The following is a 144,179-nucleotide window of genomic DNA, read 5'->3' as shown; positions in this document are numbered from 1 at the left end:
GGGCGCCCCTTTACCGTTTCAGTTGCCATTCCGTCCGTTTTTGGTCCACTGTGTCAAAAGCCGCAATTCAGCTGAGTTGCGCCCACTCTTGCGGTGCAGCGATAGGCGGCTGTCACAGGACTCTCAAAATGGCGGCAGGCTGTTTCCTTTTTGGGCCTGGTCCACTGAAATGGCCCTGGGACACCTTGGAAATCGGACGCTTGTGTGCTAGGTCGTGGACCCCATTCTCGAAAGCGTCCCCTCCGCCATGAGAATTCATCAAAAGTTTTGGGGGCTCCGACTCCTGCAGGCTTCTGGTGGGGAGCGGCTGCCATGATTGCTCGCGGAATGACCACGACTGAGCTACGAGATGGTGGTGCTTTCATGCTGACGCCAGCTTCAGTCTGAAACATCCAGAAACAAGGTGGGGCTTTCATCGTTTGGGGAAAAAAAAAAGTTTTCATCCAATGAAAAGTGTTGTTTTAAGGTCACATGATCAAGCCTTCCATCATTAGGAACCCAAAAGTAAAATGAACCAATGAAAAGTTTTATAAACAAGTCACATGACCTGTTATGCGGCATAGGGTGTAAAATGCGGAGAAAATACGTTGGCACGTGAGGCGGCGTCAGTAGCGGACCGATGTGCGAATAGGCCGAAGGCAACACAACGCGCCAAGATCCGGATGGCACCGAGGTGGTGTCCAGCAAGTTGCAGCACTGGTGTGGCCATCCTACAATGCTGAAAGTCGGCGTGGGGCGCCCCGTTGGCCTGTGAGTTTGCGTCAGTAGCGGACCGATGTGCGAATAGGCCGAAGGCAGCACAACGCGCCAAGATCCGGATGGCACCGAGGTGGTGTCTAGTAAGTTGCCGCACTGGTGTGGCCATCCAACAATGCTGAAAGTCGGCGTGGGGCGCCCCGTTGGCCTGTGAGTTTGCGTCAGTAGCGGACCGATGTGCGAATAGGCCGAAGGCAGCACAACGCGCCAAGATCCGGATGGCACCGAGGTGGTGTCTAGTAAGTTGCCGCACTGGTGTGGCCATCCTACAATGCTGAAAGTCGGCGTGGGGCGCCCTGTTGGCCTGTGAGTTTGCGTCAGTAGCGGACCGATGTGCGAATAGGCCGAAGGCAGCACAACGCGCCAAGATCCGGATGGCACCGAGGTGGTGTCTAGTAAGTTGCCGCACTGGTGTGGCCATCCAACAATGCTGAAAGTCGGCGTGGGGCGCCCCGTTGGACTGTGAGATGGCGTCAGTAGCGGACCGATGTGTGAATGGGGCCGAAGGCAGCGCAACAATATTTTCGGAATAGAAGACACCACTAGGCGCTGAGATGCCAAGATCCGGATGGCACCGAGGTGGTGTGTAGCAAGTTGCCGCACTGGTGTGGCCATCCTACAATGCTGAAAGTCGGCGTGGGGCGCCCCGTTGGCCTGTGAGTTTGCGTCAGTAGCGGACCGATGTGCGAATAGGCCGAAGGCAGCACAACGCGCCAAGATCCGGATGGCACCGAGGTGGTGTCTAGTAAGTTGTCGCACTTCTGTGGCCATCCTACAATGTTGAAAGTCGGCGTGGGGCGCCCCGTTGGCCTGTGAGATGGCGTCAGTAGCGGACCGATGTGCGAATGGGGCCAAAGGCAGCGCAACAATATTTTCTGATTTGAAGACACAACAAGGCGCTGAGATGCCAAGATCCGGATGGCACCGAGGTGGTGTCTAGCAAGTTGTGGCACTGGTGTGGCCATCGTACAATGGTAAAAGTCGGCGTGGGGCGCCCTGTTGGCCTGTGAGATGGTGTCAGTAGCGGACTGATGTGTGAATGGGGCCAAAGGCAGCGCAACAATATTTTCTACTATATTTTCGGAGTAGAAGACACCACAAGGCGCTGAGATGCCAAGATCCGGATGGCACCGAGGTGATGTGTAAGTTGCGGACCGATGTGCGAATGGGGCCAAAGGCAGCTCAACAATATTTTCTGAAGAGAATACACCACAAGGCGCTGAGATGCCAAGATCCGGATGGCACCGAGGTGATGTCTAAGTTGCGGACCGATGTGCGAATGGGGCCAAAGGTAGCGTAACAAGATTTTCTGTATGGAAGATACCACTAGGCGTTGAGATGCCAAGATTCGGATGGCACCGAGGTGATGTCTAGCAAGTTGTGCCACTGGTGTGGCCATCGTACAATGGTAAAAGTCGGCGTGGGGCGCCCTATTGGCCTGTGAGATGGTGTCAGTAGCGGACTGATGTGCGAATGGGGCCAAAGGCAGCGCAACAATATTTTCTGACTGACACCACAAGGCGCTGAGATGCCAAGATCCGGATGGCACCGAGGTGATGTCTAAGTTGCGGACTGATGTGCGAATGGGGCCAAAGGCAGCGTAACAATATTTTCTGTATGGAAGATACCACTAGGCGTTGAGATGCCAAGATTCGGATGGCACCGAGGTGATGTCTAGCAAGTTGGTGTGGTCATCCTACAATGCTGAAACTCGGCGTGGGTCACCCCATTAGCCTGTGAGATGGCGTCAGTAGCGGACCGATGTGCGAATAGGCCGAAGGCAGCACAACGCGCCAAGATCCGGATGTCACCGTGGTGGTTTCATAGTTGAGAGGCACTTCATCTGCAGTGGGGCGCCGAGATCCGGATGGCACCGAGGTGATGTCTAGCAAGTTGCTGTACTGGTGTGGTCATCCTACAATGCTGAAATGTAGTGGGGCGCCCATTTACCGTTTCAGTTGCCATTCAGCTGAGTTTCGGCTGCTCTTGATGCTACAGCGACAGGCGGCTGCAAGAGGACTCTCAAAATGGCGGCCTGTTCTTTGGATTTGGGCCTGGTCCACTAAAATGGCCCTGGGACACCTTAGAACTCGGACGCTCGATTTTTTTTTCCTTTCCTGTACATGCAAAAAAAGGTAAATGCCCGGTACGTTACACGCTTCATCTGCCACGATGAACTCTCCAGAGGAACCGAAAAAAAATATAGTTGTGGTAACTATACCATGCATCGTCATATGGAGAGGTGGCACCAATTAATTATAGTGCTGCATAAAAGAGAGTTTTGGAGGAGAACCCCTGACCTGCTAGTACATTCATCAAAGAAGTGGCACTGAGAGCTTCAGAGGCAAGGGAAACGGTCCCAAATATTTAGAAGAACTTTGGAAAGATTAAAATGACATGTTTAGATTGTGGTAAATTAATTTCATGTGGGCAGATGAGTGTTACTCTAATAAATACAGCATATGAACATCATTTGGTAGAGACATTTTGACTATATCCTGGACCTGCCCGTCCTCGCCCAAAATGGCGCCGGAATAAATGGGACTCGTAACTCCTTGTTGTGTACTGGTTGCAGAACCTTGAAATCACGAGATACGTATGCAGTTTTGAAGCACATGGCGGGCGGGGACGAGAATTGATTGAATATTTCGACATCCCTATTGATATTAAGTTCTGATGTGTTATTGATTACTGTACTGTTGAAAATTCGAATTAACGTCACCCATGGTACTTGCCCGCAAATGTATATCTAGATAATTTTATTGTAACTGGCCCTGTCGTATTTTAATTATAAAATGTACGTCCACCGATTCCGTAACTGTTAGACACCTTAGTTCTTGCAACCTAATGGCCCGCCCGTTACGTTCCTCTACAGTGTAAATGTCTATTCATCATATACGATTACAGTGTGCTCCGTGGCAGGCCCACGTGGTTATAGGCTCGTATTTGTATAATGAAATTTTCACAATAAAGGTTTTTAAAAGAAAACATGGTAGTAGTATATACATTGGTAAAGTTTTTAATAATAGTCACTGTTTTAGAATCATTAAAAGGCAAGTGAAATAAAGCAGACCAATTACATGAAGGGTAAAAGGTATAATACGAAGGAACGCAGTAAAGATAAATGGTCAAGGGCTGTTGTGTTTTCTATTCCTGCAACATAAAGTGATCGATAAGAATCTCATATTCAGGCGTATCGGCGACTAAGACAGCAGGTCGACCCTCTTTTGCTCAACGGCTCCGTCATGGGACGAAGAAACGCTCTTTTTCTCGAAAAAAGAATATATTTTACTTGCAGGACAGTTGTAAAATTTCCGGGAAAGTACATTAGCCTGGAACATTATAACATATATTTAAGAAAAAATAATGTTCGGAAGTAATTAAAAGCGTAATTTTTAGGTGATATGACCAAGGCTTTCATCATTAGAATAAGAAAAGTAAAATGAACCAATGAAAAGTTTTATTAACAAGTCACATGACTTGTTATGCTTACGTTACGCGCTGCGCGCCCCGGATGACTTCCGGATGCGCTAACGCGGCGCGTCATATGACGCATTACGCGACAACGCAGGTCCAGAATATAGTCAAAATGTCTCCACCAACCAGCGGTCGAAACACAACCCCTTTCAGCAGGCTAAATAGTTCTGTTAAATGACAACAGAAGGGACAGGCAACAAGAACCATCAGTCAAAGAGGGGAGGGCTAGTTCTTCTCTACCGGGTTACATTGGGGCGCTACCGGAACTGATCGAATTGGTAGTCTACAGTGTTTCTGGATGTTTCAGACTGAAGCTGGGGTTAGCATGAGAGCACCACCATTTCGTAGCTCCGTTGTGGCCATTCCGCAACCAATCATGGCAGCCGCTCTTTATCGTTATTTTGGGCGGGGTGGGTGGCGGAGCCGAGCTGTTTTGCAGCCATCATTGTGTGGAGTTCAGTTCATCTCACTAGTTTTGTATTTGTCATGAGGGGTTGTTCCTAATGTTTCTATTTTAGCGAGGTCAAAAAGAGATCCCATTAGTGGCCTTCTGATTTTGCTCGATTCCTTTTCTTTTTTTTTACACGATTTTTCGTTATCTGCAAAGACTAAACAGAGTATTGCGACTCTGTGTTTGTTTGTAAATAGAGAATGAACCAAAGAGAACTAATTCTAAAACAGTAAATACTTGGATAACAATCAATCAAATGGAGAGAGAAGCAGGCACGACGGATTACAACGGGGGCAAAGGCCTGCGTTAACTACCTTTCACTATCTGCAAAGAGAGAGTACTCCTAATAGAAATGAGGGGGGGGGGGCACCATTCAAAGCAGATCAGTGTGCATAAACACGAAAATGTTTTCACTTACCACGTACTTGACATTCGACAGCTTATGATATTTGCTATTAAAAAACCATTGAAATTCACTGAAAAAACCATAGGTTATAGACCATATATAGTTAGGAATTAGCATTTACAAAACCTTGAAAATTCACTGAAAAAACCATAGGTTATAGACCATATATAGTTAGGAATTAGCATTTAAAAAACCTTATTTTACTCACACAAAACCATTGAAATTCCATATATAGTTAGTTGCACTAACTATATATCGCGCACCCGCAATCCACTGCTGATCATGTCACATATTACATCATTCATGACATGGTCAGTGACATCACTGATGACATCACTGATGACATCTCAAATGACATCACTGATGAGATCACTGATGACATCTCATTTGACATCATTCTTGTGCTAATACGATAAACCTCTTCAGACTCTAATATAACCTTAGATACACTCAGTGTATACAGACACTCACACACTGCCACTCATCCATGGAGTTACTCACACACCCAGTCAGTCATGCAAAGAAACAATCTCACCTCCATTTCTTCAACTATACAGTTAAACACACCTTACTTATTGAAACATATACTAACACATATTTACTCTCTTATACAATCCCTTTTTGGGCCTGGTCCACTGAAATGGCCCTGGGACACCTTGGAAATCGGACGCTTGTGTGCTAGGTCGTGGACCCCATTCTCGAAAGCGTCCCCTCCGCCTTGAGAATTCATCAAAAGTTTTGGGGGCTCCGACTCCTGCAGGCTTCTGGTGGGGAGCGGCTGCCATGATTGCTCGCGGAATGACCACGACTGAGCTACGAGATGGTGGTGCTTTCATGCTGACGCCAGCTTCAGTCTGAAACATCCAGAAACAAGGTGGGGCTTTCATCGTTTGGGGAAAAAAAAAAGTTTTCATCCAATGAAAAGTGTTGTTTTTAGGTCACATGATCAAGCCTTCCATCATTAGGAAACCAAAAGTAAAATGAACCAATGAAAAGTTTTATAAACAAGTCACATGACCTGTTATGCGGCATAGGGTGTAAAATGCGGAGAAAATACGTTGGCACGTGAGGCGGCGTCAGTAGCGGACCGATGTGCGAATAGGCCGAAGGCAACACAACGCGCCAAGATCCGGATGGCACCGAGGTGGTGTCCAGCAAGTTGCAGCACTGGTGTGGCCATCCTACAATGCTGAAAGTCGGCGTGGGGCGCCCCGTTGGCCTGTGAGTTTGCGTCAGTAGCGGACCGATGTGCGAATAGGCCGAAGGCAGCACAACGCGCCAAGATCCGGATGGCACCGAGGTGGTGTCTAGTAAGTTGCCGCACTGGTGTGGCCATCCAACAATGCTGAAAGTCGGCGTGGGGCGCCCCGTTGGCCTGTGAGTTTGCGTCAGTAGCGGACCGATGTGCGAATAGGCCGAAGGCAGCACAACGCGCCAAGATCCGGATGGCACCGAGGTGGTGTCTAGTAAGTTGCCGCACTGGTGTGGCCATCCTACAATGCTGAAAGTCGGCGTGGGGCGCCCTGTTGGCCTGTGAGTTTGCGTCAGTAGCGGACCGATGTGCGAATAGGCCGAAGGCAGCACAACGCGCCAAGATCCGGATGGCACCGAGGTGGTGTCTAGTAAGTTGCCGCACTGGTGTGGCCATCCAACAATGCTGAAAGTCGGCGTGGGGCGCCCCGTTGGACTGTGAGATGGCGTCAGTAGCGGACCGATGTGTGAATGGGGCCGAAGGCAGCGCAACAATATTTTCGGAATAGAAGACACCACTAGGCGCTGAGATGCCAAGATCCGGATGGCACCGAGGTGGTGTGTAGCAAGTTGCCGCACTGGTGTGGCCATCCTACAATGCTGAAAGTCGGCGTGGGGCGCCCCGTTGGCCTGTGAGTTTGCGTCAGTAGCGGACCGATGTGCGAATAGGCCGAAGGCAGCACAACGCGCCAAGATCCGGATGGCACCGAGGTGGTGTCTAGTAAGTTGTCGCACTTCTGTGGCCATCCTACAATGTTGAAAGTCGGCGTGGGGCGCCCAGTTGGCCTGTGAGATGGCGTCAGTAGCGGACCGATGTGCGAATGGGGCAAAAGGCAGCGCAACAATATTTTCTGATTTGAAGACACAACAAGGCGCTGAGATGCCAAGATCCGGATGGCACCGAGGTGGTGTCTAGCAAGTTGTGGCACTGGTGTGGCCATCGTACAATGGTAAAAGTCGGCGTGGGGCGCCCTGTTGGCCTGTGAGATGGTGTCAGTAGCGGACTGATGTGTGAATGGGGCCAAAGGCAGCGCAACAATATTTTCTACTATATTTTCGGAGTAGAAGACACCACAAGGCGCTGAGATGCCAAGATCCGGATGGCACCGAGGTGATGTGTAAGTTGCGGACCGATGTGCGAATGGGGCCAAAGGCAGCTCAACAATATTTTCTGAAGAGAATACACCACAAGGCGCTGAGATGCCAAGATCCGGATGGCACCGAGGTGATGTGTAAGTTGCGGACCGATGTGCGAATGGGGCCAAAGGCAGCTCAACAATATTTTCTGAAGAGAATACACCACAAGGCGCTGAGATGCCAAGATCCGGATGGCACCGAGGTGATGTCTAAGTTGCGGACCGATGTGCGAATGGGGCCAAAGGTAGCGTAACAAGATTTTCTGTATGGAAGATACCACTAGGCGTTGAGATGCCAAGATTCGGATGGCACCGAGGTGATGTCTAGCAAGTTGGTGTGGTCATCCTACAATGCTGAAACTCGGCGTGGGTCACCCCATTAGCCTGTGAGATGGCGTCAGTAGCGGACCGATGTGCGAATAGGCCGAAGGCAGCACAACGCGCCAAGATCCGGATGGCACCGAGGTGGTGTCTAGTAAGTTGCCGCACTGGTGTGGCCATCCAACAATGCTGAAAGTCGGCGTGGGGCGCCCCGTTGGCCTGTGAGTTTGCGTCAGTAGCGGACCGATGTGCGAATAGGCCGAAGGCAGCACAACGCGCCAAGATCCGGATGGCACCGAGGTGGTGTCTAGTAAGTTGCCGCACTGGTGTGGCCATCCTACAATGCTGAAAGTCGGCGTGGGGCGCCCTGTTGGCCTGTGAGTTTGCGTCAGTAGCGGACCGATGTGCGAATAGGCCGAAGGCAGCACAACGCGCCAAGATCCGGATGGCACCGAGGTGGTGTCTAGTAAGTTGCCGCACTGGTGTGGCCATCCAACAATGCTGAAAGTCGGCGTGGGGCGCCCCGTTGGACTGTGAGATGGCGTCAGTAGCGGACCGATGTGTGAATGGGGCCGAAGGCAGCGCAACAATATTTTCGGAATAGAAGACACCACTAGGCGCTGAGATGCCAAGATCCGGATGGCACCGAGGTGGTGTGTAGCAAGTTGCCGCACTGGTGTGGCCATCCTACAATGCTGAAAGTCGGCGTGGGGCGCCCCGTTGGCCTGTGAGTTTGCGTCAGTAGCGGACCGATGTGCGAATAGGCCGAAGGCAGCACAACGCGCCAAGATCCGGATGGCACCGAGGTGGTGTCTAGTAAGTTGTCGCACTTCTGTGGCCATCCTACAATGTTGAAAGTCGGCGTGGGGCGCCCAGTTGGCCTGTGAGATGGCGTCAGTAGCGGACCGATGTGCGAATGGGGCAAAAGGCAGCGCAACAATATTTTCTGATTTGAAGACACAACAAGGCGCTGAGATGCCAAGATCCGGATGGCACCGAGGTGGTGTCTAGCAAGTTGTGGCACTGGTGTGGCCATCGTACAATGGTAAAAGTCGGCGTGGGGCGCCCTGTTGGCCTGTGAGATGGTGTCAGTAGCGGACTGATGTGTGAATGGGGCCAAAGGCAGCGCAACAATATTTTCTACTATATTTTCGGAGTAGAAGACACCACAAGGCGCTGAGATGCCAAGATCCGGATGGCACCGAGGTGATGTGTAAGTTGCGGACCGATGTGCGAATGGGGCCAAAGGCAGCTCAACAATATTTTCTGAAGAGAATACACCACAAGGCGCTGAGATGCCAAGATCCGGATGGCACCGAGGTGATGTGTAAGTTGCGGACCGATGTGCGAATGGGGCCAAAGGCAGCTCAACAATATTTTCTGAAGAGAATACACCACAAGGCGCTGAGATGCCAAGATCCGGATGGCACCGAGGTGATGTCTAAGTTGCGGACCGATGTGCGAATGGGGCCAAAGGTAGCGTAACAAGATTTTCTGTATGGAAGATACCACTAGGCGTTGAGATGCCAAGATTCGGATGGCACCGAGGTGATGTCTAGCAAGTTGTGCCACTGGTGTGGCCCTCGTACAATGGTAAAAGTCGGCGTGGGGCGCCCTATTGGCCTGTGAGATGGTGTCAGTAGCGGACTGATGTGCGAATGGGGCCAAAGGCAGCGCAACAATATTTTCTGACTGACACCACAAGGCGCTGAGATGCCAAGATCCGGATGGCACCGAGGTGATGTCTAAGTTGCGGACTGATGTGCGAATGGGGCCAAAGGCAGCGTAACAATATTTTCTGTATGGAAGATACCACTAGGCGTTGAGATGCCAAGATTCGGATGGCACCGAGGTGATGTCTAGCAAGTTGGTGTGGTCATCCTACAATGCTGAAACTCGGCGTGGGTCACCCCATTAGCCTGTGAGATGGCGTCAGTAGCGGACCGATGTGCGAATAGGCCGAAGGCAGCACAACGCGCCAAGATCCGGATGTCACCGTGGTGGTTTCATAGTTGAGAGGCACTTCATCTGCAGTGGGGCGCCGAGATCCGGATGGCACCGAGGTGATGTCTAGCAAGTTGCTGTACTGGTGTGGTCATCCTACAATGCTGAAATGTAGTGGGGCGCCCATTTACCGTTTCAGTTGCCATTCAGCTGAGTTTCGGCTGCTCTTGATGCTACAGCGACAGGCGGCTGCAAGAGGACTCTCAAAATGGCGGCCTGTTCTTTGGATTTGGGCCTGGTCCACTAAAATGGCCCTGGGACACCTTAGAACTCGGACGCTCGTTTTTTTTTCCTTTCCTGTACATGCAAAAAAAGGTAAATGCCCGGTACGTTACACGCTTCATCTGCCACGATGAACTCTCCAGAGGAACCGAAAAAAAATATAGTTGTGGTAACTATACCATGCATCGTCATATGGAGAGGTGGCACCAATTAATTATAGTGCTGCATAAAAGAGAGATTTGGAGGAGAACCCCTGACCTGCTAGTACATTCATCAAAGAAGTGGCACTGAGAGCTTCAGAGGCAAGGGAAACGGTCCCAAATATTTAGAAGAACTTTGGAAAGATTAAAATGACATGTTTAGATTGTGGTAAATTAATTTCATGTGGGCAGATGAGTGTTACTCTAATAAATACAGCATATGAACATCATTTGGTAGAGACATTTTGACTATATCCTGGACCTGCCCGTCCTCGCCCAAAATGGCGCCGGAATAAATGGGACTCGTAACTCCTTGTTGTGTACTGGTTGCAGAACCTTGAAATCACGAGATACGTATGCAGTTTTGAAGCACATGGCGGGCGGGGACGAGAATTGATTGAATATTTCGACATCCCTATTGATATTAAGTTCTGATGTGTTATTGATTACTGTACTGTTGAAAATTCGAATTAACGTCACCCATGGTACTTGCCCGCAAATGTATATCTAGATAATTTTATTGTAACTGGCCCTGTCGTATTTTAATTATAAAATGTACGTCCACCGATTCCGTAACTGTTAGACACCTTAGTTCTTGCAACCTAATGGCCCGCCCATTACGTTCCTCTACAGTGTAAATGTCTATTCATCATATACGATTACAGTGTGCTCCGTGGCAGGCCCACGTGGTTATAGGCTCGTATTTGTATAATGAAATTTTCACAATAAAGGTTTTTAAAAGAAAACATGGTAGTAGTATATACATTGGTAAAGTTTTTAATAATAGTCACTGTTTTAGAATCATTAAAAGGCAAGTGAAATAAAGCAGACCAATTACATGAAGGGTAAAAGGTATAATACGAAGGAACGCAGTAAAGATAAATGGTCAAGGGCTGTTGTGTTTTCTATTCCTGCAACATAAAGTGATCGATAAGAATCTCATATTCAGGCGTATCGGCGACTAAGACAGCAGGTCGACCCTCTTTTGCTCAACGGCTCCGTCATGGGACGAAGAAACGCTCTTTTTCTCGAAAAAAGAATATATTTTACTTGCAGGACAGTTGTAAAATTTCCGGGAAAGTACATTAGCCTGGAACATTATAACATATATTTAAGAAAAAATAATGTTCGGAAGTAATTAAAAGCGTAATTTTTAGGTGATATGACCAAGGCTTTCATCATTAGAATAAGAAAAGTAAAATGAACCAATGAAAAGTTTTATTAACAAGTCACATGACTTGTTATGCTTACGTTACGCGCTGCGCGCCCCGGATGACTTCCGGATGCGCTAACGCGGCGCGTCATATGACGCATTACGCGACAACGCAGGTCCAGAATATAGTCAAAATGTCTCCACCAACCAGCGGTCGAAACACAACCCCTTTCAGCAGGCTAAATAGTTCTGTTAAATGACAACAGAAGGGACAGGCAACAAGAACCATCAGTCAAAGAGGGGAGGGCTAGTTCTTCTCTACCGGGTTACATTGGGGCGCTACCGGAACTGATCGAATTGGTAGTCTACAGTGTTTCTGGATGTTTCAGACTGAAGCTGGGGTTAGCATGAGAGCACCACCATTTCGTAGCTCCGTTGTGGCCATTCCGCAACCAATCATGGCAGCCGCTCTTTATAGTTATTTTGGGCGGGGTGGGTGGCGGAGCCGAGCTGTTTTGCAGCCATCATTGTGTGGAGTTCAGTTCATCTCACTAGTTTTGTATTTGTCATGAGGGGTTGTTCCTAATGTTTCTATTTTAGCGAGGTCAAAAAGAGATCCCATTAGTGGCCTACTGATTTTGCTCGATTCCTTTTCTTTTTTTTTACACGATTTTTCGTTATCTGCAAAGACTAAACAGAGTATTGCGACTCTGTGTTTGTTTGTAAATAGAGAATGAACCAAAGAGAACTAATTCTAAAACAGTAAATACTTGGATAACAATCAATCAAATGGAGAGAGAAGCAGGCACGACGGATTACAACGGGGGCAAAGGCCTGCGTTAACTACCTTTCACTATCTGCAAAGAGAGAGTACTCCTAATAGAAATGAGGGGGGGGGGCACCATTCAAAGCAGATCAGTGTGCATAAACACGAAAATGTTTTCACTTACCACGTACTTGACATTCGACAGCTTATGATATTTGCTATTAAAAAACCATTGAAATTCACTGAAAAAACCATAGGTTATAGACCATATATAGTTAGGAATTAGCATTTACAAAACCTTGAAAATTCACTGAAAAAACCATAGGTTATAGACCATATATAGTTAGGAATTAGCATTTAAAAAACCTTATTTTACTCACACAAAACCATTGAAATTCCATATATAGTTAGTTGCACTAACTATATATCGCGCACCCGCAATCCACTGCTGATCATGTCACATATTACATCATTCATGACATGGTCAGTGACATCACTGATGACATCACTGATGACATCTCAAATGACATCACTGATGAGATCACTGATGACATCTCATTTGACATCATTCTTGTGCTAATACGATAAACCTCTTCAGACTCTAATATAACCTTAGATACACTCAGTGTATACAGACACTCACACACTGCCACTCATCCATGGAGTTACTCACACACCCAGTCAGTCATGCAAAGAAACAATCTCACCTCCATTTCTTCAACTATACAGTTAAACACACCTTACTTATTGAAACATATACTAACACATATTTACTCTCTTATACAATCCCTTTTTGGGCCTGGTCCACTGAAATGGCCCTGGGACACCTTGGAAATCGGACGCTTGTGTGCTAGGTCGTGGACCCCATTCTCGAAAGCGTCCCCTCCGCCTTGAGAATTCATCAAAAGTTTTGGGGGCTCCGACTCCTGCAGGCTTCTGGTGGGGAGCGGCTGCCATGATTGCTCGCGGAATGACCACGACTGAGCTACGAGATGGTGGTGCTTTCATGCTGACGCCAGCTTCAGTCTGAAACATCCAGAAACAAGGTGGGGCTTTCATCGTTTGGGGAAAAAAAAAAGTTTTCATCCAATGAAAAGTGTTGTTTTTAGGTCACATGATCAAGCCTTCCATCATTAGGAAACCAAAAGTAAAATGAACCAATGAAAAGTTTTATAAACAAGTCACATGACCTGTTATGCGGCATAGGGTGTAAAATGCGGAGAAAATACGTTGGCACGTGAGGCGGCGTCAGTAGCGGACCGATGTGCGAATAGGCCGAAGGCAACACAACGCGCCAAGATCCGGATGGCACCGAGGTGGTGTCCAGCAAGTTGCAGCACTGGTGTGGCCATCCTACAATGCTGAAAGTCGGCGTGGGGCGCCCCGTTGGCCTGTGAGTTTGCGTCAGTAGCGGACCGATGTGCGAATAGGCCGAAGGCAGCACAACGCGCCAAGATCCGGATGGCACCGAGGTGGTGTCTAGTAAGTTGCCGCACTGGTGTGGCCATCCAACAATGCTGAAAGTCGGCGTGGGGCGCCCCGTTGGCCTGTGAGTTTGCGTCAGTAGCGGACCGATGTGCGAATAGGCCGAAGGCAGCACAACGCGCCAAGATCCGGATGGCACCGAGGTGGTGTCTAGTAAGTTGCCGCACTGGTGTGGCCATCCTACAATGCTGAAAGTCGGCGTGGGGCGCCCTGTTGGCCTGTGAGTTTGCGTCAGTAGCGGACCGATGTGCGAATAGGCCGAAGGCAGCACAACGCGCCAAGATCCGGATGGCACCGAGGTGGTGTCTAGTAAGTTGCCGCACTGGTGTGGCCATCCAACAATGCTGAAAGTCGGCGTGGGGCGCCCCGTTGGACTGTGAGATGGCGTCAGTAGCGGACCGATGTGTGAATGGGGCCGAAGGCAGCGCAACAATATTTTCGGAATAGAAGACACCACTAGGCGCTGAGATGCCAAGATCCGGATGGCACCGAGGTGGTGTGTAGCAAGTTGCCGCACTGGTGTGGCCATCCTACAATGCTGAAAGTCGGCGTGGGGCGCCCCGTTGGCCTGTGAGTTTGCGTCAGTAGCGGACCGATGTGCGAATAGGCCGAAGGCAGCACAACGCGCCAAGATCCGGATGGCACCGAGGTGGTGTCTAGTAAGTTGTCGCACTTCTGTGGCCATCCTACAATGTTGAAAGTCGGCGTGGGGCGCCCAGTTGGCCTGTGAGATGGCGTCAGTAGCGGACCGATGTGCGAATGGGGCAAAAGGCAGCGCAACAATATTTTCTGATTTGAAGACACAACAAGGCGCTGAGATGCCAAGATCCGGATGGCACCGAGGTGGTGTCTAGCAAGTTGTGGCACTGGTGTGGCCATCGTACAATGGTAAAAGTCGGCGTGGGGCGCCCTGTTGGCCTGTGAGATGGTGTCAGTAGCGGACTGATGTGTGAATGGGGCCAAAGGCAGCGCAACAATATTTTCTACTATATTTTCGGAGTAGAAGACACCACAAGGCGCTGAGATGCCAAGATCCGGATGGCACCGAGGTGATGTGTAAGTTGCGGACCGATGTGCGAATGGGGCCAAAGGCAGCTCAACAATATTTTCTGAAGAGAATACACCACAAGGCGCTGAGATGCCAAGATCCGGATGGCACCGAGGTGATGTGTAAGTTGCGGACCGATGTGCGAATGGGGCCAAAGGCAGCTCAACAATATTTTCTGAAGAGAATACACCACAAGGCGCTGAGATGCCAAGATCCGGATGGCACCGAGGTGATGTCTAAGTTGCGGACCGATGTGCGAATGGGGCCAAAGGTAGCGTAACAAGATTTTCTGTATGGAAGATACCACTAGGCGTTGAGATGCCAAGATTCGGATGGCACCGAGGTGATGTCTAGCAAGTTGTGCCACTGGTGTGGCCATCGTACAATGGTAAAAGTCGGCGTGGGGCGCCCTATTGGCCTGTGAGATGGTGTCAGTAGCGGACTGATGTGCGAATGGGGCCAAAGGCAGCGCAACAATATTTTCTGACTGACACCACAAGGCGCTGAGATGCCAAGATCCGGATGGCACCGAGGTGATGTCTAAGTTGCGGACTGATGTGCGAATGGGGCCAAAGGCAGCGTAACAATATTTTCTGTATGGAAGATACCACTAGGCGTTGAGATGCCAAGATTCGGATGGCACCGAGGTGATGTCTAGCAAGTTGGTGTGGTCATCCTACAATGCTGAAACTCGGCGTGGGTCACCCCATTAGCCTGTGAGATGGCGTCAGTAGCGGACCGATGTGCGAATAGGCCGAAGGCAGCACAACGCGCCAAGATCCGGATGTCACCGTGGTGGTTTCATAGTTGAGAGGCACTTCATCTGCAGTGGGGCGCCGAGATCCGGATGGCACCAAGGTGATGTCTAGCAAGTTGCTGTACTGGTGTGGTCATCCTACAATGCTGAAATGTAGTGGGGCGCCCATTTACCGTTTCAGTTGCCATTCAGCTGAGTTTCGGCTGCTCTTGATGCTACAGCGACAGGCGGCTGCAAGAGGACTCTCAAAATGGCGGCCTGTTCTTTGGATTTGGGCCTGGTCCACTAAAATGGCCCTGGGACACCTTAGAACTCGGACGCTCGTTTTTTTTTCCTTTCCTGTACATGCAAAAAAAGGTAAATGCCCGGTACGTTACACGCTTCATCTGCCACGATGAACTCTCCAGAGGAACCGAAAAAAAATATAGTTGTGGTAACTATACCATGCATCGTCATATGGAGAGGTGGCACCAATTAATTATAGTGCTGCATAAAAGAGAGATTTGGAGGAGAACCCCTGACCTGCTAGTACATTCATCAAAGAAGTGGCACTGAGAGCTTCAGAGGCAAGGGAAACGGTCCCAAATATTTAGAAGAACTTTGGAAAGATTAAAATGACATGTTTAGATTGTGGTAAATTAATTTCATGTGGGCAGATGAGTGTTACTCTAATAAATACAGCATATGAACATCATTTGGTAGAGACATTTTGACTATATCCTGGACCTGCCCGTCCTCGCCCAAAATGGCGCCGGAATAAATGGGACTCGTAACTCCTTGTTGTGTACTGGTTGCAGAACCTTGAAATCACGAGATACGTATGCAGTTTTGAAGCACATGGCGGGCGGGGACGAGAATTGATTGAATATTTCGACATCCCTATTGATATTAAGTTCTGATGTGTTATTGATTACTGTACTGTTGAAAATTCGAATTAACGTCACCCATGGTACTTGCCCGCAAATGTATATCTAGATAATTTTATTGTAACTGGCCCTGTCGTATTTTAATTATAAAATGTACGTCCACCGATTCCGTAACTGTTAGACACCTTAGTTCTTGCAACCTAATGGCCCGCCCGTTACGTTCCTCTACAGTGTAAATGTCTATTCATCATATACGATTACAGTGTGCTCCGTGGCAGGCCCACGTGGTTATAGGCTCGTATTTGTATAATGAAATTTTCACAATAAAGGTTTTTAAAAGAAAACATGGTAGTAGTATATACATTGGTAAAGTTTTTAATAATAGTCACTGTTTTAGAATCATTAAAAGGCAAGTGAAATAAAGCAGACCAATTACATGAAGGGTAAAAGGTATAATACGAAGGAACGCAGTAAAGATAAATGGTCAAGGGCTGTTGTGTTTTCTATTCCTGCAACATAAAGTGATCGATAAGAATCTCATATTCAGGCGTATCGGCGACTAAGACAGCAGGTCGACCCTCTTTTGCTCAACGGCTCCGTCATGGGACGAAGAAACGCTCTTTTTCTCGAAAAAAGAATATATTTTACTTGCAGGACAGTTGTAAAATTTCCGGGAAAGTACATTAGCCTGGAACATTATAACATATATTTAAGAAAAAATAATGTTCGGAAGTAATTAAAAGCGTAATTTTTAGGTGATATGACCAAGGCTTTCATCATTAGAATAAGAAAAGTAAAATGAACCAATGAAAAGTTTTATTAACAAGTCACATGACTTGTTATGCTTACGTTACGCGCTGCGCGCCCCGGATGACTTCCGGATGCGCTAACGCGGCGCGTCATATGACGCATTACGCGACAACGCAGGTCCAGAATATAGTCAAAATGTCTCCACCAACCAGCGGTCGAAACACAACCCCTTTCAGCAGGCTAAATAGTTCTGTTAAATGACAACAGAAGGGACAGGCAACAAGAACCATCAGTCAAAGAGGGGAGGGCTAGTTCTTCTCTACCGGGTTACATTGGGGCGCTACCGGAACTGATCGAATTGGTAGTCTACAGTGTTTCTGGATGTTTCAGACTGAAGCTGGGGTTAGCATGAGAGCACCACCATTTCGTAGCTCCGTTGTGGCCATTCCGCAACCAATCATGGCAGCCGCTCTTTATCGTTATTTTGGGCGGGGTGGGTGGCGGAGCCGAGCTGTTTTGCAGCCATCATTGTGTGGAGTTCAGTTCATCTCACTAGTTTTGTATTTGTCATGAGGGGTTGTTCCTAATGTTTCTATTTTAGCGAGGTCAAAAAGAGATCCCATTAGTGGCCTACTGATTTTGCTCGATTCCTTTTCTTTTTTTTTACACAATTTTTCGTTATCTGCAAAGACTAAACAGAGTATTGCGACTCTGTGTTTGTTTGTAAATAGAGAATGAACCAAAGAGAACTAATTCTAAAACAGTAAATACTTGGATAACAATCAATCAAATGGAGAGAGAAGCAGGCACGACGGATTACAACGGGGGCAAAGGCCTGCGTTAACTACCTTTCACTATCTGCAAAGAGAGAGTACTCCTAATAGAAATGAGGGGGGGGGGCACCATTCAAAGCAGATCAGTGTGCATAAACACGAAAATGTTTTCACTTACCACGTACTTGACATTCGACAGCTTATGATATTTGCTATTAATAAACCATTGAAATTCACTGAAAAAACCATAGGTTATAGACCATATATAGTTAGGAATTAGCATTTACAAAACCTTGAAAATTCACTGAAAAAACCATAGGTTATAGACCATATATAGTTAGGAATTAGCATTTAAAAAACCTTATTTTACTCACACAAAACCATTGAAATTCCATATATAGTTAGTTGCACTAACTATATATCGCGCACCCGCAATCCACTGCTGATCATGTCACATATTACATCATTCATGACATGGTCAGTGACATCACTGATGACATCACTGATGACATCTCAAATGACATCACTGATGAGATCACTGATGACATCTCATTTGACATCATTCTTGTGCTAATACGATAAACCTCTTCAGACTCTAATATAACCTTAGATACACTCAGTGTATACAGACACTCACACACTGCCACTCATCCATGGAGTTACTCACACACCCAGTCAGTCATGCAAAGAAACAATCTCACCTCCATTTCTTCAACTATACAGTTAAACACACCTTACTTATTGAAACATATACTAACACATATTTACTCTCTTATACAATCCCTTTTTGGGCCTGGTCCACTGAAATGGCCCTGGGACACCTTGGAAATCGGACGCTTGTGTGCTAGGTCGTGGACCCCATTCTCGAAAGCGTCCCCTCCGCCTTGAGAATTCATCAAAAGTTTTGGGGGCTCCGACTCCTGCAGGCTTCTGGTGGGGAGCGGCTGCCATGATTGCTCGCGGAATGACCACGACTGAGCTACGAGATGGTGGTGCTTTCATGCTGACGCCAGCTTCAGTCTGAAACATCCAGAAACAAGGTGGGGCTTTCATCGTTTGGGGAAAAAAAAAAGTTTTCATCCAATGAAAAGTGTTGTTTTTAGGTCACATGATCAAGCCTTCCATCATTAGGAAACCAAAAGTAAAATGAACCAATGAAAAGTTTTATAAACAAGTCACATGACCTGTTATGCGGCATAGGGTGTAAAATGCGGAGAAAATACGTTGGCACGTGAGGCGGCGTCAGTAGCGGACCGATGTGCGAATAGGCCGAAGGCAACACAACGCGCCAAGATCCGGATGGCACCGAGGTGGTGTCCAGCAAGTTGCAGCACTGGTGTGGCCATCCTACAATGCTGAAAGTCGGCGTGGGGCGCCCCGTTGGCCTGTGAGTTTGCGTCAGTAGCGGACCGATGTGCGAATAGGCCGAAGGCAGCACAACGCGCCAAGATCCGGATGGCACCGAGGTGGTGTCTAGTAAGTTGCCGCACTGGTGTGGCCATCCAACAATGCTGAAAGTCGGCGTGGGGCGCCCCGTTGGCCTGTGAGTTTGCGTCAGTAGCGGACCGATGTGCGAATAGGCCGAAGGCAGCACAACGCGCCAAGATCCGGATGGCACCGAGGTGGTGTCTAGTAAGTTGCCGCACTGGTGTGGCCATCCTACAATGCTGAAAGTCGGCGTGGGGCGCCCTGTTGGCCTGTGAGTTTGCGTCAGTAGCGGACCGATGTGCGAATAGGCCGAAGGCAGCACAACGCGCCAAGATCCGGATGGCACCGAGGTGGTGTCTAGTAAGTTGCCGCACTGGTGTGGCCATCCAACAATGCTGAAAGTCGGCGTGGGGCGCCCCGTTGGACTGTGAGATGGCGTCAGTAGCGGACCGATGTGTGAATGGGGCCGAAGGCAGCGCAACAATATTTTCGGAATAGAAGACACCACTAGGCGCTGAGATGCCAAGATCCGGATGGCACCGAGGTGGTGTGTAGCAAGTTGCCGCACTGGTGTGGCCATCCTACAATGCTGAAAGTCGGCGTGGGGCGCCCCGTTGGCCTGTGAGTTTGCGTCAGTAGCGGACCGATGTGCGAATAGGCCGAAGGCAGCACAACGCGCCAAGATCCGGATGGCACCGAGGTGGTGTCTAGTAAGTTGTCGCACTTCTGTGGCCATCCTACAATGTTGAAAGTCGGCGTGGGGCGCCCAGTTGGCCTGTGAGATGGCGTCAGTAGCGGACCGATGTGCGAATGGGGCCAAAGGCAGCGCAACAATATTTTCTGATTTGAAGACACAACAAGGCGCTGAGATGCCAAGATCCGGATGGCACCGAGGTGGTGTCTAGCAAGTTGTGGCACTGGTGTGGCCATCGTACAATGGTAAAAGTCGGCGTGGGGCGCCCTGTTGGCCTGTGAGATGGTGTCAGTAGCGGACTGATGTGTGAATGGGGCCAAAGGCAGCGCAACAATATTTTCTACTATATTTTCGGAGTAGAAGACACCACAAGGCGCTGAGATGCCAAGATCCGGATGGCACCGAGGTGATGTGTAAGTTGCGGACCGATGTGCGAATGGGGCCAAAGGCAGCTCAACAATATTTTCTGAAGAGAATACACCACAAGGCGCTGAGATGCCAAGATCCGGATGGCACCGAGGTGATGTCTAAGTTGCGGACCGATGTGCGAATGGGGCCAAAGGTAGCGTAACAAGATTTTCTGTATGGAAGATACCACTAGGCGTTGAGATGCCAAGATTCGGATGGCACCGAGGTGATGTCTAGCAAGTTGTGCCACTGGTGTGGCCATCGTACAATGGTAAAAGTCGGCGTGGGGCGCCCTATTGGCCTGTGAGATGGTGTCAGTAGCGGACTGATGTGCGAATGGGGCCAAAGGCAGCGCAACAATATTTTCTGACTGACACCACAAGGCGCTGAGATGCCAAGATCCGGATGGCACCGAGGTGATGTCTAAGTTGCGGACTGATGTGCGAATGGGGCCAAAGGCAGCGTAACAATATTTTCTGTATGGAAGATACCACTAGGCGTTGAGATGCCAAGATTCGGATGGCACCGAGGTGATGTCTAGCAAGTTGGTGTGGTCATCCTACAATGCTGAAACTCGGCGTGGGTCACCCCATTAGCCTGTGAGATGGCGTCAGTAGCGGACCGATGTGCGAATAGGCCGAAGGCAGCACAACGCGCCAAGATCCGGATGTCACCGTGGTGGTTTCATAGTTGAGAGGCACTTCATCTGCAGTGGGGCGCCGAGATCCGGATGGCACCGAGGTGATGTCTAGCAAGTTGCTGTACTGGTGTGGTCATCCTACAATGCTGAAATGTAGTGGGGCGCCCATTTACCGTTTCAGTTGCCATTCAGCTGAGTTTCGGCTGCTCTTGATGCTACAGCGACAGGCGGCTGCAAGAGGACTCTCAAAATGGCGGCCTGTTCTTTGGATTTGGGCCTGGTCCACTAAAATGGCCCTGGGACACCTTAGAACTCGGACGCTCGTTTTTTTTTTCCTTTCCTGTACATGCAAAAAAAGGTAAATGCCCGGTACGTTACACGCTTCATCTGCCACGATGAACTCTCCAGAGGAACCGAAAAAAAATATAGTTGTGGTAACTATACCATGCATCGTCATATGGAGAGGTGGCACCAATTAATTATAGTGCTGCATAAAAGAGAGATTTGGAGGAGAACCCCTGACCTGCTAGTACATTCATCAAAGAAGTGGCACTGAGAGCTTCAGAGGCAAGGGAAACGGTCCCAAATATTTAGAAGAACTTTGGAAAGATTAAAATGACATGTTTAGATTGTGGTAAATTAATTTCATGTGGGCAGATGAGTGTTACTCTAATAAATACAGCATATGAACATCATTTGGTAGAGACATTTTGACTATATCCTGGACCTGCCCGTCCTCGCCCAAAATGGCGCCGGAATAAATGGGACTCGTAACTCCTTGTTGTGTACTGGTTGCAGAACCTTGAAATCACGAGATACGTATGCAGTTTTGAAGCACATGGCGGGCGGGGACGAGAATTGATTGAATATTTCGACATCCCTATTGATATTAAGTTCTGATGTGTTATTGATTACTGTACTGTTGAAAATTCGAATTAACGTCACCCATGGTACTTGCCCGCAAATGTATATCTAGATAATTTTATTGTAACTGGCCCTGTCGTATTTTAATTATAAAATGTACGTCCACCGATTCCGTAACTGTTAGACACCTTAGTTCTTGCAACCTAATGGCCCGCCCGTTACGTTCCTCTACAGTGTAAATGTCTATTCATCATATACGATTACAGTGTGCTCCGTGGCAGGCCCACGTGGTTATAGGCTCGTATTTGTATAATGAAATTTTCACAATAAAGGTTTTTAAAAGAAAACATGGTAGTAGTATATACATTGGTAAAGTTTTTAATAATAGTCACTGTTTTAGAATCATTAAAAGGCAAGTGAAATAAAGCAGACCAATTACATGAAGGGTAAAAGGTATAATACGAAGGAACGCAGTAAAGATAAATGGTCAAGGGCTGTTGTGTTTTCTATTCCTGCAACATAAAGTGATCGATAAGAATCTCATATTCAGGCGTATCGGCGACTAAGACAGCAGGTCGACCCTCTTTTGCTCAACGGCTCCGTCATGGGACGAAGAAACGCTCTTTTTCTCGAAAAAAGAATATATTTTACTTGCAGGACAGTTGTAAAATTTCCGGGAAAGTACATTAGCCTGGAACATTATAACATATATTTAAGAAAAAATAATGTTCGGAAGTAATTAAAAGCGTAATTTTTAGGTGATATGACCAAGGCTTTCATCATTAGAATAAGAAAAGTAAAATGAACCAATGAAAAGTTTTATTAACAAGTCACATGACTTGTTATGCTTACGTTACGCGCTGCGCGCCCCGGATGACTTCCGGATGCGCTAACGCGGCGCGTCATATGACGCATTACGCGACAACACAGGTCCAGAATATAGTCAAAATGTCTCCACCAACCAGCGGTCGAAACACAACCCCTTTCAGCAGGCTAAATAGTTCTGTTAAATGACAACAGAAGGGACAGGCAACAAGAACCATCAGTCAAAGAGGGGAGGGCTAGTTCTTCTCTACCGGGTTACATTGGGGCGCTACCGGAACTGATCGAATTGGTAGTCTACAGTGTTTCTGGATGTTTCAGACTGAAGCTGGGGTTAGCATGAGAGCACCACCATTTCGTAGCTCCGTTGTGGCCATTCCGCAACCAATCATGGCAGCCGCTCTTTATCGTTATTTTGGGCGGGGTGGGTGGCGGAGCCGAGCTGTTTTGCAGCCATCATTGTGTGGAGTTCAGTTCATCTCACTAGTTTTGTATTTGTCATGAGGGGTTGTTCCTAATGTTTCTATTTTAGCGAGGTCAAAAAGAGATCCCATTAGTGGCCTACTGATTTTGCTCGATTCCTTTTCTTTTTTTTTACACGATTTTTCGTTATCTGCAAAGACTAAACAGAGTATTGCGACTCTGTGTTTGTTTGTAAATAGAGAATGAACCAAAGAGAACTAATTCTAAAACAGTAAATACTTGGATAACAATCAATCAAATGGAGAGAGAAGCAGGCACGACGGATTACAACGGGGGCAAAGGCCTGCGTTAACTACCTTTCACTATCTGCAAAGAGAGAGTACTCCTAATAGAAATGAGGGGGGGGGGGCACCATTCAAAGCAGATCAGTGTGCATAAACACGAAAATGTTTTCACTTACCACGTACTTGACATTCGACAGCTTATGATATTTGCTATTAAAAAACCATTGAAATTCACTGAAAAAACCATAGGTTATAGACCATATATAGTTAGGAATTAGCATTTACAAAACCTTGAAAATTCACTGAAAAAACCATAGGTTATAGACCATATATAGTTAGGAATTAGCATTTAAAAAACCTTATTTTACTCACACAAAACCATTGAAATTCCATATATAGTTAGTTGCACTAACTATATATCGCGCACCCGCAATCCACTGCTGATCATGTCACATATTACATCATTCATGACATGGTCAGTGACATCACTGATGACATCACTGATGACATCTCAAATGACATCACTGATGAGATCACTGATGACATCTCATTTGACATCATTCTTGTGCTAATACGATAAACCTCTTCAGACTCTAATATAACCTTAGATACACTCAGTGTATACAGACACTCACACACTGCCACTCATCCATGGAGTTACTCACACACCCAGTCAGTCATGCAAAGAAACAATCTCACCTCCATTTCTTCAACTATACAGTTAAACACACCTTACTTATTGAAACATATACTAACACATATTTACTCTCTTATACAATCCCTTTTTGGGCCTGGTCCACTGAAATGGCCCTGGGACACCTTGGAAATCGGACGCTTGTGTGCTAGGTCGTGGACCCCATTCTCGAAAGCGTCCCCTCCGCCTTGAGAATTCATCAAAAGTTTTGGGGGCTCCGACTCCTGCAGGCTTCTGGTGGGGAGCGGCTGCCATGATTGCTCGCGGAATGACCACGACTGAGCTACGAGATGGTGGTGCTTTCATGCTGACGCCAGCTTCAGTCTGAAACATCCAGAAACAAGGTGGGGCTTTCATCGTTTGGGGAAAAAAAAAAGTTTTCATCCAATGAAAAGTGTTGTTTTTAGGTCACATGATCAAGCCTTCCATCATTAGGAAACCAAAAGTAAAATGAACCAATGAAAAGTTTTATAAACAAGTCACATGACCTGTTATGCGGCATAGGGTGTAAAATGCGGAGAAAATACGTTGGCACGTGAGGCGGCGTCAGTAGCGGACCGATGTGCGAATAGGCCGAAGGCAACACAACGCGCCAAGATCCGGATGGCACCGAGGTGGTGTCCAGCAAGTTGCAGCACTGGTGTGGCCATCCTACAATGCTGAAAGTCGGCGTGGGGTGCCCCGTTGGCCTGTGAGTTTGCGTCAGTAGCGGACCGATGTGCGAATAGGCCGAAGGCAGCACAACGCGCCAAGATCCGGATGGCACCGAGGTGGTGTCTAGTAAGTTGCCGCACTGGTGTGGCCATCCAACAATGCTGAAAGTCGGCGTGGGGCGCCCCGTTGGCCTGTGAGTTTGCGTCAGTAGCGGACCGATGTGCGAATAGGCCGAAGGCAGCACAACGCGCCAAGATCCGGATGGCACCGAGGTGGTGTCTAGTAAGTTGCCGCACTGGTGTGGCCATCCTACAATGCTGAAAGTCGGCGTGGGGCGCCCTGTTGGCCTGTGAGTTTGCGTCAGTAGCGGACCGATGTGCGAATAGGCCGAAGGCAGCACAACGCGCCAAGATCCGGATGGCACCGAGGTGGTGTCTAGTAAGTTGCCGCACTGGTGTGGCCATCCAACAATGCTGAAAGTCGGCGTGGGGCGCCCCGTTGGACTGTGAGATGGCGTCAGTAGCGGACCGATGTGTGAATGGGGCCGAAGGCAGCGCAACAATATTTTCGGAATAGAAGACACCACTAGGCGCTGAGATGCCAAGATCCGGATGGCACCGAGGTGGTGTGTAGCAAGTTGCCGCACTGGTGTGGCCATCCTACAATGCTGAAAGTCGGCGTGGGGCGCCCCGTTGGCCTGTGAGTTTGCGTCAGTAGCGGACCGATGTGCGAATAGGCCGAAGGCAGCACAACGCGCCAAGATCCGGATGGCACCGAGGTGGTGTCTAGTAAGTTGTCGCACTTCTGTGGCCATCCTACAATGTTGAAAGTCGGCGTGGGGCGCCCAGTTGGCCTGTGAGATGGCGTCAGTAGCGGACCGATGTGCGAATGGGGCCAAAGGCAGCGCAACAATATTTTCTGATTTGAAGACACAACAAGGCGCTGAGATGCCAAGATCCGGATGGCACCGAGGTGGTGTCTAGCAAGTTGTGGCACTGGTGTGGCCATCGTACAATGGTAAAAGTCGGCGTGGGGCGCCCTGTTGGCCTGTGAGATGGTGTCAGTAGCGGACTGATGTGTGAATGGGGCCAAAGGCAGCGCAACAATATTTTCTACTATATTTTCGGAGTAGAAGACACCACAAGGCGCTGAGATGCCAAGATCCGGATGGCACCGAGGTGATGTGTAAGTTGCGGACCGATGTGCGAATGGGGCCAAAGGCAGCTCAACAATATTTTCTGAAGAGAATACACCACAAGGCGCTGAGATGCCAAGATCCGGATGGCACCGAGGTGATGTCTAAGTTGCGGACCGATGTGCGAATGGGGCCAAAGGTAGCGTAACAAGATTTTCTGTATGGAAGATACCACTAGGCGTTGAGATGCCAAGATTCGGATGGCACCGAGGTGATGTCTAGCAAGTTGTGCCACTGGTGTGGCCATCGTACAATGGTAAAAGTCGGCGTGGGGCGCCCTATTGGCCTGTGAGATGGTGTCAGTAGCGGACTGATGTGCGAATGGGGCCAAAGGCAGCGCAACAATATTTTCTGACTGACACCACAAGGCGCTGAGATGCCAAGATCCGGATGGCACCGAGGTGATGTCTAAGTTGCGGACTGATGTGCGAATGGGGCCAAAGGCAGCGTAACAATATTTTCTGTATGGAAGATACCACTAGGCGTTGAGATGCCAAGATTCGGATGGCACCGAGGTGATGTCTAGCAAGTTGGTGTGGTCATCCTACAATGCTGAAACTCGGCGTGGGTCACCCCATTAGCCTGTGAGATGGCGTCAGTAGCGGACCGATGTGCGAATAGGCCGAAGGCAGCACAACGCGCCAAGATCCGGATGTCACCGTGGTGGTTTCATAGTTGAGAGGCACTTCATCTGCAGTGGGGCGCCGAGATCCGGATGGCACCGAGGTGATGTCTAGCAAGTTGCTGTACTGGTGTGGTCATCCTACAATGCTGAAATGTAGTGGGGCGCCCATTTACCGTTTCAGTTGCCATTCAGCTGAGTTTCGGCTGCTCTTGATGCTACAGCGACAGGCGGCTGCAAGAGGACTCTCAAAATGGCGGCCTGTTCTTTGGATTTGGGCCTGGTCCACTAAAATGGCCCTGGGACACCTTAGAACTCGGACGCTCGTTTTTTTTTCCTTTCCTGTACATGCAAAAAAAGGTAAATGCCCGGTACGTTACACGCTTCATCTGCCACGATGAACTCTCCAGAGGAACCGAAAAAAAATATAGTTGTGGTAACTATACCATGCATCGTCATATGGAGAGGTGGCACCAATTAATTATAGTGCTGCATAAAAGAGAGATTTGGAGGAGAACCCCTGACCTGCTAGTACATTCATCAAAGAAGTGGCACTGAGAGCTTCAGAGGCAAGGGAAACGGTCCCAAATATTTAGAAGAACTTTGGAAAGATTAAAATGACATGTTTAGATTGTGGTAAATTAATTTCATGTGGGCAGATGAGTGTTACTCTAATAAATACAGCATATGAACATCATTTGGTAGAGACATTTTGACTATATCCTGGACCTGCCCGTCCTCGCCCAAAATGGCGCCGGAATAAATGGGACTCGTAACTCCTTGTTGTGTACTGGTTGCAGAACCTTGAAATCACGAGATACGTATGCAGTTTTGAAGCACATGGCGGGCGGGGACGAGAATTGATTGAATATTTCGACATCCCTATTGATATTAAGTTCTGATGTGTTATTGATTACTGTACTGTTGAAAATTCGAATTAACGTCACCCATGGTACTTGCCCGCAAATGTATATCTAGATAATTTTATTGTAACTGGCCCTGTCGTATTTTAATTATAAAATGTACGTCCACCGATTCCGTAACTGTTAGACACCTTAGTTCTTGCAACCTAATGGCCCGCCCGTTACGTTCCTCTACAGTGTAAATGTCTATTCATCATATACGATTACAGTGTGCTCCGTGGCAGGCCCACGTGGTTATAGGCTCGTATTTGTATAATGAAATTTTCACAATAAAGGTTTTTAAAAGAAAACATGGTAGTAGTATATACATTGGTAAAGTTTTTAATAATAGTCACTGTTTTAGAATCATTAAAAGGCAAGTGAAATAAAGCAGACCAATTACATGAAGGGTAAAAGGTATAATACGAAGGAACGCAGTAAAGATAAATGGTCAAGGGCTGTTGTGTTTTCTATTCCTGCAACATAAAGTGATCGATAAGAATCTCATATTCAGGCGTATCGGCGACTAAGACAGCAGGTCGACCCTCTTTTGCTCAACGGCTCCGTCATGGGACGAAGAAACGCTCTTTTTCTCGAAAAAAGAATATATTTTACTTGCAGGACAGTTGTAAAATTTCCGGGAAAGTACATTAGCCTGGAACATTATAACATATATTTAAGAAAAAATAATGTTCGGAAGTAATTAAAAGCGTAATTTTTAGGTGATATGACCAAGGCTTTCATCATTAGAATAAGAAAAGTAAAATGAACCAATGAAAAGTTTTATTAACAAGTCACATGACTTGTTATGCTTACGTTACGCGCTGCGCGCCCCGGATGACTTCCGGATGCGCTAACGCGGCGCGTCATATGACGCATTACGCGACAACGCAGGTCCAGAATATAGTCAAAATGTCTCCACCAACCAGCGGTCGAAACACAACCCCTTTCAGCAGGCTAAATAGTTCTGTTAAATGACAACAGAAGGGACAGGCAACAAGAACCATCAGTCAAAGAGGGGAGGGCTAGTTCTTCTCTACCGGGTTACATTGGGGCGCTACCGGAACTGATCGAATTGGTAGTCTACAGTGTTTCTGGATGTTTCAGACTGAAGCTGGGGTTAGCATGAGAGCACCACCATTTCGTAGCTCCGTTGTGGCCATTCCGCAACCAATCATGGCAGCCGCTCTTTATCGTTATTTTGGGCGGGGTGGGTGGCGGAGCCGAGCTGTTTTGCAGCCATCATTGTGTGGAGTTCAGTTCATCTCACTAGTTTTGTATTTGTCATGAGGGGTTGTTCCTAATGTTTCTATTTTAGCGAGGTCAAAAAGAGATCCCATTAGTGGCCTACTGATTTTGCTCGATTCCTTTTCTTTTTTTTTACACGATTTTTCGTTATCTGCAAAGACTAAACAGAGTATTGCGACTCTGTGTTTGTTTGTAAATAGAGAATGAACCAAAGAGAACTAATTCTAAAACAGTAAATACTTGGATAACAATCAATCAAATGGAGAGAGAAGCAGGCACGACGGATTACAACGGGGGCAAAGGCCTGCGTTAACTACCTTTCACTATCTGCAAAGAGAGAGTACTCCTAATAGAAATGAGGGGGGGGGCACCATTCAAAGCAGATCAGTGTGCATAAACACGAAAATGTTTTCACTTACCACGTACTTGACATTCGACAGCTTATGATATTTGCTATTAAAAAACCATTGAAATTCACTGAAAAAACCATAGGTTATAGACCATATATAGTTAGGAATTAGCATTTACAAAACCTTGAAAATTCACTGAAAAAACCATAGGTTATAGACCATATATAGTTAGGAATTAGCATTTAAAAAACCTTATTTTACTCACACAAAACCATTGAAATTCCATATATAGTTAGTTGCACTAACTATATATCGCGCACCCGCAATCCACTGCTGATCATGTCACATATTACATCATTCATGACATGGTCAGTGACATCACTGATGACATCACTGATGACATCTCAAATGACATCACTGATGAGATCACTGATGACATCTCATTTGACATCATTCTTGTGCTAATACGATAAACCTCTTCAGACTCTAATATAACCTTAGATACACTCAGTGTATACAGACACTCACACACTGCCACTCATCCATGGAGTTACTCACACACCCAGTCAGTCATGCAAAGAAACAATCTCACCTCCATTTCTTCAACTATACAGTTAAACACACCTTACTTATTGAAACATATACTAACACATATTTACTCTCTTATACAATCCCTGATACAAGTTCACAATGATCGATACAACCACTCACTCATTCAGTGGCTCTCATGCACAGTTATTTATATATGCCAACTCTCACATGTACTGTGTTTTACATATGTACTTACTATGACATGTAGCATTGAGATATCCATTCACTCATCAATACACTCATGCACACAGTCAACTGCCCATGTAGCTGTTTCCACATACACTCTTGAACTCATACACCTAGTGAATAAACTGCTCACACATCTATGCATAGAGTCACACACCTTCCAGCCACCCCCACACAAACTCAATCTGCCATAGAAATACTTGGGCAACCAATTAATAACACATATAGCCTCTCGTATAGGTAATGATCAACACATGCAACAGTTTACAGAACAACAGACATAATGATGCACAAATTAAGACAGTTTAGTCACTAACCCATGCACTCAGTGAGACACATTTAATCACTCACTCATACATTCAGTCATGCACCTACTAAATCTTTCGTCCAGACACTTATACATCTACTCATTCTTCAATATGTAAAACATATTTAAACTTTACAGAAACACACAGTCACTGGATGACGTCATCAGTGATCTCATCAGTGATGTCATTTGAGATGTCATCAGTGATGTCATCAGTGATGTCACTGACCATGTCATGAATGATGTAATAGGGGGGCGTGGCTTGGATGCCGAGGAGGTAGGCTGCGTGAGCTCGGAGCTCCGTGCCCGATCCCGGATAATATCCTGATAATTCATTTGAACCCCGAGATAAAGAACATAATCCGATACTGGACGATACTGCGGAGGGTCCGGAACCCACGGAGGGCGACACCGAGCCTTCCCACAGCAGTAACTCGACTCTGAAAGCTAAACTTGGCCGGGAAGTCGCGGACCCCAAAATGGCGGCGAGGGCAGGAGATAGCTAGAGACGGAGACGTCTGCTCGGAGACCCACCGCAGATCATTCCTAACCACGCTAGAGGCGTTGGTGGCTGCATCGCGCCCCTCCCCGGGTGCCAGTTGGACAATAGGCGCGCCCTTGGACGGTGGTTGAGGACCGTCTCAGGCTTGGGGCAATAGCGGTGCTACAGTGACCCGGAGGAGAGGACCCCGGCCCTCTAGCGCGACTGGCGCGGGCTGGGCCGCGGACGCTTGGTGCTGCCTGCTTCTTGGTGACATTTCTGGGCCTGAGCACTAGGCCGGAGATCGGTGCCCGGCGACGATCGGAGGAAGACCTGGTGCGCACTTGCAGACCGTCACCCGTCCAGGCCCCAATGGGGAAGCCGAAGGGGAAGAGTGATGGCGTGACTGACGCTGAGACGGCGGACGGAGCGGAGAGAGACCAAGCGGCGTTACAGCGGATGCAGGACCGTATCTTGGAAGCCATCGCTACCACGAAGGATGCCCTGCAGCGAGATATAGCTCAGGTGGCAACGGGCTTGGGTCTCTTGAAGGCCGACCACGACAAACTGAAGGACAGGGTGAAATCTGTGGAATCTACGATCAAAGACTTGGCCCCGGCCCAGGCAACGGTAAAGGCCCAGATGGCCGACGTGATGGACCGTCTGAAGGTGTTAGAAAGGAGGGCCGAGGATGCGGAAAACAGGAACAGGCGCAACAACGTACGCCTGGTGGGCCTGCCGGAGAAGATTGAGGGCGACGACATGGTGGGCTATTTAGATAACTGGCTGCGGACGGAGGTGGCGCCTGAAGGTCTGTCCCCCTTCTTCTCCCTGGAGCGGGCGCATAGAGTTCCGGCGCGTCCGCCAGCATTGGGCCTTCCACCTCGCCCGGTGGTGTTCAAGTTGCTTCATTACCGGGACAGGGACTGGCTTCTGCAGAGGGCGAGAGAGGCAGGGCCCTTCCAAGTGGAAAATAGCAGAGTCACCATGTTCCCGGACTACACATTTGAGACTCAGCGACTCCGGGCAAACTTCCTGTCCCTCAAGCGGGAGCTCCGCCAGGAAGGCATCAAGTACTCCCTGTTTTTCCCTGCCAAGCTCAGAGTGGTGGTGGATGAAAAATCTCTATTCTTCATGTCTTCCGCGGACGCATGGGAATGGTGGGACACTTATAAGGCTGGTACAGACGGTGCTAAGGCCAGGGAGGAAGAGGCTAAGATGGACAGGCCGATCAGGCAATCACAACGGATCAGGAGGAACCGCAAGAGGACCGGGAAACCATCGATGTCGCAGACGGAGGCGGAGAGGCAGGCGGCCCTGCAGGAGGTGGTGGACTTATCCAGAGCCGCCAGAACTCAGTCTGAGAAGGGTACGGATTCGGAGGCCCCGGGCACGGGCTCAGAGACAGGACAATCGGAATTTGGCGGAGCCCGGGGCCCTAGTGTGACGCCGCAGACCTCGGGAGAAATCCTGGAGGCGTGCTGAACTGGTTTGGCGGAATGGACTAGCTGGTTGGACATCGGGGCGATGGACCCGCATCGGATGTTGACTGAGGTTTTGGGGGGCTGTAATGTGGGGATTGTGGGATGGAGATCGCGGGGCTGATTTGTTGGAGGTTTTCTAGCATTGAGCCGCGCCTTACTGGCCCCTAAGGTCATCGCAGTGGAGACTGCGAACATTACCACCTTTCCTTGAGGGGTGGTCGGGAGTGTTGGTTTGGATGGGGGTACTTCCAGCTGTGGGGGGGCCTGTCCTGGGGGGGTGGGAGTTGCGAGCGGTTGGGGTTGCTCGGGGGGTTGTAGTTCATGGAGGGGTATGGCTTCCTGTTTGGGGGGGATGGGGGGGAGGGCCCGTGGTCGCGGGATTTATACGACCACTGTTCTTTACTGTTTGGTCCGGTTGTGTAGGGGGGAATGGCTAGTACCGGAGCGTTGAAATGTGTGACCTGGAATGTGCGCGTATGCAGTCCATGACGCGCAGACATAAGATTCAGGCGTACCTCAAACGTAGGGGGGTTCACATAGCGTTCCTGCAGGAGACGCACCTAAATAAGCAAGAGGGGGCGGCTCTCCAAAGGCGCTGGAGGGGGCAGTTATTCTATACGACATTCTCGGCATTTGCGAGGGGGACTTTGATTTGGATACGGGCGGGGGTCCCCTTCCAGGTATCGAAGTCGTCGATAGACCCAGAGGGCAGGTATGTGGCGGTGGAGGGAAGGCTGAGAGGCAGGATGATTTCTCTCTGTAATGTGTATGCTCCTAATGTAGATCTGCCTGCTTTCTTGTCTACCATATCGGGCAGATTGGCGGGTTATCTGGCGGGGCCGGTCCTTTTGGGGGGAGACTTCAACTCAGTTGAGGATGTGCTGCTAGATAGATCCCATCCCCCGCTGCGCGCGTCCCCGGCACATAGGATCGCCAAGCGTAGAATGGAATGGCGGGAGAGCTGGGCCCTTACGGATGCATGGAGGGCGTTGCACCCCACCATTAGGGACTACTCCTTTCACTCGCACCTACATGATTTGCATGTGAGGCTGGATGCGTTTCTTTGTGCGGAATGTGTGCTCCCAGCGGTGGGGGGGGCGGAATACTTGGCCAGGACGATATCAGACCACAACCCCTTGTTGATGTCTCTGGAATGGATGGTGACTGTTAACTGCGTGCCAACCTGGCGCCTGCAACCTGATACCCTGGACGACCTGTTGTTCAGGGAGGCCCTGAGTGAACGTATTGAGGGGTACTTTGAGGAGAACGGTGGCTCGGCTTCCACGAGGGCGGTTGAATGGGACACTTTCAAGGTGGTGGTGCGGGGACACTGTATTGGGCACACGGCGGGAGCGCGAAAGACTCTGTTGGATGATTTAGACAAGGCTGAGACGCGGCTGAGAGATTTTGAGAGGAGGCGCCCGAATCACCCTGAACTGCAGGAGGAGCTTAGCGGGGCGCGGGAAGGGATGGCGGTGGAGCTGGAGCGGCTGCGTAGCTTCGACCATAAGGCGTACGTGACGAGGGCGCATGCGGAAGGTGATAAGGCGGGGGCGATGTTGGCTTGGCTTGCTAACCCTATCCGGGGGGGAGGGCCGATCATGAGGATCCAGGAACCAGGGGAGGAGCCTTGCCACTCCCAACCCGGGATCCTGAACAAGTTCCGAGCTTATTATGAAGGGCTTTATCTGAGTGGTGAAACGGGTGGGACGGATGAGCTTGAGGAGTTTTTAGACGGGTTGGAGTTACCACGAGTGGAGGACTCGGAGGCAGAAGAATTAGGACGGCCCATCTCCCTCGGAGAAATAGGCTGTGCTGTAAAACAGATGGCTAGAAACAAGACCCCGGGCCTCGACGGTCTACCGATCGAATTTTATGGCAAATTCCTAGAACGTCTTGCTCCACGGCTGCGCGAGGTATATAATGAGGCGCAGGAGATAGGCCGACTCCCGGGCTCTATGCGCGAGGCCCTCATGATTCCACTATTAAAGCCGGGCAGGGAGAGTGCGGCACTGTCCTCGTATCGTCCGTTATCTATGTTGACGACGGACTATAAGATCCTCAGTAAAATTCTGGCCAACAGACTACTAGTGCACATGACGAGCCTGGTTCATGGTGACCAGTGCGGTTTCATACCAACGCGCAATACCACTCATAACATCCGTAGACTCACGAGACTGATGGGTGCGGAGTGGCCGGACACCGTCTCCCCATTTGTCCTATCCATCGACATTGAGAAGGCATTTGACAGCCTCGAATGGGGATATCTGTATGAGGTGATGCGTCGCTTTGGGTTGGGTGACGGTTATATACGGTGGACCAAGGTACTCTACACTGAGGCGGTAGCTAGGGTCCGGGTGGGTGCACTGATCTCGAGCCAATACCCGATTAGGCGTGGTACTAGACAGGGTTGCTCCCTGTCCCCACTGCTGTTTGCGTTGGCAATGGAACCCTTCGCTGCGGTAGCCAGACTGGGCCGCCACTATGCCGGCCTGTCTTTTAGGGAGAGGCCACACCTCATATCCCTATATGCGGATGACTTGTTGATGTTTCTGGCCGATGCCGGCGCCGACCTTCAGGGGGCGCGGAAGCTACTGGAGCAGTTCGGTGGGCTGTCGGGACTGAGGGTCAACTGGCCCAAATCCTGTCTGTTTCCCCTGAGGTCGGGAGAGCTGTGTCCACTCACTGCTCAGGAACTCCGTTGGGAGCCGCGCTGCCTACATTATCTAGGGGTTTATGTTTACCACACCCCATCCGACCTGCTAGAAGGCAACATAATTCGCTGTATTAACGCCTTGCGTGGGTCTATGGACTTCTGGGCGTCTCTACCGCTCTCCCTGGCTGGTAGAATTTCCCTGCTTAAAATGGTAGCTCTACCCAGGCTACTATATTATTTTAGGACACTGCCGGTATGGATCCCGAGTTCGATTTTCAAACGTCTGAGGTCACTGGTTATAGCGTTCCTGTGGGGCACGGGTAGGAGACGCATAGCGCTCGATACGCTGTTGCGCCCCAAAGATGAGGGAGGTATGGCAGTGCCCGATTTCGAGGGCTATTACCTCGCCGCGCAGCTGCAGACTTTTACTCAGGAAGTGGCTAGAGCGTATAGAGGCCCCGAAGACATGAGAGCCGTAGGCACCCCACGACACGTTCTAGCTTATATTACGCTACACCAGAAACTCCGAGTGGGAGACCTGACGACAGAGGAACGGACTTTCCGTCTATGTTGGGATCGAGCCCGTAAACGGGCGGGTGTCCGCCTTATGTATGCCCCCGAAATACCGCTGGGAATGGTCACTGCCCTCCCACATGGAGGTGATTGGTCACGCTTGTTAGAGTGGGAGGAGGCGGGAGTGCACGTGCTCGGAGACCTCTACGAAGATGGGGTGTTACTCCCATTTCAGGACCTGCAGGAGAGATTTGACCTACCGAGGGGCGACTACCTGCTGCACGCGGCAGTCACAGGCGCCATGCGAGCCCATTGGGGGGATGGGCTGAAAGAACCGGGCACCGCGATGGCCTGCCAGTACGCCATGATGGCAGCCGGAACCTTTAAGGCCGTCACGTGCCTGTACTCGAGAATGCAGCGGGAGGCCCTACAGCCTTTAGCAGCTCTAAAAGCCAAGTGGGAGCTGGACCTCCAGATGGAGATACCAGACACGACCTGGGGCCAACTGCTGAGGAGGGCGCGGAAGAGCTCGAGGAATGCAAGGTTTCAATTGATCCACTTTTATGTTGTCCACAGGGCGTATCTCACGCCCGGGAAACTCCGCCAGTACTTTGGGACGACCGACGCTGCTTGCCCCAGGTGTAATACAGCGGGGGCGGACCTATGTCATATGCTGTGGGACTGCCCTACGTTGGGCGACTATTGGCAGGAAGTTGGGCGGGCCCTTAACGGCGCGACGGACAGGGATATCCACTATACCAAAGCTGTTGGCATCCTTCACTGGTTCCCACACACACCTAGGAATACGCTGTCGAGTAAATTCATAGACTTAGGGCTTATCTTAGCCAAGCGGGAGATCACACGTAATTGGAAGTCCAAAGTGGGGCCCACGTATAAAAGATGGTATGGGGAGTGTCTGAGATGGGCCGCATGTGATAGTACCTTACGATACCAGATGGCTTGGAGGTCGAATGACGAGAAAGCGCTGGAAAGGGCGACTGCATGGGAGGTGATGGTGCAGGCGCTCAGGGATGTAGACGATGGGGGGCAGGAAGGCGAAAGCGAACTAGATGGAGCGGACCCTGACACTACACAGGAGAACACATCTTAGTGAATGTTTGCTTCCTCCTTGACACACCGGGCACTAATGCATGGTTACCCAAGCGCAACGCGACCACGGGGGAGGGCGGGTAGGAAGCTAGATAGGAGGGTTGTTGGGGTACCAAAATTAAGAGTGGTGGGGGGGGAGTAAATTGCGAAAGCATTCCAGGGATGTATGCACAATGAAGCGGTCAGACACTGTAAAAGGAACGGAACCAGAATGGTTATGGAGCCACACCTTTCAAGAGCGGGATGACTTCCCCGGATGGAGAACAATTGTCTTTAATGATGTTGGCTCTTGTCATGCTACTTTTGATGCATACCCTGTCTGTACATTTATACTGGTGATGCAATAAAAATGATGTTAAAAAAAAAAAAAAAAAATGAATGATGTAATATGTGACATGATCAGCAGTGGATTGCGGGTGCGCGATATATAGTTAGTGCAACTAACTATATATGGAATTTCAATGGTTTTGTGTGAGTAAAATAAGGTTTTTTAAATGCTAATTCCTAACTATATATGGTCTATAACCTATGGTTTTTTCAGTGAATTTTCAAGGTTTTGTAAATGCTAATTCCTAACTATATATGGTCTATAACCTATGGTTTTTTCAGTGAATATATATATATATATATATATATATATATATATATATATCCAAAACAAACAGGAAGCCCAAGTGAAGCAGATCCACACGAAGTTGAATAGGCACGTTTTCTTTATTTGGATCCATTTCACAGCTCGATCCCCAAAATGCTCCGAGCACAACCTTCTATCATAAGAGCCTGACGCGTTTCAGGAATTGTCCTTTCATCAGAGGCAAGGTTCGAAAGTTCTGAGAAACAGTCTCTGGTCGTACACCTCTTCAAATACAAATCACCTGCCAAGTGGGCGTGGCCTATCTTGCACTGCATTCTGTGCCTTGTAGTGTACTAACCCTCTTCCCACAGTGGGGCTGCTTCTCTGACTTCTCAATAACCACTATTGTTCCCCCAGTGAGGTGAAGGGCAGCGCTGGGAGCCTTCGGAGAGCGCTTTGTAGCTGCAAAATCGTGCCAAAGCAGCGCCCCCTGCATGGCGCCAGTCTTTGCTTCGTTCTGTGGCAAACTCCTGGAGTGAAGCCTGCCTTGGACCGTGGTCACAGGTGGGGTCCGCCCACTGCTCGGTCGAGAGGCGGACCCCACCTGTGACCACGGTCCAAGGCAGGCTTCACTCCAGGAGTTTGCCACAGAACGAAGCAAAGACTGGCGCCTTGCAGGGGGCGCTGCTTTGGCACGATTTTGCAGCTACAAAGCGCTCTCCGAAGGCTCCCAGCGCTGCCCTTCACCCCACTGGGGGAGCAATAGTGGTTATTGAGAAGTCAGAGAAGCAGCCCCACTGTGGGAAGAGGGTTAGTACACTACAAGGCACAGAATGCAGTGCAAGATAGGCCACGCCCACTTGGCAGGTGATTTGTATTTGAAGAGGTGTACGACCAGAGACTGTTTCTCAGAACTTTCGAACCTTGCCTCTGATGAAAGGACAATTCCTGAAACGCGTCAGGCTCTTACGATAGAAGGTTGTGCTCGGAGCATTTTGGGGATCGAGCTGTGAAATGGATCCAAATAAAGAAAACGTGCCTATTCAACTTCGTGTGGATCTGCTTCACTTGGGCTTCCTGTTTGTTTTGGATATATATATATATGTATATATATATATATATATATATATATATATATATATATATATATATATTCAAAAGTAAAGGCTGTTTTTAAGAAACAATCGGCACTAAAAGCAATCGATTATCCCATTCGAATTGCACCAGTATTATTGTAGGTAGGGGCGTGGCCTAGGGCGTCAAGATGGCGGTCGCACTCTAAGCCCCCTGCTATTCCAGAACTCTAAAATCATGGTCTTCCTGGACTACTCGAGGGAGGTCCAGTCCCAAAGGAGATCCTATGACGAAGTCAAGCAAAAGCTTAGGGCGATGGGTCTGCGGTACGGCCTCCTGTTCCCCGCACGTCTTAAGGTCCTCTTCCAGGACAAGTCCTTTTTCTTTGACACCCCACAAGCCGCCTGGACCTGTCTCACGGAGGAGCATCCCCTTCTGCCTGGGCGGATGCCCTCCCCTACCCAAGGACCCAATTACCGCCCCGCCTGCGAAAGACCCAAGCCAATGCAGCGTCGGACCGGCTCCCGCAGGCGAGGTCACCGGTGTTAGGATGCCTCTCGCTCTCCGGAGGGGAGCGCACAGCGGTAATCTCGCCCCCCGGACCATGGAGCTCCCCCAATGGCGAGGCCTTCATCTGCGGTGACCAATGGCGAGCCCTTGGACTCGGGCACGAGCCTGCGTAAATCCAGATCGGACTAGGATCTGTCCGGCAGCCCGGTGATCCGGGACTCCCCACAGGATGCAGAGGCCTGAACGGGGTTTTGAGATGTCTGTCTGCTCACGGCCGCCCTGACCGGCCGGACTGCCCTGGAACGGCCTCCCAGGTCTTGCCAGACGCCCGGAGGGTGGAATGCCTAGTGGGGGCTCCTCCCGGGATCTGAAATCCGACCTGCTCACACTTTCCTTCCCTCTTACGTTCCCCTCTTTTTTCTACCTATCTCTCCTTTCTGCTAGTACATCCTTTTGTCCCTTGTGAACCTGCAGATACATTTCTCTGTAACATGTCTACCTTTTAAGCTTTACTGTTTATTGGTGTTGACATTCATCCGGCAATACGGAGGGGGGTCCTCCTTTGTTTGACTCCGGACTTGTGCTACTGCTCCCAACTAATCGTTTGAGTTTAGTGTCAGTCCCCTAGCGAGGGGTTTCTTTTTGGGTGTTGTACCTCAGGGCGACAGATGCTTCCTGTTCCGAAGTGTAGGGTGGGGGGTGTTGGGGGTTACTGGGGTGTGGGGGGCCGTTGTCTCCCATGTGTTTATTGTTTGTAGCTGCCTACGGGCCGCTTTTTCATTTAGCATTGTTCAGCCGCTCCTCTGCCTTTGTTGTCGCTGCTTGCAAGCGGCTGGTTACACTCCTCCTACTGATGTTCGATGGTGGGTACAACCTTGTCCGACACACATCTCCTGCTCACCGATGTCCTGGCTACTCTGGGTCCCCACGGGCCACCACAGGACCGGACCGCGGGCGGCCATCCCCCTTTCCCCATCTCCCACCTTCGCCCTGGGCACCTGTGCCCCGCTGGCCTGCTCCGACTACCTTGTTCTCTTGCTCCGGAGTGGTGTGGTAGGTCCTCCCCCAGAGGCGCGCCTCCCTGCTGCTCCTGTGATCTCCCACGTCCCCCCTCCCCCAATGGCATACTCTCTGATTAGGCCCCTCCACGTTCTCTCCTGGAACGTCAACGGTCTCCTTGACCGCATCAAGCACGGTGAGGTCCTTCGAGGCGGCGCATCGCCACTCGGCGGACGTGCTCCTTCTCCAGGGGACCCACCTTTTAGGGACCCAATGCAACTTCCTAGCCCGCTACGGGTTCGCGATGGTCTGGCACTCTGGGTTCCAACGCGGGTCCCGAGGGGCGGCGATCCTGCTCTGGAAAGGCCTCCCATTCACCCTGATTAAAGCCTACAATGACCCACAGGGGAGATATGTCGCAATCTCGGGCGTGGTGGAGGGTTGTCCCCTAAACATCCTGAATGTCTATGTCCCCCCAGCCCTCCTGTCCCCGACGCTTCGATGCCTCACACAGATCTTCTCAACCTTCCCGCCCGGCCTCACAATTATTGGCGGCGACTTTAATGCCGTGATGCAGCCGGGGCGGGACACGACCAGTCCCCCCTTCGGCGACCCGCCCCTCCTCCGTGGCGGCCCTGTCGAGCTGGGCCTTGGCCCTGGGGCTCTGTGATACCTGGCGGGTTTGGAACCGTCGCAAGACACAATATACTCATACCTCAGCCTCCAACCATACCCATTCCCGCATTGACCTCCTCCTGCTCCCGGCCATAGACTGTCACTTGGTCTACGGAGCGACTATCTTACCGAGGGGACTGTCGGATCACTCCCCCATCTCCCTCCCCATGGGCTCCACTCCGGGTGGACCGTGTGCGGTATGGCGCCTCAATGCATGGTTCCTACAGGACCAGGTGCTGGTAGACGAACTAGGGCAGGAACTAACCCACTACTTCACTGCCAACGAGGGTTCGGTTCCGTCGCCGGGGACCCTCTGGGAGGCTGGTAAGGCAGTAATTCGTGGAGTGGCGAGAGGGCTTGTCCACGCCAAGCGAGCTGACCGGCTGGCCCGGATTGCGGAGTTGGAGTCCCAGGCTGCCCAGCTAGAAGCCGAGCAAAGAGCAATCGGTCGGGAGGACCCCACCCGGCAGTTGGCATTGATCCAGGAGGAGCTCCACCAAATCTCGCTCGACTTGGCCCAGCAGTTGTGGTGCTCGTCTGTGGCGCGGATATACGGCTGGGGTGACAAAAACGGTAAACTCCTCCATAACTTGGTCTCTTACCCTAAGATTCACCGCGTCATTCCGGAGATCCGCACACCGGATGACACCCTCCGGGTGACATCCGGGGCTATAGCGGGAACCTTCACTGACTTCTACACCCACCTCTATGCGGCGCGCCCACCTGACGCACTTCTAACTACCCTTCTGGGCAGGGCCGGTGCCCGGTTACCCTCCCTTACCCCAGAGGATGCAGAGGCTCTGGAGAAGCCCTTCACACAGGATGAAGTCCTGGAGGCTATCCCCCTTCTCAACCGTGGCAAGACGCCCGGTCCGGACGGGTTCCCACAGGAGTTCTATAAGGACTTCCGGGACACTCTGGCCCCCAGCTGTTGCATCTATTTCATCAAGTGATAGAGAGGGGCTCCTTTCACCCAGAGTCGGACTTGGCCACGATCGTGGTCATCCGTAAGACCCACCCGCCCTCTGTGAATTGTGCAGACTTCCGCCCTATCTCCCTCATTACCACCGAGATCATGCTCTACGCCACAATACTGGCCCAGAGACTCAAACCCTTCCTACAAGACCTGGTCCTCCCGGACCAATGTGGCTTCATGCCGGCCAGAGGTACCCGCCACTGTATCCGCCGCCTCCATCTGGCCCTGGCCCATCGCTCCCGCCTATCTCCCTATCTGGCCCTCCTCTTTCTCGACTTTGAGAAAGCTTTCGATATGGTGGGCTGGGAGTATCAACAAGACGTGCTGGAGGAGATGGGCTTCGGCCTGCGGTTCCGCAGCTATATTGGGGTCCTTTACGCGAGCCCCAAGGCCTGAGTGTTGATCAATGGGACGCTCTCAGAGGCATTCCCGATATGTAGAGGTACGCGCCAGGGGTGTCCAATATCTCCACTCCTGTTCACGTTAGCGATGGAGCCCCTGGCGGAGCTAATCCGGAATGACCGCCTCATTCAGGGGTGGACCTGGAATGAGAGTCACATAGACAAGATAGCCCTCTACGCTGATGATGTGCTCCTGTACTTGGCGGACCCGGTGACTTCAGGCCCGAAATGTCTGCAAATCCTTCTTGACTTCGAGCAAGTCTCCGGCCTCCTGCTTAATGCGGCAAAGCCCACCCTGGTCCCGCTGCACCCCTCCCGGGAATGTTTTGACTGGCAGTCGTCAATCCCCCTTAGATGCCACTCGATTAAGTATCTGGGGATATAGGTGAATCTGCTGCCGGAGTTGGAATGGGCACTGAATATCACGCCCCTAGTGACCCGAATGAGATCTGATCTGAAGAAATGGCAATCCCTTCCCCTTAATCCCCTGGGGCGGAGTGCACTGTTCAAAATGATGGTTCTCCCCCGTTTCCTATACACTCTACAGAATATTTCCATCCCCCTTCCCCGTGCCTGGTTCCGAGAGCTAGACGGAACCCTGTCCAGGTTCCTCTGGAGTGGCGGATGACCGCAGATTTCCCTTGCGCACAGCCGCATCCCACCCTTTGACGGAGGCCTAGGGGTGACTCATCTCTATCTCTACTATCTCACCACCAAGCTGATCGTCCTCCACGACTGGTACGCGGGCCGCTGGTCCGACCCGGCGTACCGGGTGGAACTGGAAGAGATGGACTTCTCACAGCTTCAAGCACTCCTCTACGGTTGCCCTGTCCCGCAAACCATAGCCCCAATTACCAGAGCGGTATTGCTGGCTTGGCCCACCGCCCTACGCCACACAGGATGGGATCACAAACTTACCCGCCAGACACCACTCTGGCACGGGAACTGGCTCCGAGAGGTTTCGTCCCTTGGCGGGTTTCGGCGCTGGGATCTCATTGGGGTGTCGGTGCTCGGGGATGTCTGGGTGGGGGACCACATTCGAGGCTTTGATGACCTACAGCAGCATCACGCCATTCCTCACTCTCAGCATTTCAGGTATCTGCAGCTGTGCCACTCCCTCCATACACATCTCCCCACGCAAACCACCCTTCCAGAGATTAGCCCGCTAGAAGCCCAGGTGATGATGGGGTACCTGGGTAGGGGAGGAGTATCCCGAATCTACCGTGCCCTAGTCAATAATAGCCCCTTGTCCCTCAACCAATTGTGTACCCGGTTGGAGGGATGGATGGGACCACTGGAAGAGGCCGATTGGAGGGACGCCCTGATGGCCCCACGTACCCTGACCACATCCTCCATGCTGCGGCTGGTGCAGACATATTACCTACACACGTCTTACCTCACCCAAGAGAGGCTTTTCCGAGCCCATTTGAGATCCTCCCCGGACTGCCCCAGAAGTGGGCAATCCCCAGCCGACTTCTACCACATGGTGTGGACATGCCCAGGGCTTATGAGGTTTTGGGAAGGGAGTGGAGAGAGAGCTTTCACAGGCCCTGGGCTGGGAGGTCCCTCATGACCCGCTGCGACTGCTGCTGGGGATCTTTGATGGCCTGGATGGCACTAGATCAGATAAGCGCATGTTGGGGACGGCCGTGGGGAGTGGCCAAGCGGGACATTGCACATCACTGGCTGCGAGAATCAGCTCCCACGGTGTGGGGATGGAGGAGGGGGGTGGACTGGTGCGGTGCCCAAAAGGAGGCCCTCTTCGAATCCCGGGGCTCTCCAGAACAGTTCTCTAAAATATGGGGGAAATGGTACAATTTGATTCCACCGTGAACCCAGATATATACACGGTCTCTTGCTATCACCACGCAAAATGTAATGTCGGACTAGACTGGTTTAATCCCACCCATGTATACTGCTGATTTTATCTCACTGTACCTGTTGATTTATGAGCTGCTGCCAATAAATTCTCTTTGCTGTTTTAAAAATGCTAATAAAGTTAATTTTCAAAATAAAATTTATTGTGGGTAACCCTCAGCACCCGCACCTAACAAAGTCAAATAACATCTGGTCTTGGTCACAAAAGTATGAGTGAATTATGTGTGTGTGAATCTTTTATTGCAACAAACCAATGGCGAAATGACCTCAAAAAATGTCAATTACGCCAGTTTAAATATATGGATCGCACAACAATGAATCCATATGAAGAAAAAAGACTATGAGAAATATATATCACTTCTTTCTACAGGTCGAATATAGATCCACGTGATGGTGATGTGTTATTGTAAAAGTTCATAAAAGTGTTTTGAACCTTTATTTTTTGTTTTTCCCCTTTTTTCCTTTTCTTTCAGAGACCAGATTGGGTCATTTTTTCTAAAGGACCTACTCAAGCCCAGGAACAAATAGACTAGCTTATTTTTGCAAGTCTATTTTAGGAAAGTAGGCATATGACACAATAATTAGTTTACCAAGTGTAGTAGGGATTAATATAGGTACTGATGAGTAAAGCAGAGGGGACTGCTTAACGAAACATGTCAACCAAGTAGGGCATAGCAAATAACCCTACCACAACCCCCGTTTTAACATTTTCAGCTAGAGAAGTGTCAGTCAGTCAAGAATCTTTATTCGATTTAGTTAAAAATCATACAAAGAGATAAATAAAGAGAAGTGAATAAATTGTTTTTTTCTACAAGCCAGGGAATTTTTAACATTTCACTTTTCTATCATTCACATAATCCTTTCACCCCCTACCACTCACATTGTTTTCGCACCTCACATAGCCTATCTTCATAACAACAAGTGCTCCTGCGTAGTCCGTAGGTAGTAGCACGCCCCGCCCCGTAGAGGGACGGGAAGACCCCCATGATGAAGCATGACACTATGGGAATCATAGAGTGTGAGGGGTATTTTAAAAACACATAGTGCTTTTCCTTGTCATCCACAAGGATCAGCAACACTCACTGTATTTACATCTCACTATATCTAAAATAAAAATAAAAAACAATTTGATAGAATCTCATTGATTGTAAAATATACATATTGGAGGTTGATTCTATCATACTATCTCTACCCTCCCCCCCTTTGATTTATTTAGTATTATTGACAGCGCACAGCTGTGGGAGTTTTTCCTTGTCTGCAGACACACACTACACACATTTTTCACATTTTGCTTGAACATCATGGCTACCAACTTAGGTCTAACCTACACTGAGGATGAAATTGCAAACATCATGTCATCCCTTGGTATATTTGAGGGCCTAAACACAGCAGAGCCTTCCACAAGTAACAACGACTGGGGCGAGATGGAAGAGTTGAGAAGAACCCAAATAAAAACTGCCCCATATGGGTTACTAATGTCTGAATACTTGAAAGTTAATGCAGCACCACCGGGTCTAATAGTTCGCAACAAACCTTATATTTTCCAAAATGACAAGAGTTTCAAAATTGATTGGTCCCAGATATCATGGCACTGCACAAGAGACTGGATCGTGTTAATAATTAAAACTGCCAGCAGACTGGCACAAGATAAAAAATTGAAATCCAGGCAATTGAGGTACGCCTGAAGAGTTATGAAACACCGGCCAATTTGAGGAAACACCTAGAGGAACTCAATAAAACACTCAACGACTTTGAAGCAACACTCAAACAAAGCAAATACAATAAACTGAAGAAAGATACAAGCCGCTTCAGCCACGAGAAACATATCCATACATCAAAGACGACTACAGACCAAACCGTGAGGAAGCGACTGATGATGAATCATCTGACACAGGATCAAACAGTTCTGATTCAAGCTGTGGTAGAAGCCTGAGATACCAAAGCTCACGCAGCAACTAAGTAGTGGGTGAGTCCTTTGCCATTATACTTTTTGCTACCAACATTGCTATAATTACTGATGGCCCTGGAGTGGCAATGAGTGAATGTGGAGATTTCTCAAGATCCCAAATCGAAATGCTTAACATTCAAGGTAAGCTACTTTTTCAAACCTGTAAGAAGAATCAATACATCTCTTAAGTTGTATATGTATTAGGATATGGAGTGGATTGTTACTTAAGAGCCCGTTGTCATTAACCTTACGTGCTACAAAAATGCAGCAAATTGCCACAGACGAGATTAAAAGGAACATTAGATGTGCGTGGCTGTCCTATGTGTTAATATCAATATATCCATGATAACGCATCGATTTTTTTTGCTATTTAGGTACCCTTTGGCTTACTTCATTGTGGGTGACGGCATTATCCTCTCTCAAAAGCAGCACGACCACACACGAATTTGTCCCCGTTCCTTTCAGGGGCTTCTAAGGCACTGCGTGCTTTTTTTTATATTAAAACATATTTTGCTTGTATGCAATTTTTTTAGGTTAGTAAGGGCACGGCAGCTTGTCCCACTATGAACAAAACAGAACAACCTTTGGAAAGCACCCAGGTTGGTAGTCGACGCTAGACTTATTGACTTTGCAAAAGCCTGTTTAAGCACGAACGAGAGACAGGTGTTCCAAAAAACCTGGCCGGGTGGGACCCTGCTTGCAGGCTGCCTGGGGATGGTTCTTTACTTGCCACACGTGATTGATTGCTTGCAGGCAGCTGCTAATATAAACCTGCTGCTGAGGCAGGAAGGCTTGTTCCCTACAGACGAGCAGAAGGACGGGATCGTCCTATTACGTAAGACGCAGGTATGGCTACTTGTCTATAATGTAGACACAATTTTAAATACAGAGCAGCCGTGTAATGTTTACGTACCATCAGGTTTTGCCTATGCTCATGTTTTCGTTGTAGTTTGATGGCTGAGATTCACTTCAGGGTCTAGTGATTCGAAATGACTCCTTCGAGTTCACCTTGCTTCGACTTTCTGAGACTTTGCAGCTACTTTTCTCACGCAGGTCCTTTCCCCCCCCCCATTTGAATATGTATCGCTTTTTTCTCCTTTCGTACTTTGTTGCGCTTGGTCTGTCTCGTATGTGATAATGTTGATTTCGACTCTTTCTGCTGATACAGTGCCCCCCCCCCCCACCCACCTTGCTCTAATGGTATCGCTTTTATTTTGTGGTTTATCTACCACTTTACCCTGAAGTATTTTATTCCTGTCTGTCTTCCATCTTCTTGAACCCTTCAGTGGTACATATTTGCTCTAGTCACCCGTTACCTCGTTTAATCATCAAACTTGGTTTCTTAATAAGAAATAGGGTGACCAGACGTCCCCGTTTTGCCAGGACGGTCCCTGTTTTTAACCAGCTGTCCCAGCAAATTTCAAGAAATTTAGCTCATGTCCCCGTTATTGGAGAGGGTCGCCTGAAAACGGTGGGAGGTGTTTTTATGTTTTACAAAGCAGGGATAATTAGCAGTTGTTTCAAGAAAGCAATTTAATTAACAGGCAAACTACTGGGCTTAAAATTTGCATTTTATGTATGTTCTTACTGCCTGTTATGTAATTATTTGCTGAGGAGCGCTCTCATCGCTTGAAGTGAACTTGTAGTCCTTCTATTTTTGTGAAATGTCCCGGTTTTTGGCTTTAAAATTCTGGTCTCCCTATTTCTTATGTCTCCTTCCCATAGGGTCCCTCCTCACCCCCCTCTTTTTCACTTTATTTCTCGTCTAACTTCTCCACTATGTGAGCACGCACACATCGATGGCCCTGCTGTCACAGCAGTCCGGGAAAAACGGACCGCCTGTGTCAGGGCACAAAACTGGGCCCGATAGAGACCCGTTTCGAGGACCCCTTTTAAAAACTGCCAGTGCTCCGCACCGTTGATACCTAGCCCACTTAAAGGCCCTGCCCAGGACAGTCTCCAACTTGCCGGGACTGTCCCTGCAAAAACGGGACAGTTGGCAACTATTGCAGGGCTGCCTTCGGTCACAGGAGGGTCACTTTTTGCTGCTGGTCTAAAGTTCAGAACTGATGTTAGACTGTTTAGCAGCTATGACCCTCTATTTATGTGTGGGGCATTTGCTCCCTAACTGCCCCTGGTAGTATTTCGCCATACTATTTGCTTTGTGCTTTTTAGCTAGCTTTAGGCAGTGTGTTTTCTTTGTCTAGTGCCAGTTGATCAGATCCCCACTCCTTCCAGTGTAACTTTCTCACCCTTGCAGCCTGCATGCCCGTCCTGTCCGGATCTTATGCGAGGTGATGGCAAATCATTACTTGCCACCAAGAACACAACCCTCCAGTCTCTCACACTTCTGCTATCCTGTACGTATGTCCCTTTTGCTTAAGTTAAGAGACTACAACTCCCATAATTCAGTTCTTTTCCAAAATGAACGCCTCCGATATGACATGTCTTCTGGGTGAAAATAACCCTTTGGAAACCCTGCTCAAACATGCGTCTGAGTTGCTCAGTAGAAATCCAAGAACAAGTATGTGCAGAATCCGTGGTGATTGAAACATTTTGTTGTCAGCCTCTAGATAATCAACGGGCACGCGAGGGAAGGAATGCTCTCAAATCTTGGAAGGGTTTTTATCATGAAGAAGAAATGCCAAGAGTAACTGTACTGAAGACGGATTCCTGCATGGGCCACGTGCTGTCTCTGCCCAGACTTGCCTCTGCATGAAGGCGAATAGACGTCTTCAGGCGCAGGTTTCATCGCACCTTTCCAGGCATGTTATTGGCAACCTTTCGTAGGCCAGCAGCACCGGGCTGTAAGGACTTCAGTACTCTGGGTACTTACGAGAGGCCACGAACCGCTTGAGTAGCTGTCACGGCGCTGTACCTCAGGTTGTTACCCACACACTTAGCTAACACTTGGCACTTGTAAGCAGTGCTTTAAATGGACAAAATAAGTGCAGGTACTCACCAAAAGGAGCAGTGAGCAGAGTTTAGGGCGGGCACAAGGGCAGTGCTAACGTGGAACAAGGGGCGAGGATACCTTTTTGACCATGCCAAGGTTGTATGCATGAAATCTACATGCATTGTTCGAATGTGGGATGTATCTGTCCATTTGTTATCTCACAAATAACTGTGTATCTATCTATCTCTCCCAAAGTTCCCGTGTCTCTCTGCACAATTCAAAGGCAACAAGCATTGGCATAGCCAATAGGTCTCGCCTTTGGAACCGTATAAGTATTTAGTTATGAAGTACAATATCCTTGGTGCGACAGCATCAACTGTTGCATGGCTAAACACGTATAAGGTCCCAAAGGCGAGACCTATTGGCTATGCCAATGCTTGTTAGAGTAAGCCTTGACTGCTCGCCCCTCGATACCTCTGCGGAGTCAAGTGAACAGAAGGAGCAAATTAGTATCCATTTGAATGCAATTAGACGTGGGGCTGAGCCATGTCTGTGGCGAATGGAAATACTCACTACACAAACTGGCCACGGAAAATGCCTCATAAGCCCAAAGTCTAATCTATGTTAGAAGGGTCAAAACTTACAAGACCTCACAGGAAATTAATGGAGCCAGCAGTGCCCCCTTTCCTCTCCCCCATCCAAGCCACATCCTCGTCTTTTAGGATTAAAAAAATATCCTGCCAACACCTCCAGGTGCATCCATCCCACAGAAGTCCTAACATGGTCAGCGACTAGCTGCCGCCTCCCCCCCAATCCGGCACCCAACACCCAGGAACGTGGACACGAGACGTGTTTTACTCTTTGGAAGGCGGGCGCTAGTCGCCCGGCCGTATTTATTAAAGTATGAAATTAAAAAAGGTTTTAATTGCATAATCAACAATGAATACAAAAATCAGCAGGACATTCAGTTATACAATTGTTATCAACAAGTTTGAGAGCCTGACCTTAACAAAACTCTAATACAAGTTGTTCCTAGCTTAAACTAAACATCCTACACTTGATTTTTGTACATTTCTGGCCATATGGCAGGGTCACTACCGGTGTCAGGTCCTACAAACTGCGCCTCCCCCCTAGAAGTGCGCATGCGCAGTGTTACCCCGGGAATTGCCCGGTCTACGCCCTAAACTCCATTTACCCACTAAAGGAGGGCCCTTACTCTGCGCCGGTGGCGTCATGAGTCCACGCGCGCGGGGTGGCTACCAGCCTAAGGAAAGCGTGAACTACTCCTACCCGCGCTCCTTTGCATATTACCTTGCCCCTGGAGTACTGGGAGTGGCCCGCAGGCCCCTCCCCCCGGGCGGGAACCTCCATAGGATGATGCCCGCCCCCTCAGACCTCAAATATGTGCTCACCGATAATGACCTTACCGCATGCCCCATACCTAATAAATACGACGACCTATGGAAAAAATTCTAAAGGACAACTACACTGGCTAATAAATAACAGTATCCACGCATAGCTAAAAGGGGAAAAAAGGCCTAACGACACATGGCATAAAATTACAATTCGGTTCACTCATGTTACTCAAAATCACAATATCAACGTATAGCTACAAAGGGAAAAAAGGCCTAAAGACACATATCTTCAAATACAGTTCACTTCACACATCACTTTTCTACAAAGGGGAAAAATCCTAACAACAGATCACAAAATACAACAACAGCCTACTCTCTCCCGCGATCCATACCTTTGAAACTTACCATTAAACCGGACATAACGCTGCTTAAACTTTGTACCAAGGGATGGTGGGTGGGAAACAAAGAAGCCCCGAACGCGGGGCACAACGTTCAGCGAGGGAGCGTCCAGGGACAAGGGGGTCTCCTGGGCGCTCCCTACCTCTTATTCCCGAGGGGCCGGGTGGCCCCTCCTATCGCCCGCCCCCCCCGACCCGGAACCACTCCATTGAATCCGGGTCAGGAGGGGCGCCGGCCAATCGGCGGTGGGCCGCGCCCCCAGGGCACGCCCCCACCGTCGAAGGACACGAGGGGAAAGGGGGTGAGACGGTCGCCGCGCCGCCATGCGTGCGGGGGGGCCGAGGGCCCCCCCTTTTCACATGGTCAGCGACTAGCTGCCGCCTCCCCCCCAATCCGGCACCCAACACCCAGGAACGTGGACACGAGACGTGTTTTACTCTTTGGAAGGTGGGCGCTAGTCGCCCGGCCTTATTTATTAAAGTATGAAATTAAAAAAGGTTTTAATTGCATAATCAACAATGAATACAAAAATCAGCAGGACATTCAGTTATACAATTGTTATCAACAAGTTTGAGAGCCTGACCTTAACAAAACTCTAATACAAGTTGTTCCTAGCTTAAACTAAACATCCTACACTTGATTTTTGTACATTTCTGGCCATATGGCAGGGTCACTACCGGTGTCAGGTCCTACAAACTGCGCCTCCCCCCTAGAAGTGCGCATGCGCAGTGTTACCCCGGGAATTGCCCGGTCTACGCCCTAAACTCCATTTACCCACTAAAGGAGGGCCCTTACTCTGCGCCGGTGGCGTCATGAGTCCACGCGCGCGGGGTGGCTACCAGCCTAAGGAAAGCGTGAACTACTCCTACCCGCGCTCCTTTGCATATTACCTTGCCCCTGGAGTACTGGGAGTGGCCCGCAGGCCCCTCCCCCCGGGCGGGAACCTCCATAGGATGATGCCCGCCCCCTCAGACCTCAAATATGTGCTCACCGATAATGACCTTACCGCCACAGGCCAGTATTGTTAACCGACGATCTGGCCTCCCCCTCTAGCCCCTGCCTAAGGACACACTCCTCCTATCCCAGCCCTCTAGCCAAGCCCAGATATTGTCAGACCATAGGACATTACCCTCTTCTGTCAAATGAACCCCGTCCTTCAAGTAATACTTGTGACCCCAGATGCACCCATGAGGTATTGACTGTAACACGGGGGTTCGAAACAACCTATCCAACCGTGTGTTGATCCTCTTTACCGAGTGATTCAACGCCCTGACCGAATGACCCCCCCGCCACTGAAGTCGAGGTATGAGTTGTGACCATACTAGTGTGCACCCGGGGCAGGTCCTAGCTATCCAACCCGCTGTTGAGATAATCTCCTCAATCAAGATGCGCCTGCCCAGTGTTGCCAAGTCGTTCTCCCCAAGGTGAAGTATCACCACTGACGGTGGAGACTGCTGGCGTGCTAACAGCCCTTGGAAGAATCCCCTAAACTCGTGAAGACACAACCCTCCTCTGCCAAAGAACGTGATATTCAACCCTAGTTGTGCCGCCCTTTCCTTCTTGTCACCTGACAGGAAGACACATTCCGCTCGCTTCACATATGAATGACCGACAATCCAGACATTGTTCTTTGTTGTTTCCTGTTCGCCGCTCCGTGCCGATGAATATTGGCGGTGCCCGACGACAAATTCCTCCCCTGCGTAACAGGTCTGAGAAACTGTAAGAGAGCGGAAAGAGACCAAGCGTGAGTGACAAGTAATCATAGCATGTCAATCCGAACATAACGTTTATAGCAGTCTGACGACCACCTCCCAATTGTCTTCACTCTTTCCACCGGGAGGCCCCCCGCCACCGCCTCAGTTGCTGCCCCAATCCTGAAGGAATGAGATCCAAAATCTCTAGGATCAAGACCCGCTTTTGTAACCCCTATTTCGAACACTCTCCTGAATTGATACCTGGTCAAGGGGCTCCCGTCGGCGTGACAGAGCAACGCCCTGCCTGCTGAACCGACCAATAGTCCCATGAGTGATTCTACGTGCCTCACCGGGCAGCACGGGTTGGCGGGGGCCCGTTGCAGAACTATGGTGTGACCCCTAGCTTCTTGATCGGTCTTTGATTTCTGGATAATCACCCACATGGTGTCACCCCTTATCGTCACCCCAGCCTTCTGCAAGCCACCTAGTATGTCAGACTTGGATCCTGCCACAAGTTCACTAATTCTCAGTGCCCCATAAAATGCCAGGGAGAATGCCGCCCTAAAAAGAAGCACTTCCCACTCCGAGTTACAAACAATCTCCAGCATGCCCAGTAAGGCTGTTAGCCGGGCCAACCCCATGGGCTTCCTCTTATCCTTCTGGTGTCCCTGAATACGGCGCCATCCCCTTAAAGCCTTGCGTATCATAAAGGTATTAGTGGGATCCCGGAAGCCCCTAGCTTGAGCGAAGAATGACACTGCTGCCCCATGTCTGGTTGCCGCTGCCACTGAGCGCCCCTCTTTGTGCATCCATTCTAAATAGGCTGCAAACCCATCCTCCTTCGCCCAAAGCACTTCCCACTGTGGCCCCAAGAAAGAACAATAAGACAGAAACGCCCCTTCGTAAGCCGTCTTGGTCCTGGGGGCTAGGCTAGCGACCACGAGGTCCTGTAATCTGGGGCACCAATCTGCCAAAGTACTGCTGGGAAGTGTGCTGGCGAGGGGTCTGCTGTGGGGAGATGTTCCCTGAAAACCTGCATTTTGAAGCGAGAAAGGGAGTCAGCAGCATTGTTTAAAACACCAGGGACATGTTTGGCTCTAAAATTAGCATTCAGTTTAAGGCACCGCAGAACAATTTCTTTGATCAGACGAAGTATGAAAGGACACCGCGCCCCCTGCTGATTGATACATTCCACCACTGTCATGTTATCTGACCAAAACACCACTGATTGGTTACATAGGTGTTCGGGCCAAACCATCAGTGCCACCCATATTGGAAAAAGTTCCAGGCAGCCAATGTTGCTGAGCAAACCCCATGTGTTCCATTCTTCTGGCCATTGTTGAGCGACCCACCTATTCCCTAGGATGGCACCAAAGCCCACACTACCGGCCGCATCAGTCCATAGTCCCAACTCCGCCGATGTCGTGAGCGGGCCGGGCCAGACCACCCTACCGTTAAAATCTTCCAGGAATGCCATCCAAATAAGCATATCCTGGCGAATTTCAGACGATAGGCGCGTGCGGTGGTGCTTTTCCCTCAGCCCCCTCATCGCGTGCGCGATGGAGCGAGAGAAGGGGCGAGCCATTGGGATGATTCTTAGTGCGAAATTCAATTGCCCTACCACCTCCTGTAATTGCTGCAAAGTGACCTTCTCCTTCCGGAGGCATAACTGTAGCGATGTCTTGAATTTGCACACCTTGTCCTTAGGTAGTCTAAAACATCTCTCCATTGAGTCAATCTCGATGCCCAGAAATTCCAAGCAGGTGGTCGGGCCCACCGTCTTCCCAGGCGCAAGCGGGACCCCAAAAGCCCGCATGAGCACGCAAAATTCCTGCAATGCCAGTGCGCACTCCTGAGAACCCGCTGTACCGAGGAAGAGGAAATCATCTAAGTAATGCATGACCCTTTGATGGCCCGTCACTTGTCTCATGGCCCATTCAAGAAATGAACTAAACATCTCAAAGTAGGCGCAAGAAATAGAACAACCCATAGGCATGCATTTGTCCATGTAGAACCTATCCCTAAAGGTGAAACCTAAAAGATGCTGGTCCGCCGGGTGGACTGGGAGGAGGCGGAAGGCGGATTCTATGTCTGATTTCGCCATCAGCGCCCCGGGTCCAGTGGCCTGCAATAAGGTAACAGCCTGATCAAAAGAGGCGTACTTAACACTACAGATACCTTCGTCAATGGCGTCATTCAGTGACGCCCCCTTTGGCGCTGACAGGTTATGAATCAATCTGAATTGCCCCTTCTCTTTCTTGGGGACAACTCCCAGTGGGGAACACACAAAATTGGGTACTGGCACTGCAGGAAAAGGGCCAGTTATCCTGCCTAAGGAAAGCTCCTTGTCAATTTTGGCGGCCACAACAGCCGGATTGTGTTTGACTGATAATTGATTTCTACAGTGCGCACTGCCTGTGTATCCCCCGGCCGGGATCCTAAAACCTTTAGAAAAACCTTCCTGGAGTAGGGTGGCCGCTTTGTGGTCAGGGTATCTGTTCAACAATGGAATCATTGCCACCACATCCACTGGAGTGGGGGGGCGTAACCTGTCTGACTTATAGTGGCTTTCCCCTACCCCTCTGTCCTGTGTTACCTTGCTTGGACCTACAGGTAGTTTCTGGATGAGAGGGGTGCCCACAGGAGGAACATGCATGCCTAAACTTACACGCGGCCCTTGTGCAGGTACGCCTATTAAAATCCCAGCACACCCCTTTCTTCTCTGGCCCACCTGCCCTAAATTTCCCAGGTACTTCACTCGTTTGGGGGGGCCGAAAGGGCTGCTGCGGTCTAGTGAACACCTTGACCGCACCGAACTGAGGGGGAGGTGCAGTGTCAGAGAACTGTTTGTGCCAAGCCATGGAATCTACCGAGTCCCATGGCAACGATCTATTGAATTCCAATGCCTTCCTAAAATTGACATCATAACCCTTCCATGCTTCCCCAGAATACTGTTGACTCCACCCCACAATCCTGCTCGAGTAGCAAGCCAATGCAGCCTGCAGATCTGGAGGACGCTCAGCCTTAATTGCAGTGAAAACAGCCCATGCTTGCATCCAATTATTGAGATTTTCCTCAACCCTGAATCTAGTACACTGCGCCCTCCATTCACTTGGGAGCATCCACTCTTTCAGTGCTTTTGCCTGCTCCATTTCCCTATTATCCAACAATAAAGAATAAATGTACACGTATTTATCAGCCCAAATCATTTCTTTCACAGCTAATGACACATGCTGAGCTAGATTTTCGCTCCTGGAAGGTATCACACCGTCCCCCAAGAGCGGCAATGCCACTTCCTTACCAAGTGCGGGCACCGGGGGCGGCTGCCCTTTAACTCCGTCCAGCTGGGGAACACTTGGACCTGCAAGGGGAGAAGAAATTGGCAATGCAACACTGTCGGCGACCGGTGCCGATCTGATTTTTTCTACAAACCTTGCCGCCTCTGCCGCATGGTCTGCAGAATTCGGGAAGGCTCCCCCTTTTTGGAGCCATGGCATCATGGCCGTTAACTGAGATAACAATTCGGGTGGCATTGAATCTACATTACCCCCCGGGACAACAGGTACCACTGGGGTTATGCCCAGTGGTCCTGGCACAGCTGGCAGGGCGGGCGCCGGGTGTGGCCAGCCTGTACCCGGGATTGTGGGCACCGGTGCGGGAGCAGACCCAGCGTCTACTGGTTGACCTGCCGGCACCGGCACCACAGGGGCAATGGGTGTAGGCACATGCGGGGGTGGGACCACCGCGGGCGGTGCGGCGGGTAACGGATCCACTGGGCCTGGGGTGGGAACCGCCTCCTTGGGTCTTTTGGATCTAGGTTTCCCTTGTGGAGTGACAAATTCCCCTCTTGGCACTGGTGCCACCCTCTTGCGGATCGGTCGCCCGGACGGGCCCGGTGCCTCACTCTCTCTGTCATCCAACCGAGCTTCCCGCTCCTTAATTTGTCCTAGCTGTTGCTTAATGTCGCTCATCTCCCGCATCATAGCCCGCATCATAGCCTCCATGTTGGACCCCCTTTTTCCACCCCTTGGACCTGGCATGACGCTTACCCCAAAAAACACCCGCTGCCTACTTAGTTCCCAACAGGTCAACTGTGTGTACCTTTCAGATGGAGGGTCACCAGGGGGCTTTCAGCACCATGCAACGGCGACCGCAACACTAGCGGCTTGTCCGCTTATGTAAGGGGGTGAGTAAACCTAATGTAGACCTACCCGGCGGCCACCAGGAGCGATGAATGCTAGCCCCCCGTACCCCTCTTACCGACCAGTCACTCGTCCTCGCCTGCGATAATGGTCTGCGGCCCCTGTTCACACCACGTTGCGTGCTGGATGCTCTTACGTCCTGTCCGCTAGTGAATGGCCCCAATAATGTCGTTAAATTGCCTGGAATTAAAAACTTGTGTTATCACCGTGTATAAGCGACATTCAAAATAACACTCCTTCCAAGGCCAGGACAATTCTGGACCCGTATCTGCACTTATTCCCCAGAACTGTAAGGATATGACAATAAATCACTTAATAATCAAAATTACAACAATACATTAGTGAAAACCTTTCAAAAATGTCACCTCGTTTTCAAGAAAATTGCACACTTTGTGTCACATCCAGTAACATGAATTATAAATAAACACTGCAGTGTAGCGTGAAAAACAATTACCTAGATACACTTTGTGCAATGACATTAATAATAAATCACTTAATAACTAAAGTAATAACCTTGTAAGAAATGGCCCCTTGTTTCACCATACAATTGTACACTTTGTGTCACTTCATGAACAACAAATTACCTAATCATTAATGTAATGCAGCCGTGAAAAACAGTTTCTTTCCTACAATTGTAAACTTTCACCAGGGGTCTCCCATCCTGGTCGACCCTGCTTAGCTTCAAGCGTGACGCTTGTGTTCCGCTGGAACAACCTCTCCGCACTGTCTCACCGAGGCGGGAAAACCCTTCTTTGTACCGCGTTACCTATGCGGTTTAAATGACGCCGCTAACGTATCAAAGACCGTCGCTCAACCTGCCCGCGGCTTTACTTACTCTGTACCGCGTTATCTGGCCTCCCCGGTTTGTTCTATTGCCGGTATGGTACTCTAAACACAAAGCCGCTCAATACCAAGGCTCCCCCCCGCAGCCTTACCCCGGCCCTCGTGGAGTCCCGGAGCACACCTCCGACGTGCGCTGGCCCGCTGCTCGTCCCTGCCCTACCCGCGCCAACAAATACCGCCTTTTCCTCGTCCCTCGGAGCGAGTTCCACGTCCTGGGACCTCTGCTGCCGCCTCGCGTCCTCCGCCGACGACCCTGGACAGAAAAGGGGAAAATCCACAACTGCCGCCTCACGTCCCAGGCCGATGCCGATCCAGGCAATCCCACGACGGCTCGGCTGGCTCCACGAACCGCTTCGTTATACCTGCAAAATAAAGCGGGAAAATTACCAAACAAAGAAGCCCCGAACGCGGGGCACAACGTTCAGCGAGGGAGCGTCCAGGGACAAGGGGGTCTCCTGGGCGCTCCCTACCTCTTATTCCCGAGGGGCCGGGTGGCCCCTCCTATCGCCCGCCCCCCCCGACCCGGAACCACTCCATTGAATCCGGGTCAGGAGGGGCGCCGGCCAATCGGCGGTGGGCCGCGCCCCCAGGGCACGCCCCCACCGTCGAAGGACACGAGGGGAAAGGGGGTGAGACGGTCGCCGCGCCGCCATGCGTGCGGGGGGGCCGAGGGCCCCCCCTTTTCATAAGCATGTTTTGTGATACACAATTACATCTGTCGTATGCATGTCACAAACTTTAAACATTACGTCATTATATAATGAAATTGCACTGTAGTTGGATTAGCAGCATAAACGACTGTGCCTGTGTCATTGTTGAAAACCAGACTGCAAATATCTCTCGCACTTCTTCATTCATCACACTGCTAAGATCTGCGTCCCGTAACATGATACCCGCACCTCAGTGGTCATCAGGTACGACATAGATCACTTCCCACATAGGATGCTAACAAAAACACCACGCTTCCAACAAACACAATACGCTGTGGCGCACCACCCATACAGGCAAGTTCTTCAGCACTCTACACAGGGTTAGTAAGCGCTATATAAATGTTAGAATACAATATAACAGTAACTGAAAATTCAGGATATTCAGAGGAAGTTTTATTGGCAATCAAGCTGCAGATATAAAAAGAGAGTATATCAGAAATTAATGCCACAGAAGAAAATGTCACCTTGAAGTTCTTGTCAACAAGAGGAAAATAAATTGAAGTCCACAAACTGAACAAAAGTTGAACAGAATCCAAATACTGTAATTACTATGCATTCCCTGATGCATCGGAGGCACTTTAATTTTCTCAAACAATTACATTTATCCAGGCTTATCGAATACTATATTGCCCAAAGCAAAATTCAAATCCTTCTACCCGAATAAGCAGGCCTAGAATCCAGACAACCGAAAAACATCACAGGCTTTGAATGTATGGCGTGAGAACTTTGTTTGTTACCGTGAACGCCATATACCACAAGCAAAACAACTAATATCAGCACTGCCGATGTCACTACATACCACACAACCACCAATATCAGTATCAACAACACCACCACCAATAACAATGTAACCACCACCACCGATACCACTACTCCCCCCTCGAGCAGTGGCAGTCAATAGGTCTGGATGTCATGTTAAACAGCAACTTCACTTTAAGTGCAGGATGCGCAAATGGCGAAAGGACTTTACATTTTTACTCCTATTTTTTTTTTTTTGCTGTTACAATGAGCAATAGTTATAGGAGGAAAAGTAACACAGAAATGATGGACATGTCATTGTCACTCGTATGGGTATTATCTGCATTATCACACACATCAACAAAATAAGGGGGATAGGCCTGTTTCCAATACGTGCACATCTATGTTTTAAAACCACAGTAAAAGCGCTTCTTTCGGCGCCATCTACACAAAATATTCTGAACTCACACAACAGACTTGCCCTTCTCCGTCCCTGAAATTAGAAGGAAAAATTCCTTTTTTACGGGGATGGCTGTTCTTATAGGCAGCTAGAATACAGAATACTCTTAGTAACTTTTACTGCCCCCCCTGCACACAAAGAAAGATGCTTCCTGCTGTATAAACCACCTAGCTTGCAGCTAACTGGCCGATGTTTATGCACTGACAATAGACTAAAAGCATGCAGAATTAGCAGCGAAATCCACAGCCGAGTATCATATATTCAGACTGCGATGTGAAAATAGTGTGGCTCAAGCCCCTTGTAATGGTAAAAATAGGAGATGTCATAGTGATCTGAAAAAATAGGCAGACTAGGAGGCCGAGGGGGTCTATAGATATGGGTACACAATATATCCCTGTTATTGATAAAAAATGACACACCGAGGCACCTATATAAAAGTAGTCCAAAGTGAGGTCAGGAATTAGATTACCTTTCAAAAGATGATGGCGGATTATTGCTGCATCGTGTCATGCCAGAAGGTAACATCATTATGGAGCACAACATGTTCTCCGCCTGAGTCCAGGGGAAAAAGGTCACTGAAGAATCTGTCAGATTGGATTTACAATGCAGGGCACTCTTTGAATCTGGGGCTCTAGCAGAACTTGTATTCATTTGTTTGGGACTCTGGCAAACAGGCTGTTACAGCAAACAATGAGAGGCATTTAATTATGTGTGCATTCTCACGAAGTTGGCTCAAGCCAAGGTTGCTATGCGTACAACCTAATGCAGGCAGGCTTCAATATTACATGGAACAAGACCCTCTTAAAAAGCTACAATAAACAGGACGATAAGCATGAGATAAAAGGGCCAGTGATGGAACAGGACATCGAACGATGCATTGGGGGAAGTGACCAGGGAATAAATAAGTTATCGTAGGAGTGGTCAGAAAAGAAGGGAGATGCAGTTAGTTGTCGCTTACAAAGTAGGAGGTAGGAGCAGTCAAGTAAGAAACACAGTGAAGTTAAAGCGGTTAAAGGAACCTAGATTGCTAACTCAATAGTACCAGGAATAAGAGGTAGATGTAAAAACAGTGAGGTGGGAGAGATGGCAGACATCAGGCAAAGAGAAGTTGTATGGTAAAAGATTGCAAAGTTCTAGCACCTAAATGCAGAGGAGAATATGTCAAAATTGGTGCAAGAAATGTAAAACAACAAGGCCCTCTTTCAGAGACACAATGCCCCCATTCCGCTTTTCGACACAGGGATATATAGTTTATCGCCCAATCAGGATGATTGGGAAAACTGGCGTCTGCCCGTAAAATGGATATGTCTGTTTGTTTGTTACCAACCAGAAAGACAGCAGTTTGTCTTACTTGTTTACCAGTATTACCAACCACAGCAAAGATGTTTTATTTTTGCAGATCCATTATGTATCGCAAAAACGCGGGTTCAGCACTATACAAAGACTACTGAATGGCAAAAGTAAATTTCAAATCTGGGACGTCATTTTATGGTAAATTTACAAAACATCGACCGTGTCAAAGAAAAGGCAACCTACCACGTTTTAAATCTATTTCCCCACTCAGTTTGCGATGTGGAAATAAGAAACGTACATCACATAACCCTAAATGCTCTTTACTGGACTTTAAAAAGACCTGTTTATAGTGCTGTGGTAACCTGTCTGGTCATTACTCTGTTGCTCCACCAGCCCTTTTGTTCATCCTGGGTTTACGCTGTATGGAGATAATCCCTTGAAACATCGGGTGAATGTTTTTTAATTTTTTTATACAAGTTGGAACATCACTCTGAATGTCAGTAAGGGAAATGGAGAAGTACGGCGCTTGCACTTTGCGTTTCCATCATACAAAGGACTGGCTCAAACAGGTATCAAAGGTATGCTCATAATACCCAGCTGAAGCCACTTTTGCTTCTGCACAAAATAACCCAGTCTCCGGAACCATATAAGTCTTCCGGCATACTAACTCTCCCATCCGGTTTGACTTACTATGGAGGAATAGGAGGATAAGGATTTTAAAGAGGTTGCAGAGACTGAGCTGAGCACCAGCAGCCAGGTGCAGCTCTCCGCCATGTTGCCGGCTACCTTCACAGCACACGCTCTCAGTGGCTGTCAGTAAACTCCACCCCTCTAGACAACGGCATCCAGAACTCCATTCCAACTACATGCCAGGCACCGCGAAAAACACCACAACAAACAAAGCTCTGCTCTCACCAGCCTCAACATTATTTTTATTGTTATTAATTAAAAGTATGCCAGATGCGCCAACAAGCTGGTGAGGGAGCCAGGCTAAGGCTCAGCACCGCCGTGAGGTGTGCAGGCAATAATACTGGTCCCGTGACAACGCAGGGCCCAATCAGGGAACATAGGCTTTATTTACCACGGCTTCCAAAAACTAACATGAAAAAAACAAGCGTGTGCCACCGTCGATGGCAGCAGGGGGGAGAGGAGGGTGTGGCGCTATTCCCTCGCAGGAGCGAGGGGCTGGCGTCCCGATAATTGATAACATTTGGTGCCAGCTGCTCGCTCATGCAAGTGAATAGCCAGACGTGCACGCGTTGCCATTGGAAGCAATGCAAGGCGGGCAAGTTTTTACTGGAAAGCTCTATCGATGGCTAAAGGTGTCTTTCCTCTGCAGCGCATGCAAGCTGCGGAGGTGAGACCTAAAAACGGATACAGACCACAAAGTTAGGTGCTGGTTTTAATCTTTAATGGTGCATGTTGCCATGACGCGCTCCAGCCCCTCCTCAGGCCTTGATCACATAATAGAGATCTCTATATATCTATCCTGTAACTATTTTTATTTTAGCAATTTTAAAATAAGAAAATATTGGGGAAAAAACAGCAAGTTATAAATATATACCTTCTTGATTGCAGGCATGTCCTTGCTGCAGGTTCACAACTCACTAAGCTATAATACAGGGATGTTAACATTTGACCTGCAGGTAACACAAGGCTCTATGCAACAAAAACAGTAATCAACAAAGCTATTTACATAAAAAAAATGAATCTGTGATTTAACATGTTGCATGCTGTGCTTTCCAGCAGACACATTGATCCTCTATGCAATATTATGGTGAGTTGAACTTTTGATTACAATGTACACAGATCTTTCTAGCAAGTGCATTACCTCCGGAATTATCCACTTTGTTACATATGATGCCCAAAGCTCACTTACTTATGGGAAGTGTCTTCCATTTCTGGTTCTCATGATTGGTGAAGGTGCAACTGCAAAAAGCGAGGAATTCATCAGGCAGTCTTTTCCTACAAGCCCCTAGTGGGTGTTTCTGTCAAACCTAGACACCAGAGTTGCTTTCGAAGAGACATAGTTTGTATAACTTTAGAGAGTCACTCTCCTCTCTGAGAAATGCTGACCCGGACAATAGCGAAATTGCTGTTGGTGGCTCAGTCTTTCAACAATCCGTTTTATGTGGTTGAAAGGAGTGGTGGAAGGAGTAAACACACTGCAGATGTGATATCAGAAAGAATAACGTATCTACTGGGCTGATCTGGCTGCACTAGGTGTAATAAAATACCTACCATGATCCCACGTGTGTTAATTCAGCTAATAATTTATATTATATGCCTTTATATACTCGCTATAATAAATGTCGAATGCATTCTTGCATTTGCAATTGTCGATGAATTAAAAAGGAACAGGCTTTCAAGTCATGTTATAAATGGTAAGATGGTCTTTCTGAATTGAAATATGACCAATGACATGAAGTGCTGGCTAGGAGATGGGGCTTATTACAAATTAACTATGTTTTCGGTGCTTGCACCACATAACTTGTACAGAAGACCACCTGGGAGTGCTAAATAAATGAAAAATGTATGCTTTCCTGCTTTTGGCATTCGATCACAGTGTGCAATAAATTGCCACCATGAGTGTTAATAACACGCACATATCAAGCCATGCAATACATTTACTGGCTTTTGGTAAAAATATAGCTGCGTACATCCATGTGGCATGTAGGCCCAGGTAACACTGGCAGGAACTATTTCAGTTCAAAGAGCATTTCACACTTTTTATTGCACTTAGTCTGTCCAAGGTAAAAAAAAAAGGGATTAGCGAGTTTGGTAACCAGATCCCTTCTTATTTATACATGCAAGAAGGCAATTCAGATGTGTGGCGATGGTGACCGCATTAGCTAATCTTCTTTTGTTCTGTCCTGAACTGTGTGTCCTACCCCCACCCAATAAAGTTTACACCCCCCTCTCAGCCCCACCGTGAAAGATCAATGGATAAGCTAATCGCTCTGACTTCCAACGAAGCTCACGCTGTGTCCTAGTGACAAGAGCTCCTGTGATTAATTCTGTGCAGTGCTTGTTAACCCCATGTGTCCTCATGAGGAGACCAGGCTGTCATGAGTCAGTTGAGCTGTGCTCATGATGTCCTGGTCTCGTCATAACGCCGCAGCTCCGCCCACGCGCTGTTAATTCCCCGCCTGTGCGAGAGAATTAATGAGTGGGCGGCGTCGTGACGAGACCAGGCCGTCATGAGCACAGCTACACGAGTGACTCATGAGGGCCTGGTCTCATCACAAGTACCGCGATGCCGCACTCATCCCCTCATGCCCCCTGCAATGTGGGGGAATTAGCCCTGCAGGAAAGGGGTTAAAGGTGATCAGTTGCATGATGAATGGAGCGCTACTTGTGTTAAAGTCGTGTCCCCATGAGTACCGGTACTCTCTTTGATCTAGAAAAAGTGCCGGTACTCAAGAGGAGAAAATGAAAAAGTGCCAGTACTCGGTACCGGCCCATTTAAAGCACTGCTTGTATCTAGAAACGAACAAGCTGGGAATGGAGAGAAAGCATAACACGGAGTAACTTGGGTGGAACATCTACATGCATCGCCATCCGCTACTGGCAAAATGGAATAAAAGTGCTCCTAAAACAAATATTCTGAAACATCAATCTAATTAAAACACTGTCTCTGGAGTCGCGCACAATGACTCCTCCATAGCACACTGCAATCACAACATTTCTAATTTTAGTGGTCTATAGAGTCAGGCCGAAGTCCTTTCTTACTTTATATAATTACTCCTGGCCCAAAAGCTGCGTCTTCAAAGTCGGGATGCCAGACAATTTGTTAGTATGAGAAATAGATGCATTTTAGCTCGTTTTCCATGGCTAAAAAATATTCTAATTCTGATTTGTGGTGATAAAGTCTTATGGCATAAATGTATTCCTATATGTTCTGTTATAATAAGTTACATGCATGTTGAAACCCGTGATGCATACTACATACCAACCTCCCTGCATTAGTGCTGAGTGACAAGATGTACAGCACTTGTCATTGTATTGTATTAGAGACTTATATAGCGCAAAACTGTCACCCTACAGGTATCCTGGCGCTTGGATCAGAGAGAAGCTCGACAAAGGAGAAATCCGAATCAACTATTTAAAAGATATGCTTAAAACACATTGCTTGGGAAGAGCCAGGTTTTCAGGCTCTTCCTAAAGCCAATCAACGAGCTAGCCTGTCTAAGCATTAGGGGCAGTTCATTCCATATACGGGAGGCCATCACTCCAAAGGCTCTACCACCTTTCCGAGACCTCTTCAATCTGGTGGTAGTTATCAAGCTGGAGTTTGAAGAGCGGAGCTGCCTACTTGGATTGTACCAGGTAAATGTTTCCTGTAGAGGAACTGGGCCCTGACCATGTACTGCTTTATATACAATGCAAAGGGATTTAAAGCGCATTCTCTCCCTGATGGGCAGCCAGTGAAGATCTCTTGGGGCCAGCGTCATGGAGGATCTGCGTTGTGTATTTAGGGCCAGTTTTGCTGCCATAGATTGAACTCTCTGCAACACCTGTACAATATATTGTGGTGCTCCCAAGTACAGGGAGTTGCAGTAGTCCAATCTACTCGGTAATATACTCCTCACTGTAAGAGGACAAGAGTCTTCTGGGAGTAGGGGGAAGGATTTTCCGTAAAGTACGGAGCAAGGAGAGGCAGGTACTGGCAGTTTTATTAGCCTGTGCATCCATTTGGAGGTTTTCGTCTACCATAACTCTCAGATTGCGCACCACTTTAGCCGAGGCCAAAGCGTCACCCTCAGGAGTGAGCTTAAACTCTAACGGTAAGTGGCATGACATTCTCAGGGCAGTATAGTACCTCAATTTTTCCCTCATTAAATTGTAGGGCATTTCTCTTGAGCCAACCTGCAGTTTGACACATACATTCCTGGAGGGTATCAATAGATATCGCTCTTTTCCCCTCCAGTGAGAGTATAAATTATGTGTCATCTGCATAGTTGATGAGATCTATCCCAAAAGATTTGATAATGGGAAGTAGAGGGCGTAGATAAATATTAAAAAGAATCGGGCTTATTGCTGAGCCCTGTGGTACACCGTGGAGTACTGGGGACATGGCAGAGGTAAATGGCGAAAAGGATACCGCCTGTTGTCTTCCTGACAGGTATGAACGTAACCATTTAAAATCCTGTCCTTTTACCCCTATGTCTTCCAGTCTCTCAACCAACACTGCACGGTTAACCGTATCAAATGCGGCTGACATATCCAATAGTACCAAGACAGATGAAACCCCGTTGTCAGCACGCATTCGCAGGTTAAACATTGCCGGATGTACGTTGTTACAACGCATGCTTTTACCACGCATGCTGTAACAACACAAGTTTTAAAACTCATTACACTGGGGGGGTGCTGGATAGTGAATAGTTTAATTCACTATTCCAACACCAGTCCCCGTGGACACTAGCGAAGGTGTTGGATAGTAAATTAAAACTATTCCCTATCCTAGAGCGCCCCCCAGTGTAATGCGTTGTAATGGTTTTCGTTTTAAAGTCTGCGTTGTAATAGCACTGCGTGCTAAAAGTTGCGTTATAAAGGTTGTTCCCCTCCATTGCCGTTACCAGTGCGGTCTCGGTCCCATGTCCCGTCGGAAACCAAACTGATCCCTGTCCAGCAGTAAATTGTCCTCTAGATAGCAAGATAGACTTTTAGTAACTACCTTTTCAAGGATTTTAACTGGGTAGGGCAGTAAGGAGATTGGTGGGAAACTCGCTGGGTCAGAGGGGTCCAGGGAGGTATTTTTAAGAAGTGGAGTTATAATAGCTTGCTTCAAAGCCTCTGGTACCACCCCTTCCTCCAATGACTGGCAGCAGATATTCCATAGCCATGGTAGAGTTTCTTCCCCCAGGGTTTTCCAGATTTTATGCGGGAAAGGATCGAACTGGGAGCCTGAGGCCACACTTTGAGCAAGCTGGTTAAAAGAGTCCTCTGTGGGAGAGTGGAAAATATCCAATATGGTAGCTGTTTGAGATTCAGAGGCAGATTTCTCAGCTAAGCCAGCCACATCGTCAAATTGCAAATTCCCAACAATTTTTGTTATTTTCTCATCAAAAGTCAGCGATATCATCACATAGCTTCTGTGAAGCTATTACCTTATTACTAGCACATGCTGGACTAGATAGGTTCCGGACGATATCAGAGTGCTTTGGTACTGTTTAGGGGCTTGCAGAATAGAGTTGGCATAAAAATCAGCTTTGGCCTTGGCAATAGATTCCTTATAATGGGTCTGTGCTAGTTTCAAGGCTTTCCTATCCAAATATGCCCTCCTCCATTTCCTCTCTGCCTTTTTACATGTTACCCATAGCTGTTTTAATTCGTTGTTGAACCAGGGGGCAGAAATGTTCCTCCTATTTTTTAGGCGCTTTAATGGCACCACTGTATCAAGGGAGTCCGCCATAATCTTGCAGTAGGTCTGATAGTCTTCACCTACAGAAGAGGAAGGGGTAAAGGACATCCGGCCCTGGAGAAGCAATGGAGTTTTATTTTTTATCAGCTTGGCCCATTCTCTTTGGCTGCCACACTTTTCATGACAGTGGTAATTGCTATGGAGGTTCATGCTGAATTAACTTTTTGAATGGCTATCTATTTCTTATAGTCTGAATTAGCTAAATGCCATGCTGGTAGCTATCCTGGCTGGAGTGAAACCACCAGGAGTGCCCCTGTTATCATGGCCTATTCAGCCTGTATTTTTAGCCATTTGACACACTTTTGTTTCTAGTAGCACCACTGTTAGACCTGGCACCATTGGCGTGGGTCTCCATTTTTTGCTGTAGTCTCGTGTGTTTTTGCTGGTGTTAGATGCTTTGGACACTATGCTACTGCTGTCTAGTGCCACAGTGTGTGTTCTCCCTATTGTAAATTGATGTATGAATTGGTGATTCCATACTTGACTGTTTTTGTTTTCTTGTCAGACCCTAGTACAGTGCACTGAGTGTGTTATGTTAAGTTATACGTTCTTTTATAGCGCTAGAATCACCCGGGGGCATCTCGGCGCTTGACTAGAACTAATTCCTGAGATTGGAAGAGGACCGAATGAATTAGAGAAGGATGGATTTTAACTGTTTCCTAAATGTGCCATAATTATCAATTTTACGCAGGGGATCTGGTAACTCATTCCAGTATCTTGGCGCTAGATATGAGAGCTTTTACTCCCGAACGACTTGGCCTTATGTGATATTTGTAGAAGACCACGCGTACCAGACCTCAAGTTCCTATTAGGAACATGTTTAATAAGTCTTTTTTTGGAGGTATTTAGGACCTCTACCATTGAGTGCTGTGTATGTAAGGCAGCAGATCTTCAAAAAAGAATCTTTTCCTCACCGCTAGCCAGTGGAGTTAACGCAGAAGGGGCACAAATGAGGATCCCGCTGGGCGATTCAGAACCATCCTGGCTGCAGTGTTCTGAATCACCTGCAGCCTGTTTAACAAGGTCTCTCCCGCTCCTGCCAGTAAAGCGTTGCTGTAATCCAATCGACTAATAACTATAGCTTGGATCAAGGTTTTGCGATGAGCGGTAGGCATGAAGGGGAGGATTTTTCGCAGCAAACGCATGCTATAATAGCAAGAGCGGGTTTTGGTGGCGATATGGTCTTTCATTCATCTGAGCAACTGCACTCAGGCAGTACACATGGGTCAGTTCCATTCAGGGCCCAATTCCATCGGCTGCGGGGTCCCCCAGGGTGCCTCATTGAGCCCCACTCTTTTCAATGTCTATATGTCATCTCTCGCCGACATTGGAAGGAAGTGGGGCATTGGCATCTGCTCTTATGCGGATGACACGCAGCTGATGGTGGCCCTGGATGAGAGGCCTGATATAACCAAAACCAAGTTACATGACTGTCTCTCTGAAATGGCCCAGTGGATGCATTCGCACTGCCTAAAGTTGAATGCAGGAAAATCTGAGATTCTTCGGTTTGGTGGTGCCAAACTGGTGTGGGATGCTACATGGTGGCCACCCTCATTGGGCCTGGCCCCCACTCCAAAACAACATGCCAGGAAACTGGGAATCATCATGGATGATGTTTTGTCCATGAAGGATCATGTGCGATCCCTCTGTGGCAAGGGCTTTGCCATCTTAAAACTCCTTGCTAGGATATTCCCTTGGATACCTCTGGACTGCAGACGCTCAGTCACACAGACCCTATTGGTTAGTCGCTTAATGGCAATGCGCTGTTTGTAGGGATGAATGAACACTTGTTCTCTCACTTACAGGTTCTGCAGAATCTGGCGGCCAAACTCATTTGCAACAAAGGCAAGCTTGACTCGGCATCAGAATGTTTAAAGAGACTTCATTGGCTCCGGATGCGTCAGAGGGCTGCCTTTAAATTGCTCAGCCATGCCCATAGGGCTCTACATAAGACTGGTCCCACTATTCTTCAAGGGAAGATCAAATTTTATGTCCCTACTAGGAACCTACGTTCATGTCAATCGGCTTTGGTCAGGACCAAACGTATCTATAAAGTTAGAACAGGTGGTCGCTCCTTTTCTTACCTGGCAGCAAAAAGGTGGAATGAACTTCCTATTGACTTGAGACCTACTACAAATTATCTCCAGTTTCGAAAAAAGTTGAAAACCCACCTCTTCCCCAATTTTTAAACTTCTCAGCATCAGTCATCAGTAGTTCCTGTTTGGTATAAGTGCCGTGATATCCCTTGGGATGAGTGTCGCCCTCTACAAATACCACAAATAAATAAATTGATAGGACTGATCTAATTTTATCCCTAGGTTTTTCACACAATGAGTGGGCAATGGGGCTGCTCCCAACTGGGCGGGCCACCAGTCATCAGACCAGCTTGCTGTGGCTTTGCTCATTAACATTATTTCAGTTTTACCAGGGTTCAGCAGGAGACAATTCTGCGTCATCCAGCTGGAGATCAAGTATGCCTCTGGAAAACCTTGCTTTCTCTGCAACTAAGTCTGTACCGAACGAGAACATGAGCGGAGTATCATCAGCATACGAGATGATCTCAAAGCCCAGTTATTCCGCTCTCCTAGCTAGTGGGGCCATCTAAACATTAAATAGGGTAGGATTTAGGCAGGATCCCTGAGGGACAACTCTGTCTAAATTAAGTGCATCGGACCAGTATGGGCCAAGCATGATTGTTTGTGTCCTATCGGACAGAAAATTTCGCAGCCATTTCAGGGCTGTTCCTTGGATGCCACAGGACTCCAGTCTCTCCGCTAGCATTTCATGAGAGATGGCATCAAATGCCGCGGAGAGATCTAGTAGTATCAGGATTGCCGAACCGCCCTTATCTATTTGTAGCCTAAGTGAGTCCGTGACTGCTAAAATGGCTGTCTCCGTACTTAAGCCCTGTCGGAATCCAGATTGTGATGGATCTAATAGTTTGTTTTGCTCCAGATAGTGACTCAATTGTTTGTTGATCATGCTTTCCAGCGTCTTGCCCAATATTGGTAGGAGGGAAATCGGACGGTAGTTACCCAATTTCCATGGGTCGGCAGTAGGTTTCTTCAGAATCGGCGGTACAAATGCTTCCTTCCACATTCTTGGGATTTCCCCCAATTGTATAGATTAAACAGTTGGTGAATGGCTGGCGCACAGCTGTTGGCTAAAAGGGCCATCATCTTGGGGGTAAAAAAGGGGGAGGTGATGGATGGTGTGGCAGGGTATGCTCAGACGTGAGTCCCTTGCTCACTTTGCCACTGGATTCAAGCAAGCCAGGCTCAAGACGGCTGGAATGCCAGAAACTGGTCCTTAGAAGCTTGTTTCCAGTCCAGGGAAGACATGGCTTGGCAGTTCGTGCTGGACTGTTCCCATGAGGCGCAGGGTCAGACTGATTTGCATATAGCCATGTCTGAAGTGGGGTGGCAGAGTGGGCTAAAGAACGGTGATGGATTAAACCCAGATCTTTTGACTGGGTGTGAGTGTTTGATTCAGATGCTCCGTCCATCACCACCCCCTTTTGTACCATCATCTTGGGGGGGGGGGGCACGGATCAGAGGGGCAGCCTGATTTAGCAGAGAGAAGTGCTTTTGCAAATTCTTCGAGAGTGATTGGGTCAAAGCGATCAAAGGTGCTACCTGTCCCTTTTTCGAGTGTTTACGGGGATACTCGGCAACCTGTGCAGTATTGGATGAAAAGTTGGAATAGATTCTGATAATCTTATCTTGGAAATAGCTGGCTAGCTGGTTATAGAAATCTTGAGTTTCTAAGGGGGTTTGTCTACATGCGAGAGGCGACACAAATTCCTTTACTAGTTTGAAGAGGGTTTTAGGGACATTGGCGACGTCCTCAATTTTATTAAAAATAAATTGACGTTGTGCTAGTCTTAAACTTGGATGGTAGGTGGACAGGGTTTGTTTATACTGCGTTCTGTCTAGTGTCGTTTTACTGACGCGCCAGACTCTCTCCAACCTTTTGCGTTAGGAATTTTCTATCCTAAGCTCGGTGGTGTACCATGGGGCTGATGGACGATTTTGCAATTGAACCAAATTTTTCTTAGGAATCGCTGCATCCATCCTCCGCATGTGCCCAAGGCGTGTACATCCAAATGCTGCTAGTGGGCTTGCAGCACTGGTTGTGCCACCCACAGAGGCAGCCTTGTAAAATGTGTCTAAGGTCTGCCATTGCAGAGCCTGTGTGCAGTCGCCATTGCAGAGCCTGTGTGCAGTCTGGTACTGTCATGCTGACTGGGCAAGTGCACCCACTTCCTGTCCCTAAACCTTCCATTTTCTTCATATCAGACACCCCTATGGTAGGCCCAAAGGCAGGGTGCATTGCAACTATAAGGTAGGGCAAACCCTGATGTGTGTGGCATGTCCTATTAGTGAATTACAGCCATTTTCGTTTTTCACTATTGCATGGCTATCTGGTCTCCATAGGCCAGAATGGGCAGTTAGATTATTACATTTTATAATCCTAACTGACCCGGAGAACATAGTAGAAATTCGAGTTTAGCATGCCTGGACTCAGAATGATAAAATGCATCTTTTAGTGAAGTTGGTTTTAACATTGTGTTTGAAAATACCACTTTTAGAAAATAGGTATTTTCTTGTCTAATTATCCAAGCCTGCCTCTACTATGTTGTGTATTCCTTGACTGGTATTTTTTTAGTGACAGGGCTGGGGATTCCAAGAGACAGAATGAGTCAGCCCAGTGGTGAATAGAGATCTGCATCTAGATGGGTGGGAGAAGTTGCACCTGGTACCTGAATAGGGCTGTGCCTACCTTGCACAATGCTGGCTCCACCTCCTGGGGTGCAGCTGATGTCTCTGCCCTGCACAGTGAAAGAAGAGAAGGAATCTTGTCAACAAAGTGCTCCAAGGCTGTGCTTTCCCTATACAATGCTGGCTCCACCTCCTGTGGGGTGTCTGATGTTTCTGCCCTGAACTGTGAAAGGAAAGGAGTCATGTAAACAACAGTGCTCCAGAACTGGTTTGGACTGGGCAAAGGCCGCTCTGCCCTCAGAGGACAAAGGATTTTGGGACACTGATCCCAAGAAATTAGATCACATTTGGCCTCCAAGAAGAAACCTCTGCTGAGGAGAGGATCCTGGAGAAACTGAGGATAGACCATCCCTAAGCTGAAGTGCTGCTTGGGGGATTGGCCTGCAGTGGTAGTCTAACTGCCAAAGAGAGGAGAAATACATTTGTGTACTTTACTTTCAACTTGTGAAGGATCTCCAAGGGCTTGGAACAGAGCTTGCCTCCTGCTGAAGTCTTGGGGACAACAGACTTCAACCCCCAGCTCCCCGGAGTTCCTGGGGAAGTACCTGCTGCTGTTTTGGGCCTTCTGAGCACCTGCATGTCGCTGGAAGCGCAACTCAAGAGGAAGAAGCGTGTCACCGTCGCTGCTGCTGTCGCTTCGTGGATGTAGCCGCTATAGCAGTTGTATTGCACCGCATCAAGAGAAGCGTCTCGCAACGAGGAAGAAGCATGTTGCCATCGCTTCTGCTGCTGTCGCATTGTAGATGTCGCCTCTGTAGCTGTCGTATTGCACCGCATCAAGGAAAGCACCTCGCATCCAGGGAGGAGCACGCTGCCGTCAGAGCTGCTGCCGTTGAATCTTGGATGTCGCCGCTGTAGTTGTCGCATTGAGCGGAAGCCTCTCGCAACGTCGGGGAAGAATTTCGCACCCAAGGCTGTTGCCGTCGCATCGCTGAACCAGGGTGTCGCCGCTGCAGCTGACTCATCGAATGGAGACTACTCGCATCATCGGAGCAGCGTGCCGCATCGGGAAGATCTTCACGTCTTTATTTCTTTGCACCGGAACTTTGCCGCATTTCCATCGCCACAACACTTTGTTGTGGAAGAGTCACGGATCGAAAGGTACGTTGACTTAACGTGTCGCAGTTTAGGAACTGAACAGAACTAAGCTAAAACTACCATTTTAAGTATATTATTGTGGATTTTTGTCGTTTGTGGTCTTAAGTCTATATGAAGAGTACTTATTTTTTTTATATGAAACCTGTGTGGTGTACAGCTGTAGTGTTACTTGATTACTGTATGTGTTCACAAATGCTTTACACACTGCCTCTGAGTTAAGCCTGTCTGCTCGTGCCAAGCTACAAAGGGGGTGAGCTGAGGTTATTTTTGGAGTGTACCCCTTTACCCTGACTAGAGGCAAGGGTACCTACCTGTGCCAACTAGAGACCCCCAAATCTAACAACCACATATCTAGCTTTAAGTAGTGGGCGAGTCATTTCCCATTTTACTCGTTGCTAACAACATTGTCATTATTACTGATGGCCCTGGTTGGGGAATGCCTGCTGGCGAACGTATGGTCAAGGAATGTGGATAAATGTCAAGAACCCACATCGAAATGCTGAATATTCAAGGCAAGCTACCTTTTCACCTCTAAGAAGCAATACATCTCAAGTTGTATAATTATTGGGATCTGAGCTGTTAATTATACGGCCAGTGTTATTAACCTATCAAGACAACAATAATGCATCTGCTTACCCCAGTTGTGATGGAAAGGAGCTTTACATGAGTGGTCGTCCTATGTGATAATATCGATCTATACATGCCACCCCACTATGTCCTTTAAAATTGCAGGTTCGTTTATTCAATTTAAGTTTTGGAGGAGAAAGTAAGTGGGTAGAAGGTATCCAGTTAAACCTGACGAAGTTGCTTTTGACCTTCTAGTGGACTTTCTCCATTCACGGCGCAGCTCTGCCTGGTAGCTACTGCTTGTCCTGGTCAGGAGTTTGAGGCCTTCGTCCACCCTCGGGCTCCTTCTTGCCCCTCCTTTCCAGTTGTCTAGTGGTAGAGCATCACTGCTCTGCTGCTGGGCTGCCCCTTTCTCTCTTTCTGCCTTCATTCTGCTTTTTATTCCAATGTTCCCTTTTTTCTCCCTTTTTTTTTATGTTGTTGTTGTATTTCATTGCAGCAGCCCCTCTTGCTCCCCCGTAACCCCCCCCCCCCCTCCAGCAGTACTACTTAATGACCGCCAGACCGAAGGCAAGCCTGTCAGCACCTGGACAGTGCCCAAAACCAGGGACACTGGTTCTCGGACTTTCCACCACTTTGCCAGTATGTTCCTCTCCCTCCAATCCGGACGCTGCACCACCTGCCACCTCACATCGCCGAAGGAGACCCAAGGAGCCTTCTCCTGCCGGAACTGCAACCACACCTTCATTGACTCCACATCCTCTTGCAGACAAAGTGTTTCCTTCCAGGCTCAACTGCATCCTGCTCCATGTACGATCCCTCCATAAACTAGTCTCTAAAATCTGGAACCTCCTTGACGCCCCCCCTCTCCAGACATTGCCTTCACAGAAACCTGAAATAATCCCTGCTTTAGCCCAGGCATTGCCACAGCCATCCCCAACAGCTACAAAAGCAATCTGAAGGACCACACCGATCGACCAGGAGGAGACCTCGTCCAAAAGGACACCCTCCATATGACCACCGACTCTAACAGCCCTTCAACAACCATGGAATACCTCCATTTCCAGATCCAGGCCTGCCCCCACACCACCCTCCTCTACAGGCCACCCAGAGCCTGCCTGTCCTTCAGACGTCATCATAGACCACTTCGTGCCCCAAGCTCTCCTATCCACAGACTACATCCTACTCGGCGACCGCAACTTCCACCTAGACAACCTCAGTGACTAGTACGCCATTTCCCTACGGGACAACCTCTCCAACAACGGACTCAAGCAGCTAGTCACTGGCCCGACCAAGCAGCCAGGCACATGCTTGCCCCACCTAGACAACCTCAGTGACTAGTACGCCATTTCCCTACGGGACAACCTCTCCAACAACGGACTCAAGCAGCTAGTCACTGGCCCGACCAAGCAGCCAGGCACATGCTTGCCCCCTGTCTTCACCGGGAACATCAACTACAGCCACACCACCGAACTCCTCTGGACCAACCACTGCTACTTTCATTTCACCTTCACCAGTCCCACCGTCACCTACCACACTCACTGCCTCTACCATCACAGCTGGAACATGTCCACTGAGGAACCCCTCTCCACTACCACAACACCTCGGCACCTAACCTCCACCGATTGATCTCCAACTGCGCCGACACTCTGGCCCCTCTCAAGAGGGCCCCTAAGCAAGCAATACTCCAGGAAAGCCAGCTGGTTCACTTCTGCCCTCCATGAGTTCAGGTGCACTTGTGACTTGAAGAGATGGAGGAACAACAAAACCCTAGAAACCCACACCACCTTCTAAACTGCCATCAACACATGCCATAAAGAAAATGACCCTCCAAGACAGAATCGACACCAATGCACACAATAGCAAGGTACTCTTTGTCATTATCAAGGAGTTGGCCAGACCCAATAGCATGACAATAGGCGCCCCAGCATCCCAGGAACTCTAACAAACTCAGCACCTTCTCTTCCAGAACAAGGCGGCTCTACAACAGCTTTGTCACCCAAGACCCTGCCTCAAAACCAGTCACCACTGCATGCAACCACGACGCACCCTAACAGATTGTTCTTAACTTGACCCAGCTTACCACAAAAGCTGTATCGTATCACATCTTCCATAGAGCAGCCATCGCCATCACCCCATCACACCAGAGCGTCACCGCACCATCAGCTGCTCCATCGCAACTGCCACGTACCCTGATGACTTGAAACATGCAGAGATCAACCCCCCTGCTGAAGAAGCCATTCGCCGACCCGTCAGACCTCAAGAACCTCAGACCCATCTGCCTCCTCCCCTTACCAGCCAAGGTCATCTAAGGCCATCATCGCATAGCTCTGAGGTAATTGAGGAAAACCACATTCTGGACAACTCTTCCTCAATTTGGCTTCCAAAGCACCGAAATTGCTCTCCTTTTCACCACTTTCGGCATCCGCTCCCTCCTCGACAACGGCCAAACCGCAGCCCTCGTCCGACTGGACCTCACAGCTTCCTTCAATACCCCCTCCCACTGCACCCTAATCATGAGACTACACGACGCCGGCATCCGCGACAAAGCCCTGGACTGGAACTACCGGCCATACACAGTCAGACTACCTCTATTCCTCCCGGATCCTTGCTGCGGAGTGCCCCAAGGCTCTTCCCAGAGGCCTCACCCTCTTCAACATCTACATGGCCTGTTAGACCTGGCACTTCATCTCGTGATTACCCTTGACTTTTTGCCTCTACCTCCTCTATTTTTGATGCTGCAATAGATGCTTTGGGCACTTTGCCACTGCTAAACCATGTCAAAGTGTAAGTGCTCCCTGTATAAAGTGGAATGGTAATTGGTTGTCCATGATTGATATGGTTTACCTTACTAGTAAAGTGCACTGTGTGCCAGGGCTGGTTATGCAAATGCTGGTAGTGGGCCTGCCATTGCAGGGCCTGTGCGCAGTTTTTTAAACTGCCATGTTGTGCTGGCAGGTGCACTCACTTGCCAGACATTACCCATCCCTTTCTATGCTCCTCAGACACCCATATGGTAGGTCCAGGGTACCCCCTGGGCAGTGTGCAGTGCATGTGAAAGGTAGGATATGTACTGAGGTGTGTGCCATGTCCTGACAGTGAAATACTCAATTTAGGTTTTTACTGTGGAAAGGTCATCTTGCCCATAGGATAGAATGGGAAGGCTGTGTAATGTTTTCCATGTTTAAGATGGAAAGGTGAAGTTTAGTATGCCTGAACTCTCAATGTAATAACACATCTTTTCATGAAGGTGATTTTTGCATTTCTGTGTCTCTGCCTGGCTGTGGATTGGAAATCAATAGGATCTGGGGAATGTCTTGACACAGGAGAGGAGGTGAGACAGCAACAGGCTGACCTGCATCTGGAGTGTAGGGGGAGGAGAAGCCACTATTGGTGCTGCTATAATACAATTGTCCCATTTCCTGCTTGAGTGATTGAGAATACAGACCCCCACTAATCAAAGGAAGAAGGTGTCACTGGCAGGGAGGCACCCAGAACTGATTTGAACAGGTGTCAGTGCCCCCTAAAACCTAAAGACTTCAAAGCCATTGAGGGCTATAATTATGAGAGCTGATGTCCCTTAACTTTGGACAATGGCTTTGATCAAGTCTGAACAAGACTGGAGCTACGTCATGGTCAAGAAGACCTTTGCCAAGGAAGAAACTTGCTGTCTGTTCTGGGGCTGGCCTGCAGCTTGCTGTTTTAACCAAGGAAAGGCTAAAGGGACTTTGCTGTGTCCCCCTACTTGAAAGGCCTTTGCTGTGTCCTGAAGTAACTTATCCCCAGGGGCACAAGGTGAGCTGGCTCCCTGTATGGAAACGCAGTAACACAAGTTTCCATAAAAGTCTCAGTGGCGCTGTGTGACTGTTTGTTGCAGCCTGAGACCCTCATAAGAACTGCTTTGTGATCATGGGCTCTTGGAGTCCAAGTGAGTCTCAGCGACGCTGTGTGCGTGTGCTTTGTGCAGCCTGAGGTCTTCATGAGGATTGACCTGTGATCATGGGCATCTGGAGTCAAAGCAAGGATCAGCAACGCAGTGTGCGTGTTCTTTGTGCAACCTGAACCCTTTTGTGAGGCTTGTCCAGTAATCGTGTGGCCCGAAATCCAAGTGAGTCATCGACGCTGTGTTGTGCACCGCAAGACCTTCGTGACGTTTTGCTTTATCCGGTGCATCAGAGTTAAAGGGAGTCTAGCGACGCTGTGCACGTGATCTTCGTGCAGCGTGAGACCTGTGTGTGGAGTGCCCTGAGATCGTGCACCCAAAGCTTGAGGAAGACTCAGTGATGCTGTGTGTGCTCTGTGGCAGCCTGAGATCTTCGTAACTGTAGCAGCCCGTACCGGCAGACCCAGAGGAGCTGAGTTGCCGGCCCGATCCTGCTGTTGCCAATTCATGAAGTTGCATTCGAGGCCCAGCTGCTGGACGAGGAGAGGAGTGGGTTTGCGCCCCCAAGTAACGTGTTACTCTTGGGGCATGGGCTCAGAGGAAGACTCTCTCGTGTCTCGTGTTTGGATCGCGGCCCGTATTGCCAAGGGAGTGGCAGTACAGGGGCCGGAGTCAGGAGCTGCACTTTTTGATTAAATAGTACCCATGTTGAGGGCTACTGTTGAAAGTCTGAATACAAGTCAGAAGAAGAGGCAGAGACACTGCCTAAGGCAAAGTGACCGGTGCCTGAGTGTATTGCACATTATTCCATTTCTGCATAACTGAGTACCTGACTGTCGTATTATACACTGCATCATTTCTGCATAATGGATTACCTGACTGTCGTATTGCACATTGTATTATTCCTACATAACGAATTACCAGATTAGTGTATTACGCATTGCCTTATTTCTGCATAATGACCTACCCGGTGGTTGTATTACGCATTGCCTTATTTTCCCTTTCAAGTGCCTGATTGCTGCGTTACGCCTTACAGTATTTTTACATTGCAAAAGTGCCTGATTCTAGCATTACGAACTGTGTAACATATTAGGATTACAGGAGAATGTTTAGAAGTGCTAAATTATACCTGTCGAACTTACAAGGGCTTTTTAAAAATATTTTTTTTAATAAAAATTGTGTGGAGTCTATTTGTGGTGTCGTCATTGTGTTGTGAGCGTGGTTGCCAATACTTTACACCTTTGCCGTGAAGATAAGCCTGGCTGCTGGTGCCTAGCTAACGAGGGGGTGAGCGGGGCTATCTAAGAAGATGACCTTCTTTTCCCTGACATTGGAACGTGGGTCCCTACGTGGCCTAAGGTACCTACCTCGGGCAGCCAGGGATCCTGGGTCTAACTAACATGGCCCCTCTTGCAGCCACTAACATAATCCACGCACTCCACATCAACCCCTTCGCCAATGACACCCAGCTGATCCTTATCCTCACCAAGAAACCTACAGCGACAAGAACCCATTTCCACAGCGGGATTAAGGCTGTGGCCACATGGATGAAAGATTGTTGCCTCCAGCTCACCTTAGACAAGACTGTAGTACGCCTCCTAAGAACGGCTCTCTTAGCCTAAGATGACACTTGGTGACCCGCCACTCTGGGAAACACTCCCATGGGCAATGGACGCAACCTCTGCATCGCACTGGACTCTTCCCTCTCAATGAACCAACAGAACCACGCTGTATCCGCCTCCTGTTTCCACACTCTCCAAAGACATTAAGATTTAGCCCCCACAGAATCCAGAAAGACAATCACCCACACACTCCTCACAGGAAGACTAGACTACGGCAACGCACTCTATGCCGTCATCACCTAGGAACAGCTCAGTAAACTTCAAAACGCACAGTCTGGTCTTCAACATCCCAGCCGAAACCACATCAATCGACTCCTCAACTCCACTGGCTCCCATTCAATAAGCCACCTTAAAGGTCCCCACACATGCCTACAATGCTCTCCACGATGCAGGACCAACCTATCTGAGTAACCACATCGCTTTCCACTCACCCGCCAGACTGGTTTGCTCTGTCCAACTTGCCCTGACCACCGTCCCACGGATCCACAAGACCAGAACTGGAAGAAAATCCTTCTCCTACCTTGCCGCCAAGACCTGGAACAACCTGCCCCTCCACCTCAACAATCGCCCTTGTTGACCCAGTTCAGGAAAGATCTCAAGACCTGGCTCTTTGACTTAACCTTCACGCTCAGATGGATCAGCCGTCTTTCCCCTACTCAACCTTCAGTGCCTTGAGACCCTTACGGGTGAATAGCCGTACTCTACAAATTCCAGATTGATTGTTTGCTGAGGTTCTGCTTGAAATTAGTTCAGAATTTGGGCTTGTATTTGCACTTGCCTAGTTTGAGTGCTTTTTGTGATCAGCCTAATTTTGCAGACCGTTTCTCGATGGATGCTTGACTCATCCTATCATATTGCTGATTGAGGACTTTGTAGTGGACATTCCCATGCCATAAGACAGTTGGCCTTTCTGGATCATTGATTCTGCATTTGATCTTCAGAATTGTCTTTGCTTGGGTGACTACCACTCTCCTCTCTGGACTTTATAAGCAATACTTCCAATTCAAGACTTTTGTTTGGCAACCAAATGCTTTCTGGGTGTTGGTTTCTGTTGGACCTGGCCCTTTTGGCAGGTTCACCCCGAAACTTTTTGCTTTTTCCTAGCCTGTTTCTGTGACCTGGTGTTGGTGATTTTAGGCCTCTGTGCACTTTTTCACTGTTGTACAGTGTAAAGTGCGTGTGCTCTCTGTGTATGTATGGTGAGTGACCTGCCCTCCCATAGGAATGAATGGGGAATATGTATGCCCATGGTAGTTTCTGATGTGTGGGGAGTGCAGGGTCGAGTTTGATATGTGCGAACTCGTGAGATTGAATGCTGCGTAATGGTGTATGCGGCATGATTGTGTCTAGCCTAGAAGTGCCACTTTGAGAAGTTGGCATATTTGTGTAATTTGTGCCTGGTGCGTGATTGGCTGGTGAGCCTGGCCCAGAGTACCTGGGCCTGCTTGTGGATTGACTGTCTGGTTTGAGGGTGACAGGGGCTGCAGAGCCCCCAGGAGGTTGTCTGAGTCAGCCCGTGGATGAAGGGCAGCATCTGCTGCCAAGGAAGTGGGTGGAGATAGCACCTGAGTGTGAATGAGGCTGTACCTGCCTGCCACAATGCTGGCTCCACCTCCCCGCTGGGCGACTATCACCTCTGTCCCTGATACTGATAGGACTTCCCTATAACCAGTTCTAGCTGGTTCTCACACTGCATGCACAAAGACTTCAAAGACCTTTTTCTGTATAAGAAGGGGCTGTGTCCCCTTCCAAAATGTTCTTGTTTTTGGACTTGAATCTGCCAGGGGCGTGCTGCTGCTTGGGCCCAGGGGAATCCCTGGGCCCTGCCCAGCCCCTGGACACCAGATGGACTTTCACTGGGGACCTTTGCCTGTGGTCCCCTGCTGCAGACTCCTGGGAACTTTCTCTTGCTTTTGCCAAGGCTTGTTATAGCCTAAAGTGCCTGGAAGGACTTGCTGCATCCCCTGAAGAACTTCTGTGGACCCTTCTTGCTATAGGGGTCATTTCTAGGGGCCTGTGGGTGCTGCCAGTGCCCCCAGCACGATGGAAGCGCTTTATTTTGTCCCATAGCGCTTGAGAGCGCTTTTTGCTGAAATCCGAGTGTGTCGCCATCACGCATTTTGCGCGAGGTTTGGCAGGTGCCTACCCTGCGACTTTGCCCGTTTATTTACTTATTTAGCGAGTGCCCAACTCTCTTCTGTGTTTAGTTTGGACCTCGAGGGTGTCCACCCCTCATTTGTGCCCCGAGTTCTCACCGCCGCGGCCCTCACGCCGCAAAAACAGGAAGCCAGGCACTACGGTGCCTGACGCGGGCGGGACTTCCGATTTTGGAAGGAGGTCCCGCCGCACCCCGATTGGCTGCCCGCCGCCACCGGGAAAGAGGAGGAAAAGACGGCGAATGCCTGTGGCCCGGGGGTCCCAGGAGTGAGGGAGAGCCCCGGGGCCGCCAGTAAACCAGCGCCAGTGTGTTGCGGGGCTCTCATGTAGAGGAGGGAGCCCCGGAGATAGAGAGCCCCGCCGGCCGCCCGAGAAGAGAAGCAGAGAAGCGGAGTCCCCAGAGAGCAGCCCGGTGAGTACAAAGGGCTGGGGGACTCCGTGGGGGCTGCTGTGGGTGCCATGAGATGGCACAAAGACGAGGGTAGAAGTAGGGCGGTCCCAGATGACAGTGGGCCGCCCGACAGGCTCCTGTGGGTAGTTCAATTTCCGCTCCACGAGGGAGCCTATGGATTGTTTTGGTGCCGGTTTGGAGGCACTGAGTCAGGGTGGCCCCTGATGGCAGTGGGTCGCCCCACCGCGTTGACGAGTCTCTGAGGCTCGTGGGGCATTTGGCTATGTTTAGCCCATGAAGGGCTCAAGAGGTACTTTTAGAGCCTCGAGGGGTCCATGAGGAGCCATGCGAGTGCGAAGCCCAAGATGTTGGTGGGAGATAGGGCGGTCCCGGATGGCAGTGGGCCGCCCCAGCGTTGCACAGAGTCCGTGGTCTTGGGGGACACAAGTGTTTTAAGAGCCTGTGTGGCTCCCACGTTCTGCGCAGTGTGGTGTAAGAGCCTGTGTGGCTCCTACGATTGAGTGCCGTTCTGTCCTAGGGTCAGTGAGGACCCTGTCGCAGTTTTTGTTTCACAGCTGCCCAGCAATTAGTGGGCAGCTGCACCGTTTAGGTTTTGGGATGTTCCCAGGTGCTCAGCAAGTAGTGGGCACCTGCACCATTTAGGCCCCTGACATTGAGACACAGGGCGTCCTAGCCCCAACAAGGCCAGTTGGCCTAGGGACTGCCACAGGTGGTGGCTTATGTAAGTTTTGCGCAATTGTATGGTTATTGCACCTCTGAATGTGTTCTCTTGCATCATGTGTTATTCCTGCACCTCTGAATGTTTTTAGACATCATGTGATTTTGGCGCTATTGTATTGTTCTGGTACCTCTGAATGTATTTTTATTGCATCATGTGCGTTGTTCTTAACACCACTGAATGAGTAGGTTTATGCATCATGTGTTTCCCTTTACTACTCCTCTGAATGTATATTCATGCATCATGGGTAATGTGTCCTTTTCTAGACCCCTAAACGCTGTGTGATACTTAGGTGGTTGTCCGTACACCTCTGATTGTTTTTAGGCATCATGTGTTTTCCTTTGCTACTCCTCTGTATGTGTTTCATGCATCATGGGTAATGTGTTCTTGTTTATACCCCTAAATGTATTTTATGCTTAGGTGGTTGTTCTTTCTAATACAGGTGGTCCTAGTGAGGTCCTGGTTCCCTGCGTGACATTGTCCTAAGGTGGTTAGGGTTGCGTAGGTGGTACTTACCTGTTCCCAGTATTTACTGGATGTGATTTATAACTGTTATTTTGTTTTAAATCTTATTTTCTATGATCTACAAAGTACTGTTTCTAAATGTGTTGATTCTGACAGTGACCCATGTGGCCCTGTCTTGTAAATAATCTCTTATGAATATTGCCGTGCCAGTTGGCACAATGTACATGTGTGATTTCTATCTGATGTGTTTTGACAATACAAAAGTTATTTTAATATAACCTTGTGTGGAGTTCCTTTTGTGGTGTGCCTAGGATGTTGTTGCTGTCGTGCGCTGGCGCAAATGCTTTACACATTGCCTCCGAGTTTAGCCTTACTGCTCGTGCAAAGCTAAGCTACCAAGGGGGTGAGCAGGGGTTATCTTGGCGTGTGACTCCTTTGCCCTGACTAGAATGGTGGTTTCTGCCTGGCTTTGGCGTCAGCCTTAGCCTACCAGAAATAGCCAGTTCTAACATTGTTGGTCAGCGGTGTGGATTTGGACTTGTGTTTGCGCAGTGCCACAGCGACAGCTGGCTACATTACATAACTCTGCATTTTTCAGATATGTTTGGGATTATTGTTGTGATTTTGTTTTTCCTCGAGTGTCATTTTCAAATTGTGTTCCTGCGCTTTATGTTTAGTGGCAGATGAGAGAAAGTGACAGGGCGGAACGCCAGTAGAGGGGGAGGTTTCCATAGATTAGGAATCCCTTGCTGGGTCCAGTGTCCAATCCCTATTCCTGTTCCTGTGTGGGTAGATGGAAGAGAGGGAGTGTAGAGGAGAAATGGCTTGCTTGGGAGGGTGGTTATCCCCTGAGTGTAGTGTGTGTGTCTGGATTCCCCAGTATGGTAGGATCCAGTGGTGGCAGCTTAAATGTGTCCAGTGCGTGAAGCCCAGAGTATGGTGCCTGGTGCTCAGTAAGAGGGGTACAGGTTGAGAGTCAGAGGCAGTGAGGAACTCTCACCAGTCTGGAGGGGGAGTGTGTGGATGAGTGGTGTGTTGAACTGGAGACGTTGGTGTGAGGTTTTTGTTTTTTTTGTGATAAAAGGAGCTTGCACAGGAGGTGTATCTCTGGTGGTGTGCAGGAGGTCCTGCAGAGGCACTGGACAAGGTGGATGTCTGACGGGGTGAGATATTAGGGAGTGATTCTAAAAGTAGTGGCTTGTGTATCTGATGATCCTGTGTAGGTGAAGAGGTTCATGTGTAGCCCAGCTAGATCCCATTAGGATGGTAGGGGTGTAGGGGCTCACGCCCTATCTCAGTGGAGGCAGAGTGAGTGTGGGACGGTGTGTCCCACGTTGGCCCGAAACCCTGTCTCTGGGCCTGGAGGGTTCCCCCGGGAGCGCCAGGTCAGGGGCCTAGGCTGTACTTACAGGTCATTTGAGGAGGATCTTCCTGTGTCTAGAAGACGGGGCGTGTCTGTAACCAGAACTCCGGCGGTCCTGGTGTTTGGTAGTACCGCTCCTAAGTGGAGGGTGCAGAACTCTGGAAGGGGTGCAAAGGGACGGTGTACTTCTGACCCCGGTGCAACCTGAAGGTTTAGATTCTAGGTTGGGAGATTAGGAAACTTCTAGGTCAAGAAGGAATCTCTGCCAAAGTAGATCAACTGAAGAGACTGAGGGGGCTGCCCTTGCTGTGTGATCTGGGGCTCACCTGCAGTTTGTTGTTTCCACTAAGGTAGAGGAAAGGGGGCTTTGCTGCGTGCTGTGTCCCCCCACCTGCTTGAAGAGGGACTGTGCTGTGTGCTTTGTACCTCAGAAGTGAAATAGTTTCCAGGTGATAGACCAGTGATGGAGTGAGGTCCTGATCTGGTAGGAGAGTTGTGTTCTGGTGAGTGCTTCCCTGTGAGGGTGCGGAAACTCAGAAGTAGGGTGGGGCATTCTTGCCCGTGACCTCTGGTCAGCCTGAGGGTGTGGTCCCTGGGTTGTTGTAACAGTGGTAGTTGTAGCTACACTGAGAGGGAGAGTGGAGAATGGCTGTTGTGTGCCCGGGGTTACTGCCCCCCACTCTGTGGTTTGGGCAGGACCTGTGATATTTGGATGGCCTAGGGCCTGGTCCTGGCTGTGGATGACTATTGTGTACCAGTGGGGTATCCTAGTTGGGTCAGAGAGTTCTTGTTTGTAGGAAACCATGTAGGTTCAGAGTGGCGAAAAACTGGAAGATGTCCCTGCCTTGCGGGCCCATGTCCGTGTTTTGTCGCCCAAAGCAAGGAAGCCCATCAGTGGAGTGATTGGTCTACCCTGCGTTTTGGCTGGAAGGGGGTTGTGTTGGACATGGCCCTTTTGGCAGGTTCACCCTGAAACTTTTTGCTTTATCCTAGCCTGTTTCTGTGACCTGGTGTTGGTGATTTTAGGCCTCTGCGCACTTTTTCACTGTGGTACAGTGTAAAGTGTGTGTGCGCTCTCTGTGTATGTATGGTGAGTGACCTGCCCTCCCATAGGAATGAATGGGGAATATGTGTGCCCATGGTAGTTCCTGATGTGTGGGGAGTGCAGGGTCGAGTTTGATATGTGCGAACTCCTGAGATTGAATGCTGCGTAATGGTGTATGCAGCATGATTGTGTCTAGTCTAGAAGTGCCACTTTTAGAAGTTGGCATATTTGTGCCTGGCACGTGATTGGCTGGTGAGCCTGGGCCTGCTTGTGGATTGACTGTCTGGTTTGAGGGTGACAGGGGCTGCAGAGCCCCCAGGAGGTTGTCTGAGTCAGCCCGTGGATGAAAGGCAGCATCTGCTGCCAAGGAAGTGGGTGGAGATAGCACCTGAGTGTGAATGAGGCTGTGCCTGCCTGCCACAATGCTGGCTCCACCTCCCCGCTGGGCGACTGTCACCTTTGTCCCTGATACTGACAGGACTTCCCTATAACCAGTTCTAGCTGGTTCTCACACTGCCTGCACAAAGACTTCAAAGACTTTTTTCTGTATAAGAAGGGGCTGTGTCCCCTTCCAAAATGTTCTTGTTTTTGGACTTGAATCTGCCAGGGGCCTGCTGCTGCTTGGGCCCAGGGGAATCCCTGGGCCCTGCCCAGCCCCTGGACACCTGATGGACTTTCCCTGGAGACCTTTGCCTGTGGTCCCCTGCTGCAGACTTCTGGGAACTTTCTCTTGCTTTTGCCAAGGCTTGTTATAGCCTAAAGTGCCTGGAAGGACTTTCTGCATCCCCTGAAGAACTTCTGTGGACCCTTCTTGCTATAGGGGTCATTTCTAGGGGCCTGTGGGTGCTGGAAGTGCCCCCAGCACGATGGAAGCGCTTTATTTTGTCCCATAGCGCTTGAGAGCGCTTTTTGCTGAAATCCGAGCGTGTCACCATCACGCATTTTGCGCGAGGTTTGGCAGGTGCCTACCCTGCGACTTTGCCCGTTTATTTACCTATTTAGCGAGTGCCCACTACCTGTGATTAACAGAATCTTTGCCTGTTTGTGGTTCCTCTTCCTTCCTTCTTCCCACTGTGCCCTGATGAAGGTGTAGCCCCGGACGGAGCCACACACCGAAACGCGCGTTGGCGTTTGTTCCCATCCAGGAACTCACTGAACCAACCCGGACACCTGACCATCGGTCCCAATGTTACCTAAAACCATCATCGCTTGGTGTTGTATGATGTGTGAATGATTACTGTATGAGTGTGGATGATATGTTAGAGCGGAATTCGAACCACTGTTTATTTATGTCATTGTGTTTATTTATTATGGTATAGATCAATCTTATGAATTATGCCTATTTATCGAGAATACACAGGAATCTCAAATATATAAAAAAAATAATTTTGATAAATGTGAATAAATATGTCTCTGTGACGTAATTTGCTTGGGTTCAGGTATTCTTACGCAAATACTAAGGACCTCTCCAAGGCCTCTTCCTCTAAACCTATTGGGCAGGTACCCTCCCCGCATTTGATTTTCTTCTTTCCCCGTCTACCTGCCTAAGATTGATGTGGGGTCCCCCTCTGAATTGAAGGTGCTGGCAGTGCCCCCAGCGCGATGGAAGCGCTTTATTTTGTCCCATAGAGCTTGAGAGCGCTTTTTGCTGAAATCCGAGCGTGTCGCTGTCACGCTTTTTGCGTGAGGTTTGGCAGGTGCCTACCCTGCGACTTTGCCCGTTTATTTACTTATTTAGCGAGTGCCCACCTCACTTCTATGTTTTAGTTTGGACCTCGAGGGTATCCACCCCTCATTTGTGCCCCGAGTTCTCACCGCCGCGGCCCTCGTGCCACAAAAACAGGAAGCCAGGCACTACGGTGCCTGACGCGGGCGGGACTTCCAGTTTTGGAAGGAGGTCCCGCCGCACCCCGATTGGCTGCCCGCCGCCACCGGGAAAGAGGAGGAAAAGACGGCGAATGCCTGTGGCCCGGGGGTCCCAGGAGTGAGGGAGAGCCCCGGGGCCGTCAGCAAACCAGCGCCAGTGTGTTGCGGGGCTCCCATGTAGGGGAGGGAGCCCCGGAGATAGAGAGCCCTGCCGGCCGCCCGAGCAGAGAAGCGGAGTCCCCAGAGAGCAGCTCGGTGAGTACAAAGGGCAGACGTGCACTGGCGCAAATGCTTTACACATTGCCTCCGAATTTAGCCTTACTGCTCATGCCAAGCTACCAAGGGGGTGAGCAGGGGTTATCTTGGCGTGTGACGCCCTGACTAGAATGGTGGTTTCTGCCTGGCTTTGGCGTCAGCCTTAGCCTACCAGAAATAGCCAATTCTAACAGTGTCATATTACTTACTGGTAATCTACATTACTACTGGTCGATTTAACCTTGTCTCATTCATCACTAAGGAGGTATTTCTACCTCACAAGACAGGAAAAAAACAATAAGAATGCTAGTATATCCCCCTGTAAGGCTAAATATGCCCAGCATTCCTCTTGAAATCCCAGGTCTACACAAATAGAAGGCCTGGTTGATTGGAGGAGCCTGATGAATGGGTCGAGGATAATAGGAGAAAGACTAATGAAGATTATCGATTTAGTAATGACCTTACCCCAGATCCCCCCCCCCCCCCATGTCCTCGTCCCATTCATCACTAATGAGGTCTAACAAAGCAAACCCTAGCTGGCAGAAAAGCTCAGCTGTAAGGAATCTTGGGTGAGTGTACCCTTATAGGATGCTGCCTTGTGGGATAAGAATATGCACAGCATTCTTCGTGTATGTGTTTTTTTTTTTCTTATCTTGTGACGCAGAAATACATCATTAATGACGAATGGAAGGTAGACAAGGGCGAGCAGAGGGTAATGTCATGTCTTGCTTTCATTGACCTAAGACATCTGAAAACAATGTTTTGTAGGTGAAAGTGTCCGATTTGGTGCAGTGATTGTAATGACCTGGAGTGAGGTGGTCACGCTAGTCTTTATTCAGAATAAGTATAGAGTAGAAAAGCAAATGCTCACTTTCCTAAACCACACCATGGGTCTTTCACTGAGAATTTATTTGCCGAATTTAGTAACTTGTATTTGTTTATTAGGTGGCGCCTACTGCTTGATTCCTTCCAAGAGGAAATTGATATCCAATAAAGAAAGTCTTAAGCTGAGTTTAACGATGTCTTCCACACAGCAATGAGTAAAGGAACAAGGACTGCCTAGGCCTGTCGGACCAATTCTTCATACTAATGACTGAAGGAACACCATGAACCAATAGCCAACACATGAAGGGACAGTGTACAAATGTCCCTTTAGTAGTGGGTAGATTTAGTAGCAAAAAGGAAAAGTTGTTGATAACTTAAGGGGATGACCAAAGAAGGATTTAAAGAAGAAAGTGCCAACATTTAAAAATGTAACAATGCTGTACCAATTCATTAGAAAGGCAAAAAAAAACATTTAATGTGCTCTAGATAGACCACATGACTGGTACAAAATCGCAGAGTTCTGTTGCAGTCACTGGGGAACTGGATATTTCTGAGGGCCTAGCGGAGGCATTTAATAACACATAAATACATAATTTTTTTTAATTAAAAAAATGTTTTAATATAGGCCTTCAAAATCAATGAGCTTATGCTTGCTCACCCATTGAACATTCCGCCTCAATTATAATTCGGAAAGAGGGTTTTGAAGTCGATTATCCATTAAACCTACTTTTTAAATGTGTTTTTCTATGTACAACACTGAAAAGACTTTGCAACAATATAGTTTACCGATTGAAAGATCCACATTAAAGCTACACAAGTAAAATTCTCCTTAAAACACGACTTTTTTTTATTTTTGAACAACGGCACTCTCGTAAGATCAAACAAATGGTCTGTGCACATAGGCAATTGTGTTATAGGTTAAGGACGCAATCGATGGGGCAAATACCAATGACTGAAGTTTGATACATGGTCATCCAGAGCATGCCTCGTGTTTCTGCTCTCTATGAACCCACCGTCGGAAAAAACACCCTGAATGTGATGGGAGAATAAACAGACCACATCAAGTACAAAAAGAAACCAGTAATGTTCCGCCTCCAGAGCTGGTAACGAAACGGCTATCCATCAACAAACCAGCATCGGCAATGTCAATAGGTCTGACTTAAGGAATGCTGTATGCAAATGTGAAGTCTTATGAGTAAATAGCCTGGGAATTATGTATTTGTGAGGAAGCTAAACTGTAGAATAATATTGGTATGGGTTAAAAGGCCAGGCTTTAGTTGCACTGTCAAGCCAGACCTAAAGATCCATGTAGGTTAATGACTGACCTCTTCCCATCTCTGCTGATGCCAGAGAAGGGTAAACGCCATACATTATCTATTTATTTAAGACACTTTTACACCATGACCATGTCATGCGTGCACCCCTGCAAGCTCAAGTTCAGCCAGCTAGATAGATAAACAAACGAAATGATCACCTGGAGGGCAAGCCCATTTTTTGTGGCTGTGAACAACTTCTGCCAAATCGAAACCTGTATTCCGGGTCGCCAATATGTGGGCAGAGCTAAAGCCCCCTCTCATTATGCCCACATAATGGTCTGTGAAATGAAGCGCTGTCAAGCCAGACCATAAATGAGTTTCAACCACTATTCTAATTTTCCTTTTTTTATACTTTTATTTTAATTTTTTATAAAGTGACCCAATGTCACAATCCAGTTCAGCTTGTTCTTGATGCATAAGAAGGCCCTCTTTCTTACCAAATCTATTGGGTTACAATCTGGGAATAGCTGATGACGATGTCCTGAAAGCCAACTTTTGACTTCCATGATCACTGTCTCACCCGGTTACTGCCCAGAACGGCTTGATTTAATGGAGCAACTATGCTTTTGTCATGACTGAGTGCTGAAGACTAGATGTAGTTTCTTCTAGTAGTTCACCCCCGGGAGCCACTGGTGAGGTGAATTCTGCTTTGTTCATGGGTTCCTCTCATTTTTTTTTTCCTTCCAAGACGTGGGCCATGGCATTTGAAGGAAATAGTCCTGGATTCTTTTATTTCTGCCGGTGTTTACATTCACATCAGACGAACATGTCTGTCATTTCACAGGGCCCTCATGCGGTTAGACCGTTTAAGTTCCATGGCATCCAATTGGGTCTGTTAGCAGGGCTTCAGTGCCCTCCCTCTGCCACAAATTCTGTGGCGCGAGGCCGCCAATGACAGGTGGTCGCCGTATTGCTCTTGTCACTGTTCACCTGCATCAGCTAGATGCCAGAATGAAGACTCCTCCCCTATGACAGCAGTTACAGTAGTAACCCCTCGAGATAATCTGTTACGGCCACAACTTTAGCTAACTCATATTTTCTATTGGTGTCCCCTCACAAGATATATTTGTCACTTTTTGCCTTCATTAAATCTCGTCTTCACAATGATCTGCTTTATCGTTGTCTGTATTGGGGTTCTATATACAATAATCACCTGGAGAAACAAGCATTGGAAATGCAATAGGTCTCGCATTAGGAAAGTTTGAGCTATTGGTCTTATAAATTAATTTTTTATTTATTTATGTGTTTGTTAAAATAGCTAAATTAATAGCTCTGTCATTTACAATGCCAATAGTTATAACTTTCGCAAATGTGACACCTATAGCATTTGTAATGCAACATGTTTTTTATTTACGTGACTGAGATGTATTAATATTACAAATAACAATGGCTTATTTTTTTTGTTAAATTAATTGTTAAATAATTTATTTAATTTGTAACAGCCGAGTTTAAAGGAACAACACGAAAAGCCTTATGTGGGTTCTTTCGTCAGTGGGTGCTCTTCAAATAGCGCGCTGAACGCATTTGCTTTTAGGTGACCTGGTTTGATGTTTATGCCCGATGATTTGCAACCCTGTAGTATTCTGCGCACACATTGAATACATTAATAATTGCATGCATATTCAGATGAAAGCAGCTTTCAGGAAATAGCTCTGTGCGCAGGGAGAAGCGGCAAGTAGGGGAGAGGAGGGGAGTGCGAGTAAGAGATATTTAAAGGTACAGGCTTGCCTTGGCAGGTTTAAGTATCCCTAGCAGCATGCACCGAGAGAAAGGAAAATGAATCTTAAAGGCACCGCAGGAGAATTGTGAAATGGACAATCTGGTAGCTTGTTTTCTGCGGTCGCGTGAATGTTCATATGAAGCAGTGATTAAAAAATGTAAACACTGGAAAAATGTCCTACTACGGAGCGGGTAAAAAAAAAACAAGACGGAGGGAAGGCAGAGAAGGGGAGGGGGGAGGAGAAATGCGACACGGCGGCCAGGGGAGGGGCGGTGTGAAGCAGCAGGGGCCTTTGAAGTGAAGCTAAGCTTTACTTCAAAGGTGTGGGAGGAGTGCTGCTGGTGATTGACTGGCGATTTGATGATGTGCACGAAGCGCATTGACCTAAAAGCGCACGGGCACAGCATCAAATCGCCAGTCTAGGTAAAGCTTATTTAAGCCCCTATATAATCTCGCTCCCGCTCAATGCACATGCGCATTGAGATAGGTCGCTCGACCTAAAGATGGATACTGTCCTTCGATCAAAAGGTTAATAAACGAATGGCTCTCAGGATACAAGCAAGAAAATTTCCTGTATGGAGATTTTCACGATCGTCAGGGAATTTACGGCTCGGCGGTCGAATTCGATCCAGACCGCCCCCTCTGAGCTGTGGGTTTCTGATCTCGCCAACTTCTTCACTACAAAGATAAAGCTGATTCAGGACTCCTTTCCACCAGGGCAGGTTCTAATTACCCCTTGCTCCGATGTTGAGCCAGTTCTATCGGCTCCTTCAGGGCAAGTCTTGTCAGACTTTCCGCCTATTTCAGCTCCTTCATCATTGACACTCATGGCTAACCATAAATCGGGCTCGCCACTAGACCCATGCCCGGCCAAATTTTTGGTGAGGATGGCGGCAGTGGTTAACCCGCTAGCGAATCCCCTCCTGAATCTCTCCCTGAACCGGGGGGTGGTCCCTTCGGCTTGGAAGCAGGCAATGGTCATCCCCCTCATTAAGAAGCCTGGTCTCGATCCCGAGGTGTTGGCCAATTATAGGCCCATTTCTCTCCTCCCTGCGTTGGCCAAAATCTTGGAGAAGCATGTGCACAGTGTGCTATCGGATTTCTTGGAATCGCACGATCTGCGTCACTCCACTCAATCCGGGTTCCGGCCTAATCTTAGTACTGAGACAGCGTTACTGGAGGTCTCTGAAGCCATCAAGGAGACACTGGATTCGGGCGGCAGAGCCATGCTGGTAATGCTTGACCTGTCGGCGGCCTTTGACACCGTCCCCCACGAGGGTCTGCTCGTCAGACTCCATGAGATCGGTCTGAGGGGGACGGTGCTTAGCTGGTTTAGATCGTTTCTAGCGGGCCGTCAACAAACGGTCTGGGCCTCATCCAGCTCGGCTGAGATGCCACCTTAGGGAGTCGGAGTCCCGCAGGGCTCGGTGCTGAGCCCGACTCTATTTAACATCTTTATGATCCCTCTGGCGCCACTGGCTGAATCCTTTAGGGCCCAGATTGTATCCTATGCCGATGATACCAGCTCCTTTTTACCTGCAGGAAAGGAGAGGATTTTGATGGAGAGAGGATCCGTGAGTGCCTTGGGGCTGTTTTTGAATGGTTCCAGCTGAACAGCCTCATGTGCAACTCAGATAAATCGGAGGTACTCTTCTTCGGTTGTCAATCTGATCCAGACTGGCAGGAATATGTGGCCCGCTGATATGTCTCCTCCAGCTCGCTCGTCTCAGTCGGCTAAGAACCTGGGAATCAGGATGGACAATGGTCTGACTTTAAGATCTCAGATCATTGCCCTCACTGGCACCTGCTTTGCCCTCCTCAGGACGCTTCGGAAGTTTCTTCCTCTGCTCTCTGAGGAGCACAGGAGGACGACGGTACAGGCCTTAATTGGGTCTAGATTGGACTATGCCGACGTCCTCTGCCTTGGCTTGCCAGAGTACCTCCTGCAACGGCTACAGGTGGTCCAGAATACGGCCGCGCGAGCCATATTTGGCCTTCATAGGCGAGCCAGAGCCGCCGGCCTTTTGCAGTCCCTTCATTGGCTGCCTATCCGGAAGCGGATAGTTTTTAAGGCTCTGACTCTGGCCCATAAGGCTCTCCACGCATCTGGGGCGAAGTATTTGCAAAGGAGGCTCGCTTTCCACCATCCGGCACGATCTCTGAGATCAGAATCGATGTTTTTTGCTCTGGTTCCTCGTGTGAAGAAGGCCCGTACTGGAGGGCGCTCCTTTAGGCTGCGGGCCCCACAGCTCTGGAGCACTATGCCTCTCGCATTGCGTAGCACCCCGAGCCTGCTGGCTTTCAGGAAGGGCCTGAAAACTTGGCTCTTTGCCCTTTAGACTCCCCTCTTTTAACAGTTTCCATCTTTTTTTGGGGTTGTGTTTGTCTTTTTCAGGTTGTCAATAAAGCGCCGGGACACTCTTTCTGAGTAGCCGTGCGCTATAAAAGACAAAAATTAACATAACATAACAAGCAGGTTGCATTAGAAAAGTGGCTTGGTTGAATGAGGGAGATAAGTGGGGCAGCTGTGTGCTAGGTTACTGAACCCTTGGTTGCCATTACTACCTTGTCTCTTCCCCTCAAAGTTTTTTTTAAATTTTACAGGTAGCATGCCATCTGAATAATGGTGCCAGTTAATGTTTCCTATGTGCGGGACATCCAGAGGGCTAACCTGTAGAACAGATGAAAGCGATTTCAGTATTCAAGTTTGAAGTTCTTTTAATGCTGTAAGAGTGGTTCCTAATTTACAAATTAGGTATGTGAGTGACGACAATAAATATGGGCTTATGTAGGAAGTAGTTGTGTTGATTTCAAGATTTCCTGTTTCTAGTTATCTTTATTAATTGTGATTATTTAATTGCAGGGCTTTTAAAATGGACCGGAGAGGATTCATCATCCTTGCACTGACTGCAGGTGAGTGAATACCAGTATTGGGTTGTGGGGACATTCCTAGCAATTTGAGTTTTAAATGGGGGAGATAATCCAAACAGTTTGCCAAAAAACGAAGGCACACATATGCTCGGGTACTTTGTGCAAATCTCTTTAATTCACGGTATGTTCAGCAGCCCTCCAAACAGCCTCAACGTGTCCAATCCTCTTTGTTAATTCAGAATTTATATTCTTGTTCTAAATTTGGGAATTTTTTTAGTTTTTCCCTTTTTCCTTCAAGACTGACATTTAAAAAAAAATATATTTCTAACTAACATTTTCGCTGAAGGTAATTTTAACGCGTATAAAATCGCCATAAACAGTCCCATTTGAAACTGTGGAAAAAGGGGATTTAAGAATGTATAAAGAATTCCCGGCCTACCAAGACAGCTTCTTTAATTGGATCAAATCACTTCCATAGATTAGCAAATCCTAGACCACCAACCTGTGTGCCCTAAAATACACAGCAATACTGTTGAACACCTTACACTGAGACTGGCTCTCTCAGCCTTCTTCTTAAACAATCTGATCACCTTAATTACATCTTTATTTCTAGATCTCATCATCCAAACCACTGTGGTGTGTACCAGGGCTATGTAAATGTCAAATTTATTTTCAGCATGCACCTCTCATTATCTCTAAGGATTTAAATCCTTAAAACTTGTATGCTACTGTAAAGGGAACCACTCTGATGCTGCTGAACCACCAACCTCATTTAGGTGTCAGTTTCTCTACATTCTGCTCGTGTATCTCTGCCATCTTTGGATGGATACCAATAAACCAGCTGAAGCTATAGCAAGACCAATTATTCCTCTGCAGATCAATGATGCACATGGAACTAGTGGTCCATCAAAGTTGATACTCCACTACCAATAGCGTGCGCTGTGATATGCTTTGGAATAATCTGGAATTCTAACTTTTAGCCTTCAGACTAACAGTTGTAAAAACGTCCTTCCACTGACCTCAAATCAAGTTCTTCATCGAAAAACTCTTCTGGATTTTCCACGCTGGACACAAGTGACCATCAAATTTGCACCCCCAGTATTTTAGTTTGTTCTGCTCAACAATGTGTTACAAATGTTCCTGTGTCTGCAAGCAATGGACCAAACATCCTTAGCCCATCTCTACATGACTGTGCTTTATCCACCTGTTAAGAGTGTCAACAATGCATTACTGGATGGGCTTCATGTGGAGTAGAACTTTCCTAACTCAAGGACAATCTCATTTCTCAATTCAATCTAGATAATGCACTCAAAGATGCACCTTAGGATCAAAATCACAAATTGAATGTTAGAGCGAACACCATTGGGTGGTGTTCGCCCAAACATTTCCACTTTTACTGAAATCGATTTTGTTGGCTAGAAGACTATGCACTGCTAAGGAGCTTGTGCTCTCTCCCTAAAACATTGTGTAAGACCTGGCATTTTTGGCAGATTTCCCTGTCTTTTTTGCTTCTGACCTACTGTGTTTTGAATGTGTGTTGAATTTTGTTTTTGCTGGTTTTAGAACTCTGCACTCTTTACCACTACTAAAGTGTTCCCTGTGTAAATTGTGGCTATTATTGGTTACCCCTAATTGGCATATTTGATTTACTGGTAAGTCCCTAGTAAACACTAATTAAGCCCAGGGCCCGTAAATCAAATGCTACTAGTGGGCCTGCAGCACTGATTGTGCCACCCACATGAGTAGCCATGCCACCAGGTCTCCGACCTGCCACTTCAGTTTTAAGCTGCCATGTCGACCTGGCAAGTGCATCCACTGGACAAACCCAAGTCTTCAATCTTTCTACATGTCAGGCACCCCCAAAGTAGTCTGAAGGGTAGGGCGCAGTGTTTGTGAAAGGTAGTACATGTGCTGGTGTCTTTTATATTCCATTATAGTGAAATTTTGCTAATTTTGCTTTTCACTTTTGCAAGGACTGTCTCTCCCATAGCTTATCATTGGAGCTGTGTGTAACCTCTTACAAGTGTATATTTCAAAGGGGAAAAGATAGTGAGTTGGGGTCCTTGAATTTGCCTTGTAAAAATACCTCTTTTAATGAAGCTGGTTTCTAAATGGCGGATTTGAAAATGCCACTTTTAGAACGTGTCAAAGGGGATTGTGACTCATAGCTTACGCGTCACTAAAGTAGTTGCACAGCTTTATGCACATTTGTGTTGAATTTTTATAACATACTCACTCGTAAACCAATTTCATCCATTTTATCAATACTTTGTTCATTTTTTATTTTTTTTGTCCGTCACGTCACAGAAAACAAAGTTCCATATTTTCACACTTGTTAATGACTCTTGGATTGCCCATCCGGGCTTATTAATAGGCACGTAAAGACAACCTCATCAGTCCGTTACGTATCTTCACCCAATGCATTTGGGTCTCGTGTTCGACCTTCCTCGGGGGTATCTACAATTATTAAGAATGCACATGTCAGCCCCACATTTTTTTTTCAAATGACTGTAAATAACACAATCTTTGTTTTTTTTTCTCAAACCCAAAATCATAATCCATCCTTCTAAAACAAATGTTTACTCCCCACTGCTAAGTTGTTTACCTTCTGTGCGACATTACCCCGAATCGGTTTTCGATAGCACTTTAGATGTAATAGCCCATCCGCCTTGCATTCCGCCAATCGGTTATACCACGTATCTTACTCTCCCCAGATTGTACCTGTAGTCTTTGTTGTGATTCCAAGAGCTAACCGCCCCTTGCAGAACGCCACGTTGAACCCGTCTTTGTCCAAAACTCCCTGTTTATCACCTGGGTACTACCCCCAAGTGACTATCTCGATCCACCCTCAAAGGAACGAACCATTGACCTTACTAAATCCCCAACACGTTCCTCATCAGCCCTCTTTGCCATAAAAACAATATTGTGTGCCTGCATAAGCACTAGGCTGCCAAAATGGTGCAAGAGAAAAGGAAAGGAATGCTTCTATTATAAATATGGCGCAATCCTGCCTTGTCCCTCTGACTTTCTTCTCTGCCCTGCTCCACTAAAGTCATAAATATGCCCCTAAGTTTGAATTGTAATACTTGGGAGCAATCTCCAAGTTATAAAGCCCTGCTTTGTCCCAATTTGAGCTTTTGTTCTCAAATTTTTCACTTTTGTAATTTGAATCGGCGATTTTCATTGTATTTTCTTAACGCATTGTTTGATTGTTTGGTAATGCGTAACTATAACCAATTTCTTGGGGGCCTGTGGGGTTTTGCTCTAGTCACCGGGTTATTCTGAGGAATTGTCATTGAGTCTGCTAAATAGTGTCTTCAATTTGAGGGATCCCCTCAAAAATGAAAAGGCAATGCTCCACAACCAATGAGCGTTTACTGTTCGTCGATGCTTGCCCAATGCTAAAGTCATTTAATCTTTTAGGGACCCACAACAGCATTGGTGAATTAAGATGCCAACAATCACTCTTGTTTTGCAAGCTGCTCTATTCTCCTAAAACCGTTAGATGGCAGAGTGCTTTCGGTCTAGCTGATTGTTTTTATTTGCTGGGTCTTGTATGCCTGCACTGGCTAGCATGATAAACACAATTTGCTCTATTAACAAAGAACTAATGGGTAGGCATCCGCTTGGAAAAGTATGATCCCCGCACTTATCAGATCTCTGTTCGTATTCTATGAAATCCTGAGAAACCATCATGGGTTACACTATTCAGAAGTTGTTTAAACATGCTTGTAAAGTTTAAATATCCAAGTAGTTTGTGAATATCCGACAAACCCAATTATCAGTTCAAGGTTAGTTTGCCCATGGATTTCTAAACCGGCACTTATAAACTTGAACTTTGACAGAGTTTCCTACAGATTATGTAAAAAGTAAATTTAAGCCCTACCCCGTCACAAGAAAGATTTCAAACCCTAGTCTTTTAGTATGCGCACAATGTAACACTTACCCCCCCCCCCCCCCTCACCGCCCACTTCTGACATCTTTTCTGCGCCCGCTGGGGCCTAAGAAATTCCGCGGAATCAGGACATCCTCATTGGTGGCATCCAGAATGGCCTTCAGAGGGACTGCAGGTGGTTTGGCTTGGGCCACTACAAAATGAATGTAATCTTCCGCTAGTGATGGATTTGATTTGGACATTGCTTTAGGATTCCTCGACATATAGTCAGCTGGATTTGCAGCTTTTCCGGTTTGTGGACAATGGTATATGTATATTCTTGAAGGCGCATGCCCCACCGCTCTATTCTGGGTCGCATTTTGGCTCTGGGATTTCCAAAAATAGTTAACAGGGCCTGGTTATCCGTGATAAGCGTAAAGTGTTTTCTATAAATGAAGATGTGGAAAGGTTTGCAGGCCCAGACTACTGCTAAGCTTTCCTTTTTGGGCTGAGAGTATGCTCTCTCTGTGTCCGTGAGACTCCGACTTGCATAGGCTATGATGTATTGTTGATCTCCTTCCCTGTCATATTGAGCTAATAGGGCTGCAAGTCCCACAGGACTCTCATCCACAGTGATTTCAGTTTTTCGCCGAGGATTGAAGTAAGCGAGGTCGTTGGCTGCCTCCACTGAAGCTTTGATCGCATGGAAAGCTCGATCACATCTCGTGGTCTATTGGAATGGATGGCCCTGTTTGTCCACTTTCTCAGCAGATAACTGATGGTGGAGTAATCTTTAATGTAACGTGCACAGTAGCTTGCCATGCCTAGAAAAGAGCGCACATCTCCAGCGTCTCTTGGTTTGGAAGTATCATTTAAGGCTGCGATCTTTTCTGGATCCGGTCTCATGCCTGCACCGGAAAAAATGTATCCGAAGAATTTTTATGTAGATTTGTGGAATTCACACTTGTCTTTATTTAATGTGAGGTTAGCCTCCAGTAGGGCATGACAAACTCTGTCTAGCGTCTTGTCGTATTCTTGCATCGTTGCTCTATATACGATAATGTCATCACTGTAGTTTAGAGCATTGGAAATATGATTTACTTTCCTGATGGCCTCTTGAAAGATCTCAGTGGCAGATGAGACCCTAAAACTGAGCCTTTTGTATCTGAGCAGGCCTTGGTGAGTCGCCTGTGGTAATGTATCTCCTTTTTTCATGAAGTTCCAGCTGGTGATAACCCTTGTTGATATCTAATTTGGAGAATATTTTCGCCCCATTGAGTGACGCAATCATGTCGCTGAGGTCCCGGGTGTCTGTCTGTCTCTCTCTCTCTCTCTCTCTCTCTCTCTCTCTCTCTCTCTCTATGGAGGTGTTGGGTGCTCTCATATCCACAAAGAAACTCACTTTGCCAGGCAAGCCCTTTTTTTGGTACTACGATCACAGGAGAGACCCAGGAAGTGGGTCCTGATGATCTCTCAATGTCTGCCCTAAGCGGATCCAGCAGTTCCTCTTTCACCGACCGTTGAAGGGGAAATGGACATTTTCTGTGATGGGTGACACTGGTTCATGTATATGCAGTCGCTAGTTTTTGGAAATTTATGAACTATATCAGGTTCTTCATCAACTGATATAGTATTTCTACTAGTCCCAATCGTTCCGCCGTAGGCAAACTGAGAAGACAATCTGCTTCAGGACCGTCAATGACATAAATGCTGGTGGGAATAGTTCTGTCCTTGTGTGTGAGATTAGTCTGAAATTGTCCTAAACACGGAAGAGGTTCCTTTGACATCCATGTGTATATTCCTGCACAACAGCTTAATACAGGCGTGGCTGTGAGTCCATTTGATTATATTCTGCAACAGACCTATAGTTGAGATGCCCCACTAGCCAATATGAACGTGGCCATGTGAGTGTCCATTTGAATATGTGGTTGTGGGTATTTCTTCAGTCTTTCAGGATCTGCGCCAGGCAGACCTATTCATTACGGTCTTGCGATACTGGGGACCGCAACCTCGACTCACGAGATTGTGATCGATGTGAGTTGTATGTGCCATCAGACTGGTGGCTGGACCTTGAAGAGCAAGTAGAAGAATCTCTGCGGTCTCTCACAGCCATGGCATGATGTCGAACAGTGGATTGTCTGGAATGTCTGTAAGTATCTCTGTGAGTGTCTTTGCGAGGTGCCCTGCAAGCGTTTTCAAAGTAATTGTCCCGGCCACACTTCCTACATCTTTGGCCTACTGCAGGGCACATCTCTGTGAGGGAAATCATATCCACAACGATAGCATAAGTTGGTGCTCCTGTCGTTTGTCAGTCCGACTGTGACTACGACGATGACCGCTTGTGTGATGTGACTGCACTTTGGGTCTCGATCGTTGTTTTGCAGGGGAATACCTATTATTGTTGCGAGATTGGAGCCTAAATGCCTGTTCTCGTTTTTTGCCGCTTCCATTCACTTTGCATTTTCATCTACCTGATCATGTACCCGCGTCATTTCTTCAATTTCATCAAGAGTAGCTTTTTTTCAATAGAAGTCTACGTAAAGACTGGCATCCTCCTATGATTCGCAGGCGAAGGGCATATTCGGTCGTGAAAGTCAAATTCACAGTAACAAGCCAAACGTCTGAGGCGTGTGATGAATGTGCTCATAGGTTCATCTTTCTCTTGAGATGCTAGATTGAATGTGTATTTTTCATAATCAATATTTCTTTTGTGAAGACATTTTCGATTTAGAGAGTCGCGCGCATTCACGTAGGACGACGCAGCATCAGCTGAAAGTTTTTTTTTTTATGATCTGACCAACATCTTTCCCAATTAGATTGCACAGTGCAATCAGTTGCTGATCTTCCTCAGTCCCATGAGACCCTTTCATGAAATTTTCGAAATCCTCTAACCATTCCTGCCAGCAAAGGCCCATGCCTCCCCCAGATATGAGGACAAGGGGTTCTGGCGGACGTACAAACGGGACTCCAAGCATGCCAAGTCATTGGCCTCCAGTCTGTGGCTCCCGGCCAGAACAGCACATCGGGCACCATGCAGCCCGGGTCCTGCACGAGAGGCGTGGGCTTCCGGCTCGTGTCTACGACAACACACTCGACTGGGGTGGGGTCCCAGGTCGCAAACCGCACAGCTCCTGGGCAACAGAGCATCTGGCTGGACGGCAGGAATGAGTGAATGAATGAATTTGGGATTTGTATTGCACGACTTAACCCGGAGGCATCAAGGCGCATCTGATGGAAACAGCTGAGTGGCCTGTGACACCCGAAGAGGGGGATTACAGGTAGGATTCTGTGAAAAGCCATGTTTTTAGACATTTACCGAAAAGGGCGAGGGACAGCTGGCCATTAAGGTCAGATTGAAGCGTGTTCCACAGTTTTGGAGCAAGGGAGAAAAAGGCCCTCCCTCCCCACCTATGTTATGTTATGTTATGTTATGTTGAGGCCGTACTTTTAGAGCGCACGGCTGCCCAAGAGGGCGTCCCGGCGCTTTGGGAAAGAGACCTGAAACCTAAAAACGCAAAGGGAAACAGCACTGCTGTCACAATGATTACACAGAAAAGAGCAGAGTCTTCAGCTCTTTCCTGAAAACCAGGAGGTTCGTAGCTTTACGTAGGGGGAGAGGGAGCTCATTCCAACATCGAGCTGCCACAAATTGAAAGGATCGTTCTCCCATCCGAACACGCTTAGCCGGGGGCACCTCTAGTTTAGCCAAATCGGCGGATCGTAACACCCTCCGCGGCACATAGAAGGCAATCCGCTTCCTAATATAATTAGGACCGATGCAATGAAGGGCTTTGAAGGCCAGCGTAAGAATTTTAAATCTGATTCTTTTAGAAATAGGCAGCCAATGCAGCCTATTCAAAAGCAGTTGAGCGCTGGCTCTTCTTGGCAGGACGAAGATAGCTCTGGCCGCCGAGTTTTGGACAATTTGCAGTCTGGCCAGAAGATACTTGGGCAGACCTGCAAAGAGCGCATTAGCGTAATCTAACCTAGATCCCACTAACGCCTGGACTACTGTCTTCCGGTATTGTAGGGACAGCAGAGGAAGAAACTTCCTCAGCATCTTGAGGATGCCAAAACATTTCCCGGATATCCCCATGATATGGGGGCGAAAAGAGAGATCATCATCAAGCACCACACCCAGATTTTTCACTTGGGAAGATGATTTCTTAGGGGGGAACATATCATGGGGCCACCAGGACTTCCAGCCCGGGTCAGGGGCACAGCCGAAGAAAAGCAACTCAGACTTATCCGAGTTGCACTTCAGGCTGTGTCGCTGAAACCACGCAAAAACTGCGCTCAAACAGCCCTTAATCCTGTCGCCGTCAAAAGCCTCGCCTCGCCTTTGCTGCAGGTGAACAAAAGCTGGGTGTCATCAGCGTATGAGATGACCCGGGCCCCATAAGCCTCCGCTACAAGCGCCAGAGGGGCCATATAGATATTAAATATGGTGGGGCTCAGAATGGATCCTTGAGGAACCCCAACCTCTAGCGCTTGCATTTCAGCGGCGAACGGGGGGGCCCAGATCACCTGCCGGCGGTCCGATAGGAAAGAATGGAACCAGTCCAACACCGTCCCCCGCAAGCCGATCTCCCGGAGTCTTAAAAGGAGGCCAGCATGAGGGACGGTGTCAAAGGCCGCTGACAAGTCCAAAAGGACTAACATAGCCTTACCCCCAAGATCTCCCTGATGGCGTCGGTCACCTCCAAGAGGGCCGTCTCCGTGCTGTAATTCGCACGGAAACCAGATTGAGAATCATGCAGAATGTTATTCTTCTCAATAAAGGTGGTAAGTGTGAGTTGAACATGCTTCTCAACTACCTTCGCCAGAGCAGGGAGGAGGGAGATCGGTCTATAGTTAGCCAGCTGCAGCGGATCTAACTGAGGCTTTTTGATAAGCGGCAGAATAAGTGCATGTTTCCACTCCCGCGGCACCACTCCGGAACTCAAGGATAAATTGAGCAGGGGGTTCAGCAAGTTAAGTACCGGAGCCACCCTGCCCAAACACCTTGCTGGACATACGTCCAGGGGCGAGCCAGATTGAAGCCGGGTCAGTAGCTCCAAGGAAGTTGCGCAAGTCAGTAGCGGAAAGACCGATAGTATGGGCTCACTTTCGGCTTCTGAAGATGGTACCTGACCGTTCTGGGCGACAGCATCAGCTGCCTCGGATAAGTCCACAGGGGAAACGAATCCTGAATGGTTTTAATCTTTGTGACAAAGAAGTCTGCAAGCTGTCTGATCCACCCTTCCGTATGAGAGTGTGGAAGAGCTCCTACAGCAGGATCTACAAACTCCTTAACAATTCTGAAGAGTTCCCTACTCGTATTGTCTGCTCGATCAATCCTACGCTCAAGGTATTCCTTTTTGGCTTCAGCAATATTTTTATGGTAGCTTTTAATGGCATCACGATATTTAGATTTCTCCATTGGATCATATTTACGACGCCAGAGACGTTCCGCCTTTTTACAGTCTTGGCGCATAGAACGTAATGTGGCCGTAAACCAAGGAGCAGAGTCATGGCAGGGAATAGTTCTTGCTAGCTTCACAGGAGACAGCTCCACGAATCTCGTTCGCAGCCATTCCTGAACCAAAATCAGATCAGTATCTAAAATCCCTGTCAAATTACAGGGATGTTGGCATAGAGCAGCGGATAGCATATCCGCTGTCACTAGGTGAAAAGCTCTGGATTGACGAGACACCTCCTTTTGTGTTCTTTGCCTGGGCCTAGTCTCATAAGACATAACAAATTTTATTAAAAAATGGTCAGACCAAAGGACTGGAAGCGGCGGGGATACAACTATCGGCGCCGTAGAAAAAAGTACATCTAACATATGTCCTTTGACATGAGTGGGGTTATCAATAAAAGCTTTAAGCCCCAGGGTTGTAGTTATTTCCCGTAGTTTTGACGCATTAGCGTCGGACGATGAGTCCAAATGTAGGTTTAAGTCACCCAACAGCATACAATGTGCAGAACGCAGACAGGGTATGGAAAGAGCTGCCTGCAGGTCCTCAATGAAAGTACCAATCGGGCCAGGAGGTCTATATACAAGAATCCCTGTGCACGTCTGGGAGGACGAGAGGTTGAGTGTGAAGCCTAAAGCTTCACAACCAGCGATGTTCTCCACAGGAAAAGAGGAACAACCCAAGGCCTTATCCACTATCAAGGCCACTCCTCCTCCTCTGCCCCCGATCCTGTCTTTCCTCAAGATGGTGTAGTTAGACGGCAGAGCACAAGCAACGTCTGGTTCGGAGCCTACCCCTAGCCATGTCTCAGTTAAAAATAGACATGATATATCGGAATTATCAAGCAAACTCCAGATATCCGACGCATGACACGCCAGGGACCTTGTGTTCAAAAGAGCACAATGATGGTTCTGGGTGAGGGGAGGACGAACAGGGGTGGGCAAGTCCATAGGGCGCCATCCACAAGTGGGACATCCTTTTCCCAAAAGACGCCCTCCGGGGAATAAACATTTACACCCCAACGGATGAGCGCGCAAAGATGTCAATACATCCGCGCTGTAAGACAGCACCCCGGACCGTCGTGCGCGACACATCCTCCGACAAACAAGTGCCCCTGCTATGCTTGTGTCGTCGCCCAGAGTCCCGCCACGAACGCCTCCGAGACGCGGACGAGTGCAGACGGGCACGACTCTGGCACGACTCAGGCGCAGGGAGGGCGCGACCGCTGCGCGTAGGGTGAGAGCTTTAAGTAGGACTCCCCAAGTGCGTGAGGAGCGCTAGACCGCTCCCTCCTGGAGTGCCTCGGTGTCCAGCCCACTCCAAGATGGCGCCCGTCCTCTGACCACCGCCCGGGAACCGGACCCGCGAAAACGCGGTGATAATTCCTTTAAGGTGCAGGTAAGGGGCCCTAAACAACACAGTTAAAATCAGGGGGAAATATAAAGCCAGAAATAACTAAAATAGAAAAACTGAGAGTTTAAAAACGGCGTGCTGAGCGTTTTTAAGCAGCAGAGCGCTGTGAAGGCTAAAGCATCATTGCCTTAATGGTCGGGGGATAGATAGAAGGCTTTTGTGGGCCGATTGCAGGGCCCTGCCCGGGGTATAAAAGGACACAAGAGTCACAATGTCCTCAGCACCCAGACCGTGTAGAGCACGGTAGGTAAGGACAAGAACCTTTAAAATTAATCCTGGCCTGTACAGGCAGCCAGTGAAGGTTTTTTTTCTGATCCCGGATCCAGAGGAACGTCTGGGGGCATCAACTACAAACCTAGCTGCAGGGGCACGACGCGACCGGGGTGGGCACCCCAGGTGGCAAACAGCACAGCTCAACATAACGGAGCACTCCACAGGATACGACTGCACCAGGTAAGTTCAGCGAAGGTCCACGACCCCTCATCGCCAGCTGTAGTGTCGCAATCCGCACACAGACGACACTAGTTATTTATTCAGTGGGAACTTTATTGACACCGTGTTCTCACTCCTATATTCCCTGCTTCTTTCTGACCCCTGACGACTCCTGTTCTATTTTCAATTCCCCTCCTACTTTGTGATCCCTGGTGCCGGTCCTAGTGCCCGGCCCAGCTACAACATTACATCTCCAATCCTTTTTTTCTTTTTTTTTTTACCGGTTTGTCTCTGGCCCAGCTTTGATTCACCTTATTATCCTTTATATGCTAAGACTTTGTCGTTGGCAAATAGTCTAAATTCCCATGTCCTTCTCTGCTGTTAAATCCTAAATGCTGCCGGTCTCCCCCATCCTGATTTTCTTGTTGATGCCACACCTTCGTAGGAACCTGGAGTCCTGTGGTTTCCATCTGTATCCTTCCCCCTTCATCAACCGTGTATTGACCTCAAACCCGTCCAGTAAGTTGTTGCCTTTTGTCACTAAATATTTACCGCACTCTAAACCTTCATTTATACTGCCTGTACATTCTGACCATCCCAGCAGGTTTATATTTTGACCATTCCCTTTTTTGCTCAAGTACCAGGTTTTGTATGATGTATTCTTCAGTCTTTGTTCAAACATCTATCATTGTGAAGACCTCGACGTTGTCTTCTGTTTGTATATTTGTACTTAATCCAGTTTGCTCTGATCTGGGCCCTTTGTATGCCCTATGAAAAACACAAAGAGGACCAGTTCAGAAAAGTGTGAAAAGCACACATTTCCTTCCACCCTGTACATACAATAGAAATGGTGAGAAGCACCAGCTATTTTCCACGTTATGGTGAGCCGCATAACTGCCCTTGCCTTGAAACTGTACCACATACAAATGAAACGCAAGATGCATGTTTCTTAATAGTGAGTTTTATCTGTTTTCTATTTTCAGTGCTCACCTTGGTCACTGGAGATGAATCGACGAAAGGCAAGTACAAATAGGGAAGCAGAACTATAAATGGATTAACGCTTGCTTTGAATGTGTCTTTAATAACACCATGTCCTGGTTCTACTCGTGCTACATGCTAGTCATACTTGAACTGTTCCAAGTGTATTTGGAGCCTTGCACTGAGGTGCATGTGGGGCTTCTTCTCGGAAGGGGAGTTAAAATGAAGTTGGAGTTCATTATTGCGAGGATGACTACTGCCCTTTAGTAAGATGGGTGAGCATTCACTCTGTATGTTCACATTGTTGCTTATGCCCATGTGTCACTCATGAACTAATATGTATGAACAGCTTTTTTTACTCTTGATGTCATCGTATTGTTGCTGCACTCTGACCATACAATGCTTATTGCCAGCATTTCACATTGACCGAGAGAACACTTCTAGGCCACGAGATATGGTTTGGGTAGAAATCTTATTGCATGTGCATGGGGACAACAAGAACTAACAGAACACGAGTAGCTGTCCTATTCAGTTTTGCACTATGTGCAGTGCAAAATGCGTCCTCGCGTCCAAAATAATGCTAACTTGCCGGACTGACACTGTGTATAGAAAGGAAATGATACAAATGTCACCATAGTCTTACTAAAGAGGATTAGCAATAAGATTAGTAATGTCAAAGCATTTTAACATTGATCAAAAAACACTGTTTGCATTCACTTATCAATAGAACGTTTGAGATGAATATCACGTCTATCATTTATTTTCAATCATTCGGTCCACATAAAGTGCAACCCATGAACCAACCCTAGAGGGTGGTGCACTGCCAGGTGAAGAGCAAAAGCCGAAACCTTTAGAGTGCGTCAAAACTGATGGTTAACATTCGGGACGCTATGGTTTCCTAAACCCAGGAACTTAGTCTTACCTCTTGGGGGCTGCTGTAACTCCTTCAGCCCCCTCCCCAACACTCCTTGAATCCACTGATTGTGCTCAAGTCAAGTTTTCCTACCATCCATTGGCAGGAAAACGTATGCAGTTAGAAAGTCCTGCAGCACTTTATTGGGCGCTCCTAGAGAAGAGCGGTGCATATTTGAACCGCAGCTCCAGCTGTAGACTTATTCTTTACCTGTGCACGGCCTCACACTGCACCTTTCTTCCTATTTATTTTTTTATACTTAAAACATTTTTTTTTTTAAAGGGTGGTGCCCGGTCAAACCCAGAGTCCCGGCAGGCTCTTATTTATTGTGGCTATGCTGGAAAACCACTGTCACCTGCACACCTCCCCATGCAACTGGAACTGTCCTCACTGGTGTGGTAGCCTGCTCCCTGCCCAGTTGCTGCAAGTAGAATGGGCAAGGTGTTCTCCTGCTGCAATGGCTACCTCGTTTGTCCCAACCAAGAGCACGGGGAGCGGTGACAAGGCCCCCACCATTGGGGGGGGGGGGGCTTGACGGTGCTCCCCTGTCTGTTTAGATGTGTTGGTCTTGTGCCCCCTTAATCTGCCCATAGGCAGATGGGGGAGGGGACCTTCGAGGGCAATTGAACCACAGGGTAGGGGGCCACATGCATGTCCATTAGACACTAAATGTATTAAATTGGGGACTCTGTGCTGACTCCCCGACTATGACGGGCCCTAGCCCTCCCTGGGGCTATCTCCAATATTCCACCAGAACCCAATACACTTAATTGCACAGGGGGGGTCGGGGGAAGCTGACTGTCTTGAGCTCCAATGGGCTGATTTTGACCATCTTGGGCTCCTGTTGCTCTTGATGGTGATCCCTAGTGTTGTGGACCCTCTGCAGCAGGCCTCCTGGCTTAAAAAGGGTTTTACTTTGCAGAGGGATGCTCCTGGAGGAACCCACGGTTTCTGGGATCCATTGTAGGCAGTCCTGAGTCAATCTGGGGTTTTTCCTTCCAGCTTGCCATGGTGTTGTCACAGGCCATGTCCACAATACAACTCCAACAACTTCTTAAATTTAGACAAGAGTTTTTAAATGGGGATGTAAAGTTCTGGAAGTCGGCCACAACTGGGCATTCCTAGAGTGCCACATCACTCTTCCACCCAAACCTCCTGGTCAAGATTGTACCATCAAGAAGTCCCTGTTAACATCTTCTCTAGTGGCCTTAAATCCACCCCTAGCTGACATCACTGCCAAGGACTTTTCAGCAAACTTCTAAAGAGAGCCTCCCCTGTGTTGGCATCAAATGTCTGTGCTTCCGCCTTTTTCCATGGGGCTATGGATCTCCCAACCCTATTACATTGTGACAGAGATTTAACAGATGCAAATTATTTTCGCATCCCTCTTCCCCCAACGAGTCACTCAGTTCCAGGGAGTGACTCGTCGTGGGGGCTGCATTATGTATTCTGAACTAAGACGGGATTATATGCAATAAACTTGATCCGAACGATTGGCCACATTGAAGATTGCCCCATGACCTTAAAGCCATTCAGCAATACAAGCACGGTTACTCAGCATGATTGACCTTTGCAGTTCACTTTTGAAATTGTTTTAACTCTGACGGTCCGGAACGTTATACTTTGCCTGCGTCAGCCCGGCCGGGTTGGAAGTATCACTGGCTTGAGCGCCCTGAAGTCGCGCAGCAATTCTCCTCCTTAAAGCGATGAAACACATGTCTGCTGGCTTGTTCAACGTGCATTGTTTTTGGCAAGAAATTAAAAGATTGAAGTTCCTATCAACATCATTTCAAGACTGTTCCTTCCATCTGGAAATATACCTTTTGTTTCTGTATATACCTGTGTTCACATGAACTTGATTCCATTTTATATGTGGCTAGGCGTTTGAGTTTTGCTTGTTTGGTGTAGGTGTTGCCCACACTTACTTGAGGGGTTATAGGGCTTTCCCCTTGCCTAGTTTGCACCATACATACCATGTTTGTAAATCTATACCTCTTTGCGTATATTGACTGAGCGCCTTGAATAAGCCCTGAGCTAAAAACCCTTGTTTGAAGTACATTTTACATTGTGAGCCACCTGCCATACAGTACTGCAAAATATCTGATCCTCTTCATTTCCTCTGGTGTAGACATGCTATGCATGTTCCCTGTCTATATATCATTGATTACATCATCTCTGCACTTTAACAGGTAAATCCACAGCAAGTCATTCTTTTAAACAAATCAGTTTCTAAATCTTTAATAAAGTCTTTCAAATACATCTGTGGAGATTAGCTGTGCAATATAGACTCTGCAGCAAATCAGCAAGCCATGATGTGGACCTTTTTTCCAGCAACCTAGTCTGTAGCTCCTCCTTGTGACTCAAACCACTCTCACTTAAAGATTCTGATCGCTTTTTTGTTAAGTTCTAGCTGGACCTATTGCTCGTTCTGCTAGCCTACCCTGAGGTAGGAATAGGGGTCACAGACTCGCATCCTTTGGCTGCGACAACAGTTCTCCACAGGATACCCTGCAGTTTACCATGTTCTATAATTTGTATGTGATGCCTCGGAAGGCTTCTATTATTCCTATTCCTAAAAGGGAACATTACTCTGAAGTCCGACTGGCCCTTATGTATCTACAGTTGCTCCAGGTAGATATCATTTTTAACGTACATAGCTTTTTAGGTCTCGCTCTCGAGACCTATTTTTGATGAGATGCCTCTCAAGGGAGACACACCGGGGCACGCGCGGCGGTTGGGATCTGTGGACGCGCACGTCCAGGCCGGCGCCCTGCGCATCTCCTGCCTCAGATTCCCTGAAGTGCGCAAACACACACACACACACACGCACGCAGACACACTGCATACACAACCACGTGCATGCACACCGCCCCACTCACCGGGCTACAGGATCGTCACGCGGGGCTTCCCATTTAGAACGCTCTGTCCAGCACTTCGAGCAACCAGTTGCCTTCACGCGAGCCACGTCAGTTCATCACCGCATACCATACCACATCACCGCATACCATACCACATCACCGCATACCATACCACATCACCGCATACCATACCACATCACCGCATACCATACCACGAAGTAGTTCGCTTCTCTTCACCCGGAAGTGCATATACTCGTCAAACGCGCATGCGCAGTGACCAGACGCTCCAGCCAAAGCAGCTCTGCGTAAGCAAGATGTAACACACCAGGCTCGAGAGACTAATATAATGTAAGAAACCGCAGGAAAAGGATATTATTTTGGAGCCTGGTTTGACTAAGCACGAGATCGTGTCCATTGTTTACTTTTCAATGGGACGGCTTGTTTTTAAAATGTATTCGGAAGTCCTGTATCCTTTGCCAAGAGGATAGCCTAACAAAGAACAGCTGGTGTAAATGTTCGGAGTGGCGAACATCCTGATTAAACTGTTACCTTCCCCGCATGGCTTCGCAGTGGTGCTTCTGTGTGGCATGAACATTGCAATGCGGAGTTACTGCGTGCACAGTCTCGTAAACCGAGACTACTGCCCATGCGGTTAGCAGCTTGGCAGGCCTCTGCAGAACGTCTCGGAAAAATAGGGACCCCGATCTAAAAAGCAACATATGCTCTGATCTGTCTCTGCCTGTGATTTGGCGTGATCTGTAAAAACGGAACTAGGCCCGTACAGTGTAGTACAGACCAGCGTGTACAATGAAAGGAAGTCTTTTTGCGAATCTGGTAAAATAGCGAAGCGAAGATGCTCAAGACTCCCCACGATGACAATAAGGAAATGTATTCTTCATGGACAGAATGGCAGTATATTAATTTGTGCCTGTGCTTCGGGGCCCTTTAAGAGAAATAAAAAAATATAATCCGATCACGGAGTGTGCAATATGCAGCAGAGCAAAAGTTACCACTGTTGAAAATGTTACCAATAAGGTGTTACCAAGAGTTATGAAAGCAAGCACTTGTTGTTTAATAGAGCGTCTATAAAAGCAGCTCATTCCGTGCTTTTTTTGTCTTTAGTTGCAGCACATATAAATTGACAACTTATCACCAGGAGAAATTACGTGATTGTCCCAGAATCGCAAGATGTTGCGGAGCAGAGACTCTAGTCGGGATCTCCCACTCTCGAGTCAGCAGCTCCATAGCCTCTCCACTAATACTTGTTTTATTTGTAATGTTTGCTTGCTCTTCGCCATATGCGCGGTTATAAAAGGGCAGGTAGGTGCCTTTGCAGAAAAAAACACATTAATAGAGTAGGGCTGCTCAAGTAGACATAATAAAACGATGCCCTTTTGACAAGATTGCAGGGCTAGCTGGTGGTGTGACGTCACCAGCACAGCTCACTTTAAACAGCTGAGCAGCATGTCAGAAGCATGCTAGTAGAAACATTGCATTTCGAACAAGAAGGGTAAGTAGAAAGTCATGTGTGAGCAAAGCAAAAAAATTTCATGTACATTAAGGTGCTTACATATATTGCTGCTGGCAGTTCTGATCATGCTCTCTCTATGGTGCTTCTACATATTCATACATAGGGGGGCTATAAAAGGGCAGGGAGGCCCCTTTGCAGAAAAAAAACGTGACTCCGAGTCGGGCGGTTTACCATGTTCCGAAAAGGTTTCTGAAGTAGACATAATAGAAGGATGTCCTTTTGGCAAGATCACAGGGCCAGCCAGTGGTGTGACAACACCAGCGCAGCTCACTTGAAACAGCTATGTTTGTCAGAAACGTTGCATTTTCAACAAGATGGGGACAAAGCAAAACATGATCTTGTGCACATTAAGATGCTTACAAACATTGCTTAGAAGAAATAATGAACTGCAGTAATTTTGACCATTTTCAGAAGTGGGAAAAAAACAATAATTGCCATTCATGTATCTATTAACCTCCTTCTACTTTGTAAGAGGATCTTGTCAATAGGTGTTGCTTAACATTTTATCATTCTAAAATGGCCACTCACACCCAGTTTTCTGAGGCAGCCCTTCTCCAGGTTAGTACTTCTATGGTTTGCTTGCTTCAAATGCCTACACACAGTGACAGGCTAAATAATATGTGTTGCAACTTCCAACAAGCATTTGCAATGCAATAGGTCGCGCATTTGCGACAGTTTAAGCTATTGGCATTGTAAATTATAATGCCTTTCATTTATGTTTTAAAAACCAACATGTAAATAAAAGGCATTGCCATTCACAATGCCAATAGCTCAAACTCTCACAACTGCGAGACCTATTGCGTTTCAAATGCTTGTTTGAAAGTAGCTGTAAGGCTGTGATAGTTGTGACTAGGCATCCCATGAGATTAGAGGTGGCTCTTTCTTTTTAAGATGTACTGTATTAATTGTGTCGACTCATCTTGATTTGTTTTGATGCTTTTCATACCGTATGTACATTTTTATCTGTATTTATTGATTGGATTTTAACTGAGTTTTTATTTTATGGTCCTATGGGTTTTACTTTGATTCTGCCTATTTCCCAGCAGAATTAGTTTTGACAAATTCAAACTTTCACCATAGAGATCAAGAGATGCAGCACTACAGTCCTCCGATATATAACAAACTTGAAAATAAAATTACTACACAGAATTAGTTTTGACAAATTTAAACTTTCACCATAGAGATCAAGAGATGCAGCACTACAGTCCTCCGATATATAACAAACTTGAAGATAAAATTACTACACTTTACCTGGCATTGAAAGTAGGATGCCTTGTTTGTTTTCACATGCTCAATTGAAACAAGATACATGCCTGCCTGTGTATATACTGCCCAACGCAGACTACTCTTGCTGAAAGAAAATGTATAATATACTTGTTTTAATGCGAAAGTTAAACTGTCTCCTTCTGGGAGATGTGACTTAATGCTTTAAACCGCAACTGGAACAATCACAATAGAATTCTGTGACCAGCTTATCAAACTGAATCTAAATTTGTCTAGTATATCCAACCCATAAAGTGTTGAATTCAGTACTCTGATTTCTCTTCTCTTTCTACTTCAGAGTTGATTTAGCTGGCTTCGAATGACATTTATGCTTTAACTGTTTTAATACAAAACTAAGGCTTGCAGTTTTGCCCTCGTAAATAAGATGGAACAAGGGCAAACGAGAAGCCATTCAATTTAGGAGCAACAGATAGCCAACGGCTAGATATGTATATATATGTGTGTGTGCGCGTGTGTGTGTGTGTGTGTGTGTATATGTGTGTATGTGTGTATATATATATATATATATATATATATATATATTAAACGAGCTCAGAACAGGAAGGCGCTTCCACAAAATCCCAAACGCCACCACAGCAAAGAACACGAGAATCAGTAGTTCAGGTGAGTAGATTCTTTAATCGGCACCTTCGTCAAGCATAACGTTTCGGCCTCCAAAAGGCCTTGGTCACATGACACATAGAGAGCGCGATCAGAATTTAAAGTGCTAGTGCTCTGGATCCCCAGCTTTTCGTTGGACACTGTCCAGTCCTCCAAATGCTATCGAAGACAGACTGAAAAACACCATTGTACATCACAGGATAATCCCCAACGATTAATTAATCAAAGTGATTTGTGCATTTAACATTGTGAAACAAACATTTCATATCACAATATTGGTGTTTTTTGAAAACTAGTACTTAAAGTCATAAGCATTGTTTGTAACTGGATAATCCATATTGCAAATAAAGACCTCGTTCAGAAAAAATCAGTTGACAAATTGATTGCTGTATAAAATACCAAGAGATGACTAAACTAATTTATACTAGATCAACTGTTCCATATAAAGATAAATATATCCTAAAGGAATCACGTGCACAGTGTCCAACTACTCGTATGCGGAAAGATAACAAAACAGTGAAATTGTGAACATATATCTCATGATTGTAAACATATGTGTATATATTAAAATTGTTTTCTGTATTACATAGGCTGATCCCAACCTATGCAAGGATGTCGTTCGTTAACTTTCTTTCCAGAACCGAATGTTAACACAGGCTAATAAAAAGTTTTCAATACTAACTGCTGCGCCATGAAGTGTCTTCAATACACCAATCAAATGAGGAGATAACCTAAAAACAAGTACACAACGATATTTGTGAAGATAGCAATATTACAACAAATAACGCTGCTTCTATATATCATTCGATTTTTTTTTTATAGACACGTATACAGATCTTCAGTCGAGTTTAATCCCCAAGGGGATTTGCTGTTCAACTCGATGATGTATTTAGTCTCTAAAGCTCTGAGGATACCCTCTCTGTCACCACCTCTTCTTAATGGGCCTACCATGTCAATTGCGAAGTACCTAAGGAGTGCACTGTTGTTGTGACTCTCCTTAAAGTGCCGTGCAACTGGGTACGTGGCATCATTCGTGTTGATGGCTCTGATGTGCTGGAGTACCCTTTTGTGGACCTGCAATTTTGTGCTCCCCACGTATCGCAGGCCACATGGGCACTCCAGCACATACACCACGTACTTGCTTTTGCAGGTTAGCTGCTTTAGGATTTTAAGGGGCGTGTCTGAGAACGGAATGGTGTATTCTGTTTTACTCACACCATGCAGGCAAGCTTTGCAACTGGAACATTTCCTGAAGCCCTTGCTTCCTGCTAGCCAATTGCTGAAAACACGGTTGATGGACAGAATGTAGAACAATGTCATACATTCACCCCAGTACAAGGATCTGGGCCTAAATCCATCGTTTTTTTGCACTCCACACCAGCCTGGGTTTGACACTGGCTATATGCAAATCAGCTCTGACCCTGTACCTCATGGCAACAGTCCAGTCTGAACTACCAAGCCATGTCTTTCCCAAACCGGAATCAAGCATCCAAGGACCGGTTTCTGGCTATCAGCCTTCATTCAGCCTGGATAGCTTGACTCCAGTGGTGTGGAGAGCCTGGGACTCACGTCTGAGCATACAATTGCTGGGCGGAATCACCTCATGACTAGATTTTACTAATGCATCTTGTAAAGATCGTGCTTTCCTGTACGTGATGGCCGGTTTCCTTGGCATATGTTCTCCTATCACTGGATCCAATCTTATAAGATCCCAGTGTCTGTTGACAATTTTTCTTAAGGCCCCTTGTTGCCTATTGTAAGTCCAAATTAATCTGGTGGGTTGTTTATCACCACAAATGGTAGGTTTCAGAGTTTTCTTGTGAATGAGGGCAGTGTCTCTGGATATAGCATTTGCTTTATTCATAGCAGCGTTGATAACGCTATGGCTATATCCCCTGGCCAGGAACCTTTGCTTGCTAGCCTCTTGGACCTGTTTACATTGTGATTCTGTACTACACACCCGCCTGATTCTGAGCATTTCCCCATAGGGGATGCTCCTAATTAGGTGGGGAGGATGATGATTCTTAGCATGTAGTACAGTATTGCCTGCAGTAGGCTTCCTGTACATAGTTGTCTCAAACTGACCATCATTCACTTCAATTGTGACATCCAAAAAGTTGGCTTTGTTGTGACTTATTTCTGAGGTGAAGGCTAAATTGTAATTGTTACAATTCAGTTTTTCGATGAACTGACTGACTTCTGTCTCTGTTCCCTGCCATATTAAAAACACATCATCGATGTATCTATACCATCGTATGACTTTCTTCATGCAGACATCATATGTATACTGCAGTTTCATGCATATTTGGATTTCAACGCTTGTAGCCCGAATGTACAAGATCTGGCACAAAATCAAAGCATCACTCAAACGCTAACCAGGTGCTTCCTTTAAAATCTGTTAAAACTGCATCCAAAGAGACCAAACTCACAATACACTTCGAAAGGGAGGAAAGGTTATTTACCTACCTTTCTAAAATACATAAATTTGTGAATTCTATTTTTGCTGTTTGTACTGTGAGTGCATGTACCCAGCCCCTAAGTAGTGAAGTTGTGTTCAGTTATTTTGTGTATTAAGCTCTCTAGTAAGACTACTCTAAGTTGGTGAAGAAATTGTACACATTCACAGGAGATATATGTAATTATTTGACAGCAGTGTGTATTCAAATGACCCACATTGATAAATATATAGCTGAAAAATGTACCATTGAGCCACAGTTTGACTGCATTTTAATCTCTCTGAAGTAACCGTGCCGTTGCATTGTATGGAAACCTATGTATTTTTTAATCTATTTAATATTTAATTGGGGATTAGTCATCCCTAAAGTGGCCCCTTAAATCAATACGAATATGGCATTCTCCACAATGGAAATAGCGTGTTCTCAAAGTGAACATTATAGGGAAATTGTGTTTTAACTGTGTAGGTAAGTCTAGAGTTTCCCTGGACAAGCCTAGTTGTAAGAAAAATCTATATTTCATACCTCGAAGTTATTTTCCAATTAATTTCAAATATCGAAGTTAATTGTGAAACGAGTATTGTGATGTATATTTAGTAGAAAACTAACTTTTAGAAGGGGTACTTCGAGTTGGCAAAGAGGTGGCCCAGAACTAGTTTGCATCTTAACTCTTTTCCAAAGGCCAACTCTATATTCCTTGCTGTGAGTTAAGACCTTGCATTTTGAGGAAAATTACTTGAGTCCTGGGTACGATATGGCACGTTGCTGTCAACAACTGACTTTTTTTTAAAGCGAATTTAGTAACTGGGAACAGGAACAACTGGCAATAGAAAGGACAGCCTTAACTGTCCTTTTGAACTACATTTTTTATTTTGCAGAGTTTATATATAGCGCACACTTGACCCGGTATCGGGTATTCGAGCGCTTTACATAGCACCAGTTGCGTTACATGAGGACACATTCATTTTTGTTAGGCACGGGGAGATTGAGCAAATCACTTAATCACAGGATGTTCAGTGTCATTGCGGAGACCCGAACCCGGTTCCCCCGATTCGAGGGCGACTGCCCAAGCCTGTAGGCCAACTCCTCTCCCCAAAAGGACTGCTCCCAGACATGTCCAGGGCCATACTAGACTGTTTGGAGACCTGCAGACTGGCACTGCAACTGAATAGGGTAGTAGCTAAGTAAAGGACCAATGGTCCTCCAGAGGAAAGAAGTGGATAGCCCTCTTCGATTGGATTTAGAAATTCTAATGCTTGCCGTAAACTAAAATGGGAGAAGCGAAAATAAGCTGGTGAGAAAATAGTTAGGATTTGGTGGAGGGAATTCTTCAGTCACTGGATAGTTCACAGGAGAAGATGGGCACCACACCACGTCCTCAGAACATCTTTAAGGAGAACTGGCTTCCTACTGAATGAAGAAGGCTTTGGTACTACTACGCTCTCCTACTGGCACCCAGGGACTTAAACTGTTATTCAAAGGGGACAGGGTTTTCAAGTGGTTAGCCTCGTTGTTGGATGCTATAATAAAAAAGAACAGAAGACTAGTGACTGCACAAGGCCCAGCTTTCCATTGGGAAAGACCTCTAGCAAAAGAAAGTAGTCTGTCCTAAGGATGCAAGCTGCAGGAATGAGCAGAAGGAATGCAGCAATCAGTTGGAGAAAAGTGGGACTTAATAATAATTGTGTTTATACCGCTAGAGGATTAGGCCAATGTGCTCAGGATTGGTCATGGTGACTGTAGCAACGAAGGGAAGGAAGTCAGTATAGTTCTGGTGAGTTTTTGCTGTGCTGAAAACCGGTTCTGCAAGACTTTTTTATTAAGGTATCTGACCTTTTGAGCCCTGTCAGGCCACAGGTTAAGCCTTGAACTGTTGGAGGATTTTGAGAACCCAAAAAAATAAAGTCTGTAGTTCGACCAATGAGCGCAGTAAATCTATCTCTGCAGTGGAGTGACATTACCCACTATAATTCAGTGTTCTAATTGGGCACAACAACCAGTGGCTTCGGTCGGAGTATAAAGTATCAGACTTTGAGGGAACCTCTCATGGTTCAAATTTGGACTTTAACTGCTGAAAGAATTTGAGCTCTAAAGCTACTAGGTAAAAATGTTGACTGGTCTGACCTGCTTTGTAAACAGAAACTCATGTTCATTGCAGTCCCAACATGTGACCTTGCGCCCCAGTCTCTGCCAACGATTAACAAGTATAGGAGGCTGGCTCAGTATAAAGTGTCCACCTATGGTGAGGCCCTGTGCACTGAGTCCAGGAAACCCTTAGTGATAGTGTTTAGGTCCCTGATAACCAAAGGTCTTAAGGGGTAGCTGTGTACAGCAGATCAGGCTTATATAGGAGGGTGTAAAGCCACATAGTCCATAAGCTCACACAAGAGAACCACATCAAGGTAGTATAAACATATTTTCTATTTAATAAACACAAACATTGGTGTGTCTCCTACCTGGAGATATCAAATATACACACAAAATACTTGAAAACCAGGTTAGTGGCATGCGAAAACCCATGGGCCACGATGGGGGAATCTAACCACATGCTTAAAATAGTGGAATGGTCACGAAAACCGGACTAATACTCAAGGATGGAGGACCCCAGGGAAAGCACTGAACTCCCTAAGATGAGTAGCCAGAGACGATATGGCACCCAGGTGCAGAGTGGTTACACCAGGCCAAACGTCAATAGAATAACACAGAGTAAGTTGTGGTTGGATTTGTACTGTTCTAGGGCCCACCCCAAAAGACCCAGACGGAGCCACTTGGATCAAGGAAGGTTGGAGAGCCACCCCACCCGTGATTACTCGGGAAACTAGGATACCTACACCAGGGAGTCTGGGTGAATTGGTGTTGGAACCGCTCGTTGATACCAATGGAGGCTAATGGAGGGCCAGCAGCTACAAAGTCCCATGGACCAGGCCAGGGGAACCAGGACATGCAATCCAGACAAAAAGAACCTGAAAGCAGAGGGTATGGAGTCCAAACCACCCGGAATGGACCAGGAAGCACAGGAGCACCATGCCAGTGGATGTCTGAGGTTCTTGCTGTAGCACGGGGAGGCTGAAGTAGTAGTAGTAGTAGCAGCAGCAGCAGCAGAGGTGGATACCAGGCCATTATGCAGTAGCACAGGAACCCTCCATGAGCTGCCCGGTCCAGTCGATGAGTGCAGGAAGGTCCCTGGCAGGTAGGACCACCAACCAACCTTGGCAAATGGAAACTGGTGAGAAGATATTGTGTTGCAGACCAGCAAGGTCTGTGTGATCAACGCAGCAAGGGTAAGTCATAGTCGGCCCTCACCACACCGGAGAACCATCAGGAATAGCCCGTGCTCCCTCAAGGACTCTCTGGCAGCAGGCACCGGAGTCAGAAGGAATCTTCAGCAGCACACAGGAGATATAGGCTCACAATGCAGAGGATGCAGGCAAGACGAAGTTCTTGGAGCTGCGCAATGCTGGAAAATGGGGCTTCTTGTAACATAAATAACTTCCATGAAGAAAGCTGACAAGTCTAGGCAATGGCAAACGGATGTGGTGCATAGGGAGGCAGTTCCAGTTGGCTAGAGAAGGATTGCAGTCAGTCAAATTACAGTGAAGACTGCTCAGGCCTCTGTAGAACCAACAAACCACCACCTGTGTTGCAGAGCTGGGTGATGTTTGTGGGGTAACAGGATCAGCAAACCGGTCTCTGACTTGGAAGGCCCTCCAGAATCAAGAAAGGGATTCCTTCACTCCAAAGAAGTTTCCTTCTGGCTTGGATGTGGCATGAGACACCACGCAATTGCTCCTTGCGCCGTCAATTTGCCTTGGCGTTCCTAGCATAACTTTCGATATTCCTGACCACTCCAAAATGACCGCCAGACCTGCGCTGTCACTCCATCAGTCGATCAGCGCTCTAGTCTCCTTCCTAAAGAACAGGTCATAACCAGCCACCATCCCCACTGGGAGTACTATCCCGGAGACAGGTAGGTGCAGACTCACTATCCACACGCCAGAACCGTATGTGCCATGGTAGTCTGCCTCCACGGCCGGCCGGCCGGCCGACTTCTCTGTTTAAACCTCTTTCCTGTGACCACAAGGCCTTCATACCTGTCACTTTAATTTCAGCTGGGCATGCTTTAATACGGCACCTACCTTCCACCAAATTTTGCAATATTCTGGATTATTTTAAGTAAGCGCCATGACCCAAGTCATGCTGCCTGTTTTAAAATCCCTATAGTATAGCACTACATGTGATGCCACCACACGTTTGTTTTGCGAGCACGGTGTTGGGGTATAGTGCAGATGTTTTTCTGTCAAATTGTTTACTATATGTTTAGGTATCCGTCACCATGACCACATTGAGGCACGAGAAACCATGGGCATTATTACGTGTAATTTATGTCTGTATGTACTGTTTGTTTGCAATGTCTGTCTCAAATTCATGAAGGAGATGGTCATTCCCTCCCACAGCTCTGCTATAGGGTATTCTGTTCTTTGACAGCAAGCTGTTTGGTGGCCTATAAAATGTGATGCATGCAACTGGAGTTCCTCTAGCCAGCACTGGTGAAGCCATGAAATAACCTCAATCCTGTGACTATTTACATTTACAAGGCCATGTCTTGGATAAGTACTGACCATGTGTACCAGTGTCACAGTGGCCATGTCTCCTACGGACATCACTGCGTCAGCTGTACCTTGGGGCGCCCCACCATGGTACTTGCTTTTTGTCTTACCAGTTTTTGTCTAAGTCTGCCCCTTTACATGCCTTTTATGGTCTTTTTATCATACTATATGGTTGGGGTACCAAGCTATGGGTCCATGACTTAGGGACACCACTGGTGGATGACGTTAAGCTCTGCCATGGTTTTTTATCCTCTTTCATGATGTTCCGGGTCCTACCTGTAGGGAAGAGAAAACACACACTGTAGGTATCACAGAGGGGCACCACATTAGTGTGGATTGTTTGTCTGCTATGTTCTCTGTCCTGATGAAGCGCCACCGATCCCTATGACCATAAAAGGCTTGAAACCTGTTGTCACACTTGTAAAGGGGTGACCGGAGTTGGGTCCCTCCCTCGAGGCGATGGGATACTACTCCTATGAGGTCTCAATACTTGGACTACCAGGGTTCCTTTAAAACCCTGAGGCCACTCACTTTCAATAGTTTTTTAATCCCTGGAAGGGCAAGTCTCTCATTAAAGTATAGTGCAGGATCTCCCTTACCAGTTTTAACCTTTTCATTCACATCCCCCCACTTCACATCACAAATCACCTCACTTGCAATCCTCATACGACAGCCTCTAAAAAGATCTCTGCCAAATTGAATCTTCGGGTGACCCGCAGGGCATTGCAGTGTCGGCCCGACTAGGAGCACTGCCCTGTGATGAAGCATGAAATTCTGCAGGGGATGTATGAGGGCAACATAAAACAGTCCTGCTGACTGTCCCCATCCATAACTCTGATCCAGGCACTCTACAACACTGGAGACCCTGCCTCTCCTTTTTTCCTAGGAACATTATTTCTTTGACGCCAACCATGTCCAGGTTCGAGGTAGCCATCATGTAGCTGAACATCTCAAAGTGCCACTGTCCACTATTTATCTTTAAAATGGTTCTCCGAGCTTACAAAGCCCAGAGAATGAAGTCTGGGATTTGTAGGGGTGCCTCTGCTCGTGCAGGGGTACACACACACACTTAGAAGTACGCACCCTGACCTTGGACTGAAGGGCCTACTTTGGGGATGACTTATGGGCTAAAAGTAGAATGACTGAGATATAACCGAAAATCTAAAGTGAAAAGTACAAGCACCATTTCATGCAATCTGTGACCGTTTGCATGGGCTCCAATGGGTCGCATAATAGATGCTGGAGCCCCTGGTGTACCAATGCCCTAGGTTCCTCAGTACCACATATTAGAGACTTATCGTTGTACCCTATTATGTCAATTGTGGGGTGTACAAATTACTTACCAGCAAATTTAGAGGAGAGCACACTGTCACTGGGGTCCTGGTTAGCAGGATCCCAGTGAAGTACAATCAACATGCATTGAATCCAGGCAAAAAGTAGGGGTATCTATGCCAGAGAGATTATACATTCCAACCACAAGCATTCTACATTGGTGTTTTTTTATTATAGTTTTTTGTCATTAAATGAAAGAAATCCCTGTCTCTGACCTGTGCCTAACTTGACCAAATTTAGAGAAATATTTACATGGGGGAAGGGGGGTGAGGGGGGTGTGTTCCTATCCATCCCAACTAAAGAACAACTTTCTTAAAAATATCTGGGAAATGTGAAAGGATCCTATTCAGCATGATACATCACAGATAGTGCTATATTACAGGGGGGGGGGGCAGTCTTTATCACCTGCTTCATCCCTTTTTTTTTTTTGTAGAGTGTTCAAATACCAGAGAGTATCTTGGTACTGATTAGAACAATGGAATGGATGGAATGGTAAAACTATTCTCAAACCTATGCAAATATGCATTGACCCTGCTCCTCCAGGGAACAGTCCAGCCTGACTAGTTTTTCCCCTTTATAACGGGCCATCAGCCAGGTTTAGCTTTATTACAGTGGCACAGTGGGCAAGAGACCCACGTCTGGGAATGCAGATCACACTTAGGGTGTCAACTGATGAGCCCATAGCCAGTGCAATCTGATCCTGGGTTGCATCTGTTCTGGTTCAGGGTGAACTATTTTGTAACATTGGACTGGACTGTTCCCATTGGAGCAGGGTCAAGACTGATTTGCATTTAGCTCGGTCGAAACTGAGGTGGCCTGGTGTGCAAAATAACAATGGACCTTCCAGGTCGTGGACCCACCGTTCGCTTCCACGTTCATGCCAACAAACAAGGGGTCCCGCAGCGCTTCGTGTTCAGTCCCATGCTTTTTAATCTTTATGTTAAACCTTGGGCGGTCCTGGCCAGGAGCAGAGGGCTTTCTATTGTATCATATGCTGATGTTTCAAACCAAGAAAGTTGCAGGGACCTGCTTTGGCATACTCCAGGGGCTTAAACCATTGCTTGGGTTTTTTGACCCATCCGTTAGGCAAATGATTATTCAGGCCTCCATTTTATCTGGACTGGATTGTGCCAATGCAATGTACTGGGGGGGGGGGGGGGGGTAAATAAGTCCGAAACCCTGAGACTATAGCAAATCCAAAATGCAGCAGCTAGAACCCTGCTAGGTCTCCCCAGAAAATGCCCCACTTCTAGGGCAATCCGCCAGTGCATTGGCTGCCTATTGTCAACCGAGTGGAATTTAACGTCCTTTGCACTGCATATAAAATATTGAAATCTTTCTTTGGCCATCCTGTCCAATCTGCTATCGCCCTATTCCCCTTTGTGCCAACTTCGCTCCATGGGAAAACATCTGGCGATGTGCCTCGTACAAGGAGATACAGAAGGGGATGATGGACGGAGCGTTTGAGCAAATCAACACTCACCCCCAGTCAACTGATCTGGGTTTAATCCATCACCATTCTTTAGACCACTCAGCCACCCCATTTCAGACATGGCTATATGCAAATCCATCTGACCCTGTCCCTCGTGGGAACAGTCCAGCCCGAACTGCCAAGCCATGTCTTCCATGGACCGGAAACAAGCATTCTGGGACCGGTTTCGGATTCATAATCCTCATCAGCCAGGCTATCTTGAATCCAGTGGCCAAGTGAGCAAGGGACTCACGTCTGAGCATACCCTGCCACACTTAGGGTGACCAAAGCGATACAAAAGGGGATGATGGACGGAGCGTTTGAGCCGCCATAAGTGTGGCAGGGTATGCTCAGACGTGAGTCCCTTGCTCACTTTGTCACTGGATTCAAGCAAGCCGGGCTGAAGACTGCTGGAATGCCAGAAACCGGTCCTCGGAAGCTTGTTTCCGGTCCAGGGAAGGCATGGCTTGGCAGTTCGGGCTGGACTGTTCCCATGAGGCACAGGGTCGGACTGATTTGCATATAGCCATGTCTGAACTGGGGTGGCAGAGTGGGCTAAAGAACGGTGATGGATCAAACCCAGATCTTTTGACTGGGTGTGAGTGTTTGATTGGTTCAGATGCTCCGTCCATCACCACCCCCTTTTGTACCGCTTTTGGCCGCCATAAGTGTGGCAGGGTATGCTCAGACGTGAGTCCCTTGCTCACTTTGCCACTGGATTCAAGCAAGCCGGGCTGAAGACGGCTGGAATGCCAGAAACCGGTCCTCGGAAGCTTGTTTCCGGTCCAGGGAAGGCATGGCTTGGCAGGTCGGGCTGGACTGTTCCCATGAGGCACAGGGTCAGACTGATTTGCATATAGCCATGTCTGAACTGGGGTGGCAGAGTGGGCTAAAGAACGGTGATGGATCAAACCCAGATCTTTTGACTGGGTGTGAGTGTTTGATTGGTTCAGATGCTCCGTCCATCACCACCCCCTTTTGTATCGTACAAGGAGGGCACGGTCGGATGGGCACTCTTTCAATCTACTGGCTGCCAAGCTTTGGCATTCTCTGCCACTTCCTATTCGTGCAATGTAGAACAGGATGGGCTTTCGCAGGGCTCAAAAAAATCAGCTGCACCCCACAGCCTAGTGCCTTCTTCTGATTTCCAGCCTCTATGTTCTGCTTCAGCACTGGGACGCCTCTTCGCTGAGGCAGCTGTGCGCTATACAAAACATGCTAACATAACATTGGAATGCTACCCTGAGCAATTGCCAGCATTTAAACAAATTGCAAGTATTCCTCCCATCAACCTTGTATTTCATGTACTGTGAGGTTCAAAAATGTGGAAAAAACTTGGAGGCTAATGGAGATTGTTAAAAATGGAGGGTTCTATTTGGCAGAGGTAGGTACCTTTGTCCAAATGGGGACCCTTGCGTCTAGTCAGGGAAATGGGGATACACTTATAAATCCGGCGTTGGTGCTGGGGGCCGCAAACATTTGCAGTGCAGTTTCACAAAGTGTTTCATGTGGACCTAGCCAGGGAGAAGGTTTTTTCAGGGCTGCCCAGATTTTGGGCCGTGCCGTCTTGGAAAAGAAAATTCTTTTCTTGAGTCCCCTCACTCACGCAAGGTAGCCCTTAGGTGACATGCTTCATCATTGGGGCCATCCCAAGCATCTACTGCTTGGGGTGCGCTACGACTTGCGAGGGATATGTAGGAGCACTATTAGTGAAGCTATGTGTAGTGCAATGTGTGGTGTGGAGTGACAAATAAAAATACTTGGCTAGTAAGCCAACATTTTATTCTTGCCTCTAGTTGGTGTGTTAAAAGGGGTTGGATAAGGGAAATATAACTGTTATGTTGTCACAGTCCCTAGTATCCTGTCGACATGTTTCAAGGTGTCACCTACACCTTTTCTTAAGGACAACATGAGGGCCAGCCCCATGTATGCCACTCCTTTGATTCAACCTAAATATTAAGGCAATATCATATAGACACACCTAATGTGTGTATCTGGTCCATATACTTACGGTTAATGTTGTACCAATAGTATTTTTCAGTGAGCAATATTGTGCCCCATGGTCCGCCTGGCTGGAGGGGCCTGTAGATGCGGTCAAGCCAGGGACGACACAGGTTGAATTACCAGAGCACTGACTAAGACAAAGTCTATAGGCACATACCAACTAGAGGCAAGAATAATCTGGGCAGCCCTGAAAAAACCTTCTCCCTGGTTAGGTCCACATGATCCACTTTGTGGATTTGAGTGTTACACTTTACATTTCAGGAGGAAGAACCTAGCATTAGCCTCCCTCTCCCTCCTTTCGAAAAACTAAAATAGGCAAGGGGTAATACCACTTTTAGATATTAGGTATTTATTTATGTATTTTCAAACGCAATGGAAAAATCACCTAACTTAAATATGCGCTTTAACATTCTGCTAGAACTTCTCTGTCTCCCTCTCTCTCTGTGTCTGTCTCTGTCTCTCTCTGTGTCTCTGTCTCTGTCTCTCTCTGTCTCTGTCTCTGTCTCTCTCTCTCTGTGTCTCTGTCTCTCTCTCTCTGTGTCTCTGTCTCTCTCTCTGTGTCTCTGTCTCTGTGTCTCTGTCTCTCTGTCTCTGTCATAGACAAACCACTGAGTGACACCTGGGGTCAGAGAGAACAGCAGCAAACTGTCCCAACGATTGGCGACAGCTACTCTTCGGTTCAGGAGTCCAGGCGGGAGAGAGATACACCCACCACTGAACTATCGTGCTCCTTTGCAGACAGGAGGTCGGGAAGAGGCTCAGTCTCCTCTTACATTCCAGCATCTGTTGCTAGGAGCATGCGCACTCCAGACCTCTCCAAGTGGGGCTTCAGGCAGTTCTAATGCAGAACCTTCAAAGGGTTCATAAGAGACTGTAAGTCCACCAGGTAGATGACATTACTCTTGCAGTCCACCACCTCAAACTGTCCGTTCCACTTATCCTGGAGCACACAAGGCTTACCTGGGGCTGTGACCCATACACTTTGTCCAGGCTGAAACTCGATCAGTGGCATTCTGCTCATATCACAGTTTAATCTCCTCCTGGCTGGCCACTAGATTCGCGTGAGCGAGTTGTCTGAAGTGCTTAGTCTGGTTTCTGAAGGTCAGCATGTAGCTATAAACACCCTGGGGAGGTTTACTGGGAACTTTCTCCCAGCCTTCTTTCACCAGACTCGGAGGTCCTCTTAAAGGATGGCTGTACATCTGCTCAAAGGGCCTGAACCCTAAGCACTTCTGGGGTGCCGCTCTGTAAGCAAACGAAAATCATTGTAAGAGGACATCCCACTTACACCGCATGGGTACACCAAGACCCATAATCGTGCCCTTCAGGGTCCGGTTGAATCTCTCAACCAGCCCATTACCTTGGGGGTGGTAAGGAGTGGAGAAATTGTATTTAACATTGCACTCCTGCCACATGGACTTCATATACTTCGATATGAAGTTGGTACCACGGTCGGATACCACCTCTCTGGTGGAGCCCACACAGGAGAAAATCCCCATCCATGCACGACCCACCGCGGAGGCTGCCAGGACGGAGAGTGATGGCTTCCGGGTACCAGGTGGCATGGTCCACCAAGACCATGGTGAACCTGTTGCCCATGGCTTTCCTGGGATCCAGAGGCCCCACAATGTCAATACCCACCCTCTCAAACGGGGTGCTGACCACAGGCGAAGGTTGGTGAGGAGCCTTACACTTCCTCCCACTCTTATCACTTGCCTGGTAAATCTTGCAAGACCTACAGTGAGTATTGGAACTCTTACGCCTTTGGGGCCAGTAAAAGTGGGTGACAAGCCTCTCAAAGGTCTTATCTTGCCCCAAATGTCCTGCCAAAGACACATTAGGAGTAGGGCTGGGCATAATTCGCGAAGTAGCGCTACGAGTAGCTATGCGAGCTGCACTTCGCACTACGCGAACTGCATAGTACCCTGTTCGCACTGTGCAAGATGCAGTTTTCAATGATTGCACAGTGCATACAAGCATCCGGCACTGCGCGATCATTGAAAACTGCCTCTTGCACAGTGTGAGCTGTAGTTTTCTGCCGCTAGAGTAGATTCTTACTCGAGCGTCAGCTTTCTCAACGCGGACTGGTAGTTTCTCGTCGCGAGCGTACACAACCACTCGCATTGAGAAATCTGACCTCCCTGCGTTGAGAATCTCGTGGGGAGGTTTATTTTCCACGCTCAGGATCGGTAGGACCTTTCTCACACACTGCACCCTGCCACATGGGTACATTGGGCCTACCTTGGTGTCTGATATGTAAGAAAAGGGAGGGGTAGGGCCTGGCAAGTGAGTGCACTTGCCAAGTCTGCATTGCAGTACCAGACTGGACCCAGGCTCTGCAATGGCAGACCAGGGTTACATTTAGAGGCTGCGTTTGTGGGTAGCACAGATTGTGCCACAAGCACCGTCCATCATCACCCCCTTTGTACCACTTTGTTCGCCATAAGTTGGCAGGGTATGCTCAGACATGAGTCCCTTGCTCACTTTGCTACTGGATTCAAGCAAGCCTGGCTGAAGACCAGTCCTCTGAAGCTTGTTTCCAGGGAAGGCATGGCTTGGCACTTCGGGCTGGACAGTTCCCATGAGGCACAGGGTCAGACTGATTTGCATATGGCCATGTCTGAACTGGGGTGGCAGAGTGGGCTAAAGAACGGTGATGGATTAAACCCCCTCTATTGCCTCTAGTTGGTATGTTAAAAAGGGGTTGGATAAGGGAAATATAACTGTTCTGTTGTCACAGTCCCTAGTATCCTGTCGACATGTTTCAAGGTGTCACCTACACCTTTTCTTAAGGACAACATGAGGGCCAGCCCCATGTATGCCACTCCTTTGATTCAACCTAAATATTAAGGCAATATCATATAGACACACCTAATGTGTGTATCTGGTCCATATACATACGGTTAATGTTGTACCAATAGTATTTTTCAGTGAGAAATATTGTGCCCCATGGTCCGCCTGGCTGGAGGGGCCTGTAGATGCGGTCAAGCCAGGGACACATCAGGTTGAATTACTGGAGCGCTGACTAAGACAAAGTCTATAGGCACATACCAACTAGAGGCAAGAATAATCTGGGCAGCCCTGAAAACCTTCTCCCTGGTTAGGTCCACATGATCCACTTTGTGGATTTGAGTGTTACACTTTACATTTCAGGAGGAAGAACCTAGCATTAGCCTCCCTCTCCCTCCTTTCGAAAAATTAAAATAGGCAAGGGGTAATACCACTTTTAGATATTAGGTATTTATTTATGTATTTTCAAACGCAATGGAAAAATCACCTAACTTAAATATGCGCTTTAACATTCTGCTAGAACTTCTCTGTCTCCCTCTCTCTCTCTCTCTCTCTCTCTGTGTCTCTGTGTCTCTGTCTCCCTCTCTCTCTCTCTCGGTGTCTGTGTCTCTGTCTCTCTGTGTCTCTGTCTCTCTGTCTCTCTGTGTCTCTGTCTCTCTGTCTCTCTGTGTCTCTGTGTCTCTGTCTCTCTGTGTCTCTGTCTCTCTGTCTCTCTGTCTCTCTGTCTCTCTGTCTCTCTGTCTCTCTGTGTCTCTGTGTCTCTCTCTCTCTGTCTCTGTCTCTGTGTCTCTCTCTCTCTGTCTCTGTGTCTCTCTCTGTCTTTCTCATAGACAAACCACTGAGTGACACCTGGGGTCAGAGAGAACAGCAGCAAACTGTCCCAACGATTGGCGACAGCTACTCTTCGGTTCAGGAGTCCGGGCGGGAGAGAGATACACCCACCACTGAACTATTGTGCTCCTTTGCAGACAGGAGGTCAGGAAGAGGCTCAGTCTCCTCTCACATTCCAGCATCTGTTGCTAGGAGCATGCGCACTCCAGACCTCTCCAAGTGGGGCTTCAGGCAGTTCTAATGCAGAACCTTCAAAGGGTTCATAAGAGACTGTAAGTCCACCACGTAGGTGACATTACTCTTGCAGTCCACCACCTCAAACTGTCCGTTCCACTTATCCTGGAGCACACAAGGCTTACCTGGGGCTGTGACCCATACTCTTTGTCTAGGCTGAAACTCGATCACTGGCATTCTGCTCATATCTAGTGGCCAGCCAATTTTGGCAGGAGTGTGGTAAAGCGAATACAGGGGCTTATAGTGCTGCGACTGTAGAGTTGCTGAGCATAGAACCGTATGACCCAGATCTAGAGACAGCTGTAATCCCTCCGGCTGTGACCCCACTTTCCCTGCCCACTTTGTTGCAAATTTTACCCTATCATCACTTTTGTGTGCATAGAGTTCTGAGTAAAGCTGCCCAATTGTACAGTGAGTGCAGCGCTCTATGTAATCCATTATGCGACATTGGCCGAAACCTAGTGTGCCCCCCTGTTTATTTAAAAATTAGCTTCTTACCTGCAGGTACTTGAAGAAACTACTGCCTGTTAACTTACATTTTTTTTGGAGATCATGAAACTGTAAGATACCCCCCCTGTTGATCCATGAGATTCCCAACCTTCCTGATCCCCTTGTTATCCCAGTCCCTCATGACCGTATCCCTAAAAAATATCCCCTGGTAATGAATGATTCGTGTACATCCGTGTATAACTATTATATCTGCCTAAGCCCACTTTTTTTTTTTAACCGCCTTCCAGATGTTCTATGCCGCTCTTAATGTCTTGAACCTTGTATGTTTGAAGTAGCTAAAATCAATTGTGTTCAAAAAACCGTTCTCTGCCCCATCACCCAGCAGTGCAGTATATACATTCGTGAATCCAGGTCTGTCATCCCCTTGCTCGGTTACCCGCTCCCTATTAGCCCCTGAAAATACTGCAAGGCTGCAGCCCAGTAGTAGAGCCTGAAGTCTGGGGCCCCCCATCCCCCCTTTTCCCTAGGTAATTAGAGGTATCGATAGACTCTCCTGGTCTTTCCCTGCGCCCAGATAAATCTGTTGAGTATTGCTTCTAATTTATTAAACCATGAATGGTCAAAGAGCAGTGGAATGGCTCTAAACATATACAAGAATTTCGGGAATGTGATCATCCTAATCACGTTTATACGGCCCATCAGAGTCCGATGTAGATTGTGAATCCTTTCAGTGTTTTCCTTTACTTTTATTAATAGGGGTCCCATATTAAGCTCTACCAATCTGTCTAAATCAGCGGTAACCTTTATCCCTAAATATGTGGCTTCCTCGACCACTCCAGTATCTTGATGTATCATGAATCTGATATGTACTATCTGCGTCTTCCCCTTGTTTATCAGATATCCTGAGACTGCCCCCAAGTTTGTTGCCTCCTTCTCTAACTCCGGTATAGCCCTCTCTGAGTTTGTTGTGATAATGGCTACATCGTCCACGTACGCGAAAATTTTATAATCCTTACCATGCAGCTTGACTGGAAAGATAATATTATTCCTCTTTAACCTGTGCAGAATAGGGTCAATGTACAGGGCGAACAGGAGGGGCGATGCTGGACAGCCCTGCCTTGTCCCATGCCTTATCTGCACTGTCTCGGTATAGCCTTTATTGATCCTTACTCTCGCTGTCGGGTCTAGATATAGGGCCTGGATTGCTTTAATATAGCCCTTGCCAAACCACTCCAACACTTTCCACAGATAGTTCCAGGAGACCCTGTCGAAGGCCTTCTCCGCATCCAGGAATACAGCCGTGGCAGGGTCCCCTGCAACCTCTACAGCGTCTAAAATAGTGATCATTTGTCTTGTGTGCTGAGTGGTCCCTTTACCTGGAATAAACCTGTGCTGTGAAGTGCTAACTAAAAGCTCAATAACCCTGCTTAACCTTTGTGCCAGAGTTTTAGAGAAGATTTTGGCATCCGCATTCATAAGCGTAATTGGCCTATAAGACCCTGGTTCTAGCGGGGGTTTATTCTTCTTAAGTATCACTATATCTGCACCTGCCCAGGAGTGTGGAACTGAATTCCCTAACTGTGCCTGAATAAGAGGCTCATGCATGTCCTTCCCCAATGCGTCCCAAAAAGTTTTATAAAATTCTGCCGGAATTTGGTCCGGGCCGGTAGCTTTCCCAGAAGGGAGATTAACCACCGCATCCTGTACTTCCTGTAATGTCCGCGTAAGAACTAGCTCCTCTTTCCCCTCTTCCTGTAACACTGCATGTGGTAGATCTGCCAGGTATTCCATAATTTCTAAGTCCGTGTTACTAAGGCTCTGATCATATAGGGCAATGTAGAATTTCCTAAAAACCTCCCGAACATCTTTTATCTTATTTACAACACCTCCCACCGCATTAATTTCCTTTATTTCACCTGCCGCCAGATTTTGTCTAGTACTGATTGCTAGGAGGTGACCTACCCTCTCGTTATATTCATAAAATTTTTCCTTTTTAGCCAAGTAGTTACCTGCCGCCTTCCTTGCCATACTTTCACTAGCCTCTGCTTTGTTTAATTCTAGTTTTAGTAGTATATCCTCTATTGGGTCTTGGTTAGAAATGGCAAGGATTAAGCGGTCTTCTAACTCTGCTAGGTCACTGAGCCTTTTATCCATCTCAACTTTCTCCTTCTTGGCCCTCTGAAGCTTGTAGCACAGTTTCCCCCCTAATTCCGGCCTTAAAGGCGTCCCAGACTATGCCGGCGGAGGCTGAGCCTTTATTAATCTCCCAGAACTGCCGAATCTAAACCTGCATCCTATTAATATAGCTTTCTACTCTTAAAAGCCCTCTTTCGAAAGTCCAGGTATAGGGCTTTCTTAACCCCCTGATTCCCGGCGGGAGAGTTAACACGAGCGGATTATGGTATGACAGTATCTTGGGAAGCCTCTCCAGCTGGCTACCACTTAGCAGAGAGCTTGAGATCAAAAAGTAATCTAACCTGGCCACCATCCTATGTGGCGCCGAGTAGTATGTGCTCCCTGTCCCAAGCGGATTGTTCTGAGCCCACACATCCACCAGTACATTGTGTCGCGCTAGGTTGCATATAACTTTACACGTTCTCTTCTTCCGTCCCCCATAGGCGCCCCCTCCCGTCATACCCAAACCCGCCAGACCATTGATATTAAAGTTTCCGCAGCAAATGATCGGTTCCGACCACAGAGGCAGCTCCTGATCTAAAAATTCAAAAACATCTGGTTCATCATCCGTGGAACCATGAACAGAAACAATTGTGCAGGATCCCGCCACTGATTCTCCTTCAATCATTACCCATCTCCCCCATTGATCCTCTTTTTTTCCTTTGAAGACACCCTTCCTGGCTAATATGGCCACCCCTCTTGTCTTAGTTCCTTGCCTTGTATATGCAAGCACCTCGAAGCCCGTTTGATCCAACATAAATGTATTGTTTCCCTCTATATGTGTCTCTTGGAGGCAGACTACGTCTGATTTCAAGATTCTTAACATAGCAGCCACTTTCTGTCTTTTCCCCCCATCATTTAATCCACAAATATTTATGGAGGCAATCCTTAATGCCATCTATACTTGCTAAAAATGTCCTTACTGGTGACCCAGCTATTCCTCCCCTCTGCTAGTGTATTCAGTGCATTTACCCCAAAAAAAAGTCTGTTTAGTTTCTCCTCTTGTGCTGTATTTACCAAACAACCATCACCAGCCCCCTGCTCCCCCTCTCCTCTCCTCTCCCCCTGAGTTCCCACCCCCCCTTCTACAGGCAAATAGGTCAGGCATGACCTATATGTAGCCACTGTAGATTGTAGTGTCGCCTCCCTCTCCTTCCCACGCCTACTAATCTATCCTGAGTATTTTGAACTGGTTCTAAGCTATATCTGCCCTATGGGGGTTTTGCGGGGCTTTTCCCTCTATTGTTTTTCCCCCTATGCTGCTCAGTGAGTTCCAGTAAGAATTTCCCTGCCTTGATTTCCGAAAAGAACATCCTAGTCTGTCCTCCATTAATGACCTTTAGTTTTGCCGGAAACATGAAGTATGCCTCTGCGCCTTGTTTTTGGAGGGGAGCGATTAATTTTCTTAACTTCCATCTCCTTTCAACTGTTACGTGACAGAAGTCAGGTCTTGCAAAAAATGTGGCCCCCTCATATGTTATTTTAGAATCTGGTCTGGCTCTATCCATTATTTCTTGTCTTGTCAAGAAATTTCCTAAGAACACTAGCATCGCCCTAGGCAAAGTGTCTTGGTTACCCCCTCCCCCCCTCGTTTCTTCTTCAGTGACAGTGGGAATCTGTGCACTCTTTGAACCTCCGTCTCTCATTGCCACTGAGACTCAGGAAAGGCACCCTTCAGCAGCTTGATGACATACCTTCTTGCATCCTCCCCTTCCACCCCCTCTTCTAGTCCAAGGAGTCTCACATTGTTACGCCTCTGGCAGTTTTCAAAATCTTCGATCTTCAACTGAAGGTCTTCCAAAACCTTCCCTTGCTCCAATTTGAAGGTCTGCCAATCCGTTGCCTCATCTTCCAATCTACCAGTTCTTTCTTCCACTTGGGACACCCTTTCCTCAACTTCTTCGTACTTCTTATTTATTTTCCTAAGCTATGCTTGAATCTTTTTTGTGTCTTGCCTTGCTCTCCGGCGTTGCGCCCTGGCCTCCGTCTATCTGTTTCAGTGTGTTAAACATTAAGTCCATTGTAACATTCTGCGCTGGAGACCCTACGTTTGTCCCTCTAATCGCCCCTTCCCCATGTTTGCTTTCTTGATATACGCCAGAGTTGGCGGAGTAGTCCCATGATAGTTTTTTTATTCATGCTGCCTGGAGACCCTCCTCCACCTACCCGCCTTGCCACCGATTTATTTTTCTTTTGTGTGCTTTTGTCCCTAGAGCCTCCACTCCTGTCTGAGTCTGTGGTAAGGTCTATGGAGCTCTTTCCCCCTCGCTGTCACTTGTGCAGGTGGAGTCCAACCCTTCATTAACTGAGAAAAACGTATCTCCTTCTGGAGAGCCCCCTCTTGCCCCTTTGCTCTCAGCCCTCTCTTGCTGTGAGTCCAGACTTGTCAGGCTCCCCCATTTGGCTTCATGTCTCTGATTGCTACCACTGGTTAGTCCTGCCTCGACTAGCAGCAGGGCATTCAGCATCTGTAAATTTTTTGCCTTTCTGTTGCCTCAAGAGTAGCTCCTGCCTCCCCTGGTGCCCCCCGCTCACCGATAGTGTGTTAATCGCTCCTTCTGTGTGCTGAATGATTTCCGCGGGATGGGTATACTCCGGGGCCGCTCCTTCCGGTTGCTCGGCAACCATGACGCTTGCGTCCTCGGACGGCTTTCTCCAACCCAGCGTCTTCCGAGGAGGGATGGCTCATCTGGAGACTGTCTGGCTCTTCATCCTGTCCAGGGGCATTAGGCAGTGATTTAGCTGCAAAAGATTCCGTTAAGGTAGGCTGCCTTAAAGTGATATCTTTGTTGGGGAGGGGGTTCGCCCGCTGAGAGCTAACTGATTCTTTTACACGCAAACCGCCGTCCTGCTGTGACTCTTTCTATGCTTTGATCACCGCAGCATGTGTCAGTCTTGGCTCCAGTTTCTTTTCCTTTTCGGCTCTTTCTGCTTTCTTCTGCTGAGCCTTTGACATCGCGCTGCTTGCAGGGGCCAATCTCTTACTTGTGGCAGGCATCTTCGGTATAGCCCCTGGTCCTGAGCCGTCTCGTTGTCCTGGCCCCTTAATCATGCCAGTTGAAGCCGGCAGAGGCTTCTCCTTCTCCTTTTCGTGTCTCGTGCGCTGAGACATCCCCCAGGTTGTTTTAATAACGCTGTATAGATTTCTCCAGTAGTTTTTTAAGACCCGCAGCGCTGCCAAGGCCCCTTGCTTTATCCGGAGTTCCCCGCCAATACTGCTCCTTGCATTCAGTTGATTTAGCCCATGGGACAGCAGCATATCTGTACTCAGAGTACAGACGGCATTTCTTTAGGCTGGAGAGGGAGGGATGTGCAACTTTCCTCTACAACCCTGTAGTGGCCATCTTGCCTCTCTGTGGGACGTGCTAGTCTAATAGCTCACTGTTCTATGTTAGGATTTCAACTTATAAACTGCAAGTAACAAAAGGATCTCTCTGACTAAAGCAGTAGCCCACTGACCTATTTACATTATGTGCACTTTGTGATCTGCATGGTACATTTTCTTTGCAGCAGGCACATTAACCCTCTGAGCTACCTTTCCATGAATCAAAACTTCCACTAGACAAAAGTATCTCTCTCTAGGAAGAACATTAAACACCAGAGTCGGCATGACCTTTTTATTGTTGCCGCAAATTGCTGGAGCCCAGGAAGGAGGCAGAAAGCGCTTTTAAAACCTTAATATACTTGCAAACATAATGCCTCCACCCAAAGACCGCAACCAGTGCGGTCACACCGGTTGCACTGCCCTGGAGCTGGCCCTTCTCAAGGGTCCTCTGACCACAGTGACAGTCACTGTGGTTCTAGGCTGTGCTGCTTCATAGGCTTGCCCGCAAGATTGGAGGTGACCTTCAGTATGGAATGTGGTGGACAAACCTTGAAGGTTAACCCACAATTGCCACTGCTAGGGTCCACCTGCTGGTGCTAAGACACCAGGGCTTCTAAGGTCTTGCAAAGCCTTCTAAGGCCTATCATGGGATTGTGCTCGCTCGGGACTGTGCTCTGGTGGACTGGTTATTAGGGCTGAGCCTGCTTCTCCAGTTCCAAATTCCGCAGCTCTGTCCATAGTGCCACATCCTCTCCCCCACTGAACACCATTCTACCCCACTGAAATAAACTGACACTGCCTTCAACTACAACCCAATTGCTGTCTGCTATAAACACCTAATTGTGGTTCAATTCAAATGACGCACTAGACAGGAGCAATATCCGGCCTACAAAAAAAGTAACACCATCTTGGAAAAAGTAAACACTCATGGGGGAATGCAAAATTTAGCAAACCATGTGTAATGTAAGCAGGAACAACATGGTTACATTAACGCTTTCACACTCACTATTCATAAATCAGTGAGTGCTTTTGCCTGAAAAGTTAAAGACATGACTACAGGGCCCTGAATGGGCCTATTTCAATGTCCATTGCTTATATCCTTACGAAACGTAAGCAGTACCGTAAAAAAAACACATCCCTGGACACGGAGCCGCAGTACTCATTTTGTTTTCCAATCCACAAAACAAAATGAGTCCAGGATTGGTGCACTAGTTGCAAACCCAGGGAAAACAAAGACAAGAAAACAAAAATAGGGCTTCACTGGCAAACTCTGTAAAAGTGGCACTAATGTGTTTGGGTGTGAATAAAATCAATCTGGCCAGTTTGCTACCACTCTGTCTTACTTTTAGTTATTTTTCATATGTTTAACCTTTTATTACAATGCCGACTTTGGAATTAAAACATCAGAAAAATGCATTTCCATCAAAAATGTTTTTCTTTTTTTGGATCCATTTCACAGGGAAACAAATAAAAGAAAGGAGAGGATAGTGAGAACCCCGTCTTGGATTCATGCGCTTCAGAAAGAGAAGAACTGCTAGACAGAGGGAAGAAGGAAAGAGTGGAGGTGTTAGCTGAAGCGCAGAGAATAAGTGGACACTGTATTTTTATTCTCTGCCAAGAACAAAAAGACAGAGTCCTGTTACTTCTCTGCCACCCGTCCTCGAACGCCAGGAACTGCGAGCGTTATTTATTTACGATGGTGATTTCTTGCGTCCTGAGACGCATTTTCAAAATAAAGTAGGGGAACGGAATCCTTGCAATTGAAGAAGCAGGAGCAGGCCGTGGCCTGACATTCCCGCCCACTTCGACCACTGGAACTGGTTTGCTTCATGAATTAGGTCTTGTTGTTGGGCAACGATGGGTATACGATGGATACAAGAAAATGGCCGCCTCAGTGCTGCCCTCAGGCCTCAAAAAGCCAGAGTCCGTGAATTGGGATCCGGACTGTCGTCTGCCCTTCTCTCACATGTCCCTAAAGGTTTTGTACCGGAAAAGTCGAAAGGATCTGCAAACCTGTGAGGGAGTTCACCCACCGCATTTTTAAAGCACTGGCATTTCAGTTAATTCTGTATGGAAATGAAGCCAAAAGCATGTCTGAAGGAGTGAGTGTGAGAACGAGCTCCATATATGTGCCTGATAAGGGTTCTAAAATGACTTGGAAAGAGGGATCGCTAAGTGAGATTGTTTTTCTTTGTGCTGCAAATCCGACCAAGCAAGAGTTTGACTAATTGTACCCGCGAATGTTTGGAAGGGTACCCTCCTGTGACAGGAATGTCCTTTTGAAAATGAGTCGAGGTGGGAATACTTGGATTAAAACATTCATTTATATTGCCAAGGATGGCAAAGTGCCAATTGTGTACTGTAATCGACTTAACAAAAGGTGTGCAGCCTTTACATACTTAATCATTCATCAAACTTCCATGTGAGGGTAATTTTTCGAGGTTTGATGAAAGATTTAACACACAGTACTTTGTTTGTTCCCCTTTTTACCGCTATACTGCGGAGAAGGTTCTTCTACAAACCTAGACTTTCAAAACTTCCAATCGTTTTTTTTTTTTACACAGTTAACCATTAAAACGTTACAAAGAGATCTCGCAAAATAGAATCTTTGCAACTCTGTACCCTTCCCATACTGAGTGTCTTAGTGCTGTGTGTTCTCCTTGACAACTTCTGTTGTCGCGCTAAACAATCTGGCTTCTCTTATCTGACGTCACCGAGATGGAGTACAGTTGTTAGGGAATGTAACTGTGCAATATGAAATGTTGAGCTGCACGTGCCGTGTTCAAAGTTGTGTTTTGCCACATTCTATAAATTTGTGTTCTTTTTTTTTTTTTACATGGACTCGTGTTTAAATACATACACATGTAGGTTTATAATTGGAAACGATGACAATTTATTAACACGTTAACTAAAAATATGCTATGTTCTAAACTGTCAATAGTACACGGTTGTTTCCCGTTTTAGAGAAATTAAGCGTTTGAAATCCTGAGGAAGGGTATATTCGATGGGAACTTTTTTGAAAACTGTGTCAGTATTTTAAGCAAAGTCCATATCGAAATAATATTTCAATCTGTTAAACATTAACATCATGTATAATTATCCGTCTCTCCCAATTCTTTCCCACTCAGGTAGCTGTCCACCTAACATGCATTACACGGAGTGCGGCTCTGGATGCCCGAAGACTTGCACGGATGGGACAGGCCCGCATCACTCTCCAAGGATCTGCGCACTGTCTTGCGTGAGCGGCTGCGTTTGTGACGACGGATACGTCTACGAAAGCCTGGATTCCAAGCGCTGCGTCCCTTCAAGTGACTGCAAGCAAACCTGCCCAGCCAATTCAGAAGACGTGGAGTGCGGCACAGCGTGTCCTCTCACCTGTGATAATTACAGGAACCCTCCTGTTATATGCACATTGCAATGTGTACCGGGTTGTGCTTGTAAAACTGGGTACATCTTAGAAAGTGCAACTTCCAAAAACTGCATTCGTCCGAGTGAATGTAAAAAGACATGCCAGGACCACGCCCACTATAACGAGTGTGGCACTGCCTGTCCCATCACCTGTGCCAACTATGAAGACCTTGTAGTGTGCACGCTCCAGTGTGCGGCGGGGTGCTTCTGTGATGAAGGGTATGTGTTGGAAAGTGCAGCATCCAAGCGCTGCATTCCACAGAGTGACTGCAAAAAGACCTGTGGAGGCAATTCAAGCTTTTCCGAGTGTGGTACTGCCTGTCCCCTCACATGCGAGAACTATGCCCACCCCCCTGTTTGCACAAGAGAGTGTGCGATCGGGTGCGTCTGTAACGAAGGGTATGTGCTTGAAAATGCAACTTCCAGCCGCTGTATTCCAAAGGGTGACTGTAAGAAGACCTGTGGAACTAATTCCAGCTACACAGACTGTGGCACAGCCTGTCCTCTCACCTGTGATAATTATGACAACCCCCCTCAAGTGTGTACTGACCAGTGTGTTGCGGGTTGCTTTTGCGATGAAGGGTATGTGTTTGAAAGTGCAACTTGCAAGCGCTGCGTTCCCCAGAGTGACTGTAAAAATACCTGTGTAGGCAATTCCAATTACACCGACTGTGGTACAGCCTGTCCCCTCACCTGTGCAAATTATAAGAACCCCAATCAGGCTTGCACGCTGCAGTGTGTCCAGGGGTGCTTTTGCAATGAAGGCTTCGTGCTCGACAGTGCAGCTTCCAAGTGCTGTATTCCAAAGAGTGACTGCAAATACGCATGCCCGGACAATTCACGATACACAGAGTGTGGTACAGCCTGCCCCCTCACCTGTGATAATTATCTCAACCCTCCTCTAGTGTGCACAAAGCAGTGTGTTCAGGGATGCTTCTGTGAGGAGGGATATGTGTTTGAAAGTGCCACCTCCAAGCGCTGCATTCCTCAGAAGGAGTGTGAAAAGGTCTGTGGGCCCAATTCAAAGTACACTGACTGTGGTACAGCCTGTCCTCTCACGTGTGGCAACTATCAGAACCCTCCTCTAATCTGCACATATCAGTGTGTCCAGGGGTGCTTCTGTGAGGAGGGATATGTGTTTGAAAGTGCAATCTCCAAACGCTGTATTCCGCCAACAGACTGTGGGAGAGTGTGCCCACACCATTCAAAATACACCGATTGTGGCAGTGCCTGCCCCCTGACCTGTGACAACTATGAAAACCCTGTCCGGGCATGCACAGAGCAGTGTGTCCGGGGGTGCTTCTGTGAGGAGGGATATGTGCTTGAAAGTGCAACCTCCAAACGCTGCATTCCGCCAACACACTGTAAGAAAGTGTGCCTACACCATTCAAAATACACCGATTGTGGCAGTGCCTGCCCCCTGACCTGTGATAACTATGAAAACCCTGTCCGGGCATGCACAGAGCAGTGTGTCCAGGGGTGCTTCTGTGAGAAGGGATATGTGCTTGAAAGTGCAACCTCCAAACGCTGCATTCCTCAGAAGGAGTGTGAAAAGGTCTGTGGGCCCAATTCAAGGTACACAGACTGTGGCACAGCCTGTCCTCTTACATGTGCCAATTATGAGAACCCTCCTCAAATGTGCACATATCAGTGTGTGAGAGGATGCTTCTGTGAGGAGGGATATGTTCTTGAAAGTACAACCTCCAAACGCTGCATTCCGCCAACAGACTGTAAGAAAGTGTGCCCACACCATTCAAAATACACCGAGTGCGGCAGTGCCTGCCCCCTGACCTGTGACAACTATGAAAACCCTGTCCGGGCATGCACAGACCAGTGTGTCCAGGGGTGCTTCTGTGAGGAGGGATATGTGCTTGAAAGTGCAACCTCCAAACGCTGCATTCCGCCAACACACTGTAAGAAAGTGTGCCCACACCATTCAAAATACACCGATTGTGGCAGTGCCTGCCCCCTGACCTGTGATAACTATGAAAACCCTGTCCGGGCATGCACAGACCAGTGTGTCCAGGGGTGCTTCTGTGAGGAGGGATATGTGCTTGAAAATGATGCTTCAAATCGGTGTGTCAAGCGAAGTTCCTGTACACCCCGCTGTAGTGCCAATGCCCACTACCAGCAGTGTGGAACGGCCTGTCCAAAAACCTGTGCCGATGTTACACACCCGGTGCCCCGTCCATGCCCACTTCACTGCATGAGCGGATGCCACTGCGATGAGGGTTATGTGCTCGAGAATGCTGCATCTAACGTTTGTGTGAAGGAAAGCCAGTGCAAGAGCTGTGATGCCAACAGCCACTACAGCACGTGTGCCACTGCGTGCCCCCTGAACTGCCAGAACTTCATGCACCCTCCTCTAATATGCCCACTCATCTGCCTCGAAGGGTGCATCTGCAACAAAGGCTACGTCTTCCAGTCTGGCCAGTCCGGCCCGTGTGTGCCCCGGACAGAGTGCCCGGGTGGCACCGAGGACTAGGGCAGTGTGGCGCCTGGTAGCCTCAAACACACACAGCCCCTGGGACTGCCGGGGGAGGGGTGGGACTCCAAACCATTACCACGGGAGGCGCTGGCTGAGCAGTGGAGTTAATGGCTTCGAGAGATCATGTTCCACGCGGGCCATAGCCTGGCTTTTATCCTGATGGCAACTTTTAGAAGAGTAGTTTTTTACTGATGGTTTGTTTTTTGGGGGGAGATCAATACTGTAGTTCATGTTCGTTTCCATTCCAGCACGGTCTTGAATCTGGAAATTGAGCATTAAATAATAAGCAGGGTGTAGTTTTCTTCAATTATATCAACACCATTTTTTCTTTAGCAACGCTAATTGGTTGCTGTTATTATTGATCTAACCGCTTATTTTCATAGTAACGAGCACAGAAACGTGGCTCCACACTTTACCCATTCTTGAACCTACAATGTCTATCTTGCCCATCAACTGGTTGGTGGGAGAGATTCCCTAAAGGCCATCACAGGCCTTTGTTTCCCAAATGTCATTCTATCCTGAAGTCTCTTCACCACCTTCCCAAATCTTAGTTGTTCTCTGAAAGCCCTTTCCATCTTACTCCATTTTTTGTGGTTAGCCCCTTTCTGGGCCAGTTATCTCCCTTTTGCCAATGCTTATTCGTCCTATAGTCTTGATGTGATCCTTCGGGAACTGATACAGGTGGATCACCATAACCTCGCTTTGTTCTGTTTTATCATAAATTCTCTTATTTGGAGATTGATTGTCAGGGTTAGTGCCATCATTTGTATCTTTGAACCCATTACCCCAGGTTACCACATTTGATATAAACTGTATGTATTGTATCAAGATGTGTTCCTTGAACCTAACTAATTTAACACTAATCTAGCACAAATCCCTACTCCTTGGCCCGGTTTCTTCTTCTAGGAGCTATGGTAACATATACAGCACAACCGATAAATGCCACCTCCACATGATACAGTGCCACTGACGCAAACTCGGGGAATCTTACTGAAAAATCTATTTTCTAAACTTTAAACCCCCCTGAACCTGGGGTTGAGCAACATAACAAAGGAGGTAGCATGCCTTTCACATTAAGAACACTTTCTTTCAAATGATCCCTCATTTTAATTAGTTTGAGTACTTTTCTCACTGATTTGAGGACTGACGACTTTAATTGTTTTAACACTTAACTTTGGAACATTTTATTGTAATGGAACTGAAAGTTTTGTTTAAGTGTGACTTAGCTTTATTCTTCCTGCTTCCATGCCAGTGGTCTTCGTTTCACTAATCGCTGAGTTTTTTGGGACAGGAAAAACACCAGCGTGAATGCGATAGAAAATTAGTGTTGAGTGGTATAGGCTGCTCCGTTAGTGGATGAACTGATTAAAATGTGCATTCCCCCCTCCCTCTGTGCCATGGAATGCCAGACTCTGTCCAGCCCAGTGTGGGAGGTAGTAGTGTTCCGAGGAGGCGCTAGCACAGCAGGAGCCTCCCAGCTCACGGTTGAGTCTGTAGAGCTTTTGTGTATATGTGTACCTTTTTGTAAATTTCATTTGCTTGTTTTTATACTTGCCAGTCCTGGTGGGGTGGGGCGCACTCTTCTGTGACACCCCTAAACCATCAGAATTTATAGAGTAAAAAGAATGGGTTAAATGCTGCCCTGGTGGGTACCCCTAAATGTGAACAAGGTGCAGAGAAATGGTCTGCTTTACATATATCAATACATCCAACCCTGAACATTCTCATCTGGGACCAGGCTCTCCTTGAGTGCCTACATACATATATTTAGGGAGGGTATATTTTTGTCCTATTTTACTTTTTGCTTGGGAGTTGATGTACGTCAAAGGGTCCCACCATGCAGCTAAGATGCTTTTGTTCAGTTTCAATGTTATATTGTAATAAATGTAAATCACAAAAGTTACAAATGTATGAATGTGGCTGAACATATGCATTTTATTTCAATTTTTTCATCTGATTTGAATAATAATCAGTCAAATATTCTTGTTTGTATATCCTTCTAATTGCTCTGGCGTTGTTGCCTTATATCTACAATGTTAATCCTTTCCAGGATGAGGACACCCTAAGCCGACGCTCCCTTCTAGTTCAGTGTTCCAATCTGTTTTTTATGAATATTTTAATACTGGAATAAATACTTTAAAGCATTCATTCTATGTTCAAGTGTTTTTCAATGGCTTTTATTATCCATATTGTGGGGTTCGACTGTGAACTTGTCATCGCCCAGTCACGTGATACACCCTTTAATGATTTCTTAAACATCTAGCAGTAAACTACCCACCAGCCCCTTAAACCTTGGAACTGCAGCAGAAGCTCCGTGCCTTTTGGTATTCTTCCTTTCTGTTGAGGCCTCTCACTGAGATTTCAAATTTTCTGCAGACATCTTTTAGTTGTGGCACAGTGTAGGTATCAACCCTTTCCTCTTCAAATTTGATACCCACAGATGCATTGGATGCTGGTTTTCTCATGGAGAAAATTGGCCGGTCTCAAGATGCAAAAAATACCCAGGAAAAAAACTCTACCAAGTGTACGTGGTTGTGTAATAGTCTGCAAAATAGCGGTAGTGTACACCAATCTGTGTGCAAGTCCAGATCTTCACTGCTGACCACTTATGTTAGAAATGGGTGTCTCTAGTTGGTAGAGGTAGGTACCTTTGTCCAAATAGGAACCCTTGCTTCCAGTCAGGGTAAGGGGGATACACTTCTAAAATAACCCTTGCTCACCCCCTTGGCAGCTTGACACGGACAGACAGGCTTATCTCAGAGGCAGTGTGTAAAGCATTTGTGAACACATACAGTAATACAGTGAAAACATTACAAATGAACACCACACCAGTTTTTGAAAAATACATCTCTATCTATCTAAACCAAACCAGACCAAAACGACAAAAATCCACAATCCAGTATGGTATTACTAAAAAACAAAGTGACCTAAACCTTCACTCAAACACGTAACGTTTATCATATAGCAATTTACATCAGACTGGGGAGGGATGGAACTGACCAAGACACTGTAAACTCATATTAGTAATAATGAGTGAGGAACCAAACGGAGGCAAGTGAAATATTTCTCATAATAACAATGAATATTCTTGGCCCATGCGTTCCTGCGTATCTTTCCCCCTCACAGGCTACTGCCCTGGTCCTTAGCTTGTCAAGTGCTCATCAGTGCAGTCTTTCCTGCCCTGTTTTTTTTTTTTTTTTAGGGCCCTACTGCTGCAAAGTGTGCTGCCATGCCATTTGCTTCTTTGTCACTCATCCTGCGCACTTTTTAACTCTTCCATTTTTAAATAGCTATCCTCCACGCTGGAACCTTACAACGCAAACACATGCATACTTCATAGCACACCTGCTTTGTGATTCTCTGACAGCCATGGGAAGCTATTGCAAAGGAGCAAAGCCGAGAAAGGCTCTTCCCTTTCAAAGCCGTGACCAATGATGGTTCTTTCTCTCTTTTTTCCTGTCTATTACACTCCTAATATTCACCTCCTCAAACCAGGTAACCTATTTCTGTAAATTTCCACATATTTTTTGGGGTCTTATGAACCTTCTGAAATAGTTTGCGATTCTTTTTTTATTTTATGTTTAAGTTGCGTAGTGATATTTTATTCTGGCACAAATGCATTTTGTAATACTTTGCTGTTAATGGCTTTACATTTATGTGGAATTTGTTTACAGAAGAAAAATCTTAATATACAACGCAAAGCTATAAATATGTATTAATATAGAAATACAAATTAAAATCTCAAATAGGAAAGGTATTCTGGTTTAGACCGGTGAGTGTATATATAGTTTTGGAGCACTCTATATGATTTTGCACTATTTTGAATGAATATTTCTAAGATAGTTTGAATACGATGTCATTTCTCAGTTTAAATGCCT

The 144,179-nt window shown here is 47.6% G+C and overlaps 1 protein-coding gene across 3 annotated transcripts; it reads left to right on the top strand.

Moving 5' to 3' along the window:
* The first annotated feature begins 46,188 nt into the window (after positions 1 to 46,188).
* LOC144770642 (zonadhesin-like) lies at positions 46,189 to 142,447 on the top strand. 3 transcript variants are annotated; one of them, XM_078655339.1, is made up of 5 exons: positions 46,215 to 46,259; positions 64,051 to 64,332; positions 93,384 to 93,433; positions 105,553 to 105,588; positions 137,534 to 142,447. In XM_078655339.1, the coding sequence occupies exons 3-5, from the start codon at positions 93,394 to 93,396 to the stop codon at positions 140,296 to 140,298; spliced, it is 2,841 nt and encodes a 946-aa protein (XP_078511465.1). In that variant the 5' UTR covers positions 46,215 to 46,259; positions 64,051 to 64,332; positions 93,384 to 93,393; the 3' UTR covers positions 140,299 to 142,447. The 3 variants fall into 3 exon arrangements, with proteins under 3 accessions (XP_078511464.1, XP_078511465.1, XP_078511466.1); XM_078655338.1 differs by lacking the exon at positions 64,051 to 64,332 and having other exon boundaries at positions 46,189 to 46,259; XM_078655340.1 differs by lacking the exons at positions 46,215 to 46,259; positions 64,051 to 64,332 and adding an exon at positions 93,257 to 93,275.
* The last annotated feature ends 1,732 nt before the right edge of the window (positions 142,448 to 144,179 follow it).

Source organism: Lissotriton helveticus, chromosome 7, assembly GCF_964261635.1.
Source record: "Lissotriton helveticus chromosome 7, aLisHel1.1, whole genome shotgun sequence".
Taxonomy (NCBI): Eukaryota; Metazoa; Chordata; class Amphibia; order Caudata; family Salamandridae; genus Lissotriton; species Lissotriton helveticus.
The sequence above is the reverse complement of the archived record's forward strand: the minus strand, read 5'-3'. Positions and strand labels throughout refer to the sequence as shown.

What these genes read in the sequence shown, in the direction of transcription:
- LOC144770642 (XM_078655338.1), top strand. Translation starts at nt 93,394, where the DNA reads ATGGACCGGAGAGGATTCATCATCCTTGCACTGACTGCAG. An exon ending in CATCCTTGCACTGACTGCAG is followed by an intron (nt 93,434 to 105,552) that starts GTGAGTGAATAC and finishes TTCTATTTTCAG; the next exon opens with TGCTCACCTTGGTCACTGGA. An exon ending in TGGAGATGAATCGACGAAAG is followed by an intron (nt 105,589 to 137,533) that starts GCAAGTACAAAT and finishes TTTCCCACTCAG; the next exon opens with GTAGCTGTCCACCTAACATG.